The sequence below is a fragment of the Taudactylus pleione genome, unplaced genomic scaffold, assembly GCF_031769625.1.
Source record: "Taudactylus pleione unplaced genomic scaffold, aTauple2 ptg000103l, whole genome shotgun sequence".
NCBI lineage: Eukaryota > Metazoa > Chordata > Amphibia > Anura > Myobatrachidae > Taudactylus > Taudactylus pleione.
Window position 1 is genome coordinate 4840290 of NW_028284505.1, and position 144179 is coordinate 4984468.

General features: G+C 45.2%; 2 protein-coding genes across 2 annotated transcripts; both read left to right on the forward strand.

Annotated features, from left to right (window-relative positions):
* The first annotated feature begins 36466 nt into the window (after nt 1–36466).
* ZRANB2 (zinc finger RANBP2-type containing 2) lies at nt 36467–59872 on the forward strand. Its single transcript, XM_088470778.1, has 10 exons — nt 36467–36765; nt 46500–46552; nt 46654–46762; nt 48261–48343; nt 48595–48671; nt 48783–48929; nt 52228–52379; nt 54392–54478; nt 57963–58124; nt 58798–59872. Exons 1-10 carry the CDS (start codon nt 36695–36697, stop codon nt 58862–58864), a joined length of 1008 nt encoding a protein of 335 aa, XP_088326904.1. The 5' UTR covers nt 36467–36694; the 3' UTR covers nt 58865–59872.
* A 26450-nt stretch (nt 59873–86322) lies between these two features.
* Nucleotides 86323–117611, forward strand: PTGER3 (prostaglandin E receptor 3). The gene is given in 3 exon segments (XM_088470787.1): nt 86323–86988; nt 86990–87490; nt 116910–117611. Coding segments are annotated over 3 exon segments (1248 nt in total). The 5' UTR covers nt 86323–86526; the 3' UTR covers nt 117195–117611.
* Nucleotides 117612–144179: the final 26568 nt, after the last annotated feature.

The following is a 144179-nucleotide window of genomic DNA, read 5'->3' on the forward strand; positions in this document are numbered from 1 at the left end:
ATAATGGGTGCAGGGTGTGCGGTGCACACGGGCCCCCGGATCCAGGGGGGGGCCCGCACCGCACACCCTGCACCCATACTTTATAATACTTACCTCTCCGAAGTCCCGTGCCACCGCGGCCATATTTCTAGCATTATGCGCATGCGCTGTGAGGAGATCTCCGGGAAAATGGCGGCCGTGCTAATTCCCCGGTGATCTGTGCATGCGCAATAGACCCTGGGCGCACTCTAGTGCCCAGAGTCTATTGATTCTGCGGTGGCCGTCCAGCCGCGTCAGTCAGCTGCCGGCCACCAGAGTGAGAGGAGGGGGCCCGTGACGGGTGACGGGGGAATTCTTAGCTGACCGCACTGATCAGTTGACTGAGGGTCACGCAGGGAGCCCACCGATCACTTATCCCTGGGTGCAGCAAGCAGGTAAGTTTTATTTTATTATCTATTATAGCTATTTATTTTCTCTGTGATCAGCCTGTGGTCTATTAGACCACGTTCTCAGGGTATTTTTTGCAAAAATTAAAAAGTGCGGAGAGTGGGGGAGGGGATTCACAGGGACAGGGTCAGAGCTTTCTCACAAGCTCTGTCCTGGGTTCCCAATTATATTACATTCATGCGAAATATGCAAATACCACCTTAACGAATGTAATCACATTTTTTGCATCACAACCAAAATGTATTTGCGGATTGTGATAAAGATGCCCGTATAGCCGGACTACCGGATTCGGAGCAAGATACAATATTATGGGCCTCATTCAGAGATGGACTCTGCTGTGTCTTTTTGCGGAATCGCTGCGGCGATAATATGCAAATGCTAGTTTCAGCAATCCCCTCGTACACTAGCGTGCATCTGAATGCGCAAGCCCTGAAACGCAAAACTTCAGCATCTCTGCACGCTGTAACACCGGTGGTGGCTCTTAACACACCACCATCGCCGCGCCATCGACATTTGCGCCAACCCTATGGCAGGTGCAGTGTCTCTGACTGAACATGGCCTCTGTGGTTGCGGCTGCACGCACTGACACTCCTACAACGCTCCCATAACACACCCATGGAATGGATTTATTCTTGCATTCTCTTCAGTCCACCTCCCAGTCACTGGCCAGTAGCGCCCATCACTCTGCAGCCCCATTTCTGATACCGTCTCTTCCGAGCGCAATAGAATCGTTGTGCGTTCCCTTCTGTGTGACTAATGCATCTTAGGGGTTTTCAGGAATTTTTGTGCATGGGCAGTAGTAAATAATAGCTCAACTACATGACCATCGGCAGTGCCCTATATGAAACTGTAGCGAGTCATATGTTTCATGGACACTATGGGGCTTTGAAACCAAATAGCCCATGCATGATGGATAACAAATTGCACTAGAAACAGCCTAGATCATGTATATGCAGACTCTCCTGGAACGGACAGGAGGCTCCCGAATCTCAAGTGGCGATCCAGGCTGCCCAAAAGAGTATCTAAGTCTCCGGGAGCTGCTCGCATCCACCTGGCGCCGCCCACTTCCCGAGTAAAGAGGGTGGACCAGGCGGCCAATGACGGGTTTCACGCCGAAGCATTTAAATGGTTCATCGTAGCCCCGCCTCTGCTTTACAATTCTGGTAAACTCGTGATTGTGACATCATGCCCCCCCGGCACCGCCCACCTACACCGCCCATGCCCCCTATAGTGTCGACCTGGCTGCCCCCTCCCAAAGGAGGCATCCAGAATGTCGGCAATTATGTTCATACATGACGCACAGACTGGAGGAGACAGCTATCTAATTTATAGAAGGCGCAAAGCAGATGAGAGAGGGCTCACTGCCAAATTAGACATCCGAACCGAATATGGCTGTCAGGAAAACAAACTGATAACAGATGGGTGGCACCGTATAATCCTCACCATTAATGTAATGAATGTTTCCAGCACATACTAATTCCTGGAATGTGACCATCATTGGCATGATATTATGAAGGGCTGCATATCAGAACCTGGCGCTCAAAATCCCGATTAGGTGAGAATGCCGACACCCGCAGGTAAGTATCCTGCATGAACCCTAACCCTACCTCTAAACCTAACTCTCCCCCCCCCAGCCTAACAGCCTCCCCCCCGCCGCCTATCCCTAACCCTCCCTTTAGTGCCTATCCCTAACCCCTAACCCTCCTCCTAAGCTCAATACTTACCATCGGGATGTCAGTTGCCCGGATGCTGGCGCCGGGATTCTGACTGGTGTTGGTATTCTGAGAGCTGGTATCCCGACCACTGGAATAATAACGACATCCCTATGAAAGAAGCTGAACTTTGTGATCACCATCAGAAATAAGAGATTTATTTGCACATTTAGGGTTACATTTACTAAGCGGTGGGTTCTAAATCAGGGCGGTTTTTGCTGTGATTCTGCAACCCGCCAATTTACTAAGGGCCTTATTCTGAGCTGGGAATAAAGTAAGAAAGAGCAAGTATCTTTCCACCTGGACAAAAAAAACATGTAACAATGCAAAGGGGGGCAAATACAATTATTTATTTAGGCATGCGGGGTAAATACTGGCAGATTTTGCATGCAGCCCAAAAATGCTGGACAATGTCATTGTTACACTACAATTTAAATTTCAGTTTGGACACACACACCCTTCCAAAATCTAAACCTCTCTGCAAATTTGAAGTCTGCCCCACCTGTGGCGCAGCATGGATTTACCAAGATGCTCAGATACTTTCTCTTTCTACTCAGAATCAGGACCTAAAGCTGGATACACACCATAAGATATATCATACAATATAGTTACTTTCTCTTTCTTGCTGTATACCCTACTCAGAATCAGGACCTCAAGCTGGATACACACCATAACATATATCATATGATATAGTTACTTTCTCTTTCTTGCTTTATTCCCAACTCAGAATCAGGACCTAAAGCTGGATACACACCATAAGATATATCACACAATATAGTTACTTTCTCTTTCTTGCTTTATTCCCAACTCAGAATCAGGACCTAAAGCTGGATACACACCATAAGATATATCATACAATATAGTTACTTTCTCTTTCTTGCTTTATTCCCAACTCAGAATGAGGACCTAAAGCTTGATACACACCATAAGATATATCATACGATATAGTTACTTTCTCTTTCTTGCTTTATTCCCTACTCAGAATCTGGACCTAAAGCTGGATACACACCATAAGATATATCATACAATATAGTTACTTTCTCTTTCTTGCTGTATACCCTACTCAGAATCAGGACCTAAAGCTGGATACACACCATAACATATATCATACGATATAGTTACTTTCTCTTTCTTGCTTTATTCCCAACTCAGAATCAGGACCTAAAGCTGGATACACACCATAAGATATATCACACAATATAGTTACTTTCTCTTTCTTGCTTTATTCCCAACTCAGAATGAGGACCTAAAGCTTGATACACACCATAAGATATATCATACGATATAGTTACTTTCTCTTTCTTGCTTTATTCCCTACTCAGAATCAGGACCTAAAGCTGGATACACACCATAAGATATATCATACGATATAGTTACTTTCTCTTTCTTGCTTTATTCCCTACTCAGAATCAGGACCTAAAGCTTGATACACACCATAAGATATATCATACGATATAGTTACTTTCTCTTTCTTGCTTTATTCCCTACTCAGAATCAGGACCTAAAGCTGGATACACACCATAAGATATATCATACGATATAGTTACTTTCTCTTTCTTGCTTTATTCCCTACTCAGAATCAGGACCTAAAGCTGGATACACACCATAAGATATATCATACGACATAGTTACTTTCTCTTTCTTGCTGTATACCCAACTCAGAATCAGGTCCTAAAGCTGGATACACACCATAAGATATATCATACACTATAGTTACTTTCTCTTTCTTGCTTTATTCCCAACTCAGAATCAGGACCTAAAGCTGGATACAAACCATAAGATATATCATAAGATATAGTTACTTTCTCTTTCTTGCTTTATTCCCAACTCAGAATCAGGACCTAAAACTGGATACACACCATAAGTAATATCATACGATATAGTTACTTTCTCTTTCTTGCTATATACCCTACTGAGAATCAAGACCTAAAGCTGGATACACACCATAAAATATATCATACGTTATAGTTACTTTCTCTTTCTTGCTTTATTCCCTACTCAGAATCAGGACCTAAAGCTTAATACACACCATAAGATATATCATACGATATAGTTACTTTGTCTTTCTTGCTATATACCCAACTCAGAATCAGAACCTAAAGGTGGATACAAACCATAAGATATATCATACGATATAGTTACTTTCTCTTTCTTGCTGTATTCCCTACTCAGAATCAGGACCTAAAGCTGGATACACACCATAAGATATATCATATGATATAGTTACTTTCTCTTTCTTGCTGTATACCCTACTCAGAATCAGGACCTAAAGCTGGATACACACCATAAGATATATCATACGATATAGTTACTTTCTATTTCTTGCTGTATACCCTACTCAGAATCAGGTCCCAAAGCTGGATACACACCATAAGATATATCATACGATATAGTCACTTTCTCTTTCTGGCTGTATACCCTACTCAGAATCAGGTCCCAAAGCTGGATACACACCATAAGATATATCAAACAATATAGTTACTTTCTCTTTCTTGCTGCATACCCTACTCAGAATCAGGACCTAAAGCTGGATACACACCATAAGATATATCAAACGATATAGTTACATTCTCTTTCTGGCTGTATACCCTACTCAGAATCAGGACCTAAAGCTGGATACACACCATAAGATATATCATACAATATAGTTACATTCTCTTTCTTGCTGTATACCCTACTCAGAATCAGGACCTAAAGCTGGATACACACCATAAGAAATATCATACAATATAGTTACTTTCTCTTTCTTGCTGTATACCCTACTCAGAATCAGGACCTAAAACTGGATACACACCATAAGATATATCATACGATAAAGTTACTTTCTCTTTCTTGCTTTATTCCCAACTCAGAATCAGGACCTAAAGCTGGATACACACCATAAGATATATCATACAATATAGTTACTTTCTCTTTCTTGCTGTATACCCTACTCAGAATCAGGACCTAAAACTGGATACACACCATAAGATATATCATACGATAAAGTTACTTTCTCTTTCTTGCTTTATTCCCAACTCAGAATCAGGACCTAAAGCTGGATACACACCATAAGATATATCATACGATATAGTTACTTTCTCATTCTTGCTGTATTCCCAACTCAGAATCAGGACCTAAAGCTGGATACACACCATCAGATATATCATACGATATAGTTACTTTCTCTTTCTTGCTTTATTCCCTACTCAGAATCAGGACCTAAAGCTGGATACACACCATAAGATATATCATACGTTATAGTTACTTTCTCTTTCTTGCTTTATTCCCTACTCAGAATCAGGACCTAAAGCTGGATACACACCATAAGATATATCATACGATATAGTTACTTTCTCTTTCTTGCTTTATTCCCTACTCAGAATCAGGACCTAAAGCTGGATAAACACCATAAGATATATCATACGACATAGTTACTTTCTCTTTCTTGCTTTATTCCCTACTCAGAATCAGGACCTAAACCTGGATACACACCATCAGATATATCATACGATATAGTTACTTTCTCTTTCTTGCTTTATTCCCAACTCAGAATCAGGACCTAAAGCTGGATACACACCATAAGATATATCATACGATATAGTTACTTTCTCTTTCTTGCTGTATTCCCAACTCAGAATCAGGACCTAAAGCTGGATACACACCATAAGATATATCATACGATATAGTTACTTTCTCTTTCTTGCTGTATACCCAAGTAAGAATCAGGACCTAAACCTGCATACACACCATAAGATATATCACACAATATAGTTACTTTCTCTTTCTTGCTTTATTCCCTACTCAGAATCAGGACCTAAAGCTGGATACACACCATAAGATATATCACACAATATAGTTACTTTCTCTTTCTTGCTTTATTCCCTACTCAGAATCAGGACCTAAAGCTGGATACACACCATAAGATATATCATACGACATAGTTACTTTCTCTTTCTTGCTTTATTCCCTATTCAGAATCAGGACCTAAACCTGGATACACACCATCAGATATATCATACGATATAGTTACTTTCTCTTTCTTGCTTTATTCCCTACTCAGAATCAGGACCTAAAGCTGGATACACACCATAAAATATATCATACGACATAGTTACTTTCTCTTTCTTGCTTTATTCCCTACTCAGAATCAGGACCTAATGCTGGATACACACCATAAGAAATATCACACAATATAGTTACTTTCTCTTTCTTGCTTTATTCCCTACTCAGAATCAGGACCTAAAGCTGGATACACACCATAAGATATATCATACGATATAATTACTTTCTCTTTTTTGCTGTATTCCCTACTCAGAATCAGGACCTAAAGCTGGATACACACCATAATATATATCATACGCTATAGTTACTTTCTCTTTCTTGCTTTATTTCCTACTCAGAATCAGGACCTAAAGCTGGATACACACCATCAGATATATCATACAATATAGTTACATTCTCTTTGTTGCTATATACCCTACTCAGAATCAGGACCTAAAACTGGATACACACCATAACATATATCATACAATATAGTTACTTTCTCATTCTTGCTGTATACCCTACTCAGAATCAGGACCTAAAACTGGATACACACCATAAGATATATCATAAGATATAGTTACTTTCTCTTTCTTGCTTTATTCCCAACTCAGAATCAGGACCTAAGGCTGGATACACAACATAAGATATATCATACGATACAGTTACTTTCTCTTTCTTGCTTTATTCCCTACTCAGAATCAGGACCTAAAGCTGGATACACACCATAAGATATATCATACGATACAGTTACTTTCTCTTTCTTGCTTTATTCCCTACTCAGAATCAGGACCTAAAACTGGATACACACCATAAGATATATCATACAATATAGTTACTTTCTCTTTCTTGCTTTATTCCCTACTCAGAATCAGGACCTAAAGCTTAATACACACCATAAGATATATCATACAATATAGTTACTTTCTCTTTCTTGCTTCATTCCCTACTCAGAATCAGGACCTAAAGCTGGATACACACCATAAGATATATCATACGTTATAGTTACTCTCTCTTTCTTGCTGTATTCCCTACTCAGAATCAGGACCTAAAGCTGGATACACACCATAAGATATATCATACAATATAGTTACTTTCTATTTCTTGCTGTATACCCTACTCAGAATCAGGTCCCAAAGCTGGATACACACCATATGATATATCAAACGATATAGTTACTTTCTCATTCTTGCTGTATACCCTACTCAGAATCAGGACCTAAAGCTGGATACACACCATAAGATATATCATACAATATAGTTACATTCTCTTTCTTGCTGTATACCCTACTCAGAATCAGGACCTAAAGCTGGATACACACCATAAGAAATATCATACAATATAGTTACATTCTCTTTCTTGCTGTATACCATACTCAGAATCAGGACCTAAAACTGGATACACACCATAAGATACATCATACGATATAGCTACTTTCTATTTCTTGCTGTATACACTACTCAGAATCAGGACCTAAAGCTGGATACACACCATAAGATATATCATACGATAAAGTTACTTTCTCTTTCTTGCTTTATTCCCAACTCAGAATCAGGACCTAAAGCTGGATACACACCATAAGATATATCATACGATATAGTTACTTTCTCTTTCTTGCTGTATACCCTACTCAGAATCAGGACCTAAAGCTGGATACACACCATAAGATATATCATACGATATAGTTACTTTCTCATTCTTGCTGTATTCCCAACTCAGAATCAGGACCTAAAGCTGGATACACACCATAAGATATATCATACGATATAGTTACTTTCTCTTTCTTGCTGTATACCCAAGTAAGAATCAGGACCTAAACCTGGATACACACCATCAGATATATCATATGATATAGTTACTTTCTCTTTCTTGCTTTATTCCCAACTCAGAATCAGGACCTAAAGCTGGATACACACCATAAGATATATCACACAATATAGTTACTTTCTCTTTCTTGCTTTATTCCCTACTCAGAATCAGGACCTAAAGCTGGATACACACCATAAGATATATCATACGACATAGTTACTTTCTCTTTCTTGCTTTATTCCCTACTCAGAATCAGGACCTAAAGCTGGATACACACCATAAGATATATCACACTATATAGTTACTTTCTCTTTCTTGCTGTATACCCTACTCAGAATCAGGACCTAAAGCTGGATACACACCATAAGATATATCATACGATATAGTTACTTTCTCTTTCTTGCTGTATACCCTACTCAGAATCAGGACCTAAAGCTGGATACATACCATACGATATATCATATGATATAGTTACTTTCTCTTTCTGGCAGTATACCCTACTCAGAATCAGGACCTAAAGCTGGATACACACCATAAGATATATCATATGATATAGTTACTTTCTCTTTCTTGCTGTATACCCTACTGAGAATCAAGACCTAAAGCTGGATACACACCAAAAAATATATCATACGTTATAGTTACTTTCTCTTTCTTGCTGTATACCCTACTCAGAATCAGGACCTAAAGCTGGATACACACCAAAAAATATATCAAACGATATAGTTACTCTCTCTTTCTTGCTGTATACCCTACTCAGAATCAGGACCTAAAGCTGGATACACACCATAAGATATATCATACGATATAGTTACTTTTTATTTCTTGCTGTATACCCTACTCAGAATCAGGTCCCAAAGCTGGATACACACCATAAGATATATCATACGATATAGTCACTTTCTCTTTCTGGCTGTATACCCTACTCAGAATCAGGTCCCAAAGCTGGATACACACCATAAGATATATCAAACAATATAGTTACTTTCTCTTTCTTGCTGCATACCCTACTCAGAATCAGGACCTAAAGCTGGATACACACCATAAGATATATCAAACGATATAGTTACATTCTCTTTCTGGCTGTATACCCTACTCAGAATCAGGACCTAAAGCTGGATACACACCATAAGATATATCATACAATATAGTTACATTCTCTTTCTTGCTGTATACCCTACTCAGAATCAGGACCTAAAGCTGGATACACACCATAAGAAATATCATACAATATAGTTACTTTCTCTTTCTTGCTGTATACCCTACTCAGAATCAGGACCTAAAACTGGATACACACCATAAGATATATCATACGATAAAGTTACTTTCTCTTTCTTGCTTTATTCCCAACTCAGAATCAGGACCTAAAGCTGGATACACACCATAAGATATATCATACAATATAGTTACTTTCTCTTTCTTGCTGTATACCCTACTCAGAATCAGGACCTAAAACTGGATACACACCATAAGATATATCATACGATAAAGTTACTTTCTCTTTCTTGCTTTATTCCCAACTCAGAATCAGGACCTAAAGCTGGATACACACCATAAGATATATCATACGATATAGTTACTTTCTCATTCTTGCTGTATTCCCAACTCAGAATCAGGACCTAAAGCTGGATACACACCATCAGATATATCATACGATATAGTTACTTTCTCTTTCTTGCTTTATTCCCTACTCAGAATCAGGACCTAAAGCTGGATACACACCATAAGATATATCATACGTTATAGTTACTTTCTCTTTCTTGCTTTATTCCCTACTCAGAATCAGGACCTAAAGCTGGATACACACCATAAGATATATCATACGATATAGTTACTTTCTCTTTCTTGCTTTATTCCCTACTCAGAATCAGGACCTAAAGCTGGATAAACACCATAAGATATATCATACGACATAGTTACTTTCTCTTTCTTGCTTTATTCCCTACTCAGAATCAGGACCTAAACCTGGATACACACCATCAGATATATCATACGATATAGTTACTTTCTCTTTCTTGCTTTATTCCCAACTCAGAATCAGGACCTAAAGCTGGATACACACCATAAGATATATCATACGATATAGTTACTTTCTCTTTCTTGCTGTATTCCCAACTCAGAATCAGGACCTAAAGCTGGATACACACCATAAGATATATCATACGATATAGTTACTTTCTCTTTCTTGCTGTATACCCAAGTAAGAATCAGGACCTAAACCTGCATACACACCATAAGATATATCACACAATATAGTTACTTTCTCTTTCTTGCTTTATTCCCTACTCAGAATCAGGACCTAAAGCTGGATACACACCATAAGATATATCACACAATATAGTTACTTTCTCTTTCTTGCTTTATTCCCTACTCAGAATCAGGACCTAAAGCTGGATACACACCATAAGATATATCATACGACATAGTTACTTTCTCTTTCTTGCTTTATTCCCTATTCAGAATCAGGACCTAAACCTGGATACACACCATCAGATATATCATACGATATAGTTACTTTCTCTTTCTTGCTTTATTCCCTACTCAGAATCAGGACCTAAAGCTGGATACACACCATAAAATATATCATACGACATAGTTACTTTCTCTTTCTTGCTTTATTCCCTACTCAGAATCAGGACCTAATGCTGGATACACACCATAAGAAATATCACACAATATAGTTACTTTCTCTTTCTTGCTTTATTCCCTACTCAGAATCAGGACCTAAAGCTGGATACACACCATAAGATATATCATACGACATAGTTACTTTCTCTTTCTTGCTGTATTCCCTACTCAGAATCAGGACCTAAAGCTGGATACACACCATAATATATATCATACGCTATAGTTACTTTCTCTTTCTTGCTTTATTTCCTACTCAGAATCAGGACCTAAAGCTGGATACACACCATCAGATATATCATACAATATAGTTACATTCTCTTTGTTGCTATATACCCTACTCAGAATCAGGACCTAAAACTGGATACACACCATAACATATATCATACAATATAGTTACTTTCTCATTCTTGCTGTATACCCTACTCAGAATCAGGACCTAAAACTGGATACACACCATAAGATATATCATAAGATATAGTTACTTTCTCTTTCTTGCTTTATTCCCAACTCAGAATCAGGACCTAAGGCTGGATACACAACATAAGATATATCATACAATATAGTTACTTTCTCTTTCTTGCTTTATTCCCTACTCAGAATCAGGACCTAAAGCTTAATACACACCATAAGATATATCATACAATATAGTTACTTTCTCTTTCTTGCTTCATTCCCTACTCAGAATCAGGACCTAAAGCTGGATACACACCATAAGATATATCATACGTTATAGTTACTCTCTCTTTCTTGCTGTATTCCCTACTCAGAATCAGGACCTAAAGCTGGATACACACCATAAGATATATCATACAATATAGTTACTTTCTATTTCTTGCTGTATACCCTACTCAGAATCAGGTCCCAAAGCTGGATACACACCATATGATATATCAAACGATATAGTTACTTTCTCATTCTTGCTGTATACCCTACTCAGAATCAGGACCTAAAGCTGGATACACACCATAAGATATATCATACAATATAGTTACATTCTCTTTCTTGCTGTATACCCTACTCAGAATCAGGACCTAAAGCTGGATACACACCATAAGAAATATCATACAATATAGTTACATTCTCTTTCTTGCTGTATACCATACTCAGAATCAGGACCTAAAACTGGATACACACCATAAGATATATCATACGATATAGCTACTTTCTATTTCTTGCTGTATACACTACTCAGAATCAGGACCTAAAGCTGGATACACACCATAAGATATATCATACGATAAAGTTACTTTCTCTTTCTTGCTTTATTCCCAACTCAGAATCAGGACCTAAAGCTGGATACACACCATAAGATATATCATACGATATAGTTACTTTCTCTTTCTTGCTGTATACCCTACTCAGAATCAGGACCTAAAGCTGGATACACACCATAAGATATATCATACGATATAGTTACTTTCTCATTCTTGCTGTATTCCCAACTCAGAATCAGGACCTAAAGCTGGATACACACCATAAGATATATCATACGATATAGTTACTTTCTCTTTCTTGCTGTATACCCAAGTAAGAATCAGGACCTAAACCTGGATACACACCATCAGATATATCATATGATATAGTTACTTTCTCTTTCTTGCTTTATTCCCAACTCAGAATCAGGACCTAAAGCTGGATACACACCATAAGATATATCACACAATATAGTTACTTTCTCTTTCTTGCTTTATTCCCTACTCAGAATCAGGACCTAAAGCTGGATACACACCATAAGATATATCATACGACATAGTTACTTTCTCTTTCTTGCTTTATTCCCTACTCAGAATCAGGACCTAAAGCTGGATACACACCATAAGATATATCACACTATATAGTTACTTTCTCTTTCTTGCTGTATACCCTACTCAGAATCAGGACCTAAAGCTGGATACACACCATAAGATATATCATACGATATAGTTACTTTCTCTTTCTTGCTGTATACCCTACTCAGAATCAGGACCTAAAGCTGGATACATACCATACGATATATCATATGATATAGTTACTTTCTCTTTCTGGCAGTATACCCTACTCAGAATCAGGACCTAAAGCTGGATACACACCATAAGATATATCATATAATATAGTTACTTTCTCATTCTTGCTGTATTCCCTACTCAGAATCAGGACCTAAAGCTGGATACACACCATAAGAACTATTATACGATATACGAAGCGGATCGGAAAGATTTATCATACGGATTGTATAGTGTGTATTCCCATTTAGGCGTGCACACCGGTTGTTCATCGCATCGTCCCATCTGCTGTGCTGTACAGCCGTTGGGATAATGCAATGAACGACGCCATGCTGCATCATGCAACATATAACAGTATATTGCGCCGTCGTACATCGGATCATGTAGTATGTACAGCACACCTAATATATTGTTACATTGTGCCGTCCAGTCACGCATCGTATAGTGTGTACCCAGCTTTCAGCCAAAACTGCTGAGAAAGCACACATTAGAATAGAATTACATATCAAAGCTCCATCAATATTTCAGAACAAGGAAAAAAAAAATAGAATAGAAACCCTGAATGTACAGGGTCGTACATTCAGGGAGAATAGGAGAGGTCCAAGAACAGAACCTTGGGGAGCATCTACTGTAAGAGGAGACAGAGAAGGATCGGTCAGAGAGGTAGGAGGACAGCCAGGAGAGGGCAGTGTCACGTAGACCAAGGGAGTGAAGGATTTGCAGCCGGAGAGGGTGGTCCACAGTGTCAAAAGCAGCAACTGAGGTCAAGGAGAATGAGCAGAGCGTAGTGGCCCTTGGATTTGGCAGTAAGGAGGTCATTTCTAACTTTTGCGAGGGCAGTTTCATTGGAGTGGAGAGAACGGAAGCCAGACTGACAAGGGTCAAGGAGGGAGTGGGAGGAAAGAAAGGTGGTGAGGCGGTTGTAGACAATTCACTCAAGGAGCTTGGAGGCAAATGGGAGGAGAGAGATGGGACGGTAATTGGATAGAGTGTTAGGATCAAGGATAGGTTTTTTAAGAATGGGGGACTGGTGGGATATGATGCCATGATGTATGGAGTCAATTTTAGTTGTAAAGTAGGTAGCAAAGTCCAGGGCAGAGAGTGAGGAGGGGAGGCGAGGAGGGGGTGGGCAGAGGAGGGAGTTGAAGGTGGTGAAGAGACACCGGGGATTTGAGGACTAGGAGGAGATGATTAATTACATTTATTGTCTTTAGGGTGTCCGATTGTACTGCTATGTAATCATGGCCCACTTCGACTGTGTAATGGCACCAGATTAATTGCCACAAAACTTTATTTTTCAGAGTAAAGTTACTAATTCTCCCATCCAATACATCCGTATGAATTACCTGTATATCACCTGTTTTTTTTCTCTTTAAATTAGTAGGTTTTTGTACTGTGGAAAGTAGGGGTGTGCACCGGCCACTTTTCGTGTTTTGTGTTTTGGTTTTGGATCTGGATCTTTCTTCGTGTTTTGGATCTGGATTGGTTTTGCCAAAACCACCCTTCCGTGTTTTGGGTTCTGGGTTTTGTGTTTTGGATCTGTATTTTTTTGAAAAAAAGCATAAAAACAGCTAAAATCACAGAATTTGTAGGTTTTTCTGCTCCTATGCTATTATTAACCTCAATAACCTTAATTTCCACTCATTTCCAGTCTATTCTGAACACCTCACACCTCACAATAGTGTTTTTATGTCCAAAAGGTTGCACCGAGGTAGCTGGATGACTATGCTAAGCGACACGAGTGGGCGGCACAAACACGTGACCCATCTAGGAGTGACACTGCAGTGGCAGACAGGATGGCAGTTAGAAAAACTAGGCCCCAAACTGTACATAATGCAAAGAAAAAAAGAGGTGCAAGATGGAATTGTCCTTGGGCCCTCCCACCCACCCTTATGTTGTATAAACAGGACATGCACACTTTAACAAATCAATCATTTCAGCGCCAGGGTCTGCCACACAACTGTGGCTGAAATGATTGGTTCGTTTGGGCCCCCACAAAACAAGCTGGCAATTAATGTGTCCCTGCACAAACTGGCTCTACGGAGGCAAGATGTCATCCTCATCCTCCTCATCCACCGATTCCTCACCCTCTTCAGTGTGTACATCCTCATCCTCACAAAGTATTAACTCGTCCCCACTTGAATCCACCACCACAGGTCCCTCTGTACGTTCTGGAGGCTGGTCTCCCTGGAAGAGCTGATAATTCATTTTGATGAACATCATCTTCTCCACATTCTGTGGAAGCAACCTCCTACGCCTTTCGCTGACAAGGTTCCCGGCTGCACTAAACACTCTTTCGGAGTACACACTGGAGGGGGGGCAACTCAGGTAAAATAGAGCCAGTTTGTACAGGGGCCTCCAAATTGCCTCTTTTTCCTGCCAGTACAGGTATGGACTGTCTGACATGCCTACTTGGATGCTGTCACCGATGTAATCCTCCACCATTCTGTCAATGGTGACAGTATCATATGCAGTGACAGTAGACATGTCAGAAATTGTTGCCAGGTCCTTCAGTCCGGACCAGATGTCCAAACTTGGTCCTGCCTGCCCTGCATCACCGCCAGCGGGTTGCTTAGGATACCTAAGTTTTTTCCTGGCAGCCCCAGTTGCGGGAGAAAATGAAGAAGGAGCCGTTGACGTGTCACGTTCCGCTTCAGCTGACAGTGTGTTCACCAGCAGGTCTTTGCACCTCTGCAGGCTTGTGTCGGCCGGAAAGAGAGACACCACATAGGCTTTAAACCTAGGATCGAGCACGGTGGCCAAAATGTAGTGGTCTGATTTCAACAGATTGACCACCCTGGAATCCTGGCAAAGCGAATGAAGGGCTTCATCCACAAGTCCCACATGCCGAGCGGAATCGCTCCGTCTTAGCTCCTCCTTCACTTTCTCCAGCTGCTTCTGCAAAAGCCTGATGAGGGGAATGACCTGACTCAAGCTGGCAGTGTCTGAACTGACTTCACGTGTGGCAAGTTCGAAGGGCTGAAGAACTTTGCACAACACGGAAATCATTCTCCACTGCGCTTGAGTCAGGTGCATACCCCCTCCTTTGCCTATGTCATAGGTGGATGTATAGGCTTGTATGGCCTTTTGCTGCTCCTCCATCCTCTGAAGCATATAGAGGGTTGAGTTCCACCGCGTCACAACCTCTTGCTTCAGGTGATGGCGGGGCAGGTTCAAGAGTGTTTGCTGGCGCTCCAGTCTTCGGCACGCAGTCGCTGAATGGCGAAAGTGGCCAGAAATTTTTCGGGCCACCCAAAGCGTCTCCTGCACGCCCCTGTCGCTTTTCAGAAAATTCTGCACCACCAAGTTTATTGTGTGAGCAAAACATGGGACGTGCTGGAATTTGCCCAGATGTAATGCCCGCACAATATTGGTGGCGTTGTCAGATATCACAAATCCCCAGGAGAGTCTAAGTGGGGTAAGCCACTGGGCGATGATTTCCCTCAGTTTCTCTAAGAGGTTGTCGGCGGTGTGCCTCTTACTGAAACCGGTGATACACAGCGTAGCCTGCCTTGTAACGAGCTGGCGTTTCTGAGATGCTGCTACTGGTGACGCTGCTGCTGTTGCTGCGTAAGGTGATACATCTACCCAGTGGGCTGTCACAGTCATATAGTCCTTAGTCTGCCCTGTTCCACTTGTCCACATGTCCGTGGTTAAGTGGACATTGTGTACAACGGCATTTTTCAGGACACTGAGGACACTTTTTCTGACGTTTCTGTACAGTCTCGGTATCGCCTGCCTAGTGAAGTGGAATCTAGACGGGATTTGGAACCGGGGACACACTACCTCCATCAATTGTCTAAATCCCACTGCACTAATGGCGGATACCGGACGCACGTCTAACACCAACATAGCAGTCAAGGCCTCAGTTATACGTTTTGCTTCAGGATGACTGCTGTCGTACTTCATCCTCCTCGCTAAGGACTGTTGGAGGGTCAATTGTTTAGTAAAAGTAGTGGTGTTCCTACTTCCTCTCTGGGATGATGAACGACTCCCAGCAGCAGCAGCAACAGCAGCAGCGGCAGCAGTAGGCGTAGCAATGCAGGATCCTCCGGAGGAATCCCGGATAGGAGAGTCAGTCATGCCAGTGATATGGCCTGCAGGACTACTTCCGATCCTGACTAAGGAGGAAATTGACGAGGAGGGAGTTGACGGTGTGGTTTGCAGGCGCTTGGATACAACAGGACAACGGGATTTAGGTGTCCCTGGACTGCTTACGGTCTGAGCCAAAGTTTCTGAACTTGACAGTAACTTTTTATGAACGCGCTGCAGGTGCCGTATAAGGGAGGATGTTCCTAGGTGGTTGACGTCCCTACCCCTACTTATTTCACCTTTACATATGGTACATATGGCAAGACAGTTGTTGTCCAGATTTGGATAGAAATATTGCCAGACCAAAGAGGTGGAATGTTTGGTCTTCTGCCCAGGCATGACCGTGATGGGCTTTTTCATCCCACGGACAACAACTGTCTCCCCCGGAGCCTGATTTAAACAAACCACATCACCATCAGAATCCTCCTCGCCAACTTCCTCCTCAGCGCCAGCTACACCAGTATCCTCATCCTGTTGTACTTCAACAGTGACATCTTCAATTTGCATATCAGCAAGTGGACTGTGGGTGCTCCTTTCAGCACTTGCAGGGGGCGTGCAAATGGTGGAAAGAGCCACCTCTTCCCGTCCAGTGCTGGGAAGGTCAGGCATCGCAACCACCACCACACTTGGACTCTCCTTGGGGATTTGTGATATCTTCTTAGAAAGCACAGTTCTTCGCTGTGCTTTTGCCAGCTTAACTCTTTTGATTTTTTTAGTGGGAGGAGTGCTTCCATCGTCATGTGAAGCTGAACCACTAGTCATGAACATACTAGGGATCGACCTTAGCCGTTCCTTGCCACTCCGTGTCGTAAATGGCATATTGGCAAGTTTACGTTTCTCTTCAGCTGATTTAAATGTCTTTTTCAAGGTCATTTTCCTGAACTTTGCCATTTGGGATTGTATGTGCCCTCTACTATGACATTGGGCATCGGCCTTGGCAGACGACGTTGATGGCATGTTATCGTCTATGTCATGACTAGTGGCAGCAGCTTCAGCACTAGGAGGAAGTGGTTCTTGATCTTTCTCTATTTTATTTTTATCGGAGAAAGTTTGGTCCTCCATTTATGTTATATCGATTTGATATATACGTGCGGCTAAACACAGAAAATAATTTTTTTTTTGGTTTGGACTGGAGTGTACTTTGTGGGTTACAGCACCCTTTAACGGTCAAGCCAGCCGGCCCTTTACTTATGACACAGGCGCACTCTTGGCACTACTTTGTTGATGCACGTGCGGCTACTGCGCACACAATTCACAAACACAGAAAATAATTTTTTTTTGGTTTGGACTGGAGTGTACTTTGGGGGTTACAGCACCCTTTAACGGTCAAGCCAGCCGGCCCTTTACTTATGACACAGGCGCACGCTTGGCACTACTTTGTTGATGCACGTGCGGCTACTGCGCACACAATTCACAAACACAGAAAATAATTTTTTTTTGGTTTGGACTGGAGTGTACTTTCGGGGGTTACAGCACCCTTTAACGGTCAAGCCAGCCGGCCCTTTACTTATGACACAGGCGCACGCTTGGCACTACTTTGTTGATGCACGTGCGGCTACTGCGCACACAATTCACAAACACAGAAAATAATTTTTTTTTGGTTTGGACTGGAGTGTACTTTCGGGGGTTACAGCACCCTTTAACGGTCAAGCCAGCCGGCCCTTTACTTATGACACAGGCGCACGCTTGGCACTACTTTGTTGATGCACGTGCGGCTACTGCGCACACAATTCACAAACACAGAAAATATTTTTTTTTTAGGTTTGGACTGGAGTGTACTTTCGGGGGTTACAGCACCCTTAACGGTCAAGCCAGCCGGCCCTTTACTTATGACACAGGCGCACGCTTGGCACTACTTTGTTGATGCACGTGCGGCTACTGCGCACACAATTCACAAACACAGAAAATAATTTTTTTTTTGGTTTGGACTGGAGTGTACTTTCGGGGGTTACAGCACCCTTTAACGGTCAAGCCAGCCGGCCCTTTACTTATGACACAGGCGCACGCTTGGCACTACTTTGTTGATGCACGTGCGGCTACTGCGCACACAATTCACAAACACAGAAAATAATTTTTTTTTGGTTTGGACTGGAGTGTACTTTCGGGGGTTACAGCACCCTTTAACGGTCAAGCCAGCCGGCCCTTTACTTATGACACAGGCGCACGCTTGGCACTACTTTGTTGATGCACGTGCGGCTACTGCGCACACAATTCACAAACACAGAAAATAATTTTTTTTTGGTTTGGACTGGAGTGTACTTTTGGGGGTTACAGCACCCTTTAACGGTCAAGCCAGCCGGCCCTTTACTTATGACACAGGCGCACGCTTGGCACTACTTTGTTGATGCACGTGCGGCTACTGCGCACACAATTCACAAACACAGAAAATAATTTTTTTTTGGTTTGGACTGGAGTGTACTTTTGGGGGTTACAGCACCCTTTAACGGTCAAGCCAGCCGGCCCTTTACTTATGACACAGGCGCACTCTTGGCACTACTTTGTTGATGCACGTGCGGCTACTGCGCACACAATTCACAAACACAGAAAATAATTTTTTTTTAGGTTTGGACTGGAGTGTACTTTCGGGGGTTACAGCACCCTTAACGGTCAAGCCAGCCGGCCCTTTACTTATGACACAGGCGCACGCTTGGCACTACTTTGTTGATGCACGTGCGGCTACTGCGCACACAATTCACAAACACAGAAAATAATTTTTTTTTTGGTTTGGACTGGAGTGTACTTTCGGGGGTTACAGCACCCTTAACGATCAAGCCAGCCGGCCCTTTACTTATGACACAGGCGCACGCTTGGCACTACTTTGTTGATGCACGTGCGGCTACTGCGCACACAATTCACAAACACAGAAAATAATTTTTTTTTGGTTTGGACTGGAGTGTACTTTCGGGGGTTACAGCACCCTTTAACGGTCAAGCCAGCCGGCCCTTTACTTATGACACAGGCGCACGCTTGGCACTACTTTGTTGATGCACGTGCGGCTACTGCGCACACAATTCACAAACACAGAAAATATATTATTTTTTTAGCACTTGGGGGGAGCACCCCTGATGGACAGAGCACCCCCTGGACAACACTACAGCACCCCTTTAGGACTGGGACACTGCACAGGACTTTGGAGTGGACACAGCCCCTATGGAGAACTGACTGCACAACACAGTCCAGCCAGCCCCTATGGACTTTGAAGTAGTGGACACAGCCCCTATTAACAACAGCAGCACAGCACAACACAGCCAGCCCCTATGGACTTTGAAGTAGTGGACAACAGCAGCACTACACTACACTACACTACACAGCACTAACTCCCACCCTCCCTCTTCACTGTCCACAGCCGAGTGAGAAAATGGCGCCGACGCGGGTACCTTATATAGGATCCAAAACCCGCGAGACTCGGAAGGCGGGATGATGACGTTTTGCCTCGATGTCAGATCCGAGTCAGGCGGGAAAAGTCGAGCCTGACTCGGATCGGACTCGGATCGGGGGGGCTCGGGGGGGTTCGGATTTCAGAAATCCGAACCCGCTCACCCCTAGTGGAAAGGCGGTCTCCTTGTGTACGCTTCCTGTCTCTTTTCACCCTGTATACTAATTATATACTTTTTAAAACACTTGCTTATATCTCAGATGTCGTTGTAGAGCAGAGGTAGCCAACCCTGGTCCTCGAGAGCTACCAACAGTGCATGTTTTCCAGGTCTCCTCACAGAATCGCAAGTGAAATAAGTAGCTCCTGCTGTGGATCCTTTCAAATGTGTTAGTGAGTAATGAACACACCTGTGTACCTGCTGGGTGACCTGGAAAACATGACCTGTTAGTAGCTCTCGAGGACTGAGGTTGGCTACCCCTGTTGTAGAGGATAACTCAGTAACCTTTGCTAGCTGCACTTCTGCCATTTTTCCTTATATTAGCTCATTACAATGACAAATTGGGATTAGTTGATATAAAACAGATTTCCTTTGGATCATCATAGCGACTCAGACCATAATCACACTGACTGCCTTCCTCTGTATCACCAACTCAACCAACAGCATACAGGCAATTCTGAAAAATAAGAAATGAGTAGGGCGCCCTCTAGTGCAATTTTAGCTTAAAACCATTGATACTTTTAAAACTAGAGATGTGCGCCGACCCTCGTGTTTTGGTTTTGGATCTGGATCTCCCCTGGTTTTGGATCTGAATCTGGTTTGGGATTTTTTTCCTTGGTGTTTTGTTTTCTTGGTTTGGATCTGGATTGTTTTCTTAAAAATAAAAAAAACAGCTAAAATCACATACAAATGTGCCTTTTTTTGTTCCTACAGTATTAATAACCTCAATAATATTTATTTCCACTCGTTTCCAGTCAATTTTGGTTACCTCACAGCTCATAATATTGATTTTTTTCATCTAGTTAAAGGGCCATTGGTTGCATCCAGCTTGCTGGCTCAAAACTGATTGATATAATTATTAATAGAGTTGAGGACTGTGCAAAGATGATGGTTGGGATACCCTTGAGGACTGAAGGCATGGGCCCTCATAGAGGACAAGGAAGTTGACGGCCTTGCATTATCATGATGACTGCTGGCGGCAGCTACAACATGTGGTTCTTGGCCTTGCTCTCCTGTCATGTGACAGCCCTCCATATTTTCTGCGGTCTTGAAGCAGTGTCACAAGCACCAATAGTGTAGCCAAGGTGCGGTTACAAAACTCACACACGTGCAGTCGTGCGGACACAGAAAAAAAATATACAAAATACACTATTTTTTTTTTCGGGTCCAGAACTTGGGCCCAGAGCACAAATTGGTCACGACTGGAGTCAGGCAGCACTAGGTTGCGTTGCTGTATCTTGTGTGGTTAAGCCTAACACGCACACGTCACACACACAGAAAATAAATAGACAAAAGACACTATTTTGGGGGGGGGGGGTTTCGGGTCCAGAACTTGGGCCCAGAGCGCAGATTGATGACGACTAGAGTTGGGCAACACTAGGTTGCGTTGCCGACTTGCTAGATCTTGTGCGACTAAGCCTAACACGCACAGACACACAGACAATTATTAGAAAAACATACAATTGATTTTTATTTTTTTTATGCTCCAGAACTTGGGCCCAGAGCACAGATTGATCACGACTGGAGTCGGGCAGCACTAGGTTGCAACTTGCGTTGCTAGCTAGATCTTGTACGGTACTGCGGTTAAGCCTAACACGCACACACACACACACAGAAAAAAATATAAATGACACATTGATTTTTTTTTTACTATATATTTTTTTTATTATTATTATTTTTTTTAGTCCAGAACTTGGGCCCAGATGGAAACAGCACCAGCCCAGATGTATCTGCAGTTCTGCACCAGCCCAGATGGACACAGCAGACATGAAAAACACCAGCCCAGGACACAGCAGACAGCACAGACAGCCCAGATGGATCAGCAACAGCCCAGATGGACACAGCAGACAGCACAGTGACAGCTGTCACAGCACCAGCCCAGAATGGATCAGCAGTCACCAGCCCAGGCCACAGCAGACAGCACCAGCACCTCTCCCAGCCCTACACTACCCACCCTCCCTGTTCAGTCTCCACAGCCGGAGTGAAATGGTGTCCGTCGCGTGGTGCCTTATATACTACATTGATCATAGAGACAAAAGCTTGCGAACCGCAAGATTTCATCTCTATGGCTTTGCCTCGATTTGAGAGATCCGAGTCAGGCGGGAACATCCGAGCCTGCTTGGATCCGACTCGGTTCTGCTAAATTCGGCTCGGTTCGGATCTCTGGAAACCGAACCTGCTCATCTCTACTTAAAACTCACAATAAAACTTCCGATATGCTGCATGGGGTGTTGTGCCAACATAAAATAACACACCGTGGTTGCTTGAATCTCCCCCATTATGGTAGTGTTCTATCCTTCAATAAAAGCCTTCAAGAGACCCAAAAGCATATCACAGAATAGAGTACAGATAAGACATATATGAAATACAATCTGCTAACGGGTCACCTTTCACTCACTATGTGACTCATAGTTAAAATTGCACCTAACTCGCAACTGCAAAATGCTTTCCAAAAAAAAAAACCTGTGCCTTTTGCTAGGCCTACTGGTCCGCTAGTAAGTACGAAACGCTGCTATCTCGGCCAGCCTAGCACATGTGCTTCCTGGGCTCCTGCAGCCAACAGTAGTACATGCGCAAGGGTTACACCAGGAGGTTCAACTTCACAGCGATAGTAAAAAATGCTCAATAATCAGTATACAATTCATACCCATTACAGTACATGGCTGGACAGAGGAACTATTAACTAATAAAGTCACAGGGAGCATGTAAAATGAAAAATGAACAAGGCACAACTACATTGAAGCCATGCTTGCTGACTTTCAGGGCTGGCCGGGGCTGCAGTAATAGTGGGCCGTGCGGGGGCATGACAGCGTGATTGCTTCATTGCGGGCCTAACCCCCCCGCTTTACAATACCAAAATTGTCGGCATTGTAAGGCAAGGGGCGGGGCTACGATCATCGCAAATCGTGTCATTGGACCCATCTGAACCACCCACTTTGACAAGTAAGTAAGGGGGCAGTAACATGCAACCCGGGAGACTTGTCCTCTCCTGCGTGAGACCTGGAGCACCACCCCATATTCGGGAGCCTGCTAGCCAATGCAAGTATGATTAAAGTACACATTAATAAATATGTCAGTCACCTTCCTTTTTAAAAGCTGAATAGGAAACATACCTGATCAGTGCAGATCAATCCCTCATTTTGCTGTAATCATGAATATACAGTAGATGGCAGAAGCAATAATTCTAAAATATTAGCATAAATGTGTGGGATTTAGCCGCTCCCAGGCAATCAGATGTGGCCGCTGGTCGTTATTATCAGTTTGTAACTTGTACCTGCAAGTTCCATCTACTAGCCGGCTCATATGCATCTGTTTTGTGGTCTTCCTTATTCTACTTTGGGCATGATTTAGAGATGGATGCAGTTAGCATTGCTGCTGCGTATTTGGACTGTACTTAAACCGGATAGGGGACGGAAGTTGCAGATGTAGAACCGGACTGGAATCCCCACAGTCTCATCAAAGGAGTGCCACGTTTCCAAGACCGCCAATGTATACTACCTGTCCTCATCCAAACTTCTAATAGGGTGCATGGACATAATTGGTCCTGTATTTGTTTATATAGTTCAATGTTCGTTGCAGACAGGCATTTTTCATGCACCACTAAAGGAAGCAATTGTAGAGGTGCCTACACACTTGGCGATGTGCTCACGTTGCACGATTTCCCTTGAACTCTCCCCCGGCAGCTCCCCAGCAATCCTACACACGATTTGGAGTAAAAAATGTCCAATCTGACTTAAGATCTATCCTGCATCCAGTGCATTGTGTTCCACATTGGCAAATCTGCCCTACAGCACGGCAGATCTGAAGATGTGATGTGCGAGCAGCGGGGACGCGCATCGCATCGTGAGTGGGCATTTTTTACACTATCTGTCATTCCAATGCGCTACCAGATCGTGTAAAAAAATCGCCAAGTGTGTAGGCACCTTTAGACTTCAAAAAACCTAATTTAGACCGACTACAGACTGGTATCTAACTTTCCTTCTCTAGAAAAGGTAATTGAGGAAGTGGTCGCAACCTACCTGTGAACCCATGATATTTAAGATACACTCCAGTCAGCATTCAGGAGAAGACATAGCACGGACATAACCCTGGTACATGAGTTTAATGATCTTCTGATGACAAGAGACAGAGGTGACTGTTCAATCTGAATCCTTCTAGATCCCTCTGCAGCATTTGATACCATTGACCAGGGCCGGCTCCAGGGGTCGGAGCACCCTGTGCCGGCACTCTCTAGTGCGCCTCTACGTCGCGCGCGTCTGAAAATGGGTGTGTGGCCTAATTACCATAGGCCACACCTCCTACACAACGTTATTTGGAGGTGTGCCCGCCTGACACGCCTCCAAACAATGTCAGGCAGCATCCATTCAGACTCCGGGGTCCGGCACCACCGCACACAGCTGCGGCGGTGGGGGTCCCCAACCTCCCGATTTGACCACCCGTGGGCCACTTCGGCCCATGGGTGGAACAGCGGGACAGTACTGTCCTGCTGAAATTGGGATGTTGGGGAGGGGAGCGCCCTCTATGGGTGGCGCCCCTGTTCGACCGCACTGGTCGAACACCCCTAGAGCCGGCCCTGGCATGGACCATGGGATTCTTACTGAGCACCTGAATTATTTCTGTGGACTGGATGGCAGGTTCCCCTAAAACTCTTCATCACCAGTTCCACTTCCTTGCGGTGTCCCACAGGCTTCTATGCTGACGTGGCCCGGCACTTAACCATATATTTGAAAATATAAGCAACAAAGACTTCTGAATTTGTATCATCATGTAGTATTCACTATTCAAGCCTTTCTGCTGGTTTTTTTGCAATGTGCTGGAGGGAAACTTTTTTCATTTTTTTCCCGTACAGTAGCTCAGAGTAAACTTCCTCCCTTTACAAACACCTGTGAAAGATCATTAAGTTGGGTATGCAGTCGGGAAAAACCGGCTGCCTTAATACTGACAGCCGGCTTCCCGGCTGCTTTATCCCGGCGTGGGATAAATGACCGGCGTCTATATCTAGACGCCTGTCATTTATCCGACACCAGGAGACCGGCACCCGGCATCCCAATCGAAGGGATGCCGGGCGCCGCGAGCGGACAGCAGCTGGGGAGAGGGTTAGGTTTAGGGCACCCGAGGGGGACTTAGGGTTAGGCACCCCCCTGGGAGGGTTAGGCTAGGGGAAGGGGGGGTTAGGCACCCCCGAGGAGAGGTTAGGGTTAGGCACCCCCCCAGGAGACTTAGGTTTGGCAGCGGGGAAGGGGGGGTTAGGGTTAGGCACTCCTAAGGAGGTTTAGGGAGTTAGGTTAGTTTATACTTACCTTAGGGATGATCGGGATTTCCAGCGCTGTCAGGCTTCTGCTGCCGGGCTCTGCTGATCTGTCGGGCTGCCGCGACTCAAACTGCCGGCCATGCGGCAGCCGGGATTCCATACCGATTCCTTAAGTTGATATGAGCAACCACTATTTTGTATTTCTATGCTATCGCCCATGCTATTGGCAGCATACATGCTACCACTGGGTGATATAATCAGACGTCATGGCCTGGTCTACCACTGCTATGCAGATAATTATTTATTATTATTTATTACCAGTTATTTATATAGCGCACACATATTCCGCAGCCCTTTAGAGAGAGAATATTTGGCCATTCACATCTGTCCCTGCCCCAGTGGAGCTTACAATCTAAATTCCCTACAAGCAAACACACACACACAGGTTAATTTTTGTGGGGAAAAAAATGTACCTACCAGTATATTTTTGGAGTGTGGGAGGAACCCAGAGTACCCGGAGGAAACCCACGCAAGCACAGGGAGAATATACAAACTCCACACAGTTAGGGTCATAGATAATGCACAACTGTACCTATCGTTTGCTTCAGGTACTGAGAACCCAATAACAACCCTAAATGGCTGTCTAGCTGAGCTCCAGGAATGGATGATGGCAATTGGCTACGAGTGAATCATGATAAAACCGTGGTCCTTATAGGAGCTCTCCATCATAGGACAAGAATGCAGCTTAGACAATTCTCACGTGGGCTGGTCAGTCAGTCAGTAGCCACCAGCCAATCAGCGGCCGCTCTACAGTTAGTGGCCGCTGATTGGCTGGCAGCTCCTGACAGTTCTCTCTGAACAGTTGGGAGCCGGTTAGCGGTGTTTGTGGTCACACACATACACCGCTAATGTAAGTATATAGATTGGGTGACGGTGACTTCCTTGGATGCTTCGGAGACCAGCGCGAGGATGGATGTGAGTATAGGATCTTTGTTGCAGGCACATTCCTTACGGATTTCTACTTGGACAAGTGGACAGACCACCTGGCAGCAGGTAAGTATGTGTGAATGGGATCGGTGTATGTAATAAACTTGTACTGTATACGGTGTTTGTGTACTGTCTTTATTTAACTATTTATTTTACAGAGGAGGTACAGGTGCTGGCTGCCTGCTGGCACTTGTAGTTCCACAAGTGCCAAAGGGCAGGCATGCTGGCACCTGTAGTTCCACTGTGAAATACAATAGTTTACTACAATTTAATACTTTTATACCAACATACCCACAGCCTAAGGGTGCAGGGAAAAGCCCCGGGCGTCAGACCAAACCTGGGGTTTCGGGAGAGGAGGGACCCCTTCTTGGGTTGTCCCCATCTCCCATGAGATCCCCGGCCTGGCCTGACCGGCTTGTGGTGTTAATGCTTTCACCTTGGAGCCCTGTTGAAAGGGTCTCCTGGCTGTGGCAATACACCCTGGTCGGTTTGGGTCCAGTGGTGGTTTTAAATATAGGGGGACCCCTACGCATTTTCTTCCCCTATATTTAAAACCAGGACTGGTGCTGCAGCCTGGTGCTAGTTCCTAAATTACGGTGGAATCCTACTTGTTTTGTTCCCCGTAGGTTTTGGAACCAGGACTGGCTGACAAGTCCGGGGCCGGTTATGGCTTTTTTTTGGTAGGGGACCCTATGTTATTTTTTTATTAATAAAAACACTTTACATTAGGTATACAGGCAGAAACATACACAAATCACACTGATCTGTGTATGTGTCTGTCAAACTCGCAGCTCAGGAGGTGGTCTATTTGAAATTTATCAGTGAGTTTGCTACAATCTCACTCGAGATTGTAATCTCGAATCTTATTAAATTACCGAGTTGCATCTTTTTCATGAAAAGTACTTCCTAGTTTGGCCGATGGTGAGTTTTTTCGAGTTTGCTATCTCACTCGAGTTTGTCTTTAGTAAATTTGCGAGATGAAAAACATGCCTAAACTCACCCGTGATTACAATCTCACCCAAACTTGATTCTTGGTAAATTTACCCCAAAAGGTTGTATTCAATTAGAGATTAAAATGGACGTGTTTCACGAAAAAGAAATCCCCACGTTTAGCCAAAAATAGGGATTTTGCTTTTTTTTTCTCCTGGTCTGGGATGGAGAAAACCTTTCTCCAGTTTTCCTTCTCCATTTTTGCCAGTTTGCCGTTTCACCTGTTTTTTTGGCAAAAATTTCACCAATGCCGAAAAAAACCGGCCGTTTTTGCCGCTAATTGAATACGGCCCTAAATTGCAAAGTCTCTCAATGCTCTTGAAAAAACAATGTATTAGCAATAGAAGAGGCGAGTGGATGAAGGTATTATGTAACAATTTTCAGAAAATGTTATTGAGAACACTTTCATCCACTTGCCCCTTCAGTTATTATAACATACATAATAATAATAGAAAGTATGACAAAAAAATAACATTAATATTCAAATTACATATAAAAAATTATGCAAGGTATACATATACTGTGAATTAGTTATATTATGCGTGTATGTTTCAAATGTGACAACTGGATGATCACTTTAATTGGTAGTCTCATAAAATCCGGTTCCTAGGATCTCCTATATTGCAGAGTGGAGATACCTCTATAATATAGAGATGTGCACTGACCCCCGTGTTTTGGATCTTGATCTCCCCTGATTTTGGATCTGGATTGGTTTTGCCAAAACCTCACTTCTGTGTTTTGTTTTTTGGTTTTAGTTTTGGATCTGGATTTTTTTTTAAAAAATCATAAAAACAGCTAAAATCACATAAAATTGGCCCTTTTTTTGTTCCTACAGTATTATTAACCTCAATAACATATATTTCCACTTGTTTCCAGTAAATTTTGACCACCTCACAATATTGATTTTTTTTCATCTAGTTAAACTTAAAGGGCCAAAAGGTTGCATCCAGCTAGCTGGCTCAAACCAGATTGATCAATAGAGTTGAGGACTGTGCAAAGATGATGTTTGGGGTACCCCTTGAGGATTGATAGTTGGCGCAGCCACTGACTGAAGAAGAGTTGATACTTGATAATTGTGCAGCGCCTGGCTGAAGAATTGATAATTGGTGCAGCCCCTGGCTGAAGCGAATTAAGGGCTTGATCTACAAGTAGGATTATCACTTACTCACCTGTGATGTTTCATCGCTATATACAAACATACCCCATGATTTGGGGATCCAAATGGTGAGAAAAAGCCTTGAGAAGGATTATGAGATGTCAGTGAAACAACGTAACTTCATCATTTCTTCTATTAAATTTATTTGAACTCACAATTATTTTTTATTTAATCACGTTTTTTATTGACAGACCCTTGGCACTGTGATGAGGACTAGGTTCGCGGAACAGATCCCGGTGCACTTCATACACTGGCTGGACACTTTCCTTATAGTGTGAGTACTGGCATCATTGACAGGTAATTACAGCTCCCCATTTTTTGGATCCTTTTGGCAACATTATACATGGGTTTGCTGACTTTATTTATTTCAGTGGACGTATATAGAGCTTGATTGTGAATGCTACCTACCATTGGACCCTGGATTGGTCCCACACCTTTATTCTATTGACTATTGCTCATTCATATTCCCATATCCTACCAGTGTAGAACATATTGTATGCTTATACATTTTTACTGTGTCATGTTGCAATAAATTATTTGCATTAATCAGTGTGGTAACTTGATCCAACTAGCGCTCCACTTCTTATTTTCCTCTTGATCTACAAGTCCCACATACTTAGCGGAATCACTCCGTTTCAGCTCCTCCTTCAGTTTCTCCAGCTGCTTTTGCAAAAGTCTGATGAGGGGAATGACCTGACTCAAGCTGGCAGTGTCTGAACTAACTGCATGTGTGGCAAGTTCAAAGGGTTTGAGAACCTTGCACAACATGGAAATTATTCTCCACTGCGCTTGACTAAGGTACATTCCCGCTCCTCTCCCTATGTCATAGGCCGTAGTGTAGCCTTGGATGGCCTTTTTCTGCTCCTCCATCCGCTGAAGCATATAGAGGGTAGAATTCCACCTAAAGAAGTAGGAAACACAAATGGTAGCGTTATAATGAGTGCTCTTATGAGTCCCTATCTACAAATGCTTCAGCTGCTGCTGCTGCAAAAAAAACAAAACAGGTAGTGTCCTGGTATAATATAGAAATATAAATCACATGAAAATTAGCTGCGCTAGAAGCATTCAATCAATGGGAAATGTTTTAATCATTAGGTGTTCAAATATAAATACTAAACAGTATAAAATAACATTAAAACTACTTTTAACATATCAAAGGAGGAAATGATCCCCACATGAAAGAAAATAAGAAATCACAGCTTATAAATGTCAAAGTAACACTGGAGGGTAAGCAGGGGTTAGAGAGAACTTGCGTCGATCCATGTAGAATTTACCATTTGTAAGTAATGTATCAAAAGTCCCAGAGAACAGTTATATCAGTTTCTTATTACTAGCAAACAGATATAGTAAATGAGTTCTTAGTTGGAATGACTCAACCTGTAGTCCCGATGGGGACTACAGGTTGACTCATTCGAACTAAGCTCATTGATTGAATGCTTCTAGCGCAGCTCATTTTCATGTGATATATATTTCTAGAATTCCACCTAGTTACTACCTCTTGCTTCAGCTGATGGCAGGGCAAATTCAACAGTTCTTGCTGGTGCTGCAATCTTCGACACGCAGTTGCTGAATGTCGAAAATGTTCAGAAATCTTTTGTGCCACTGAGAGCATCTCCTGCACGCCCCTGTCAGTTATTAAAAAAATGTTGCACTACCAAATTAATTGTGTGAGCAAAACATGGGATGTGTTCGAATTCGCCCACATGTAATGCTCGCACAATATTGGTGGCATTGTCCGAAATCACAAATCCCGAGGAAAGTCCAAGTGGGGTAAGCCATTTTGCAATGATTTCCCTGAGTTTCTCTAAGAGGTTCTCAGCAGTATGCCTCTTAAACCAGTGATACACAGAGTAGCCTGCCTCTGAATGAGCTAGCATTTATTAGATGCTGCTGCTGCTGCTGTTTGCACTTTTTGGAGGCAATACACCTACCCAGTGGGCTGTCACAGTCATGTAATCTTTAGTTTCCCCTGTCCCACTTGTCCACATATCTGTGGTTAAGTGGACAGTGGGCACAATGGCAATTCGGAGGACATTAATAAGATTTTTTTTAATGCCCTTGTACAGATTGGGAATTGCTATTCTAGAGAAGTGGAATCTAGAAGGCACATTGTAGTGGGGACACAGGACCTCCATTAACTGGGTAAAACCCACTGCATTAATGGCGGACACTGGATGCACATCTAATACCAACATAGCTGTTATGGCGCCAGTAATCAGCTGTGTAGCTGGGTGTTTGCTGTCATACTTGTTCGCCAATGGAAAGGACTGTGTGATAGTCAATTGTTTGGTTGAACTTCCAGAACTTCTAAAAGTAGTCTTCTTCCTGGTTCCCTTCTGGGATGAAGATACACTTATAGCAGCAGCAGCAACAGACGAAGCACTCAAGGATCCTTCTGAGGAACAACGGATAGGAGAGGAGTCAGTCCGTATGATATTGGATGCAGGACTACTTCTGATCACGAATGAGGATGTTGATGATGATGCAGGTGTTGGTGGTGGATATTGCAGGCGCTTGGATCCAGATAGAAGGGAGCAGCTTGGTGACACTGGACTGATTGTTGTTTTTTTTTTGTCCCCAAAGTTTCTGTACCCTTTCCGATTTGATGAATGCGCTGCAAGTGATGTAACAGGGAGGAAGTTCCATGATGGTTATGGTCCTTACCTCTACTCACTGTTACTTGGCAATGGTTACAAATGGCTTGGCAAAGGTTGTCTGGATTTGGGTGGAAATAATTCCACACATGAGAAGTGGATTTTTTGGTCCTTTGCCCAGGCATGACAACAATGGGATTTTTCCCACCATGGGCAACAACTGTTGCCTGATTTACAGTTTTTACACAAGCATCCTCGCCATCAACATCCTCATCATCCTTGTTGTTATCGCCAACTACATAAATATCCTCCTCATGCAATTCCACAGAAGCATCCTCGATTTCTATATCAGAAGGCACACAAATGGTGGAAGGAGGATCCTCTTCAAGTACAGCATTAGAAAGGTCAGGCTCACACATGGCAACTGCAGACACACTTGGACTCTCCTCTAGGATTTCTGATTTTTCCGAGCACACAGTTGGTTCCGGTGTCTTACTCGTCTTGACAATTGTAATTTTTTTTGTACCTCTCCTACAAACAGAGGGGCTTAAATTATCACTAGAACCATCAGTCATAAATACAGGCCAATGCCTTATCCTTTCCTTGCCACTTCGTGTAGTGAATGGCATATTGCCAATTTTTTGTTTTTCTAAAGCTGACTTAGCTTTAATTTTTTTTTGCTTTAACAGGGTAAAAGTTGATTTTTTTAGCCTGACTTTCTGGCCTGACTTAAGCCCTGGTACATTGGCCTTCATAGATGACGTTGACGGCCTTGCATCGTCATCATGACTGCTGCCGGCAGCTACAAGACTGGCATGTGGATCCTGCTCTCCGGTCATGTGACTGTCCTCCATACTACGCACACAACCACACACAAAAAAAACCTGTTGGTTTTATTTTTATTATTTTGGGCAGCAGCCCCTCGACAGACAGGAGCAGAGCACCCCTGTGCAGCTACACCAATGACAGTGACAGCCAGGTGTGGCTGACATGCACAGAAAACACGACACACACAAAAAAAATTTTTTTTTATTTTTTTTAACACTGGGGTGAACCCCTGAAAAGAGGCAGCAGCCCCTTAACAGACAGCAGCACAGCACCCCTGCACTGATGACAAGTGTGGCTAACACTAATTTTTTTTTTTTTTTCACACTGGGGGCGGGTGAAGAGCACCCCTGAAGGACAGAGCACCCCCTGGACAACACAGCACTACAGCCAGACAGCCCCTATAGACAGGACAACAGCCAGCCTCTATGGACAGGACAAAGCCAGCCAGCCCCTATGGACAGGGCAACGACAGCCAGCTGCTTGGCTTTTGAAGTGCGGCCTCCTGGTCGCTAGCTAAGCTGTGGGTTACCACCCACAGCTTTAGCGACCGACCAGGTTGATGGTCGCGATGGTCAAGACCATTGCAACCATCGGGACTTGCGACGAGACCCTAAGGTTGGGTCTCAGCAACCGCAAGCCTCAGGGAGCTTCCTGCTCTGATCGAGCAGGAAGTCGATCAGAGCGACCGCCCACAAAACGGCAGGCGTTCCTTAAGGAACTCCTCAGTTTGTGAAACCAAACCCCCGCCACGCCTACAAAACGGGTTGAGCTGTCGATCAACATCGACAGCCGCCCCTTTTGTAGTGAGCTCCGGAGCAAGAGAATTTCTCTCTCGCTCCGGGGCTTGCGCACGCGCAGTGCGGCCGCTGTGCGTGCACAAGGCCTAAACATCGACCCGCTTGCGAGCGCTCAGCGCTTGCGAGCGGGTCTGAATGTGGTCCACTGTTTCCTCTGTGGATGCACAATATATCTCTCTCCATTACACATGTGCACCACCATATTATTGATGGCTCAAACCATTGAATAGTTTTCCAACGTTGGTTCCATACTGTACATGAAACGATGGTGGAAATCTCTACCACTGGAAGCACTTACAGTACTTGCTAGAGAATGTTTAAATATGTATAAAGGATTGCGGAGAGTGAAATGCCTGTATTCATCCGTGTGAGCTATTTATGTTTAGACAGGGAAGCAGGGAGGAAAGAGGGAAAAGGGAAACATACTTGCTATTTGTCATCAATGGGAGGACAAGAGAAGAGACCACATGGAGTCCAGTTTTTCGTAACAGTCCAACGTTCCCATCTCACGATCCCCTACATGTGCATTATTAGCAAACTTAGCAAAATGTCCCCTTTAATTTTCATTTCTTATCACTACAAATTGTGAATATAAGAAATTATGTCTCTGCCGATAAGAGGCTTCCCCGATTATACAGTATAATGATAGCAAAAACGATCACTATACTTCTAGGTTTAGACCCAGCTGCACATGTGCATAATTCCCAACATTTAGGAATCCTGGGGAAGGACAGGTCGCGGCGAAGGCGCCATAAAAGGGGGTGGGGCTTCTGTAAAGGGGGTGGAGTCTATGAAAAACAGGGTGTTGGCTCGTGGGTTCCCCGCATTTACGTCACTTTGGGGGCATGCCCAGCACTCTTCGAGATGCTCGGCAGCTCCCAGGCTCTGCGTTACACAAGTGAACAGGACACCGCTGGCACCCCTGCAATGCCGACACCCACCAGTATCTCCGCACTGAAAACACCGCTGGCACCCCCGCTCTCACACTACAGGCACCCAACACTGAGGATGCCACTGGCACCCCCGCTCTGCCAACACTGCAGGCACCCCTGCACTGCCACACCGCCAGAACTCAGGCAGTGAGGACGCCACTGGCACGCCCACTCTGCCGACAACACTGACACCCCTGCAATGCAGGCACCACCAGTATCTCCGCACTGAGGGGCTGATTCAGAGCCGGACGCTCTGAAACAGCGCTCGCTCTGAATCAGGGCGGGTTTTTTTTGTGTGTCGGAGCTGGCTCCGGCGTGCACAGTGGCCAAACATCGACCCACTCGCGAGCGGGTATGAATCAGGCCCTGTGAACACGGCTGGCACCCCAGCTCGGCTGACACCCAACACTGAGGACACTGCCAGCACCCCTGCACCGCCCGCCCGCCCGGTACTGAGGACACCGTCAGACCCACCTCCACTGCCGACACTCCCGCGCTGAGGACACCGCCAGCATCATTGCAATGTCGACACCGCTCTCACAGTAAGTGCACTATTAGTATATCCAACCCACACTGTATCCAACCCACACTGTATACCGCACTGTATCTGACCCACAGGTATGCAACGCTGTTTTTATGGTTGGGGAGATTTGGGGGGAACTACTCAACAAAAAGGCTGATTGATCGGGGCTTTACATGGGCACAGAGTGCCAGTCATCAGTGACCCGGCATCCACAGGAGGGAAACAGAGTTCCATACCTGTGGGTCAGATACAGCGCGGGTCGAATACAGTGCGGGTTGCACATGCCCCCAACACCTGCTTATTCTCAGTGCCTAAGCTGTATTTTTATGGTCGGGGAGATTTTGGGCATACTTGCTGACATTCAGCTCCCCCCTTCCGGGAGGGAGTTCAATGCCTGCAAATAGTGGGGGGGGGCGTGGCCGGGCAATGGGTCCGTGTTGTCACAATGCCGAAAATAAAGGCATTGTGAAGCAGGGGGCGGAGCCACGATGACGCAATTCAGCGCAGGGGTTTCTAGTAGCTAGTCGGGGGGCAGGCAGCAGCCGGGAGGCTTGCCTGCCTTTCCGGGGGGTCGGGAGCGGCACCCAATATTCAGGAGGCTCACGACCAAATCGGGAGGGTAGGCAAGCCTGATTTTGGGACACTGCTCAACAAAAGGCTGATTGATCGGGGCTTTACATGGGCACAGAGTGCCAGTCATCAGTGGCCCAGCACCCAATACAAATTGGGCACTGAGAACATGCATGTGCTGGGGGCATTTACACTTGTGTAGGGGACATTCATGTCTGCTGTTGCTAGTTACACGTGGTTTAGGGGGTTTTTGTTTCCTGTTTGTTAGCTACGACTACTTGTTTTGAGCAAGAATATTCCACGCACGATTCTTAGTACATTTCTGTGTTGTATAGTTCTCTATTGAACGTACCTGTGAGTGAGTCTGATTGGTTATTGCTAATACATTACTAATTTGTAAAACATTTGTAAACATAAATAACTGCCGTGTGTCTGTGCCGCTGCTCTGTTGATCAGTTTAGCCAGTCAGCCTTTGGCCTATGTTGGTGAACAATATTGTCAGACCCTCCAACTATACCAATTTAGCCGGTACAGTACCGTTTTTTAAAGGTCTGTACCGGCAAACAGGGGCTGTACCGTTTTGTACCGGTGGGCAGGGCCGCCAGTATTCCACACTCGAACACTAGGGGGGGCCCGTCCGTCACTGCTGCTACTCCCCGCTATTACCCCCCTGACAGGCAGACAGTGACAGCCCCACCTCTGCACAATAGAGCGAGTAAAGTGACTCGTCATGAGTCACCTCTCACTCAGCCGCCCTCCCGCTCCGCCTCCTTCCTTACCTATTGGCCGGCGTTCCCTCAATAAAGTTTTCCTCTGAACACTGAAGCCGGTGTGGCGTGACGTCATGATCACTCCGCACCGGCTTCAGTGATGAAAGGAATACTTTATTGAGGGCACGCTGAATCAGAGGAGCCGCAGCGGGCGCGTGGTGTCGTGCGAGGAGCCGCCCAAAGCAGACAGAAGAACGTAGGAGCGAGCAAGGTAAGATAAGCGTGTCACTTCTCCCAGGGCCGGAGCTAGGCTTTGCAGCGCCCAGCGCGGTCCTGTGTTGTCACCCCTTCCCTCCTCCGCTCCCTCCCCCTGAAGTTACATAGTCACTATAGCGCCAGGAGGGTGGGCGTTTCTAGCGCCCGCTGGATACAATGGCACTTCGGGCGACGGCCCGGCTTGCCCGGGACCACGAGCCGCTACTGACTTCTCCCAGAGTCCCGGGCCATTGATTCTGTATTCAGTCGATAGAGCACAGCCCCATGTGGACACGCCCCTTTATATAACCACGCCCTTTTGAATGTGGCCACGCCCCTGTACGGGGTTTTCCCTGTGAAATGTCGGAGGGTATGTATTGTGAGCCGTGAGGTGGTCATAACTGACTGGAAATTAATGTTATTGAAGGTTAAGGTTGATGCTAGATGCTATGTGGAGAAAGGACCTCTGTGACGTATCAACCACGTGACCGCTGCAGGAGTCGGCGCACATTCCCTAGTATGAAATGCGCATGCGCTAGGTGCCCTGCACCAGCCTGCTCTGCGCTGCGTAACTCACGTACTGTCCTCGTCACTACGTAAAGAGCGTAGCGCAGCAGGCCCGGAGGCTGTCCTGTGAGGTGCCTGCCTGCCCGCACCGCAGCTGGGTTACTGGCGGTGAGCAGGGTGTCTCACCCTCGGCGTGTGCGCTGATATCGCGGCCTCTGAGCGCTGACCTCACGCTTTATCCGGCGGAAATCACAGGCCTCCGCCCGGATATCACAGGCAGTGTGCGGGCAGCCCCGGCTCAGGGGTCCTTCCTGCACAGCGGCCGGATCATGGCGACCGACAAGATGTCCACCAAGAATTTCCGCGTCAGCGACGGAGACTGGATCTGTCCGGATAAGAAGTAAGGCCGGGGAGCTGGGCGAGGGGGCAGCGGCGCCGGTGTGGGGGCTAGTGGAGCTCGGGGAGGAGGGTGAGGGGAGTGCGGCCTTGCCGGCCTGAGCTGGAGTCACCGCTGAGGATGCACGGAGGCAGGAGCTACGGAGGCAGGGGCTGAGGAGGCACGGAGGCAGGGGCTGAGGAGGCACGGAGGCAGGGGCTACGGAGGCAGGGGCTGAGGAGGCACGGAGGCAGGGGCTGAGGAGGCACGGAGGCAGGAGCTACGGAGGCAGGGGCTGAGGAGGCACGGAGGCAGGGGCTGAGGAGGCACGGAGGCAGGGGCTGAGGAGGCACGGAGGCAGGGGCTGAGGAGGCACGGAGGCAGGGGCTGAGGAGGCACGGAGGCAGGGGCTACGGAGGCAGGGGCTGAGGAGGCACGGAGGCAGGGGCTGAGGAGGCACGGAGGCAGGAGCTACGGAGGCAGGGGCTGAGGAGGCACGGAGGCAGGGGCTGAGGAGGCACGGAGGCAGGGGCTGAGGAGGCACGGAGGCAGGGGCTGAGGAGGCACGGAGGCAGGGGCTGAGGAGGCACGGAGGCAGGAGCTACGGAGGCAGGGGCTGAGGAGGCACGGAGGCAGGAGCTACGGAGGCAGGGGCTGAGGAGGCACGGAGGCAGGGGCTGAGGAGGCACGGAGGCAGGGGCTACGGAGGCAGGGGCTGAGGAGGCACGGAGGCAGGAGCTGAGGAGGCACGGAGGCAGGAGCTACGGAGGCAGGGGCTGAGGAGGCACGGAGGCAGGAGCTACGGAGGCAGGGGCTGAGGAGGCACTGAGGCAGGAGCTACGGAGGCAGGGGCTAAGGAGGCACGGAGGCAGGGGCTGAGGAGGCACGGAGGCAGGGGCTGAGGAGGCAGGGGCTAAGGAGGCACGGAGGCAGGGGCTGAGGAGGCACGGAGGCAGGGCAACCTGGGATCATCACACGGAGGAGGGTGCACTGCTCCCGGTACCACGCCCATATATCCCCTCGTGTTATATATATATATATCTATCTATATCGTGTTATAGCTGTATATACATCATATATATCCCATGTTATATACATCGTGTTAAAGCAGTATACTGAATACGTCATCGATATATTTTCCAATGTTATAGCTCATGTTATGTACATCGTGTTTATAGCTATGTATGTGTGTATGTATATATCTATGGTTAGGTCTAGACTATACATGGCTGATGGCCCTGTGACGTCACACCCACGTGACTCGGCCTGAAAGGGGACGGGGATACTAACGGGGGACCAAAAGTGTCCCCTCGTTGGCTCGCCACGCTTCGGGCACGGTGGCTCGCTGCGCTCGCCACAGATATATATTCCCCCTCTATGCCCTAGTGGATGGTAACGCAGGAGCGGTCCAGCCTCCTGCAACGGTCACGTGGTGTCTACGTCACAGAGGTCCTTTCTCCAACTTGGAAATAGCAGCAACCATATATCTATCCCCATGTTATACCTCATCTTCTATACATTGTGTTACATCTGTATATACGGGATCAGTATAGGTCCGGCGACCCAAATCCTGGCGCCGGAAGACCGTCACCAGTGAAAATCCCAATGGGTAAGTAAACTAACTATGCCTAACCCTCCCTTAGGGGTGCCTAACCATAACCTCCCCAAAGTAAGTGGCTAAACCTAACCAGTCCCGTCCCTGCAACCCCCCATGGCGACTGTCCGTGCCCACCGCCCAGCTTACCTTTGTTCGGTATGTCGGGCTCCCGGCGTAGGGATAATGATGGGCATTGGGATTTCGACACCTATCATTAGTCCCCTGTTGGGATTGCACAGTCGGGCTTCTTGACTGCATACCATATATACAACACATATTCCCATGTTATACCAAAGTACATGGGCAGAACAAAACGAGAACTGTCACTGAAGCCGGCCATACACGGTGCCATATGCACCTTGCGACACGACCTGCAATCCGCCGACCAAGATATCGGGCTGTCCCCACACACTGAGTGATATGCCGGCACTCCCCTCCCCCACCCGCATAGTGCTTCATGGGATCGTACATCGCATCCCCAGATTAAGTGAACAAGCAGTAAGATCTGGATGTGCGATGTCCGACCCCACGGGAGCGCTCACTGGCCGATGATATGCCCACACACTGTATGATATAGCAGCGATGTCGTACCAATCCGTTGGACCGGCTGCTATTTCGCACCGTGTGGGCACCCAGTACAGAACATATTCCGGCATCAGTAGTCCTAATACCCAAGGGATAGGTGCTGTTCTAGGCAGTGGGGTAGAGATGATGGTATACGTGAGTTTTGTAGAAAGGTGGTGAGCGCAGAGGGAGAGAGTTCCAGAGGGAAGGAGCAGAATGGGCAAAGTCTTGGAGGCGAGAGTGGGAGGAACTAATCAGTTGGGTGGAGAGGTGACAAACATTTGTGGAGCGAAGTGGACTACCAGGAGTGTGAAGGGAGGGTGGCATGTTAAGAAAGCTGGGTGGAGGGCTCGTGAAATGGATACTGGAGAGAACACTGGTTTATTGTGTTCTATTTGAAAGAAGTGAGAACAGTCGTCCATATAATACGCAAGTTTCTTAATGGATACTGATGTGACGACCTGAAACCCAAGTCTTAAATAGACATTTACAGGAATATATAAATATATATATATATATATATATATATATATATATATATATATATATTTTTTTTTTAATATAGAGAACTTGGTTCTTCTGTAGTTGCAATGGTTAAATAAATAGTTAATATTGCTGTACTATTTGTATCTAAGGCCTTATGTGTAAAGTGGACAAAGTGAATATAATGCTGCCATTTGGTTATCCATACCTTACAGGCAAATGTTTGTGAGTTTCGCTGAGGAATCTGTGAAAACTGGTACAAAGGTTACTGTACAGGAAAGGCGACATTTCTCTTAGCAACTGGGAACCAATAACTTTATCGTTTAATTAAAAAAAACAAAAAAAAAACGAAGTGGTATCTGGTCGCAGTGGTTTACAGTACCAGTCCTCATGGATGTCTTTTATAATTTGCGGTTGTTTAAATGAGCTTATTTCAACTAGAAGTAGCATGGTGGCGCAGTGGTTAGCATTGCTGCTTCACCACCGAGGTAATTGGTTGAATTCCAACCAAGGCAGTAGATGTATACAGTCTGTTCATTCATGTCCATGTTATAGGGAAAATGTATCGTACGCTCCATGGATTAGGGTAATATTCCCAGTAAAGCGCTGTGGGATATGTGTGCGCTCTATGAGTAACTTCATAAATTCCTAAATGAAATACTGCAAAATATGTCTGAGATATTTATTTCTACTTCAGGGTCCATAGGGGTCCACAGGGTGACCTTGGGGGTATAGCTGGATCCTGGATCCTCGGGCACCACGGAGTTAAAGCTTTTAGCTGCTCCCAGGATGCACTTGGGTCCAACCTCCCCTATACCCCGCCCCCGAGCCACAGGCACCTCAGTTTAAGATGGTGCCCGGCCGGAGTCGGGTCACCCTGCGGGGGGGGTCTGCAGGAGCAGCCCCCTAAAGCTTTTTTAACTTAGTTAAATTTATTTATTTTTTGACTACAGTTTTTTCTTTTTCTCCAGAGCGGCAGCGATGGGCTGTCTGTACAGACGCCCACGCTGCCGCTCCTTCTCCCTGCTGGCACCGCGACGCCAGCACTGAACTGGGGATCGCGGCGGGGGAAGCCAGAGTCTGTACTAGCCGGACTCTGGCTTCCCCCGGGACTGCTGCCGGAAGACGCCGGGGAGATCAGGTAAGCCGCGCACCGCTGATTAGCGGCGGTGCGCGGGTAATGCCTTTCATATGCAGTCCCATGCCCCCGGTCTAGGGGACAGACCGGGGGCGCTAGCGGTGGCGGCGGCCCCCCCTCCATCGGAGGCATACCCCGCCAGACCACTAGACCACCAGGGTAATTAAGCGGCAAGCGGGATGCCGCGACCTTGGGGGTTAAATATGCTAGCCAGGGGAGGAAGCCTTCCCTGTCAGCGGCTCCTCCCCTCAGCTCAGCGCGCCTTTCAGCTCGGAGTCTGGCGTCGCTGAGCTGCAGCTACTCGGGCCACTCCTCCTCTGAGGTCTCCAGCGGCCATTTTCTTACTGGCAGCGTGGATACTCTCAGGGAGCACGCGGACCGGTCCCCCTGTGTACCTCTCCCCCGACAAGGACAGTGTACACAGCGCTATAGCCCTCCCAGACACTGAATCTGGGAGGTTGATTGTAGTGGAAAGGTGCAGTGAGTATATCTTCCTGCATGGTATGTGACTTTTGCTAGTGCTGCCTGTCTGTGTCTTTTTTCTACTTACTGTCAGCCTGTACCTATCCCTTTCCTTCTCCTACAAGCCCTACAGGTGTGCGGGGGAAGGGTGTTTCTACTGACCTCACCTATATAGATCACGTATTTGTGAGGTCCGTCACATACAGTTGTGTGCTACACGGTGCCATATTGTGGGCTGTTGTTCAGCACACTGGTGAGTGCGCGCGTTTTCTTCCTAAGTCATGTCTGAGGAGGAGATTGAGCACTCCGGGGCTCCAGCATTGTTCTCCTGCAGGCGCTGTTCTGCAGGAGTGGATAGGGAGGATTTGTCACAGGACGGCCTGTGCGGACGGTGCCAGGCGGTCCCTGGTACGTCTAAACCTCCCATTTCGCAGGAGCCACCATGGGCGATGTTTTCCCAGGTGCTGGTGTCCATCGCGGACCGTCTGTCGGTCCCGACTGCCGCCCCTACTAGGGCGTTGCCCCAGCCTGCCATCCCCCATTCCCCGGGTGTCCCACAATTATTGCAGACTCCCCCGGGGTCTCAGCCTGTTGGTCCCTATGCGGGGTTGCCAATGTATATTCAGTCCACCCCTGTGGCACAGCCGGCTGTGGTGCCGTTTCAGGCTCCTGTGACAGCTCCTCCACCCTGGGTGGATGCGCTTTCCCACACTGTCCAAGATTTGGCGGCAGCATCTTCGGCTTTTCAGTCGATGTTGCGCAGTGACGTGCCCTCCAGGGCGTCTAAACGCTCAGTCATGGCACAGGCTGCGCATCTTTCGGATTCTGAGGGGTTCTCGGATGATGGTGAGGTACAGGATGACTCAGCCTCAGATGCCTTAGTCCAGGAGGTAGACACTAAGTCTTCCATCAATGTGCGGGCTCTGGTTAAGGCGGTGCGGGCTATTCTTCTGATTGAGGATGAGGCACCCGCTCCCAAGTCAAGGTATCCTAGTTTTAAAAAAGCTAAGGTTACTTCTACAGCGTTCCCCTTGTCTGATCAGTTGACTGATCACATGGCGGTGGCCTGGCAGACGCCCAGTAAGCGTTTCCTGCCACAGAAACGCTTGGCGTCCAATTATCCATTCCCGGAAGCGCATTGTAAGAAATGGGAAACTCCGCCTGTAGTCGATTCCCATGTAACACGCCTCATCAGGAGTGCTACTTTGCCAGTGCCGTCTATATCCTCGCTGAAGGATCCTACGGACAGGAAGGTGGAGACTTGTCTAAAGTCTATTTATTCTCTCTCAGGGGCTGTAGCCCGGCCGTCCATGGCCATCTCCTGGGTGGCCAAGGCCATTGAGGGGTGGGCCAACGCCTTGGAGGACACATTTACGGATGAATCTCCGGACGTCCAGAGGGCGTTGTTAGGACAGATGAGAGATGCCGCCTCCTACATTGGAGAAGCATCTTTGGATGCTAGCCTGTTGACCTCTAGGGTTTCGGCGGCAGCAGTGTCTGCTCGTAGATCCTTGTGGTTGCGGTCTTGGAGAGCAGACGCGGATTCAAAGAAAGGCTTGGAGGCCTTACCTTTTAATGGGGAATTACTATTTGGTCCGGACCTGGACAAAATAGTAGATACCCTGGCAAAATCCAAGTCAGCCTTCCTCCCTTCAGCTACTACACCTGCTAAGGTCCGGAGCTCGGCGTTTCGTTCCTTTCGGGTTCAGGGCAAGGCAAAGGGTCAGTCCTTCCCGAGGCAGTCCGCACCCAAGACCGCCTCAAAGCCAAAGAAGCAAGCCTGGAGTGCTAGGCGCCCTTCTTCCAAGCCAGAAGATAAGCCTTCTGCGTGATGGGACGGGCCTCCCTCTGGGGGACCCCAGAGTGGGAGGCCGACTTCTTCATTTCGCCCAGTGCTGGCACAATACCACCACGGATGCCTGGGTGCGAGAAGTGGTCTCCCAGGGGTACGCCCTGTCTTTTCGGCACAGGCCGCCTTGCCAGTTTTTTTGCACAAGTCCTTCTCAGGACAAAACCAAGGCCTTGCAGGTTCAGGAAGCCATAGAGGCCTTGCTGACGGCGGGGGTAATTATACCCGTACCACAGTCACAACGTGGGATGGGGTATTACTCTACGCTGTTTCTGGTGCAGAAACCCAATGGCTCTCATCGCCCCATCCTCAATTTGAAGTCCCTGAACAGGTTTCTCAGGGTTCCCAAATTCAGGATGGAAACTTTGCGTTCCATCATACTGGCGATGGAACCGGGGGATTATATGGTCTCCCTGGATATCCAGGACGCCTACCTCCATGTGCCTATAGCAACATCGCACCAACGGTTTCTGCGGTTTGCTATTCTCCACAACCACTACCAATTCAGGGCTCTACCCTTTGGTCTCTCCACGGCACCAAGGGTATTTACCAAGGTGATGGCGGTCATGGCGGCTCACCTTCGGAGCCAGGGGATACGGTTGCTACCGTATCTAGACGACCTCCTCTTGCTGGCAAGCTCCCCGGAGGTACTGATCCAGCATCTCCACCTGACGGTCGCTTGTCTACAGGCGCACGGCTGGTTGATCAACTGGAAGAAATCCTCCCTCATCCCATCACAACGGATGGTTCATTTGGGGGCCCTGCTGGACTCTCGTCAGCAACGGATTTTTCTGACTCCAGAGAAGGTCTCCTCCTTACAGCTGCGGATTCACAGTTGTCTGAGCAGTGGCAGAGTGTCGGTGCACTCAGCGATGAGAGTTTTGGGGTCCATGGTGTCGGCATTCGACATGGTGGAGTTTGCCCAGTTCCATTCCAGGCCCCTGCAGGGGCTGATTCTTTCAGAATGGAACGGATTGCCACACAGGATCCGCTCTCAGATGCTGGTGTTGTCCTCGGAGGTGCGTCTGTCCCTAGCCTGGTGGCTGCAGACAGCGCATCTCCTGGAGGGGCGCCCCTTTTGGATCCCGGAATGGGTTCTGCTCACGACAGATGCCAGTCTCCGGGGTTGGGGGGCGGTGACAGGCTCCTTGTCACTTCAGGGTCGTTGGTCGGCGGAGGAAGCGATTCTTCCCATCAACATCCTGGAACTGCGGGCAGTATATAGAGCCCTGCAGTCGTCCGGCACCGCTCTTCACGGAAGGGCCGTTCAGGTGCAGTCAGACAATGCCACCACGGTGGCGTACATCAATCACCAGGGAGGGACTCGCAGTCGAGCTGCGATGTCGGAGGTGTCCCGCGTCCTGGCTTGGGCGGAGCGCTATCTTCCAGCTCTCTCGGCAGTTTTCATCCCAGGAGTCCTCAATTGGGAGGCAGACTTCCTCAGCCGTTACGATGTGCATCCCGGGGAATGGTCGCTTCATCCAGAGGTATTCCAACTACTCGTGGACAAGTGGGGGTGCCAGAGCTGGACCTGATGGCGTCCCGTTACAATCACAAGCTGCCTGTGTACGGGTCAAGGACAAGGGACGCAGGCGCAAGTCTGATAGACGCGCTGTCGGTGAAATGGCTGTTTCAACTGGCTTACTTGTTTCCTCCGATATCTCTGCTGCCTCGGGTCCTGCGCAAGTTCAAACAGGACGGAGGCACACTGATCCTGGTGGCCCCAGCGTGGCCCAGAAGGCCGTGGTACTCCGATCTGCGGAGCCTGTCCATCGACGCTCCGTACCTCCTACCTCAACGGCGGGACCTGTTGTCTCAGGGGCCCTGTCTTCACCCGGATCTGGGTCGACTATCTTTGACGGCGTGGCTCTTGAGACAGCCGTCCTGAGGTCTCGGGGCTTTTCTAGCTCCGTTATTACCACCATGCTGAGGGCGCGCAAGCCTGCTTCCGCGAGGATCTATCACAGAGTGTGGCACACTTACTTTCAGTGGTGCGAGGCCAGAAACTATGATCCCCAGGTGTTCCGAGTTTCGCGTATTCTGGCTTTCCTTCAGTCCGGTTTGGACTTAGGATTACGTCTTTCTTCACTGAAGGTACACGTGTCTGGTCTGTCGGTGTGGTTCCAGCGCAGGATCGCTGCTATGCCGGACGTACACACCTTTTTCCAGGGTGTTTTGAGAATCCAGCCTCCCTTTGTGCCACCTGTGGCCCCGTGGGATTTGGCGGTGGTTCTTAGGGCCTTACAGGGTCCTCCTTTTGAGCCCTTGGAGTCAGTGGAGCTCAAGTGGCTAACTTTTAAAACTGTTTTCCTCTTGGCAATTGCTTCTGCCAGGAGGGTTTCAGATTTGGGGGCGCTTTCTTGTCGTCCTCCTTTTCTGATTTTTCATCAGGACAGAGCGGTGCTTCGCACTCGTCCTGATTTCCTGCCTAAGGTGGTTTCCAGGTTCCACATTAATCAGGAAATTGTTGTACCAGCCTTTCAGTCACCTGATCTTTCGGCTGGGGAGACTTCCTTAGACGTTGTAAGGGCACTCCAGGTTTATGTGGACCGGACTAGTTCTGTGAGGAAGTCGGATTCTTTGTTTATCCTCTTTGGTTTTCACAAGAGGGGTTGGCCTGCCAACAAACAGACTCTAGCCCGTTGGCTTCGTTCTGTTATTATTGAGGCTTATATGCAGGAGGGTTTACCTGTTCCAGCCTCTGTTAAGGCTCATTCCACTCGGTCCGTGGGCTCTTCTTGGGCTGCTAGCCGTGGCGCCTCTGCTGTTCAGCTCTGTAAGGCGGCCACCTGGTCTTCCATTCAGACCTTTTTGAGGTTCTATGCGTTTGACACCTTTGCCTCTCAGGATGCATCCTTTGGGCGCCGGGTTCTCCTATCAGCACAGGAGCGTCCCCGCCCTTAGTTGGACTGCTTTGGGACATCCCCAAGGTCACCCTGTGGACCCCTATGGACCCTGAAGTAGAAAACAAGAGATATGGTAAGAACTTACCTTTGTTATCTCTGTTTCTACGAAGTCCATAGGGTCCACAGGGCACCCGCCCTGACGCACCTGGCTTCATATGGGCTCTGTGACTGGTCACCGGTTTTCCGTCTCCCATTTCTGTGAGTATGGTTCTTGTGTGTTCCAGTCTTCCTTCTCTCTGTTTCGTCTCCTCCTCCGGCCTGGGCTGCTTACCAACTGAGGTGCCTGTGGCTCGGGGGCGGGGTATAGGGGAGGTTGGACCCAAGTGCATCCTGGGAGCAGCTAAAAGCTTTAACTCCGTGGTGCCCGAGGATCCAAGATCCAGCTATACCCCCAAGGTCACCCTGTGGACCCTATGGACTTCGTAGAAACAGAGATAACAAAGGTAAGTTCTTACCATATCTCTTGTTATTTGATATAATAGTGATTGCTACGTTATAATATTTTTAGAAATCAGGTTGGCAGTGCATACATTGGCAGTATTAATATCGCCTTTTAATGATTAACATGTGAGTGAAGGTCAGATATTATAGACATTATCTCCTGTTTATTGTAGATATTATCTCCTGTTTATTGTAGATTGCTGTGTATGGAGTATGAGACTGATGCCTGTGTTTTGAAGGCAGACAATTCTAGGGTTATGAAGTTACACGGTACATATAGTATTGCTACATTTCATGGCTATTTTCTCTTTTCTCTAGATGCGGGAATGTAAACTTTGCCAGAAGGACAAGTTGTAACCGGTGTGGGCGAGGTGAGGTCTCACAGCGTGCCGAGTGTTCTGTGTGTACCCAATAGAATATTACCAAGCTCATTATGATTTTATTTCCTCTTCCTTTTTTTTTCTTTTCTTAGAAAAAACAACCGATGCCAAAATGATGAAAGCCGGAGGGACGGAGATAGGAAAAACTCTGGCTGAGAAGAGCCGTGGATTGTTTAGTGCCAATGACTGGCAATGCAAAACGTACGTGATTCAGCGTGCCCCTGTGTACAGACACGTTGTACAGGGCCGCATGGTGTGATGGCGTCATACGAGCAAAATACAATAACCTGGGTGGTCTGCGGGCACCTCTATGCTTGTAGTACTCTTAAGGTGCGTACACACTGGTCGATCAGGAGAGAGACAGTACGATTAGGACATCGTCATCATACAGTCCTTCCTGATCCCCTGCAGTACTGAACGATCAGCCGTTCAGTGTAGGCTCCTTCCCTCATCCCTGAACATGGCCAATCTGTCGTCATCGGCAGATTGTCCTGCATGTTCAGGCGATGGACTATGATGGAAACGACCATTGGGAGCGCGCATTGCTGGTCGTTTCCGTCATAATAGTGCACGATTACTGAGCGATTGCACGATTGCGATGTCGTAATCGTGCAGTCGCTCAGTAATATCGCCCAGTGTGTACGCACCTTTACACGCACACTCTTAGCCCGGTGCAGTAAGTAATGAGGTCACAATGTTTGGTCTGTAATATCTACAGAAAGGTCCAGTCCCGTTTGTTTAAATTTTTGTCCCATCCATCAATTCACCTTAGTTTCTGCTCCCAGACTAAGGCAGAGAGTGGAGAAGTTGCCATAACAACCAATCAGATTGGGGCTGTCATTTATCTAGTACATTCTATAAAAAAAGCTAGAATGATTGCTATGGGCAACGCTTTCACATGTCCTCTGTAGAAGGTGTGATAAATCTCCCCAGATTGGCCAGCAGTGTAGCATTCTTGTGGTTTATATTCTATTTGCTGGATTTGTTACACCATTAATTATGGTTGACCTAGCGGCAGAAACTGGGAGGCTGCAAGTCAGACGTATGGATTACATGTGGAGTTATAGTAGTATATGATTGCTCCGGTCTCCAGGGAGGAAAGTGTACATAAGAGGCTGGTTTCTGTCACACTGACGCTGGCAGCATCTATAATGAATGTACATCATTTCCCCTCACTCCGACCTTCGCCCTCCTGTAGGCCTCATGGTGCTGCCCGGCTTTGGGTAATTTCCGGCAAGTAGCTTTGCGCAATCCAAAAAAATACATGTTGCAATGAAAAAGGGTGTAATTACATTTATTATGTTTGCATGCAGGGTAAATACTGTCTGCTCTTAAATGTAGCCCACAAATGCTGGACAGCTTTATTTTTACACTGCAATTTAGATTTGAGTTTGGACATGTCTCTCCCACCTCCAACTATTTCTGCACATTATATTAATTTATAATCTCTTCCTAACCCCTCCCCACCCCCCTTGCAGTGCAACATGGTTTTACCAAGGTGCAAAGCTGCTTTTTCTTTTATGCTTTGCTCCCAATTCCGTTAGCCCCAGGATGAGCAGCCCATGAATGACACGGTTGTTAGAGACGCTCATTGCTCTGTAAACAGGGCTGCCCCAAACCATACACTCTACGTGTTACATAACTGTTGTGTATTTTTCACATGTGCAAGTTTCTGATAATCTACGCTTTCCTCTTTCAGTTGTGGAAATGTAAACTGGGCGAGGAGATCTGAATGTAACATGTGTAACACCCCGAAGTATGCCAAACTGGAGGAGAGGACTGGTATGCATTCATTCTGGCAGGTTTTCACAACCAGGTTTTGCGCTGTAATGAACGTTCTTCCGTTTCTTTTGATTTTCCTTTTGTGTTATTTACAGCTGGTGTCCAGACTTTACGCAGTACTTGTATGCTTTACCACTTACTCTTTCCTTTCTGGTCACGCAACTTTTATGTTAGAATTTTTAAGTTTTTTTGTATTGTGATCTTTGAAAACTGTTTAATACGCCTCAACCTTTTTCTTTTCTGCATTGCAGGCTATGGGGGCGGGTTTAATGAACGGGAAAATGTGGAATACATAGAACGTGAGGAATCTGATGGGGAGTATGATGAGGTAACGCACCCTGCTTGACGTAGATCTAAATTGCCATCTGCAATAATAAAAGAAGCTAAATTATGTTATAGTGGTAGCTTTTCATTATTTTTTTTTAATTTCTGTTTATAGTTTGGGCGAAAAAAGAAAAAATATCGTGGGAAACCAGTTGGGTCCAAGACCACAGTCAAAGGTGATGAGAAAGAATCGGGGGGTGAGGAGGAGGAGGCGGATGAGGAAGAAGAGGAAGGAGATCTGTCTAAGTATAAACTGGATGATGTAAGTCCTGATTGTTACCCACCTGCAGAACACCAGTCACACAACTGCTCGCTCTCTTCCTCCTTGGCTAAAACCATGGTCAGATCTCCTGCCGAGGGAGACGAGAGAAATTTGAAAGTCAAGCGGTTCTGTGCCTTTGGCGTTTTGAACGCTGACTTGCCGCCTTAACGCATATGTATACGCTCTGATGTCCCAATTAACCTTTGCTATCAGAAATCTCTGCCTTATTGTGTGTGTGCATGTCTCTGGCAGTAGAACGGACTTGTTCAGTCAATGGAATGTGACCATTTAATATAAAGGTAGTTCTGCACACTGGAGGGGCTGGGAAAGATATGGGGGGGGGGGGGGTGTTCTACAAAACAATGTAGCTGTAGCAAACCTCCTGTGACATTTAGTCTGTAGCAGCAGTATACCGTATATACTCGAGTATAAGCCGAGTTTTTCAGCACATTTTTTGTGCTGAAAAAGCACCCCCTCGGCTTATACTCGAGTCATGCCCGCATGGTACGCTGCTGAGTAGCGTACCATGCGGGCCGCGGTGCAGACTGTGTCACTGTGACACAGCCTGCACCGCGTGTGTAGCGCTGACCGGACGGAGTTCGGTCAGCACTACACACTGCTAAACACACAACCGCCGGAGCCGGCAGCTATGTGTTTGGTATAATCAGCAGCCACTGAGAGTCTGTCAGACTCTCAGCGGCTACTGCTGCTCCCACTGCAGGACCCATCTTCCGGCTCCCGCAGTGGGTAATGGGAGAGACGTCGTCATGACGACGTCTCTCCCATTATGCAAAGCGGCGGAGGAGCCTGTAGCAGCGTCGGGACCAGGAGCGGGGTTACAGGTAAGTTTTTTTTTTTTTTTTTTTTTACATTTCTTTCTACTGGGGGGGGTACTACCAGGGGGGGATATCGCTACTGGGGGCACTACCAGAGGGGGGGGGATTAATAATGGGGGAACTACCAGGGGGGGGATGTTGCTACTGGGGGCACTACCAGGGAGGGGGGGATACTGGGGGCACTACCAGGGGGGATGTTGCTACTGGGGGCACTACCAGGGGGGGTTAATACTGGGGGCACTACCAGGGCGGGATATTGCTACTGGGGGCACTACCAGGGGGGGGGATTAATACTGGGGGCACTACCAGGGGGGGGTTAATACTGGGGGCACTACCAGGGGGGGATATTGCTACTGGGGGCACTACCAGGGGGGGGATTAATATTGGGGGCACTACCAGGGGGGGATATTACTACTGGGGGCACTACCAGGGGGGGGATATTACTACTGGGGGCACTACCAGGGGGGGAAATTACTACTGGGGGCACTACCAGGGGGGGATATTACTACTGGGGGCACTACCAGGGGGGGATATTACTACTGGGGGCACTACCAGGGGGGGATATTACTACTGGGGGCACTACCAGGGGGGGATATTATTACTGGGGGCACTACCAGGGGGGGATATTACTACTGGGGGCACTACCAGGGGGGGATCACTACTGGGGACAGTACCAGAGGGGGGATTACTACCAGTAGCTGCTGCATTTCCCACCCTAGGCTTATACTCGAGTCAATAAGTTTTCCCAGTTTTTTGTGGTAAAATTAGGTACCTCGGCTTATATTCGGGTCGACTTATACTCGAGTATATACGGTACTTTCTTTTCTACAATTACTAGAACCTTGGGGAGATTTATTTATTTTATTTTTTTTCCCTGCATTTTTTTAAATGCCTGACCCCCTGGACTTTCCTCACCGAGTCTTGCTGGCAGACGCAGCAGGAAGCCTTCCTGAGAATGGTGGAGGGCCGAGCGATGCCGCGTCTGAACCAGAAGACCCTAAAATCTGCATACATGGCCGTACTTTTCCTCATCACACTTTTGCGCTGATTCAGCGATGGACGGTAGAGCATAGCCGCAATGAAAAAAATCTGTGCAATACTGTCCAACTCCAATGCAAATACAGCAGGAGGCGTCTGTAGGAAATGGACACCTCCTACATGCACCTGCAATCCGAGCGCAGCGTCAGTAGACGCTGCCTCTGATGGCCGTCGGATGGTAGCTCCTTTGGCCAGGCTGCTCAACCTGGTCAGTTCCTGGCAGCCTGCAAAGGCCAAGAAAGACACTGGCCTCGTACCTCCCGGGAAACGAGGATGTCATGCCACCACTTTCAGGAATGCCTCGCTCCACCCCCAGCTTGGGGTGTGGGGGGGGGGGTCTGTGAGCGAGATTGCAGAATGGGTCCTGCGCAGGTGCAGACCGCAGAATATTTGAGAACACAGGTCTTGATTCAGAGACGTTCGCAAACTCGACAGTTTGTGTACATCTCCGAATCAGGCATCCTGTTCTTTCATAGAATCCAAACCACATATAGTGGAATCAGAGTGCCTGTAAAATACAGTTCTGTGCTTCATCTATTGCACAGGTTCTCACACTGGGCCCTCAGGACCCCAAACAGTGCATGTTTTCTAGGTCTCCTCACAGAATCACAAGGGAAACAATTAGCTCCACCTGTGGATCTTTTAAAATGTGTCAGTGAGTAATGAATATACCTGTGCACCTGCTGGGGGACATGGAAAACATGACCTGTGTGGGGTCCTGAAGACCGAGTTTGAGAACCACTGATCTATAGTTATCTGTCTGAACATAAGTAGGGGGAGGTTAGTGCACAGGTCTCGTATAAAGGGCCTGATTCAGACCCGGTCGCTCTGACAGAGTGCTTGCTCTGAATCAGGGCCGGGCTTTTTTTTTTTTTTTTAATGAGCAGCCTCCTGACCGCTCGCATAGCTGTGGGTAACCACCCACAGCTAATGCGAGCGGCCAGGATGATGGTTGGGCTTGCGACGAGACCCTTGTGGTAGGGTCTCATGGCCTCAAGCCCCAGAGAGCTTTCGGCTCTAACAGAGCCATAAGCTCTCCTACTGACAAGCACAGCGCTTGCGACCGGTTCTGAATCAGGCCCATAGTGACGACCTTTGTAAACTGGTGTACAGAAAAATCAGTGTCCTCTATGTAAGTAATATGAAATTCAATAGGGTGAGCATAGAGACAATTTAGAGAGGACTGTAAGTAACTGGTGGTTTTCCCATAGGGTTAAAGGGAAGAACTGTTTGTTTTTTGTTGTTGTTTTCCCTTGACCATGGTCATCTGTGTAGTCGGATGACTGAAATGGATTCTGGTCACCATGGGTTACAGCCCATGCTCCACTTACAATTTGTTTAATAAATATGGCAGTCATGTAGTCCAGCACAATCAGTCCTCTGCTGTGGCCTCACTCAGTACATAATCATTTTACTTGTTTTAGGATGAGGATGAAGATGAAGACGGTGACCTTTCAAAATACAATCTTGATGCCAGTGAAGAGGAAGATAATAGTAAAAATAAGAAGCCTGTAGTCAGCAGATCCAAGTCTCGGTCCTCCCACTCCTCTTCCCCAAGCTCAAGGTCTAGGTCCAGGTAAACGGGTACAGGTCAAGGGTAAAGCCGGGCAAAATGTCAGTATCTATTTAACTTTCTTCCTTTTTATTTTATATATACACATTATTAATGTTTTAGATTCTTTTAGAGACTTAAATGTTCATGTAATGTCCTTTTTATAAATCTTTATTTATTTTTGGTTCTTGTTTATCTGCGATCCTGGAGCGAAGTCTTAGGGCTATTTCACATACAACGGTTTTGTCCGTCCGGCAAAAAAGACCGTTTTTACCGTTTAAGTGGCAGTTACTAATAGATCAGAGCTTCCACACGGCACGGTCGCAGTGATAACCGCTGACTAGGACAGCTGCCGTCCACGGTTTCAGTGTTAGATTGATTACAGATACAAACGCACGGCAAAACATCACACACTGCACAAAACCGTGTGTGTAAGGGACTGATCCACAGGAAGAATACCGTCGGGGTTTTTTTCCGCCTGGACAAAACCGATGTGTGTCTGTGTGTGAAAAGGACCTAAGTCTTTAGGTTGCAATTTGTTTCCAATAACTACATACGCTCTGTTTGTTCTATGGTATTGGGCCTTTGCTATTGCCGTTGTGGTTCTTTCATAAAGCAGAATGTGTAAGTCCTCCCTGGCTGGTATAAGAAGGTGCCATTCCAGAGCGATAAGCTGTTCTGCCTTAGTCCAGGTATCAAAGTGTATAAATTAATGCAGGACAAAGGAGAACTGTCAGAGCCTCTAAAGAGGACCGGTAGAGAAGTTACCCACGGCAACCAATTGGCTTCTAGCTGTTGTATTACAGAATGCACTTGATAAATAATAGGTTGCTATGGGCAGCTTCTCCCCTTGTACTCTTAAGAAGGTTTGATACTTCCACCCCCGCCCCCCCTTTGTTTCTTGATCCCGTTGTGGGCGCATTGTAGAATTTAGGTCCAAGCGAGGGATTATTAGAGGAAATAAATGTGCATGGTTATGTTGTGTTTTTATTAAGGCCGTGTATAATCCTAATACAGGTTCTTCACTTCCATGTCTATGTAATAGTGGTGAATTCTAGGTTCTCTTCCACCAACGTGTTGCTTTTTTGCAGTGGCCTATTCTTAGTTTACGTTCAACCTATGCCTTTACATTATCACATTGGGCAAAATTTACCAAGGGGTGGTTTGACTGTTTCTATTCTATTCTAAACCTCGGGGGTTTGGTGGCGGTTTTGCAGCAGTGTCTAAATGACAGCCCTGTTCTATTCTATTCTAAAATGTGTTTTGACTGTGGTTTGGCGGCGGTTTTGCTTTCTGCAGATTTACTAAGGTCAAAACCGCTGCAAAACTGCCATCAAAACAAATTTTAGAATAGAACGGGGCTGTCATTTAGAAACCACCACCAAACCCCCGGGTTTTAGAATAGAAACCGCCACTTAGTAAATTTTGCCCATTGTGTGGAGATACATATTTTGCATAAAATGAACTGTTATGGCTCCTGTATTTATAAAAATGGGCCATTCCATGTCACGTAGGGCATGAAGGAACGTTCTACTTAATACAAAGAGTTGAGCTTAATTATTAAGAGCCTGTTATTTGTTATAAGAGAACCTATGACAGATAGAGCTATAAGTTTAACCTGTCAACCTATGTTGAATAGTCAAAAGATACAGCTACAGATTATTTTTACAGTGTCATGTACGGGACACTTCATGGAATGGCTCAAATCCGAGTCTAGATATATAATGTAAAATTCACAAATCCTAGAGACCTGTTTTACTTGCTGCAACAAGAGCTTGGTAAGCTGAGGATGTAGTTTACAGTAAGTGACCCAGCTGGAGGTTCTCCCCAACAGGACAGTAAATTGTATACAGTATTTTATATATCTGAATATTACACATTTGCCTTTTTTAGTTAGTGTGGCCCTACAAGCTGATATTATTTCCATGGTCAGAGCTACTTTAATTTTACACCGTACCAGTCATCTACTGTTACAACCATTACAAATGTGCGTATTGATGATTAGAGCTGGAAATATATGCGCCATGTTGTTTCAGGTCCCGCTCGAGAACTACTTCCAGTTCCAGATCAAGATCTCACTCCAGTTCAAGAGAACGTTCTCCAACTCGAGGTTCAAAATCAAGGTGAATAGTGGTACCATGCTCTGTCGCAGCAAGCGAGAGAACGGGGTCAGGACCTTGCTACACGTTGTCTCCTCTATCTCCCTGTGATGCGATGCTTTTACATTTCCCAATCCGTTGTTGTGTAAACTAATATCAGAAGCAAGTAGTGGGTGACTGACCTGATGGCCCAGACGCTATATAGTGCATTAGTACGTTTTATAAACCAGGTGTTTACAGGTCCCTGAAATCGATAGAATATACCAAAATTGCTTCATGGGGAAGCGGAGTATTGCAATTGTGGGTCGGATGAACACTCCTTCCCTTGTCCTGCAGAATCTGTGTTGCGTAATTTTAAGATTGAAAAATGGATCTTAGAAAGTCTGAATTATGAATCCGCACTGTGTAGGTGCCTCTACCTCTGTGTGTGTGTGTGTGTGTGTGTGTGTGTGTGTGTGCGCCTCTACCTGTGTGTGTGTGTGTGCCTCTACCCGTGTGTAGGTGCCTGTGTGTGTGTGTGTAGGTGCCTTTACGTGTGTGTGTAGGTGCCTCTACCTCTGTGTGTGTGTGTGTGTGTGTGTGTGTCTCTACCTCTGTGTGTGTGTGCGTGTGTGCCTCTACCTCTGTGTGTGTGTGTGTGTGTGTGTGTGTGTGTGTGTGTAGGTGCCTCTACCTCTGTGTGTGTGTGTGTGTGTAGGTGCCTCTACCTCTGTGTGTGTAGGTGCCTCTACCTCTGTGTGTGTGTGTGTGTGTGTGTGTGTGTGTGTGTAGGTGCCTCTACCTCTGTGTGTGTGTAGGTGCCTCTACCTCTGTGTGTGTGTAGGTGCCTCTACCTCTGTGTGTGTGTAGGTGCCTCTACCTCTGTGTGTGTGTAGGTGCCTCTACCTCTGTGTGTGTGTAGGTGCCTCTACCTCTGTGTGTGTGTGTAGGTGCCTCTACCTCTGTGTGTGTGTGTAGGTGCCTCTACCTCTGTGTGTGTAGGTGCCTCTACCTCTGTGTGTGTGTAGGTGCCTCTACCTCTGTGTGTGTGTGTAGGTGCCTCTACCTCTGTGTGTGTGTGTGTGTGTGTGTGTGTGTAGGTGCCTCTACCTCTGTGTGTGTGGGTGTGTGTGGGTGCCTCTACCTCTGTGTGTGTGGGTGCCTCTACCTCTGTGTGTGTGGGTGCCTCTACCTCTGTGTGTGTGTGTAGGTGCCTCTACCTCTGTGTGTGTGTGTGTAGGTGCCTCTACCTCTGTGTGTGTGTGTGTGTGTGTAGGTGCCTCTACCTCTGTGTGTGTAGGTGCCTCTACCTCTGTGTGTGTGTGTGTGTGTGTGTAGGTGCCTCTACCTCTGTGTGTGTAGGTGCCTCTACCTCTGTGTGTGTGTGTGTGTGTGTGTGTGTGTAGGTACCTCTGTGTGTGTGTGTAGGTGCCTCTACCTCTGTGTGTGTGTGTAGGTGCCTCTACCTCTGTGTGTGTGTGTGTGTGTGTGTAGGTGCCTCTACCTCTGTGTGTGTGTGTGCCTCTACCTCTGTGTGTGTGTGGGTGCCTCTACCTCTGTGTGTGTGTGTGTGTGTGTGTGTGTAGGTGCCTCTACCTCTGTGTGTGTGTGTGTGTGTGTGTAGGTGCCTCTACCTCTGTGTGTGTGTGTGTGTGTAGGTGCCTCTACCTCTGTGTGTGTGTGTGTGTGTGTGTGTGTGTGTAGGTGCCTCTACCTCTGTGTGTGTGTGTAGGTGCCTCTACCTCTGTGTGTGGGTGCCTCTACCTCTGTGTGTGTGTGTGTGCGTGTGTGCCTCTACCTCTGTGTGTGTGTGTGTGTGTGTGTGTGTGTGCCTCTACCTCTGTGTGTGTGTGTGTGTAGGTGCCTCTACCTGTGTGTGTGTGTGTAGGTGCCTCTACCTCTGTGTGTGAGCCTCTACCTGTGTGTGTAGGTGCCTCTACCTCTGTGTGTGAGCCTCTACCTCTGTGTGTGTGTGTGTGTGTGTAGGTGCCTCCTACCTCTGTGTGTGTGTGTGTGTGTGTGTGTGTGTGTGTGTGTGTGTGTGTGTGTAGGTGCCTCCTACCTCTGTGTGTGTGTGTAGGTGCCTCCTACCTCTGTGTGTGTAGGTGCCTCCTACCTCTGTGTGTGTGTGTGTAGGTGCCTCCTACCTCTGTGTGTGTGTGTGTAGGTGCCTCCTACCTCTGTGTGTGTGTGTAGGTGCCTCTACCTCTGTGTGTGTGTGTAGGTGCCTCCTACCTCTGTGTGTGTGTGTGTAGGTGCCTCCTACCTCTGTGTGTGTGTGTGTAGGTGCCTCCTACCTCTGTGTGTGTGTAGGTGCCTCCTACCTCTGTGTGTGTGTGTGTAGGTGCCTCCTACCTCTGTGTGTGTGTGTGTGTAGGTGCCTCCTACCTCTGTGTGTGTGTAGGTGCCTCCTACCTCTGTGTGTGTGTAGGTGCCTCCTACCTCTGTGTGTGTGTGTAGGTGCCTCCTACCTCTGTGTGTGTGTAGGTGCCTCCTACCTCTGTGTGTGTGTAGGTGCCTCCTACCTCTGTGTGTGTGTGTAGGTGCCTCCTACCTGTGTGTGTGTGTGGGTGCCTCCTACCTGTGTGTGTGTGTGTGTGGGTGCCTCCTACCTGTGTGTGTGTGTGTGTGTGTGTGTGTAGGTGCCTCCTACCTGTGTGTGTGTGTGTGTGTAGGTGCCTCCTACCTGTGTGTGTGTGTAGGTGCCTCCTACCTCTGTGTGTGTGTGTAGGTGCCTCCTACCTCTGTGTGTGTGTGTAGGTGCCTCCTACCTCTGTGTGTGTGTGTGTAGGTGCCTCCTACCTCTGTGTGTGTGTGTGTAGGTACCTCCTACCTGTGTGTGTGTGTGTGTAGGTACCTCCTACCTCTGTGTGTGTGTGTGTGTGTGTAGGTACCTCCTACCTCTGTGTGTGTGTGTGTGGGGGTGTCTCCTACCTCTGTGTGTGTAGGTGCCTCCTACCACTGTGTGTGTGTGTGTGTGTAGGTACCTCCTACCTCTGTGTGTGTGTGTGGGTGTCTATGTGTGTGTGTGAGATTTATTTTATTTTTTTCTTGAATTTGAGAATTGGTTGTTTGAAGAACTTCATTTTCTAATGATGCTATAAACTTGCGTAGTAAAGCCTTATGGAAAGCAATATTCAGGCTTTGGTGAGCTGAAAGCTGATCTCATTCTCCAAGTTAGAGCTTATTTGCTTTACCAAAGCTCTAAGTATGTTTTACTTTTTGTTGGTTTATAAGTCTGATATTGGGTTTATGTAGTGCACAAATCGGCTCATATTTTTAGATGAGACTTAAAGTTCAAACTAGACAAATTTTAAAGTTGCCTAATATTAATCTCAATGGAAGAAATAAATGTGGAAAAGGGTAAGTTACATTCCTTCTTTGTATAATGTCTCTCCTTTGTTTATCTGGCAATGTTAATGTCTGTTATCCATTGACGCGTGGACTAGAATGCCTTTTTGAAAATGTTGCTTTCAAATTGAAGCCGATTGTTCCTGCATTAAATCCTCTTCATTTTCAATCGCCAAAGATCCAGCTCCAGGTCCCAACGGGGGTCTTCTTCCCCGAGAAAAAGGTCTTACGCAAGCTCTCGGTCCTCGTCGTCCTCTGAGAGGGGCAAGAAAAGGAGCCACTCCCGATCCTCGTCCCCTGACCGCAAAAAAAAGAGATCAAGATCACGGTCAACCGAAAGGTTTGGGTTACTGTAGAATTAGAAGGGACGGGGGAAGGTGGGGGGGGAGGGGGCATAATGAAAAATAGAAATTTAGAAAAAGCAACTCTGACACATGGCAATGCAGTCAGTGTTTGTGGAATGGATGATACTGTATTTTAGACCACTATGCTTTGATGTATAGTGCTCGGCCGTTGCTCTAGTTATTAGTAATGGCTCCCATAATGCCTCCTGTCTGGCTGATTTGCAATTAGAAAGGAACCAGATTGATATAGGGTGCCCAGGTCTGCTGTACGGTATTATTGTATCACTTTGCAGTCCATTGATTGTTGTGTTTTATATAAGTAAGATTGTACATCCTAGTTATCATTGCTGCAGCAGTGTAGTAGATAAAACAGACTAATGATAGTGCAGCTCCCACCAGCAGCTGATCATGGGAATGTAGCCTGACCATACACCAAGAACATGACTGAACTTTCAAATACTGCCCGTTATCACTTGGATCTAGTTACCTATAAATTGGGAGCTACTATTAGGAATTTGGGTTCCCAGTACAAAGGTGGACTACACACCGCACCATGATCCATTTGTGTATATATCCATAGTCACTGTTTTACACTTTGGTAACTGAGCGATTATCAAGTCATTAACATGAAAAAGAAAAAAACTACTGTTCAATTTCTGTTTTTTCCAGACGCAGACTGTCTCCCTCTGGGTCTTCTCATTCTGGCTCTCGGTCGTCAAGTTTCAAAAAGAAATAGATATTTTAGTTCATAATGTCCAATCCAGTATATAACGCATGAGGAGGATAAAAACACAACAAGGGAGGAGGGGGGTTTCCTCCTGTACAGTACTTAACCATCCGTTGTAGTCGAGGCGCACGATTTTGTGCTGCCACTACACCAACACAACTCAATTCAGAAGTAGCATTTTAAGCCATAAATCCAGTGCTGTGTTCCCTCTGTCACACAGTATGGAGTAGATCACCATACATGGCAATAAAATGGCTTAGACTTTTAATTTTAGACATTATTGTAACTTGTTCTCAAGTTGTTGTTTTTTTTTTGGTGTATATACATGTTTCCAAAACCTTTAATAGCATGAAATGTGAATGTTTTATCCAGATCTATTTTACAATCATTATGGCTTAAAATGCAGACTGGTATTTGAGCAAAATATTGAATTTAATGAAGTCTCTTGCTTTTACAAGAAAAACCTATATATTTTGATGGTGTTACAAGGTAAGTATTAGGTATTTGTATTACACAGTCTCAGTAGATCTCTAAAAAAAATAAATAAATAAGAAAATAACTGAGCTTGGCCGTATTATGACCCGGCTTAACGAAATAGCCCTGACATTTATTAGATAGCGCATCCGATTCCCTTCTCTGAAACAAACTGTCCACTCCCTCCTACCCCTGCTTTATTAGTGGGTCAGTCTACTTGTTGCTTTAACCTGCAGACAGTTGTATTTTACTTCGTGTTACATCTTCTCTTGAATGTAAACTGTCGCTCAGAGTTATTGTATTTGTGCCTATCGTACTATTTAAATATGTGCAGAACATCTTCCCGGATGTTATAGGTAATCAGTAGTCCATCCACCTCTGTATTGAAAGGATGAGAGTTTTTTTTAGCAATTTATTTAGGAATTGCCACAATCGAATGAACTCTCAGATTATGATTTTTGTCCGATTTGGCTAAAGTCTAGTTTAATTTAGGATGAATATCTGTAGAAGTGTGAAATAAAGACAATACTGACTCACGCGTCACATTCCTCGTCTGCTTTGTGGGATATTCTCAGAGATGGCGATAAAAGCGGCGTATAACTGAATCTGCGGAACTGTGTATAATATAGATGATGGATACTACAGTGTTCAAAGTATCCTTACATTATCCGACTGTTGTGACCATGTCTCTTGTAGTCATCATGGTCCCTATTTTGCGATATGGAAGATTTAATGTTCCTCATTATAAAATGAGTTAATATGGTAACTAAGTGCTTTGGTGACTTACTCTAAATTAGAGTAAGTTGGATGTTCTCACACTCTCATCTGTTATCTCTACACAAGCTTTGCAGCCACTATAGATATCCTGTTCCACTGCAAGGCTGTTTTTTCCCCACTTCCAGTCCTCAGGGAGTCCTAACTGCATGTTTTCCATATCTCCTTGCTGGAGCACAGGTGCCTTTTTATTACGGACTGTCAGATTTTAAGGGAACCACATGTGGCAATCAGTCAGAGGAGACCTGGAAAGTGTGCCCTGTTAGGGTGAGGACTGGCGTTGGGAAACAATGGCATAACGCAGTGATTTCCCAACCTCGGTCCTCAAGGCACACTTTCAGTTCTGGTTTTAGTGATATCCATGCTTAAGCACAGATGGTTAAATCAAAAAAAGTAAGGTACTAATTTAGTCACCTGTGCTCAACTATGGCTATCCTTAAAACCTGGACTGTTAGTGTGCCTTGAGGACCGTGGTTGGGAACCCCTAGCATAACGTTTCTGCCAGATTCCATACACACAATCGTGTTGAGAGGAAATGCCTCATTGGGTTAGAACAGGGGTAGATAATGTCTGGCATGCTACCTGCTGTGGAACTACTACTCCCAGCATGATATCTGACAGTTTTAGCATGCCCTAACAGTGCTGTTCCGTTGCCTACACCTGGGTGAGAAATGTAAAAAGTATCATTTGTAATGAAAATAATTTCAGTGGTGTGTTCTACAGTGCAGAAATGCTGACAGCCTGCTCTTATATGCAGCATGTGTACCATGACTTTTTTTTGTGTGTGCGCGGAGCGTGGTTCAAACCAGACACAAACTAATACGGTAAATAGAAAGTATGGTGGTCGCTCACATCAGCTTAATGATATTGCTCAGGTGCTTGTAAGGGGCGGGGTTTATACTGAACCACAGAAAAAAGATGATTCCCTCCAGCACACTGCAGCAATATTAGCAAAAATACTTGAATCCTACATCCAAATTCAGAGGTATTGATTGCATACATTTGGAAATATATGATTAAGCGCCGGGCCAGCGCCAAGGCTCCTCTAGACCAGTGCCTGTATAGAGGAGCCTTGACGCTGGCCCGGCGCTTAATCGTATATTTCCAAATGTATGCAACCAATACCTCTGAATTTCTATTATCATGTAGGATTCAAGTATTTTTGCTAATATTGCTGCAGTGTGCTGGAGGGAATCTTTTTTTTTTTTTTTTTTTCTGTGGTACAAACTATACGGTTTCAGACTGCAGTCCTGTCATCTCCATTTATAGTATATTTGTCAAGGACAACTCTTTAGACCTGTTCCTAATGCAGCCACTCAAGGGTGAAGTTAAAATATGCTAGATGGCCTTAAGTGTACCAGTCAAAAGTTTGGACACCTCATTCAATGTTTTTTGTTTATTTAAATTATTTTCAATATAGATTAATACTGAAGACATCAAAACTATGAAAGAACACATGGAATTATGTTATAAACAAAAAACTGTCAAACAAATCAAAATCTGTTTTATATTTTAGATTCCTCAAATATCCTTATCGTTTGAACATCGTTGGTCGTTTAGACAAATATGTTGTGCAACCTGATATAGTCAGGGTCAACATGTTAGCAGATGATTGATGTGCCTTCACGGAGCGCCTGCTCGTTTAGTGAAGGCACATCACAGGACAGACAAACGACTGCACGATTACAATGTTGTAATCGTGCAGTCTTTTGCCTGTCGTCTAGAGCAGAGGTTCTCAAACTCGGTCCTCAGGGCCCCACACAGGTCACATTTTCCAGGTCACCCAGCAGGTACACAGGTGTATTCATTACTCACTGACACATTTTCAAAGATCCACAGGTGGAGTAATTATTTCACTTCTGATTCTTTGAGGAGACCTGGAAAATATGCACTGTTTGGGGTCCTGAGGACCGAGTTTGAGAACCTGTGGTCTAGTGGATGTGTGCCTTCAGGACCGAGGCTGGGAATCACTGCCTTAGAGAATCCATGTAACCTAGATCTGTGGTCCTCTTTAGGTACATGGCTTCAAACCTACAGTTTAGAAAGAAGGGAGTACCTGGGATGACCGATTTCACGTTTTCAGAATATCCGGTAACTTCCCAATGCCTTGCTGCTACTTTCATGAATGCACAGCCTCTTGTCAGTTTTATGTTGGCATCTATCTTTAAGACCGGTTTTCACAGTTGCCCCCGACATATGTTGGTAACCACAAGTCTAGCTCAATGTCCTTCAAGAAATATTTCAGGAACTAAAGCTGGCCACACATCTAAACATTATCTGTCCAACCAGCCAACTAATTGACTGGTTGGAATGAAAATCTGGTAAGGGATGAAAGCAAATGACAATCAGCAATTTGCTCCCAAACGCCGGAAAATGGACCAAAACTGTTGTTTGAACAAATAATTTAGATCAAACATTTAACAAACTTGTCTGACATCCATTTTCATCTGTTTTCTGGCATTTAGGAGCAAATTGCTGATTGTCAGTTACTCCCATACGTTACCAGATTTTCATTCCAACCAATCAACAAGTTGGATGAAAGTTGGTCTAGTGTGTGGCCAGCTTAAGAGTCTGTGTTCGGATCATTATTTGGAATGTCTATACTGTAATTGCGATGAGATGCGTACAACGGTCACAGTATATAGAGCTCCTCATCCGCTGCTGGACTCCATCACTCACGTCGGCAGTTAAGTTTGTGCTACAATTTGATCCATTCCCCATGTGTATAGGACTTTCTTAGCGTGTTTGTTACCAGGCAGCTGGGGCCAATTGCAGGGTGTGATTTGGTTTTGGAGTGATCAACATGGGTTGTATGATTCATTGGGTCCCAGGGCTAGATTAATAATACCCCCTTTTACACTAGAGTTAAAACCCAGGTTATTGCAGGGTTAACCCGGGTGTAAAAGGGGACAGGGTTGGATTCCCGTGTCGGGTGACCCGGCGATGCAACCCAGGTAACTTGCAAGGTTTAACACGGGACTGACCCGTGGAACCCTGCATTGTAAACGGTGCGATCAGGGTCACGATGACCTGGAGCGCGCCGCATGCCTACCGATTGGAAGGCTCCAGTGACGCTTGGAGATGACGTCATCTCCAAGCGTCCACTTCCACTCCAGAAGAGCTGGGTCACTGTAGACCCGGCTCCGGTGTGAAAGGCACTGACTCGGGAATTTTCTGGGTCGGCACTGGCTAAATTCTGGGTCTGATCCGGTTTGGAATCCTGTTCCAACCTCCGGGTCAGACTCGGAATTTAGGCGGCTGGTCGTCATGATGTTGACCAGCCGCCGCCAAATTGGTCAGCTGTAAATCATTGTATTAAAAGTGTATTTCATTATTTATTTTCACAGAATGTTGACACTTTTACATAGTTGGGAAAATATTGAGGCAGATAGTTTTGGGGGGGTGGCTGCACCCACACAGTGCAGGTTATAGCTCCTCCCCTTCTCGCTATAAGCTCTTGATCATTTTCTGCCCCAGACCCATGTGGCCCTTAATACGGTCCTGTTGAGTCCCACGGGCCCCAGTGCTTGCTGTACAGATTGGCTTTGCTAGTATAGCTGTAGTACCGTATCGGCGTGGGTTATGCTGTTGGGACGAGGCTGACCATGTTAATGAAGCAGTTAGTATTCCTTTCATGGTAATGATCATCTGTTCCCTGCTAATTAAATCGCTCTTATGCACGGAGTAAGCCCTGTCCTGTCATAAAACACATTCATTTATCTCTTTTGCAATCTCCTTTATTTGTCTCGACATGGTACTTAAGTGCCTAAGTGTGTTTTCTGAATTACAATCTATAGATCTCCATTGTTTATTGGGATTCATGTGGCACCTGTGCAGCTGGTGAGCTTGCAAACGGCTGTGTTAATATCAAAGTGGGGGTTCTATGCATTAGTTAGAGCCAAATAATGTCTGTAAGTACTCCTGTACACACAGGTACAGATGTTACTGCAGTCACGCTGCACAACCCCTCTTGGTGCGCCAGGTCCAGTGCTCCTCTGCTTGTGCCAAGAGTTTTTTTGTTTTTTATTTAACCATGTATAGATACCAGCGTCTTTTGTAAATAGACACATCAAGCCGGCTTTTGTGATCTGCTGTGTCAGAGAATGCAGCTTCGGATCACCATTGGGCAGTCATCTGCCATCTGGACATGCCTAGCCTTAGTCAGAATGGCTGCCGGAACTCCTCAGCCGGGGCCATGAAATCTGCGTCTTCCGATGTTTTCTGGTCGTCTCTGCCCCCAATTGGCTGCGGTCTGTAAATCTGACTGTGACTGGAGTCGCATTCACACTGCGGCTCTGGCCCATGCCCATTTAACCTACCAACAGAGATTTACTCAAACCATTGGGTTTGCGTATATCTCTGAAGCGGGTCTAATTCAAAGAAGTACGCATACCGGATGGTTTACATACAGCTCTGATGGTGTGAGACCTGTGCATGCGCAGGTCTCATTCTGCGAGATCGCAGTGCCCTCGATGCCGCAGCCTGTTTGAGAGTGGGGGTGGAGTGTGAGTGGCAACAGGCAGCATTGCTAAAAAACGGGGGTCTCCACTTTCTGGGCATGCTGAAGCCAGTGGCTGCAGTTTTGGATGCAGCTTCACTGGCTTCAGCAGTGTTAATTTCACGGCCGTCCTGAGTAACCGGAGGAGTTACTCAGATGACCGATGTATTCGCATATCACACAGCCGATGTGTACTAGACCTAACGGCTGCGTGATTAGCGTACATCTCTGAATCGGGTCTTATGCTTTTTTTTTTTTTTCAGGCAATTTTGTTCTTTAAATTTAGTGCCCATGAGACTGGAGGTTTAATACGTGTTTACAAATCAAAAGGGCAGCAAGAATTGGGAGTGTTGTAGTCCGCTGAGCTATGCTTACTGTGTCCTAATACCATGCTTAAAGCAGACCTGCTCCATCAATCTAGCACATAACAGAGTTTTCTTTTATCTTAGTAGTCGCCTGGCCCAGGAACGGTGCTTATACTCTTGTGTTTTATCTCTGTCCCCCTTGGCTGGCGTGCCCTCCCTACTGTTCTAAGAAAAGGGAGGAGAAAAACACAGAAGTCACGCTACCGAGGAAGAGGAATGGAATAAACAATAACTCCTGTTTCCTAATAGAAACCACCGTATGCCTGCGTTCCTGGGACAACATCCACAATACATGTCAGACTGTTGCTAACTTAAGGAGCCCATACACCAGAGGTTCCCCAACGCGGTCCTGAAGGCTTTCTAAAGCTGGCCACACACTAGACCAACTTACATCCAACCAGCCAACTTGTTGATTGGTTGGAATGAAAATCTGGTAACGTATGGGAGTAAATGATGATCAGCAATTTGCTAGTAAATGCCAGAAAACAGATGAAAATGGCCGTCAGACAAGTTTGTTAAATGTTTGATCTAAACTATTCGTTCAAACAACAGTTTTGGTCCATTTTCCAGCGTTTGGGAGCAAATTGCTGATTGTCATTTGCTTTCATTCCTTACTAGGTTTTCATTCCAACCAATCAACAAGTTGGCTGGTTGGACAGATAATCTTTAGATGTGTAGCCAGCTTTACAGTTAAGGTTTTAGAGATATCGATGGTTGAGCACAGATGGTTAAATCAAATTGACTGAAGTACTAATTAATTCACCTGTGGTCAATCAAGGATATAGTTAAAACCTGGACTGTTGGGGTGCCTTGATTACCAAGTCTGGGAAACTCTGCCATACACCAACAATCCCAAAAAACAATTTCCCAATCTCATGTTATTTTCGCCGATTTCACAATTCTGTGATACGCCAATTTGCATCCATACAGTGGCAATATTTTCCAGAGAGTCGACGACCATTTTCACCAAATCCTCGTTTTACTACATGTGCATTATTGTACCATCTGCTCGTTATCATACACTGCCAATTTAAAGCCATGATTGGTTGGCAAAATGAAACATGTTGGCTATATGGATACAATCTTATATATAAAATGAACTGGTCTGTCCAGTATTCGGACACCCCTGCACCGATTGGGTTGTAACCAACGTGATGTGGTCCAGTTGGATCCCGGACCTCCCGTTGGTGTACACTGGGCAGAACAGTAACCCGGGGAGCCTGTCCTGAGCCTTCCATTGGATGGATTTGTCGAAAACGTCACAGAGTGATGGGTAACATTGGGCCTTCCACTGGGTGGATTAGGATGAAAACTGCTCATAGTCTGGGATGCCTAATGGGGTGGTTGGGGTCCTGTCAGACCTCATGGCAGAGCGCGACGGGCAGAACTTTGACCCAGGGAGCCTGTTCTGGGCCATCCACTGGATGGTTTTGAATGACATAATAAAACAACCTGAACATACATCCCTGCACCGATTGGGATGAAACCAACGTGAGGTGGTCCACTTGGATCCTGGTCAGATTTTAGGGGGGGGATAGGGTTCCGGTCGGACCTCCCGTTTGTGTACGCTGGGCAGAACTTTGACCTGAGAGCCTGTTCTCTTCCTTCTGGATGGATTTGGATGAAAACTTCACAGAGGGGTGGCAGTTGGTCTGGGATGCCTAATGGAATGGTTGGGGTCCCGGGTGGACCTCACAGCAGAGTGCGCTGGGCAGAAATTTGACTTGAGCTGGTTCTGGGCCTTCCACTGGATGGATTTGGATGACATTACATAATTAAACTTAATAACTTGAAGATTTAAACCCGGGACTCTCCGGGTACTTCAGCTAGTGATATATACAGTCAGGTGCATAAATATTGGGACATTGACAGAATTTTCATATTTTGGCCTCTATTCACCACCACAATGGCTTTGAAATGAAACAAACAAGATGTGCTTTACCTGCAGACTTTCAGATCTAATTTGAGGGTAATTACATCCAAATCAGGTGAACGGTGTAGGAATTACAACGGTTTCTATATGTGCCTCCCACTTTTTAAGGGGCCAAAAGTAATGGGACAAACTAAACAAACTTAAATCTAACTTTCACTTTTTAATACTTTGTTGCAAAGAGGCCAAAATATGAAAATTCTGTCAATGTCCCAATATTTATGCACCTGACTGTATATGTATGTTGGATATATGGATAAAATAATGGATAACAATTGCCTGGTCGGAATCAGCATTTGGTGATCACCATATATTGTCGATTATTATTATACAAAATCATTGGCAAAAAACTGAAAGAGAAACGACAATGTCGTAATCGTGCTCTCGTTTCTACATCGGCTAGTGGATGGGCACCTTTACAACCAATGCAGGGAAATTATACTAATTGCCCCATTATCTTTTTTTTTCAATATAACAGTTACATACTATTTTAGGGAGTCTCCCTGACCATGAGGGAGAGTTGCCAATTATGCATAATAGTCAAAAATAAAACTGTTGAAATCTGGAAATGATATAAAATAATGGAGCCAAATTTCCTGCACAATGGGGGAGATGTTTTATCCTGTGGCTTAAGATCTTTAAATACACGGCCCTGCTTTGCCCAATATCCAGGAGAAGCCGGGGCCAAATACCGCCCCAATGTATGAAAAGCCGAAGTGGGAGAGTGTCAGCTCGCTTCTCCGGTGAATCACACGCTCCCTCTTTCAGCTGCTTTGACCATCTCTCACAGTCAAGTCTGCTCAAAAGCTGCCAGTGGTAACTGCAGGCGATATATACGGCGCACGTGTCCTTTCACTGCTGAGAGGCTGTCGAAAGAATATTTAAAAGCAACACGATCACTGCATAGACAAACAGGGACCCATGGATGGAGCTACAGCAGCGCCAGCCTGAGCTGGCGAAATTGTAAGGTACAGTGGACGAAGCCGTCATTGCCACTGACCGTTTCAGCCACCTGTTTGCTTAATAGCGCCGATTATGATAGGGACGCATAGTGCCTCCATCATTCATATCACTGCCCTGCATTCATACATGTAAGGGGGATATACTTAGTATCCCGACAAAAGGGGGTTCCGGGGGTCAGAATGCCGCAGCCGGAATCCCAAAGGTCAGTAGCGGGGTTAGGGGGAGGATTAGAATACCGACCGACAAGTGTTGGTATCCTAAACCTGTCGGGATGCTGGCGTTGGGATTTTGACCACTGGGATCCCGTACACATCCCATGCAAGGAACTGGTAAATGCAGCACAAAATGTGCAAAGTTACCGGAAAAACAACTAACACCTCCTACACCTCCCCCCATATAGGATATGTGATTGACCGTAACAAGTATTCAGTTACTGACACTATTCTGTGTGTAATATCTGCTGTATGTGATTGATAGCATCCACATCGGCAGCAGACGCCATACAAATGGTATGGAGTCAGGATTTCGGCGGGCACTATCCCACCCGCCGATATCCCGACACATCCCAACATGGGACTAAAGATAGGCGTCGAAATCTAGACGCCTGTCATTAGCCCCACTACGGAATCCCGACACCCTGCATACCGTAGGAAGGTAGGCCGTGTCTTAGCGTCTATCAGCACGGGGAGGGTTAGGCTTAGGCACCACTAGGGGGGAGGTTAGGGTTAGGCAGCCCCCTGGGAGGGTTAGGTTTCGGGTTCAGGGAGGGGGGTTAGATTTAGGCACCCCTAAGGGAGGGTTAGAGAGGGGAGGGTTAGGGTACTTACCTTCAGCTATCGAGATTTCGACCCGCCGGGCTGCCGCTGTCGGTATTTGATCCAGCGGCTAAATAGCCGCCGGCATTATATACCGATTCCATACAAATATTTCCTTTTCAGAAGGTAAATTTTACTAAGGATTGTTTCAAACCGCCGCACGTCACTGCAGATCTATGAGGGTTTAGTGGTCAAAACCACTGAATTTACTAAAGGATGCTCTGACTCTCAAAAGTAAAACTAATTGTCTGGCGATCCAGAAAGTGGCAAACTGCCACAATACCGCCGCAGAGCTGTCTGGCCAATCAGGAGATGACGAGACACAATACGTTTATCACATGGGCAAACAATATGTGTTATAAAAGCCTTGCTACTATAATAATGATACATATTATTGATTAGTGGGCCAGATTAACGATTAATTAGATGAATAGATCAATATTATTTATTAATTCGATTAAGCTGCCAATATTAACTAAATGATTGCCAATTGGGCCACTACAAATGTACTTATTTTGAGGGAACTAAAATATTTATTATTTAAATGGTGCCCGCATCAAAAAATATTTATTGTTCCCCCTATCGCAAATTCATTTTTATTGGCCATATTAGTGATGGCAGTCAGGGCTTAGTGGCACGATGGCTCTTCTCAAAGTCGGTCCTCATGATCCCAAACAGTTCATGTTTTCCAGGTCTCCTGACAGAATCACAAGTGAGATAATTAGCACCACCTGTGGGTCTTTTAAAACGTGTCAGGTAATCTGGCCATACACGCTACAATTATCAGGGCGATCCGCGGATATCGGGCCGGATCGCCCTGATAATTGTAGCATGTGTGCTGGCGACTGAGGATTAAATATTGCGCGGTTGGGCATGCCGGATTGTCCAGCATGCCCGTCCGATGCAATATTTATGAGGTAACTGTCGGCCGCATCGGCCAGTGTATGCCCAGCCGCGGCCGACAGACAGCCATTTCCTGTGTTCCTTCCCATGGAAGTAACAGGGAAATGTCTCCTCCCCCGGGGGCGGAGCGCAGATGTCGGGGGGTAGGACCAGGGAAATGTCTCCTCCCCCGGGGGCGGAGCGCAGATGTTGGGGCTAATACACTGTGAGAGAAATCTCACAGTGTATACCGCGTACATCTGCGGCTGGCAGGCTGCCAGATAAAATGTCTGTCGGTCTGACGGGCATTTTATCTGGACGTGTATGCCCAGCTTAAGTAATGAGCACACCTGTGCACCGGGAAAAGTTGAACTGTGTGGGGTCCTGAGGACTGAGTTTGGGAACCACTGGTCTAGAAGCTCCACACAACTGTGAGGAGGTTATGGGCTCATTGTAGGTTATTTGTGTCTCTCATTATAGAGATGCTCATGGCGATGTCAGGAATTAGGGTACTGGATGGTCCCAAACTTCCACATTGCATCACCAGGAGCAGATTCAAAACAGAACAAGGGGTATGTAATAACCTTTTTACGCCGAGCTAAAAATCCCAGGTTGATGAGCAACAATTCGGGATTTTTGTCGGTGTAAATGGAACCACCCGGGTCCATCTTGGGTATTTTGCAGGGTTGCCGTGGGTAGTTACCGGTGCCACCCTGCATTGTAAATGGCGTGATCCGGGTCAGTGGCGCTTGAAGATGACGTCACTGCAGACCCAGCTCCGTTGTGAGCGTCGGCTCAGAAATATCCTGGGTCGGCTCGGAAATGTCCTGGGTCAGCACCGGGGAAGTTCTGGGTCTGTTCCAACCTCCGGGTCAGACCCGGAGCATTGGTATAAAAGCAGTATTACTGGTGCTGCCGCCCAGGGAGCCAGGCCCAGGAGGCATCATGGTCGCTACCCTGTCTGCACTTTCTTCTACCATGCGGGGTGCCATATAAGACATCTTGCTGCAAAGACAGCGCCACGGTGCATCCTTCAGACACTCCCAGCAGGTCTTCCAGCTCTGTGGGCATTTTCCTGGTGATTTGCGCATGCACAGTAGAGAACTCACCGGGAACATGGCGTAGCATAGAGTCTACTTAACTGCGGAGAGGAGGGGGCCCGCATGGAGCCTGCAAATGGGCTCCTTAAACCGCCATGATTGCAGTGTAAGAATAAAGCTGTCCAGCATTTGTGGGCTACATGCAGAAGCAGCCAGTATTTACCCTGCATGCAAAAAAAATAAATGCATTCAGTCAATGCATGCAGAAACAGTCTGTGGCCCGTGCCTTGTCCCCTTTGTATTGAACAGTGTTTGTGCAGGTGCAAAGTTACTCATTTATTCTGCTTTGCTCCCAACTCTGAATCAGCCCAATATAATTTCCTCATATTATTAAAAAAAAGTTGAGGTTGTATCATTTTAATCAAGGTAAGTCTAAACATATTACTACAGGATACGTTCAGCATCGAAACAGTCGGCATGCCAGCGGTGAGAATACTGGAGCCGGAATCCCAAAGGTATGTAGCAGGGTTAGGCACTAAGGGGGAGGGTTAGGATACCGGCACGGGATTCTGACCATCGAGATCCTGAGCACCGCCATCCAGTACCTATCCCGTTACTACAACTGTTTTCATCAGAGACTTTTGACTTTAACTATGTTCCTGCTCAAACCAAAGTGTCACTTAATTTGTTATTCGCCACATAATTGTACTTCAGGGTTTTTGGGCAGGATTCAATTCAGTGCGATGATGAATAGCCCCTGGAGAGAGCTCCCGCAGCTATTCAATACACTGCGCTGTTTGGGCAGCTAAAGGATTTCTTCTCACACCACCCTGGGGATGCGAGGAGAAATCCAACAAAAGTGTCGATCGCGCAGCTGTTTGCCGGCTTAGCGCGGCGCTAACAACCGCGCACCCCGGCACTTTAGTCAGAACGCCGGTTACCGCGGCTTAACACCCAGGTTAAGTCGCGAGACCCGGCATTCTCAGACTTACCTGCTTCCCGACCAGGCAAACAGCGCGTTGAAATGAATAGCTGCGGGAGCTCCTTCCCATGGCTATTCAACTTCGCATTGAATTGAATTCGGCCCTTTGTGGCAAGACTGGCACTATGCAAGTAATAAAGATCGGACTGACTTTAATTAAGTGTAATGTTTTAATGGATGTAGCTAATCTAAAAGTTTCATTGCATGATTCCTGCATCTGGCAATTACTCTTTTTATTAAAAAAAAAAAAAAAAAAAGTTTGACTTATTTTTAGGGAGACGTACAGGAACGACTGTTTCCAAAAGCACTCTAATTACAGGTGTAACTCCTCCAAAGACTGTACTAAACCATCGGAAGATGTGTTTATAACTTTATATTTGCCTAACTTGTCTTTAAGGTGAACTTGTATAATGCTGTATATATTACAGCATCCCTGCAATGAATGTGATATTCTGCTGGTTAGAAGTTGTGGCTTCATGACAATTAAAATAATTCAGCAAAATTACGTCAGTGGATTTCTTTAATTAATGCTCAAGCACAGACCGCTGTTATTCTGAGTGCTCCGTGTAATGAGCGGTGGAAGGGGGGAGGGGCAGTGTCCAGGGCATTGATGATGGCCGCACACTACCGCAGTCATTTTCTGCAAACTAATTTAATAGGGGTTAATTGGTTTTTTGGGGGAATTGGGGTTATTAGATGGACCCATTGACTAAACATTGGGGACCACTATTCTATGGGCTAATCTAATATTCATCAGAAAATCAACGACATCAGTGGCTCAAAAGGTCTCAGACTTCCGTGATATCACTAGTTTGTGGCAGGGGTGCAGAGAGTTTGGTTAAGCCCCCAATACTGCTGAGAGGTGTGACAAGGGGACGTGTCTATGACCCATAGTGCAACCTCAGAGACATAACTCTGGCTCCCTGGCAAACCCAGGCCAGGGTAATTAGTAACCCAGTCTAGGTGCCCCTGGTGAACAGCTGGTGATTCAGCCCATAAAGTGTCTCCACGGTGTTTAGGTGTTAGTCCTCAGTAAGCCCCTGTACATCAGTATCTTTACCCTGATTACTTATTGTGCCTAGCCTATGCATTTTACACAAAGGCTCAAGGACGCTTGAGCTGTTCACAGTAGGAGTGGAGATGGTGCCTGGCACAGAGTCGGACTCCGCAAACAAAAGCTGGGTCTGTAGTGAGATATTTACACACATTCATTGGAACGGAAGGTGACTATTTTCACTTCTCAGTTCATATTTATTGTCTGATGAGATTGTACACTGAGCAGCAAATGTACAAATTCAAATCACATAAAGGAAAATATAAGTAGTGTGGGGATGGAAAATAATTATGTATGTATGTGTGTATATATATATATATATATTTATACATATACACAAAAGGTAAAACCTATGCGCAACAGAAAATAAGATGAATTGAAAAATCCGGCATCATGTCCGTGGCCAAAGCGCAATTCCCCTCTTTAGCCTTTCCTCAAGGGCTAATTGTACATCAAAAAAGAGCATCATGGGGACGTATGTCAGATAAAATTTACTCAAGGATCCGTGACACTTACATGGCATATCTGAATATCGCTCCTGGTGTGGTATGCGCCGAGGTCCCATTGATATCTTTGGATGACCGCTGGAATACAAGCGCTTCAAGACTCATTCTCAGCTATGTGATGTCACTGCATCTTCGTCTCTGTAAAGCCCCCAAACGCGTTTCATCATCAAAAGGACTTCGTCAGTGTGTGTGTGTCCATCACAGAAATTGGCGATGTACCTATTGCCACATCAATTAAACCAACAAGCACAGATAATTAGTCTCCATAAAATGAATGACATACGTAATAACACACATTCTGTATAAAATTAACAATGACAACTTAGGTCCACACTGGGAATTTTAATAACATTCATACGATCATCAAATGTCTCTTTTTGGTTATCATATTGTTGATTTTTTTTTAACAACTCTTAATAAATAATAAAAATGGTGCCTTTTAATATTATCTCTTGTAGAGAAACACAGTTTCCATATTTTTCTATTGGTGACAATTCCTGTGTAAATCACATCAGAAGACACCATTTTTTTTTGTTATATTATTGGCGACATATATTATTTAAAAGAATATGGTTCTCAAAATATCTAGATGCTATATCTAATGGCTACTTTAAACCATATTATGTAGGTCATATTTATGACATTTATATAAAAAAATACCATAAAAATATATGATATAGACATGCATACAGTAGCTACATCTATTTGATGATACACATTTTCAAAAGCTTCATATGAAGTAACAATACAGGTATTTATTACACTAATATAATGATGTGGTACAATATATATATTATTATCTATTAACAGTTTCTTATATAGCGCAGCATATTCCGTTGCTCTTTACAAATGAAAGCAACATTAATAGAACAACAGGGAAATAGGTGTTGATACACAAAGATAGGAGCTACATATTGCAAATTGGTCCAGCCAGATTGCAGAGGTTCTTGGTGAGCTGTATGATCCAGTCACACAGGAATGTTGGCCTAGGGGTTAGGAGGATGTGAAATTGAAGAAAGAAAATATGTGAGGTTATGAGTAAACTGTAAGAAGGGATGTAATAAGATATGGAAGCTATGAAGGTTATGTGGGTGGTTCTGGAATCTGATGAGCTTGTCTGAAGAGGAGAGTTTTCAGAGAACGCTTGAAGGTTTGGAGACTAGAGGAAAGTCTTTTTTGTGCGTGGGAGGGCAATCCAGAGGGTGAGTGCAGCCCAAAAAAAGTAATGTAACCGAGCATGCAATCGTTGGAATAAGAAGCACTTTATTTTCCATATAAGAAGCCCGTGGAGTGCCCTCAGTTCATTTATATACAGTACACCATCTGCTATTAACATCGCGGGAAGGCAACCTGGCAATATTTGTATAAGCACTTAGTGCCCCCTCTTGCATATGTATATAATATATATATATTCTCTCTCTCCTCTTTCTCTCTCTCTCTCCTCTTTCTCTCTCTCTCTCCCTCCCCCTTCTCTCTCTCTCTCCCCCCCTCTCTCTCCTCTCTCTCGCTCTCTCTCTCCCTCTCTCTCTCTCTCTCCCTCCCCCTTCTCTCTCTCCCCCCCCTCTCTCTCTCTCTCTCTCTCTCTCCTCTCTCTCTCTATCTCTCCCCTCTCTCGCTCTCTATCTCTCTCTCCTCTCTCTCTCTCTCCCTCCCCCTTCTCTCTCTCTCTCCCCCCTCTCTCTCTCTCTCTCCCCCCTCTCTCTCCTCTCTCTCTCTCTCTCTCTCCCCCCCTCTCTATCTCTCTCTCTCTCTCTCTCCCTCCCCCCTTCTCTCTCTCTCTCCCCCCCTCTCTCTCTCTCTCTCTCTCTCTCTCTCTCTCTCCCCCTTCTCTATCTCTCTCTCCTCTCTCTCTCTCTCTCTCCCTCCCCCTTCTCTCTCTCTCTCTCTCTCCTCTCTCTCTCTCCCCCCCCCTCTCTCTCTCCTCTCTCTCTCTCTCTCTCCCCCTCTCTATCTCTCTCTCCTCTCTCTCTCTCTCTCTCCCTCCCCCTTCTCTCTCTCTCTCCCCCCCCTCTCTCTCTCCTCTCTCTCTCTCTCTCCCCCTTCTCTATCTCTCTCGCTCTCTATCTCTCTCTCCTCTCTCTCTCTTTTTCTCTTTCCAGAAATGGCACAATCCCCTGAATAATGATCATGTGCAACCTACATAAATGTAAGTGTGCATGATACATAAGTAACACACACAGGACACCTTAAAACAATAAATAATTATATATATAATATGTTGCATTGCTGTTAAAGTAATACTTATGAGTGAGAAAGGAGCTGTATAAATACTGAGGGGTAAATTTACTAAAGTCAGAGTTTTCAGAAGTGAGTTTTAGAAGAGAAGTTGCCCATAGCAACCAATCAGATTCTAGCTATTATCTTCTAGAAGGTGCTCGTTAAATGCTAAGTAGAATCTGATTGGTTGCTATGGGCAACTTCTCTTCTAAAACTCACTTCTAAAAACTCTCACTTTAGTAAATTTGCCCCTGAATGTAGACCTCTGTGGGCTGCTGGAATGAGCTTGATCACAGACAAAACTAAACCGAGTGACTACTTGTTCATGAGAATAGAAAGTCAGGTTTCCATGATACAGTACATAGTACATTGTTACTGGTACTGTATATATATATATACACACAGCATAGTTTAGCACCTAGACCCTGGCTTATTGAAAAATACACACAGTACATACACAACACAGTGACGCACTGTGCCAGTGCCAGTTGCGGCTGCACGCTCCTGAGTCCTGAGGCTGCCCCTGCCCCTTCTCTCCTTCTTGGTTCCTGCGCTGGAGGCTGATGGAGGCGGAGCCGGGAGGTGTCCCTCATGTGCTCCGCAATGGCCCATGGGAGGAGCTGCTGCGGCTGGGCATGCACGACAGCCCTCCCTCGCCCATTACACTTTACTGCTGAATGAGCTTCTGCACATGCGCAAAGGCTCATTCATTATGGCGGTAGCGGCCGCCAGAGCCACCGGCCAGTCAGTGTACAGTGGCCCAGCAGAGGGGAGAGGGGACCGGCCCAGTGGGGACTTTCTCCCTGTCCCGGTGACCCAATCCGCCCCTGTATGTTGGTGTGGTTTGGTTAATAGCTTTATGTGTGAGTGTAAGTATTTTATATTGAATATGGTAGAAGACCGGTAGCCAATGGAGGGACTGATCTAGAAGACAGTGAACGTTTGGCGAAAAAGATCAGCCTCGCAGCTGCATTCAAAATGGATTGTAGTGGCAAAAGTCTGTTTGGGAAGACCAGTAAGGAGACTATTGCAAGAGTCAATGCGGGAAGTAATGAGTGCATGGATTAGAGTTTTTGCAGTGTCTTGTGTAAGATATGGTCAAATCTTGGATATGTTTTTTAGATGTATGTAACATGATTTTGAGACAGATTGAAAGTGGGGAACAAAGGACAGTTCAGAGTCAAGGATGACACCTAGGCAGCGAGCTTGTGGGGTGGAGTTGATATATATATATATCTATATATATACATATATATATATATATATATATATAACTCATTTTAACAGTTATAACTTTAATAATATGAAATGTGGAACATCGTATCTAACTCCATTACATTATAAAATGGTATAATAGATAATATAATATAAGCCTCTTGCAGCTACGATCTAAACTCTCCCATAGAAGAAGAGGAGAGAATACACTGAAGGATTATAAAGGCATGCCACTCATCCAGCTACAATGTAAATCTATATTCTCTGATGTAAACAGATAAAAAATTTAAATAATAAGACAAAAAAAAAGCAGGAGGTATCTTATCGTGTAAGATCGGAAATATATCACTGGCCTCATTCAAGCCAAAAGGGGCTAGTGTATTCAATGTATACATCCAACATGTTTTCAGCCTCGCAAGCTCCTACAAAACATCCACTTTTCCCTCATCTTGTATAACGTGTCCAATAGCTTTAAAAGTAAACTTGGTTAAGGGCGAATTCTGCGAAATGTCTCTGGACACCATGATTTTTTTTTTACTTTTTAAAAAATTTTGTAGTGTGCTCGAGTTTTTTATTGTCGTTTTGTCTTATACTATCATCGATCATATATACTACAGATGTTTTTGGCAATTCATCAGACTCTCTATTTTCCTTTTCTTGGAATTATCATACAATTCACAAAGTGTTTTCTCCTAACTTAAAATTTGCAGTGAGCGCAAGGAAAAAAAAAAACTTTAGATTGTTCTATCCGATTAGCATCGGTCCGTATAATGGGAAGGTGACTAGGAGCAAATGTACTTTTTAATGACTGAGCTTTTTTGAAACTAAGTCTGGGTTTCTTTGGTAGAACTTTACCTAAAACAGGATCTGAGAAAAGAATATACCAATGTTAATTTACGATGGTACTTATTTGCTTCTCTTTATTAATTTACGTAGTTACAAATGGGACAAAAAATGGTATACTTTGAATTTATCTTCTCTATTTTTGTATGTAAGTAATTCCTGACGTTGGATACTTCTTGCTTTTCTTATTATATCTTCTACCAATTTATGAGGATATTTTTTTCTCCAAAATAAACCTAGCATAGTAAAAATTGGCTTGCTCATCAAACTTACTATCTTCCAGACAATTCAGTCTAATCCTAAAGCTGGGTACACACCTAAAGATTTTCTGTCCAACCATCCAACTAGTTGATTGGTTGGAATGAAAATCTGGTAACGTATGGGAGTAAATGATGATCAGCAATTTGCTCCTAAATGCCAGAAAACAGATGAAAATGGTCGGTCAGACAAGTTTGTTAAATGTTTGATCTAAACAATTTGTTCAAACAACAGTTTTTGTCAATTTTCCAGCATTTGGGAGCAAATTGCTGATTGTCAGTTACTCCCATACGTTACCAGATTTTCATTCCAACCAATCAGCTAGTTGGATGGTTGGACAGAAAATCTTTAGGTATGTATGTACCCAGCTTAACAAACTGGGAGTAGGGGATGTTGGACTTCCAATTTAACAGATAACTGCTATAATGTACATAGTTATTATTATCTCCAGATTAAGTATATATATTAATTTCTTTGTATGAATAAAAAAATTCAGGAAGCGCACAATAGTGAAATAAGGTAAAACTCAGGTTCATTACTGAAACAAGATTTAAACCACTCACATAAAGCATGTGTGATACACATGCTTTATGTGAGTGATACATTGTTATATCATCCACTGAACTATAGCCAATATCCTGATGCCCGTCCACACTCCTTCCTGGACCCGTCACGTCAGCACGTTCATGTCCTCCTCAGCCATGAACAGATGCATTTCGTCCAATCAGACTTCCTCAGTGGGGTGTGGCTATCAATCCCTAATCCTATGTTTATATAGCGTACCAACTTATCACATGATTTTAATCATCCAATGATCAAACCAAACTCATCTCTGCAACGGTAGGAAAATCTCAGAATGCCTGACATAGGAGAAAAAGTTCCCCCTTTACGGGCGCCATTTTGAAGAAGACCACTGCATTGTCAGTGAATCTCCACTTTGCAGCTACTCTTCCACACAATGATAGTGTCAACTATGTAACATTGCAAAACATTTACATGAAAGGGATTCTGGGTTCTATCTTCAATAAACTTACTCTCCCATTTTCCGATATACAAATTTGCAAAACTCAGTGCAAAAGCTGTTCCCATGGCTCTCCCACACTTCTGGATCAGGATCAACCATTTATGTATTTTGGGTAGGAAACACACTGTGGGTATCCTGGGCTGATAACCCCAGAGATACCCATATTCTTCCCACGAAAAAAACGCTTCTCATTAAACTTTTTTTTTTTCAACAGGTCATTGATGTCATTCTTCATTCTATCACTTTGATCATCACCTATTTTAATATATGTTGTGTCATTAAGAATTCTCCAATTTCTAATGAAATAGTCACCTCGATCCATAATCACCCCTCACCCTCCTTTGTCAGCATTCTTTATAACTATATTTCCATGTTTTAATTTTTCTCCAGACTTACGATAGCCTCTTGTTCCCTTTTGGTTAAATTATATAAAGTATATATACTGTACAAACACATTTATTATTATAATCTATATTTATATTATTATTATTATTATTATTATCATTATCATAATGTATTTATATGGTGCCACACGGACTTTGTATTGTCTTAAAAATACATAAGCAGAAACAGCACAAGCAAAGCAAGAAAAAGTGCAAATGACTTTTAGTAATAAAAAACATTGTGTAAAATGGGATACAAGCTTTATAAACATTGCTGCACGTGAAGTCATAATACCCACAAAAGCAGCGCTGGCTGAGCCCAAAGGAATGGTGCCATTATTGTTGGCAGTGGGCAAGAAATGATGGTATGAGTATATACTGTATATATAAAAAGGTATATATATATATATATATATCAATAAATAAAGTTTGAAACTGGCGCAAATATATATCTCAAAGATGCTCCAAATGACAGTTGTATAAATCACGGATATTTTGGATTGTAGTTCGGCAGCTTCCTCTTGTTATAGGTACACAAAACACTGATATATATACCAGCGAGTCCCAATTAGCGTCAGTCCAGCATCATACCGGCCACTAGCGGCACATGAAATCTCGCTGTTACAGCACAGGGGCAGACTTCCCAGGCACCTGCTGCTTTCCCAGGTGTAATAAAACTGTGAGAATAGAAGGAAGAGAGAACGATGACTCCCATAGAGGAAAGTGTCTTGTGCCAAGACCAAGCCGACACCTGCCAGACAAACAATAAATTAAAGCTTATCTGAGCGCCATAGGCAGCGGATTCCTTTCAGGGATAACAATTATCGTGTACAGGTAGAGAAACACAATAAAGAACAGAGTATACAGTGTGATATCGTTACAAATAATTTATTAGTACAAGCAGTAGGAACATGAACATGAAAATGTATAATCAGGTCATCAGAAGAATGGTGTAACAGAAATTGTCTGTGGCCGGCGCCTCCTAGAGGAGATAGGTTGCAGTGGGGTATATAGGACTTAACATTGAGTCTCGTAATTCTTTCTGATATGAGTGATCTGCTGTAATTTGTACCTTTGTCTAGGGAACAGGAGTCTTCACCCCAGTACATAGGACTGTACTCTTCATAGTCTTCATTTATACTGATGTTTTGAAATAAAAAGCGAAAGAAAATATTTTTCGTACTAACTAAAGACTAGTGCAAGTTTTTTTCATACTCGCTAAGGGGGAGATGTATCAAACCTATGAGAGAGATAAAGTGGAGAAGTTGTCCATAGCAACCAACCAGCTTCTGTATGCACAGCGTGGAGTATATAGCCGTATATCCTGGAGTCACTGCTAGTCCACCAGTTTCACAAACGTTAATGAATCAGACACCTATATGGAGATGCTGGACAGAGGCACACACAGGGTGGGGTTTCTGAGTACCCCGAAACGTCCCCTGAAGGGCCAAGTTTTTTTTGTTGATTTTTGAGACGGAGACAGCCCGGGGAAAGCCGCTCTGCACTACAGCATAGGACTGTGCCGTCCCATAATGCAGTCCTATGATCGGCCAACTTGAAGGGACAGAGTTGCTGCTGCTGAGAAAAGGGTCTTGGTTAAGCCGCTCTGGACTACAGCTTAGGAGCGTGCATCGCCGAAGTGCAGCCGTCAACACACCTACAGACCCAGAAAGGAGCTATAAGCCGCTGCAAACAGCCGTTGCAGCAGATACAATATCCGGATTGCTGTTTAGGTGGGGAAGAGGAGCAGACCTAAAGTCTCAGATCTAAAGGAAGTAAAGGAAGAATAAAGACTGTAGTGACATTGGAGGGAATATTCCCACCATATAGAGTACATAAAACCTTCACAGGATATAAGCCACATTAATTTGCTGCATATATATGAGGAAAGAACTTTTCCATAAAGACATCAACATCTACGGAATACATATTGGGGTGTAGCGTTGTTATTAGTACCTTTTAATATACCTTTCAATTTATATAAATATATATATAATATCCTCTATCACATGTATGTAATGCCGCCGGGATTAAGTAATACCGAAGCCCGAACAGTGGAGATCCCGACTGGCGCTGGCAAGTACCCTAACCCTCTCCCCCCTAACCCTCCCTTAATGGTATACAAAAAATTCCTTGCCAGAGCAAGTAAATAGTGCACCACCAACTGCAAACTAGCACAGACAAAATGCATGTTCTTGTGCCACGAGACGGACGGAGCCTGCAGACTGCCACGTTGTCTCTATTATGAGGTATGAACTGCAGATTTGGTCATGAGACAGATGGAGCATGAGGTGCGTTGGTGAGGAGGACCAGGGGCGTATCTATAATGGGTGCAGGGTGTGCGGGGCACATGGCCCCCTAGGACCAGGGGGGCCCGCACCGCACACCCTGCACCCATAGGTAATCATACTTACCTCTCTGCCGATTCCCAAAGCGCAGCTCCTCAGCGCCGGACCGGCGCTGTAGAGCAGCATACACTCACTGGGAAAATGGCAGCAGCCATTTTCCCAGTGACCTGCGCATGCGCAGAAAAGATGTCCCCTGGAAAGTAGGCGCAGGTGCCATTTTGTCAGAGGCTCGCACATGCGCTGTAGGTTCGGGCATGAAGCCAGAATCTACAGCGCTCAGTGCCACTGTCAGAGAGGAGTGGGACCAAATGGAGGCTGCACACGGGCCCCCTCCTCTCTTAAAACGCCCCTGGTGAGGACATATTGTATATATTGCCCTCACTGTGAGACATTAATTTCACAAAACCTGCACTGAAACTGATAGAGGAAAACTATCCTAAATCCCCAATTCTATTTGTGGACAGTTGTCATCAGTGTTCAGCAGGATTCAGTCTGGGAATTACTGTTGAAATTCGTTATATCACCTATCCGGATAAGACATTATTTTTTTTTTGAAAGTCATTATACTTTTTCTTGCGGAACTTTAAACAGATTTTAGGTTCCATGCTCACATGCATGGGATTATAACCATCTCTGTCCATATACTAAGCATCTGAAACCACAGCTGCTACATAATGTGGTGATCTAGAAATATATATTACTAATCATTATTTTGTCACAGTGTTTATTGGCTTTTTTGATGTTATGTGTTTTTTTTAGACATATTTTATATGTTCATTTATATTTGTTACATTGGCCAATGATGTCTGTTTCATATTATTAAATTTGCTTATTTTGTACACTCCAGTCATATTTTTTATGATTTATTTGTAATTCTTATTTCTGGCACAATTTTTTATTTGATTTAATTTCCTATATTTATTATTGATTTAGGTTTTAGGTGTTGCACAGCGCTGTTGTTCATTGTTTTTTTGTGTTTTCTTTTGGCGTGCAACCATAACCAGCTGCGTGGAAACACTTATTAACACAATTAAGATTTCTCAGTGTTCCAATTTTCAGCGCCATTTGGCTATAGATTTCTGTTAGGAGGTGTTGATGGGCTTATCTGCAGGAGATCCCACCCTTGAAATCTGTCTCCTTACACACAGAAGAAGTAATTAGTATGGGTCCTTGTATTTCAAACTACACATTGAAAGACGCTCTGTTATAGGTAAGTACTGGATAAATTGATACAATGTGTCAGTATTAGGGATGTTAGGGACCCACCTGGTGAGGGTCATCGTGACATGGTAGGTCGGCATGCATTTTTGGCCAAACGTATGCTAAGAAACCTTAGTTATACTCCATGAAAATTGTAGAGAATATTATAATTGTTTAGATTATCATTATTTTAGTGCTTAGAGTGTGCACCTGCATTTTCTTTTATCTGCATAGCCCAGAAGAAGGCTTCAGACTGACCAGTCCTCCCTGGACAGCAGAATATGTAGATATTGTGGAAACATTTCCTTATTGCTGTGGTTATACTGGCACCAAAGATTATCAGCTGACGGGTGAGTGCCCACTTTTTTGCAAACTTAATAGATAAATAAAGGAGAGAGTCAACTAAAAACACTGGTCCCTGTCTTACTAGAAACTCTTTTGGCGCAATTGATAGACTTTATAGAGAACGTTTAATCATTTTTATTAATCTCTGTTCCAGTGGAGCTTACAGTCTTATTTAATCTCCCAGCATACTGTTGGTCTGTGGGAGGAAACTGAGGCACCCGGAGAATAAATCCACAAACAGGCAGAGAATACTTAAACTCCACGCTGATAGTGCCCGGGCTGGAATGGGACACAGGAAACCAGTGGGGTGAGGCCACCAGAGTGCGCTGAGGACTCCATAACGCGGTGAGGCCGCGGACAGAGTCCTCCTCTTCTCAATAACCAATTTCTATACATAGCAGACATATTGTCATTTTAATGATAAGAAACACATAACACACAGACCCTAACCTTATGGATAAATAAATCTATCACAAATAAGTGCTTAATTGGCACAATCAAATTGGCGGCTGCCCCTACACGAATAGGGGGATACTGGAAGCCCCAAAAAACGTTTCTCATTGACCAGCGCCTCAGAAACTTTTTGAATATTTTCTGGTATTGTAATTTTGGGCACTTGGGAACGACAGGGCACAATGACTTCTTCATGGTCATACGGATTTGATAAACCAAAGTTTTCCGCAATCTTTCAGAAGGGTTAGTCTACCGAAGGCGCACTTACCCACTGAGCCACTCCATCAAAGAGCAATATTTTCATTCTCAAAATGCTTCATATAAATTTAAAACATAGACATCGTGGGAGATATAGCATTGTCCTTATCAGCTCTCTACAGCAATAACGCTTCTCTGCAAAGTGCAGCAACATTGTGCGAGAAAAGTATAATAACAATGGTAGGTGTGTCTGCCCACACTGAGGGGGGCGTGGGAGCAAGGTGTTATAGCTGAGAATATATAGTTGATAGGTTAGAAAACATTTAATATATAGTTATTTTTTTCTCTCAAACTTACAGCAGAAAATGTATTAAAATATATTTTACGTAAAAAAAAAAACTATATAAGATGTGTTGTCTTCCTGTAAAGACTTTTACAATGAGTGGAACAAAACAAATTATATGACACCCTTCTCCTACAATAGGCCTCCCCTACAGTGATTGCTAGTTACACTAAGGGCCATTTTCAATTAGAGGTGAAAAGCCTGTTTTTTGGCAAAAATATTGCCTAAAAACTTTTCGCCTAATTCAATTCCAGGAGGATTTCGTCGAAGCGAATTAGGCAAAAAAGTTTCTCCAATGAATAGCAGGTGAAACGAAGTGTAAAATCTTTATTTTGGGCTGCAAACGTGGGGAAATGACTCAGAACCCTTGGGACAGCCCCCCCCCAAAGGACAAATCTGCAAAAAAAAAAACAACCTAAGAACACCCCAAAAAAGACATGTCATTTTTGGGATGAAAATGTAAAAAGTGGGGGGACTGCATAAAAACTAGCGAAATATGCTTCTTGGCGTGCTGTAAGGATGGGTCAGGTGTTTTGGGGATTGCAGGTGCATGCAGCAGGTCGATTGTTCACTTTTTTAAAAAGTTCACTTTGGAGACATATAAATACGCCTGCACCCATTTTCAAGTACCCCAAATGTGACTGGACTTCTTATTTTCACCAAAAAATACAGCTTTATGCCATTCTTCACCATTTTTACAAATACGCTAATAGCAAGCAATTTACACAACTTAAGTACCCAAAATAGCTTTATTAGGGCTATTAGTACACATCTACAGTGATTCCCTATATTAGTGCATCTTTTTCTAGGGTACAGACTGATTTCCCCAATTCTTTTAGTACTTTACGCCTGCTCTGCATTCACCTATTTCTGTTTTTGCCTGTTTTCCAATTGAGTTAGATCAAAAGAGGGCACGCGCACGGAATTAGTTCGCTTCTGAAACAGGCGAATGAGGCGGAAAGTTGGACAGGCGATAACTTTCCGACTTTTCGCCTCTAATTAAATACGGGTTTAACAGTGTACAGACCCCTTTAAAAATGTATCTTTATACCAACCATTCACTTGAATGGCTAAAGCTGTTGCTGTAAATCTGGGTACACACCTTAATGATGTTCTGACCCAGCAACGCGGCAATGCAATTAACGATATATCGTATCACTGTACACACTGCATGTTCCGCTGTACAACTGAGCGATATATCGTTACATGCTTAATGTAACAACACAGTGTCGTCAGTGACATCGCCCCATCTGATGTGCATCACATCGAATGGGAATATAATGTGATCACCCAATTCATCAAACGATTGGGTGGATTTGGGTGTACACACCATACGATGATCATTGCAATCCATCACGGATCGCAAGATCGGCCAATATATCATATTGTGTGTACCCAGCTTGTGGCTCTTCTGGTGTTGTGTAACTACAAGCCCCAGCATGATCTACAAGCTGATAGCTAGCACCGTTTGTTGGGACTTGTAATGTCACAACACCAGTAGAGCCACATGTGATCCAGGCCTGAGCTGATGCACAATACTAAAGTATAAATCCTAACATATAAACAATGATTCTAATTTGTATATTGTGCTCAGGTATGTTCCAAAATAGCAAATGTTTACAAATTCAGCAAATGAAATGATCAACTACAGCAGTGGTTCCACAAACGTTTTTGAAACACGAGGCCCTAGTGTGTCAGCCATTTTGTTCACATAGCCCCAAAGTCCCTAGAAATTCAGCAAAAATGATTAACATAAGTAAATTGTGCTTCCTTAGAGTCAGTTATGTGGTGGTGGACAGGATCTTGCATTGGTTTGTCCACTTATTTTATGATTGGCAGACACCAGCTCTGGTTGTGCCTATCACATAGACCATAAATAATTTGATATGGTCTAGGACCACCAATCCGTGGTAGCCCTAATACCCCATGGCACCCACTTTGAGTCTCAGGGGCTGTGTTAGGAGACAGAGTGAAAAGTGATAAGGTGCCAGCCAATCAGCTCCCAACTGTCATTTTTCAAACACAGCCTGTGAGATGACAGTTGGGAGCTGATTGGCTGACACCTTATCACTTTCTTATCACTTTTCACTCTGTCCCCTAACACTGCTTAGAGAAAAGAGACCCCTCACTGAACTACAATATTTCTTTAACTCTATGGAGAGACAGAAGTTATGAGCGTGTCGGGACACTAGGTGGCGCCCTTGCTATATAAATGAAGGACTCAGGAGTAACAGGATAAACTACAACGAAGGATCAAAAGTATCAGTTGCACAATGGATACAATTTATATTCAAACATGTGCTTTATATACTCAGCGCTGGAGTCTCTGCAGTAATAGCTGACTTTCCCCCTGAATGGACTGATATGTTGCTAATGATCCCTATTTTTCTGGAATGAGTGTGAGCTGAGAACACATTTAGGGGTCAGACTTAATAAGAGTTGACCCTCTTACAGACTGCACTTCATGTAGTGAGTGACCTCTCATTTACCAAGCTGCCTCTTCTGTCCTGTCCCAGCCGTGTGTGCCAGGCTCTGGGTGCCCAGCCTAATGCAGGAGATGAATGAAGCTGACGTGGGAGTGGGTGCCGCCCCCTGGTGCTTATATAGAAGAGTTCCAGCCTAGTCAGTGGCACTGCAGGCAGGTGTCCTCCTGCCACAGACATGAGTGGGAGCGCAGCATGGAGCGCTGTGCCAGCCTGAATGCCACCCCTGCCAGCATGTGGGACCCCAACATGTCCAACGTGGTGAGGGAGAGGGTCAGGGGCAACAGCAGCCGGCTGGAGGAGTGTGGGAGCTCGGTGTCTGTGGCTTTCCCCCTGTCCATGATGATCACCGGGATGGTGGGCAACGCGTTGGCCATGCTCATGATCTACAGGTCCTACCGGGAGAAGGAGAGTAAGAGGAAGCACTCCTTCCTGTTGTGCATCGGCTCCCTGGCACTGACTGACCTCACCGGGCAGCTCCTCACCAGCCCCATCGTCATCTCCGTCTACCTGGCCAACAGGCAGTGGAGCAGGGTGGACCCCCTCCGGGCACCTCTGCCCTTTCTTTGGGCTGTGCATGGCCATGTTTGGGCTGTGCCCCCTCTTCATAGGCAGTGCCATGGCCATAGAGAGGACCCTGGCCATCAGGTCTCCTCACTGGTACTCCAGCAACATGAGGACCAAGGGCACCGTCACCATGCTGCTGTCCATCTGGGGGGCAGTGCTGGCCTTTGCCCTGATGCCCCTGGTGGGGTTCGGACAGTACACCCTGCAGTGGCCGGGTACCTGGTGCTTCATCAGTACAGATGACAGGACTCCTGGGAACATCGTCTTTGCTGCCACCTTTGCCTGCCTGGGGCTGCTCTCCCTGGCCACCACCTTCTCCTGCAACCTGGCGACCATAAGAGCCCTGGTGACCCGGTGCAAGAGCCGGGTGTCAGCCTCCCAGACCAGCAAGCAGTGGGAGAGGATTATGATGGAGACCATGGTCCAGCTGATGGGAGTCATGTGTGTGCTGTGTGCCTGCTGGTCACCCCTGCTGGTAGGCTGCTTTCTCACTTCCATTGGGCACTGGGCAACCTGGATCTCTGGGGCTTACTGGGACTTGTAGTGCCACAGCACCAGGAAAGCCACAGGTTGCACACCTCTGATTTGCATTTAGGGCACATAAAGGCATCACTCCATGGCATCCAGCTAATTGCTCTCCAAGGTATTGTGCACTCACTCAGAGGATGTGCTGGGGAGCGGTGATCTGTGATTGTTACAGTAAATGAGCCATTTACAATCACTTAGCCCTGAGAGGGGTCCTGTTCTGCCTCAGTGCCAGGGGAGCAGAGAGCCTCTTACAGCCTAGAAATGCCAAATCCACACAGCATAATGGTAGAATGAAGTCTTTTCATGGTAAAACTGATTCTGTCTTCCATTAGCCCAGCACTAGAATTTAGCAGCAAGTTTCCTGACATGTAATTGCTTTTCTATCATACTGATTGGCAGACATATAAGTGGTAGAAGTTGTGTTTTTCCTTGTGTAATGCACCTGATGATTGTCTGGGTTCTTTCACTTGTTATTATCTCTCTGTGTCAAAAAAAGTTCTATTTGTATTGTAGGTAAAGTACTAAATAACATTCAGTATTAATGTTACCTTTAATCACATATTCAGCTAGATAAGTTATATCCTCTATATTAGAGGTGGGCGATAAATGGCCCCCCAGCAGTTGAAGAGTGACACATCCCAGCATGCCTTCTATATGATGTTCTGCTGTCAGGTAGTAAGTACTGTATAAGGGGTCTATTTACTAAGCAGTGTTAGGAGACACAGTGAAAAGTGATAAGGTACCAGCCAATCAGCTCCTAACTGCCATCTCACAGGCTGTGTTTGAAAAATGACAGTTGGGAGCTGATTGGCCGGCACCTTATCACTTTTCACTCTGTCTCCTAACACTGCTTAGTAAATAGACCCCCTAGTGCTTTAAGGTGTCTATAATATTAAGAAATGCCCTAAATAAAGTAAGTTTTATCCATATTTAAGAAGTTTCCAGGAACTGTGCAAAACTTTAATCATCAATGTCCAATGTTTAATGCCCCTTTCTACTATTACTTTCCACCAATCTTCTTATCTCCCCCTTTCCACGTCCCTTTAAATAAAAAACTTTTTTTCCTCTATTTCACATAAAATACTGCACAATTTACCATCAGTTATATCTGCATGCAGCAACATTGGGGATGTGTTTATCACACGTGGAAATAACGTGCATGGAAAGTTTTATTACGATGCAATTGCGCTTCTCTGTAATATGAAAGCGCACAACAGGTCCCAGTAAATTTATAGGACAAGAATCCCAGACCCCAGCTCTCAGCTGGACAAAACTTAACAAAGTCCTTCTATGGAGTAGAAAGGGTCCCTCTCCCCCATTTATCCCATTACAGCAATCTTGCTCAATATAGAATCCCATTCCCGCATTGCTCTGAGAAATGAGTCGCAAAACTGCGGCTAATCTGTGCTCTGCTAGTCATGCCTTCACAGTGCCCCACTCCTCTCCTCTGCCAGTCGCTCCCCCATGTTTGAGTCAGAGGATGTTTGACCACTTATATCTTAAGTGCTGACACTACCTGTAACAGTGCTATATTGCTCGGCTCCCATTTATGTAGAGTAAGGGACGGTTGTCGGAATTCTGATCGCTGGGATCCCGCACCCAACCCATTCATACATTCATAGTAACCAACCAATAAGACATTTGCTTTAATTTTCTGAGTTGTACTACAAACATGGTAGTAACATTACTGCCCCCAGTGTTGTTTTCATTTGAGCGTGGAGAATCGCGCCAGAGTTGCATTCGTTGTTTCTACGGTTACGGCGACTTTTCTTTGCGGTTACCAGTCCTTATTGTGTCCAAAAAGAGCTTATGTTCTGATTACATAACTTATAACTCACGGCTGGAAAAATATTTCCGAGCAAATGACACAGCGTTCCGTGTAATTCCAGAAGGAATTTCTGTTTTTGAATCATTCACTTTCTTACATGCTTGTAGCTCATAACTTATTCATACCCTGTTACTGTGACTGCAGCTGAGATGCAGTTCCTGGAAGCGAAGGGTTTACGTTCTGTATAATAACTTCATGTCCGTCCTCGCTGGCTCCTGATCACCACACAGCGACTTTCTCTGACAAAGCAGCTACTAAACACGCTACAAATCAGGTATCCAGTAAAAAGATCAGCAGGGTTGCTTGCTATTTGTGGAAAAGCTATTTACCATCTGTTTAAAGCAGTGATGGGAGACAGGAGGCCCCTAGGGCAACGTTTCGCAAACTCTATTCTAATTCCTAATGGATCCCTAACAGTGCATGTTTTCCAGATCATCTAGCTGCAGCACAGGAGTGTTAACACACGTAACGATTTTGTTGCCAAAGATTTTATGAACGATTTTCTGTCAGATTTTTTAAAGTGTTATGGTGCATACACACGATCAGATTTTTTCTTCAGATATGGACGATAACGATTTAAAAATCGTTCAGTCGTTCATATCTGAAGGAAAATCGTTCATATCTGACATGCCTGAACGATGGACGATCAACGATGCGCGTTCCCGTTTGTCAGATAACGATATCTGACATCTGATGGGTTTGCAGTCAGACTTGGACGATTCCATTCATTTTAATGCAGTCAAAAATCGTTCAATCGTTCAAATCGTTCAAATCGTTCAAAACTTTGGTCAAATCGTCCAAATCGTTCAAATCGTTTAATCGTTCAGTCGTTCATCTGACAAATCTGACAAGTCTGACAAATCTGACCGTGTGTACGCTCCATTATGGTGCATACACACGGTCAGATTTTTCCTTCAGACATGAACGATAACGATTTAAAAATCGTTCAGTCGTTCATATCTGAAGGAAAATCGTTCATATCTGACATGCCTGAACGATGGACGATCAACGATGCGCGTTCCCGTTTGTCAGATAACGATATCTGACATCTGATGTGTTTGCAGTCAGACTTGGACGATTTCATTCATTTTAATGCAGTCAAAAATCTTTCAATCGTTCAAATCGTTCAAATCGTTCAAAACTTTGTTAAAATCGTTCAGTCGTTCATCTGACAAATGTGACAAGTCTGACAAATCTGACCGTGTGTACGCTCCATTGAGCTGCATACACACACAACGATTTTTTTCATGATTATCGTTAAACGATATCGTTTAACGATAATCGTTTGCAGAAATCGTTCACTTTCGGAGTCAAACGATGAACAATTATCGTTCATGCGCTTTCACGTTTGTAGTTTGTCGTTTGTAGTTTGTAGTTCAGTCAGACTTGTAAACTGAACGATTTTCATTAAGGGAATATGCAAAAATCGTCTGTAGTTCATAAAAATCGTTCATTACACTTTAAAAAAATCTGACAGATAATTTGACAGATAATCTGACAGAAAATCGTTCATAAAATCGTTGGTAACAAAATCGTTGTGTGTGTATGCAGCTTAATGGATGATTTTTTGAACTACAAACGATTTTTGTAACTTCCCTTAATGAAAATTGTTCAGTTGGTCAGTCAGAATGAACTATAAATTACAAACTACAAACGGGAACGCACATGAACGATAATCGTTCATCGTTACAACTCAGAAACTGAACGATGTTTTCAGCGATGGAACGATAATGACGTCGTTATAGTTAAATCGTTCAAAAAATCGTTACGTGTGTATGCACCTTAACACAATAAATCAACAAGTGGTACTAATTATACGGTTCCATGAGGACAGAGTTTGAGTTTTTCTGCCCTAGTATTTCTAGTGATGCCCCCCCCCCTCCTTCCGGCTTTCATCCCAGGTGTGTTTGTTATAACTTGTACCAGTTGTTTATAATGCTTCTACTGATATGTAATTACAGATAGATGTCTCTTTTTGTATTATCTCATCACTAAGACTAAGGGTAATGTGCGGCCCTTTTGAAGGCTAGTTTGCCGGCCATGAAGTCCCTGATGTGTATTATCAGCATTTATTTATATAGCGCTGCCAATTTACTCAGCACTGTACTTGTTTTAATCTTGTCAGAATCCAACTAATCTAGCCATGTGTTTTTGGAGTGTTATCGGTCATAAAATCCTTTCTATTACAATGCAACTATTTATATGGTAGATTGTGATTTTAAAATCAGGAATAAATAGAAATAGACTCACCATACTGTACTGTCCCTTTAACCTGGGACACCAATGAATTACACAGGTTCTGTGGCTAATTAAAACCGGAATGGGTATGTAATGCCGGCTGTCGGGATGCCTCCTGTCACAATACCGATGGCTGGTATCCCAACAGGGGATACCCCTAACCCTCCCTTCTTGTAGCCTAACCCTTACCCTCCCCACCCTTACCCTCCCCACCCGCACCCTAACCCTCCCCACCCCGCACCCTATCCCTCCCTTCTTGCAGCCTAACCCTAACCCTCTCGACCCCGCACCCTAACACTCTCCGTTAGTGCCTAAACCTAACCCCCCCTTCCTGCCTAAACCTAACCCTCCCCCTTTAGTGCCTAAACCTAGCCCTTCCCCCTTAGTACCTAAACCTAACCCTCCCCCCTTAGTGCCTAACCCTAACCCTCCCCCCTAGGGGTGCCTAACCCTAACCTGCCCCCCAAAACCTAACCCTGCTATGCTCCCTAAACCTAACCCTCCCCCCTTAGTGCCTAAACCTAACCCTCCCCCCTTAGTGCCTAACCCTCCCCCCTAGGGGTGCCTAACCCTAACCTGCCCCCCAAAACCTAACGCTGCTATGCTCCCTAAACCTAACCTGCCCCCCCCCCCGTGCGCTGCTAACGCTAAGGGCGCCCCTGTCAGGATTTCCCTGTCTGTATTGACACCGGTGGCATCGCGGCCGCCGGTCTCATAACTACATCTCATTAAAACCAGGTGAAATTCTGGCTGGAAGTCACAGAACCTGTGTAATTCATTGGTGTCCCGGTTTAAAGGGGTAGTATGGTAAGCCTATGTATAAAGGGATAGTATGGTAAGCCTATGTATATACAGGGATAGTATGGTAAGCCTATGTATAAAGGGATAGTATGGTAAGCCTATGTATAAAGGGATAGTATGGTAAGCCTATGTGTATAAAGGGGTAGTATGGTAAGCCTATGTGTATAAAGGGATAGTATGGTAAGCCTATGTGTATAAAGGGGTAGTATGGTAAGCCTATGTGTATAAAGGGGTAGTATGGTAAGCCTATGTATAAAGGGGTAGTATGGTAAGCCTATGTGTAAAGGGGTAGTATGGTAAGCCTATATATAAAGGGATAGTATGGTAAGCCTATGTGTATAAAGGGGTAGTATGGTAAGCCTATGTGTATAAAGGGGTAGTATGGTAAGCCTATGTATAAAGGGGTAGTATGGTAAGCCTATGTGTAAAGGGGTAGTATGGTAAGCCTATATATAAAGGGATAGTATGGTAAGCCTAGGTGTATAAAGGCATAGTATGGTAAGCCTATGTGTATAAAGGGATAGTATGGTAAGCCTATGTGTATAAATGGACAGTATGGTAAGCCTATGTGTATAAAGGGATAGTATGGTAAGCCTATGTATAAAGGGGTAGTATGGTAAGCCTATGTATAAAGGGATAGTATGGTAAGCCTAGGTGTATAAAGGGATAGTATGGTAAGCCTATGTGTATAAAGGTATAGTATGGTAAGCCTATGTGTAAAGGGGTAGTATGGTAAGCCTATATATAAAGGGATAGTATGGTAAGCCTAGGTGTATAAAGGGATAGTATGGTAAGCCTATGTATAAAGGGATAGTATGGTAAGCCTAGGTGTATAAAGGGGTAGTATGGTAAGCCTATATATAAAGGGATAATATGGTAAGCCTAGGTGTATAAAGGGATAGTATGGTAAGCCTATATATAAAGGGACAGTATGGTAAGCCTATGTGTATAAAGGGATAGTATGGTAAGCCTATGTATAAAGGGGTAGTATGGTAAGCCTAGGTGTATAAAGGGATAGTATGGTAAGCCTAGGTGTATAAAGGGATAGTATGGTAAGCCTATGTATAAAGGGATAGTATGGTAAGCCTAGGTGTATAAAGGGATAGTATGGTAAGCCTAGGTGTATAAAGGGATAGTATGGTAAGCCTATGTATAAAGGGATAGTATGGTAAGCCTAGGTGTATAAAGGGATAGTATGGTAAGCCTATATATAAAGGGATAGTATGGTAAGCCTAGGTGTATAAAGGGGTAGTATGGTAAGCCTATGTGTATAAAGGGATAGTACGGTAAGCCTATGTGTATAAATGGACAGTATGGTAAGCCTATGTGTATAAAGGGATAGTATGGTAAGCCTATGTATAAAGGGGTAGTATGGTAAGCCTATGTATAAAGGGGTAGTATGGTAAGTACAGTAATGCCTGGAGCATCCTGAGGATGCTCCGGGGTGCTATAAGGGCAGCGCTGTGACAGTCTGGAGCGTCCTCAGGATGCTCCAGGCAGCACTGCTGCAGAGATTCTGGCTGCAGGGTATCGTTACAGGCACCCTGCTAGCCAGATGCAGCAGCTGTGGGTGAGTGGCAGTGTGAGGCCGCGCCGCTTGCACACCCCTAGTTATGGCCCTGGGTTTACATTCTGGAAAGAGGGCTGTGTAGTGGGGTTTATCAAGTTAGACAATAACTGAATGTAAGTTACTTGGGGCAGGAGAAGAAGGAAACACGCCCACTTCAGTACAGGACAACGTTGGAGGACGTTCGGGCAGAGTACCTGGATGAAAGGGAACACTAGACCCTTAAGTAATATTAAATATTATTGTTTAACTTACTGAGCTCCACCAAATACGACTTGTCAGCTTGTCCTTAAATGACAGGAGATGATTGGTTGGTACTTTATCTCTCTCCAAGGCTTAGTGAATAGACCACTAAGAGCTAATGATGTCACCGAGGCACGAGGAACAAAGGCTAGAGGACTAAGATAAAGTTTGCCACTCAACTATTAAAATTCACTTTAATCAACTTAGGTTGGTCAGTCCTCAAAAATCGGGACTGGTCGAACTCATACAGTAGGTTATTGCGTACTTACCGACTTTCTGGGAGGGGGCTGCCAGGTTGGGGAAGCACGGAGGGTGGGAGCGGTTGTAGTGGGCAGAGCGGAGGGTGCACGTTTCGCATCATCGCGGTTCCGCCCCCGCTTAATAATGGCGATATTACCGGCATTACAAAGCTCGAATCGCGTCATCACCCCCCAAGTCACCCACTCGGGGGGGGGGGGGGGGGCGACGGACAATGCAGGGGACTTGCCTACTCTTGCGGGGTGCCGGGAATTATGCCTGAATTTCGGGAGGCTCCTGGCAGTCCCGGGAGTGTATGCAAGTATGGGTTATTGGGAGGTACTGTATATGCCCGGATGCCATGGTGCCCTGTGATTCTGTTGCATGTGCCAATACAAGTCAATTCAAGGGTGTTTTCAAGTGATTGGAGATGGGTCTGGAGGTGCAGAACCAGTATGGAAATGCTAGGCCACATTTTGGCACTATTAGGAGTTATAGGGAAATTCTGCATTCCTTTCATTGATCTGCAGTCTATTAAAAAAAAAAGTTTGTGGTCAGGGAAGTTTGTTAAACTGCAATATTTACTTAGAAAGTTATCTTGTGACGAGCATAATAACTGCATGGTTTTACTGAGACTGCGGCACTGGTTACAGGACTGGAGGGAATGATGTAAATACATTCCGGTGACATCAGGGATCTGCCGTGTACAGGGCTGAAATTTCCAGCTTTACCAAGAATGCGGCTCTCAGCAGCCCTGGGATATTATCTGAGGGAAAAATGGATATAGCCGCCATAAAGGTTCTGTTCTTAATGGGAGACATAAAGCAGGATTCACACAAACGTGCAAAAAGTGAGTTATAGTAAATATTAAAACAGTGCAGCAAATACCTGCTTATTGTAATGTCCACTGACAAAGGCACATACTTCCCAAATGTCCCTAGTTTGTACTTTTTTGTAACTTTTAATTCTTAAATCTTTTTGTTCCTCTGTTTTCCTTTGGGTCAGACGTATAGCAGGCATGCATCTCAATATTCCCAAGTCAAGAATTGGACCAAATTAGGCTAAGTAAAGTTTTTGAGAAAGGAGCTATCACTACATCCTCTGATTGGGCAAGAGGAAGGTCGCAGAGAAATCACTGATCTATCTTGCAGGGGATAGGTATGATTTACCGCTGGCCCGACAGTGACAACCCGACAGAGGTGGAAATCCTGATCGTCCATTAAGATAAATATGATAACCTAATCCCCCCCTAACCCTAACCCTCCCTTAGGGGTGCCGAAACCCTAACCTCCCCCCCAAGTGCCTAATCCTAACCCCCCAAGTGCCTAACCCTAATCCTCCCTCTAAGTGACTAAACCCTTCCCAGCCGCCTAAACCTAAGTCCCCCGGGGAGTGCCTAACCATAACCCCCCCTTCCCCTAGCCTAACCCTAACCTCCCCCCCAAGTGCCTAATCCTGACCCCCCAAGTGCCTAACCCTAATCCTCCCTCTAAGTGACTAAACCCTTCCCAGCCGCCTAAACCTAAGTCCCCCGGGGGGTGCCTAACCATAACCCCCCTTTCCCCTAGCCTAACCCCAACCTCCCGGGGGGTGCCTAACCCTAAGTCCCCCTCAGGAGCCCTAAACCTAACCCCCCCCCCGTGGCTATCAGCGCCCGGCTTACCTTCAATCGGTGAGCCAGGTGTCGGGCTTCCTGCGTAGGTCTAATGACAGGCGTCCCGACGCCTGTCATTATACAATTGCCGGGATTAGACAGTCGGGAAGCCGGTGGTCGGGATTCCGTCCGTCGGCTTCCCTCTTGCAGTTCCTCTATTTTCCTGCTATGGGGACATATGGTGTATGCTCTGCTTCACAAGGGGTAGAAAACTAATCTTTCTGCCACCACGTACCGCCATCTTGTACTTTCCCACTCTTCCAGAACCTGCGGAAGGCTCACGATTTTTTGGGTAGCCCCCCCGGATCCTGACCACTTCCTAGTGAGTCGTGGATCCTTCCGGGTATCCGCGGTAAACACACCGTCTCCGTGCGCCACTTTAGCCACCGCCCAGTAACTACCAGCGCCTTTCCAGCACATTTCTGTTACTGCTCACCTCAATGGCAGCCGCGCCTCTGTGAGTACACATACACGCTGTGTAACGCATGTGCCGCAGGAGTTATGTTTAGGAATTTTCTCGCACGTTCAGTAGCCATCGCCAATGGGCGCCACTCTGAATCAGGCCCACCGCCTGTACGCCTCACTGTTAGCGTTACATTTGCCGTAAGATTGGGGTTTGATAAATCGGAGGCAAACTGCGTTCTGTATCGCTGCGGTATGTGGTGATATATACGGTAGAATCACACTCGCCTACTTTTGAGAAAGCATTTCAGGGAGATTGTCATAGCAGCACCTATGAGCGCGTCGGTAAAGTGGACGTACGAAAATACATCTGAGAGGCATCATAAAATTGATTTACATCCACATGTAAATGAGCCCCAAAGCTGTTAGTAAGATCTATTTATTGATGAAAATACCCTGATCCTGTACAGAAAATACCTGTACCCATAGGGATCATTGTGCCTTATATCCAATGCAGGGAAATGATACTAATGATCCCATTTGAAAGTATTTATCTCTGGTTTTTTTTAGTATCACAGCTACATATGGGGTAAGGTACAATCAGGGAGATTGCTGGGCTCTTCAGGGAGTCAGGGAGATTGCTGCTATTTCAGGGAGTCTCCCTGACAAATAAGGGAGTTGGTAATTATGAGTAGAATGCAATCATTAATCCATTATTGATAAGTAAAGCCCCAAACTTCTTACTTCACTTGTCTATGGTTTTCTGTAGTAGATAGGCTATTGTTTGTGTTATTGCTTTGTGGCAGCCTGTGTTGTTATTCTGCATTTAGTGTATTTATTCATAGACTGCTGGGGGTATATTTACTAAGGGGAGAGTTTTTGAAAGTGGAGATGTTGCCCATAGCAACCAATCAGTTCTACTTAACATTTAACTAGCACCTTCTAGAAGATAATAGCTAGAATCTGATGGGTTGCTATGGGCAACATCACTTCTAAAAACTCTCACTTTAGTAAATTTACCCCCTGATGTTTTATCTAGTGGAGGTATGTAAGGAAAGAATATGTATATACTGTATACAAAGGCGTTCTTTCTTCTTATCTGACAGTGTGTGGCGCTCAAAAATACTAGAAGTACTTAATTCCAAGTAGTAACAAAAATAATTAATATATATATTAAATAATCCACAGATTTAACTAACTCCCGGGAGTACAAATTAATAATAAACAGTAATACACATATTATTTAAAATAGAAAACATAATAATAAACACAATCAGCTCCTTCACATGATACAGAGGATTGCACTATACACAGTAATTATCCTGATACTTTGTAGGGGAGCTCAAAATAAACAAAGTGGCAATTTAATAGTATCAATCCAGGAGCACAGAGATTATAAAGTCAACCTTTTCTTAATTTTCCATAAGTGTTAAACACACTTACACTGCATAGTTCGCTAATATAGTCCATTAAATCTCTGGACTCCGTTGTTAAGATGCTGAGATGGTGACAGTGCGACTGTGAGAGAAATATATAGATATATAAGTGTGAGTATCCAAATGTCCTCACTTATACTGACTGTCCTTAGGTCCCAGGTAAAGAACATGAATCCAGCGGCAAGCGGGAACCTATCTTGGTGACTCGCTCTGCCGTGTAGTCTCATTGGGGAGACAATTAGAGATGAAAAAACATTTTCGCCTGTTTTTTTGCGAAAATTTTGCCTAAAAAAAATAAGCTAAATTCAATTCCAGGACAATTTCGCCTAAGTGGAAACAATTCTCCAAAAAAGATTCTCCAATCAATAGCAGGTGAAAAGAAATGCAAAATCTTTATTTTGGGGTGAAAACATGGGGAAGCGACTCAGAACCCTTGGGACAGCCCCCCAAAGGACAAATCTGCAAAAAAAACAACCTAAGAACGCCCCAAAAAAGACATGTCATTTTTGGGGTGAAAATTTAAAAGGTGGGGGGATAAACATAAAATGTATCAAAATAGGCTTCTTGGGGGTCCCCAAGTATGGGTCAGGTGTTTTGGGGTTGCAGGTGCATGTAGCAGGTGGATTTTTCATGTTTTTAAAAAGTTCACTTTAGAGACATAAAAATATGCTAGCGCCCATTTTCAAGTACCCCAAATTTGACTGCACTACTTATTTTCACCAAAAAATACAGCTTTATGCCATTCTCCACTACTTTTACAAAGACGCTAATAGCAAGCAATTTACACAACTTAAGTACCCCAAATAGTCTTATTAGGGCTATTAGTACGCATCTATAGTGATTCCCTATGTTACTGCATCTTTTTCTGGGGTACAGACTGATTTCCCCAATTCTTTCAGTACTTTTCGCCAGTTCCGCATTCGCTCAATTCCGTTTTCGCCTGTTTTGCAATTGAATTAGGCGAAAAGCGGAGACGAGCACAGAATAAATTCGACTCTGAAACAGTCGAATGAAGCAAAAAGTCGGACAGGCGAAAACTTTGCCTCTAATTGAATTCCCCTCAAAGACTCGCATCCAGTGGTTGGCAGAGGGCCATGCCGCTGTAGCAGCAATCTGGATGCTCGGGCAGCAAGCCCATGTTGTTGAGGCTGGCGAAAATGGCATTTAGTCTCTAATTTTCTCCCCAGTGAGACTACACGGCAGAGCGAGTCACCAAGATAGGCTCCCGCTTGCCGCTGGATTCATGTTCTTTACCTGGGACCTAAGGACAGTCAGTATAAGTGAGGACATTTGGATACTCACACTTATATATCTATATATTTCTCACACAGTTGTGCTGTCACCATCTCAGCATCTTAACAACGGAGTCCAGAGATTTAATGGACTATATTAGCGCACTATGCAGTGTAAGTGTGTTTAACACTTATGGAAAATTAAGAAAAAGTAGATTTTTTAATCTTTGTGCTCCTGGATTGATACTATTCAAATTGCCACTTTGTTTATTTTGAGCTCCCCTACAAAGTATCAGGATAATTACTGTGTATAGTGCAATCCTCTGTATCATGTGACGGAGTTGATTGTGTTTTTTATTATGTTTTCTATTTGAAATGATATGTGTATTATTGTTTATTTTTACTTTGTACTCCCGGGAGTTAGTTAGTTCTGTAGATTATTTAATATATCTATTAAATTATTTTTGTTACTACTTGGAATTATGTACTTGTAGTATTTTTGAGCGCCACATAGTACTACACATTTTTCCAACAATTTTTACAACGATGAACGCAAAAATGTTCCTTCCCTTAATGAAAATCGTTATGTTGGACAGTCTGAAATGGACGATGAACTACAAACTACAGACAGGAGCGCGCTTGAACGATTATCGTTCATCGTTATAACTCAGAAACTGAACGATTTTTTGAATGTTTGAACGATAACGACGTCGTTAACGACAAATCGTTCAAATAATCATTACGTGTGTATGCACCTTTAGTGCTTGTTGGCTGCTACAGATACGTGATTTAGGCAAATCCAGGTGCCTCATTAAGCGCGAGGTAATCTGTTTTATCTTTATTATTTGACAGTGCCTGTTACAGCAATCATACAGCTCATTTAAAGCACCACCATCGTTCTTGTTGTAGTTTAAGTTGAGACCTTCCCACATATGTGTTTTTACTGAACTCCTCCCTCTCCCCTCCCGGTGTGGATGGTGTGCATACAACTCCGATGGTGGGTGGCCTGCGCGCGTGCAGGGCCCAAACTGTGCATGTGCGGAATAAGTCCTGCGAGCCTGCAGACTGTGCCCACAAGCTGCAGCATGATCGACATGCTGCGGTCTTTTCGGTGCCGTGACCGGGGCAGCGCTGCCTGCGTTCCCGTAAAACAGGGGCGTGTCGGCCTTGTTTTCTTGGAGCACTGAGGCCAATGCCTGTGTCTTCCAATGCGGATTTACTGGCCTCGCAAGAGGGCAGGAGGTGGCTATTCTGAGTCATGGCTGATGCGTCTTCAGATGCAGGCATCATATCTGAGGCAAAGCTTCTGTGCCAAAGTGTCGAGCTCTGAATGTGGTCCATTATCCAGAGATAAAACATGAAACGCGTAGTATTTCCATTTACTTTCCTGAAAACAAGGAAATAAGCCTAATCATTTGTAGTATAGAGTCTTTTTAAGTGCCACTTTGGGCAAACAAAATGTTTCTAGGCAGGTTCGGAATGGCCATAAATGTAGATTCCAAACCTTTAGGGCCATATTCAATTTGGAGTGAAAAGTCCATTGCCGGACTTTTCGCCATCTTTGACGCTTTTCTGCGCGGAAAAGTATAGCGCTCGTATCCCCGTATCCATTTCAAAATCGGTGGAAACAGGACACGGTGAAACTCAAACAGGCGAAAAGTCCTGTCGTTTTTGGGGAAATCAGCCTGACACCCCCCAAAAGATGCTCTGACATGGGGGTTCACTATGGGTACCCCCAATTAGCCTTGCTGAAGGTATTTGGGGTCTTTGATTGGTCTCAATAGGTGCTATTTAGTGTCTGTCAGCAAGTGGTGAAGAATAGCATTATGCCACTTTTTATAGGGAAATTAAGTAGTCCCATCAAATTTGGGGTACATGAAAATGGGTGCAAGCATAGTTCTAAATCAGTAAAAAAAAGCTTTAAAGTGCACCAAAAATACATCTTCAGCAACTATCTGCAATAAAAAACAAAACCTCCCCCATACTTCCAGGACCCCCCCCCCCAAAGGCTATTTCGCTAGTTTTTGAAGTTGTACCTCCACTTTGAAATTTTTCACCCATTTTTTCAAAGTGCTTTTTTTGGGGTGTCCTTTGTGTATTTTTTTGAATTTTTTTACACAATTTGCGTCAAGGGGGGTGTACAAAGGGTACAGGGGGGTTTCCGCACCTCTGCACCCCAAACGCCTAATTCTGCACTTTTTTCCGCCGGGAATTCATAGGCGAAATTTTTTTGCCTGTTACATTGCATTGCGTTATCGCTGAAATTGAATATGGGAATAAATGAAATGATGTCATTGGCGAAAAAGTTTTGCCGGAAATAGCTTTTCGCTTCTAATTGAATACGGCCCTTAGTGTCCATTACAGCATGTTTTATACAAGGAGAGAATAACAAAAGTACTCTTAGATCACACAACCTAGACCATATTGCAGATGCTTATGTATTTATGGGGTACACTATGGGCTTAATTCAGAGGTGGCGCCAGTCTTGATGTGGGACACAAGTGGGCGTTGTATTTAGTTGACACATGCGTCCGAGCCTAACATGCATACCGATGGTTACAGCCGTGAGTCGCAGAACAATTCAAGCGCAGAGAGAAGCAATGTAGGTGGGCGTTTATGGGAGGTAATATAGAGTGACTAGCCATGTCAAAGGCGCGTCGCCACCGTCATCTTTTGGCGCAGTTGCACTGGCTCCGGCGGGCGTCTTCATACGGACATGCTACATCTCCGTATGGCTGGTGCAATGTCCTAAGCTGTGACCGCAGCCGGTGGACGTCTCAGTAAGAAGCCCATTGGCTGCAGCAGCGTAAAGTCGCGGTCAGGTTGCACGCAATGATGCAGTCGCTGCTCCAACTGCATGAATCAGGCCCTAAGTGTCCTGTCTGTAACAGTGTAGCAGGGCTCAGAGGTACCCGGTGCCCCCCACCCACCACGGTACAAGTGACGTCATGATTCCACACAACAGGGGGGAGCAGGAAGATGGCCTCCAGGCGAGTCCTGAGGATGCGTCCTGTGTCTTTCTATGTAGTGGGGTGTCTCTGAAAGCACCCTGCAAGCTGTACCTGTGGCAACCATGCCGCCCCCTCAGCCCTGTGTCCTGGGCAGTGGTCGCACACCCCACGCTAAGGCCTCTGCTGGCATAATATAGAATGTTTACTTCTGCAACCTTGACATTTTTCTAAGTTAATATTTCTCTTTAGCTTCCATGTGTGCCTTAATACAGTGAGAGCGGTTTGTTTTTGTCGCCATGGTTTGTGATACAAAGGTGCTGGCTGGATGCATTTGTACTGAACGCACAGAAGAGCTATAAAATACACAGCTCTGCCTGATGGTGGGAATGCATGGCTACAAAGCACAGAAGAGCTACAGTATAAAATACACAGCTCTGTCTGATGGTGGGAATGCATGACTACGAAGCACAGAAGAGCTACAGTATAAAATACACAGCTCTGCCTGATGGTGGGAATGCATGGCTACGAAGCACAGAAGAGCTACAGTATAAAATACACAGCTCTGTCTGATGGTGGGAATGAATGGCTACGAAGCACAGAAGAGCTACAGTATAAAATACACAGCTCTGTCTGATGGTGGGAATGCATGGCTACGAAGCACAGAAGAGCTACAGTATAAAATACACAGCTCTGTCTGATGGTGGGAATGCATGCTATGAAGCATAGAAGAACTACAGTATAAAATACACAGCTCTGTCTGATAGTGGGAATGCATGGCTACGAAGCACAGAATAGCTACAGTATAAAATACACAGCTCTGCCTGATGGTGGGAATGGCTACAAATCACAGAAGAGCTACAGTATAAAATACACAGCTCTGCCTGATGGTGGGAATGCATGGCTACAAAGCACAGAAGAGCTACAGTATAAAATACACAGCTCTGTCTGATGGTGGGAATGCATGGCTATAAAGCACAGAAGAGCTACAGTATAAAATACACAGCTCTGTTTGATGGTGGGAATGCATGGCTACGAAGCACAGAAGAGCTACAGTATAAAATACACAGCTCTCCCTGATGGTGGGAATGCATGGCTACGAAGCACAGAATAGCTACAGTATAAAATACACAGCTCTCCCTGATGGTGGGAATGCATGGCTACGAAGCACAGAAGGAAACTAGAACAACAAAAGCAATGTACTTTCTAACAGCTGCAGGATGAATTAAAGTATTCTTAAGGTGGAAAAACCTCTTTAAAAGGGACTGTAACCTAAGAAAGGGTCTTTAGTCAACTGTGTAGACTATGAACAAAAATAAACTCATTCAACAAGACAAGCCTAATGAGTAGTCACAGACTGGATGTAGTGCATATCCTGGTGGACAAGATGCCGGCCGTTGATATACCGATGCTGGCATGCTGAGGACACTGTCCCCTTACTTATCAGGATACCGGGGTTGGAATGCCAACGGCTGGCATTGCAATAGTAAGACACCAGAGCCATGTAAGTCTTAGCCGCGTGGGGTTAGGTTTAGGCACCCCATGGGGGAACTTAGGGTTAGGCACCCCCCTTGGGAGGGTTAGGTTTAGGGTGTGGGAAGGGGGGGGAGGTTAGGGTTAGGCACTCCCGGGGAGGTTAAGGTTAGGTACCACCAAGGGAGGGTTATGGTTGGGGGGGAGAGGGGAGGGATAGGGTACTTACCAGCCTCCATCGAGATCTTCAGCTGTCGGCCTTGCGCGGTCAGCCGCCCGTATTTCATACCCAACCCGTCGCAGACTTTGGCTGATACATTTTTGATATCTTTGGTACATTCCAAACCCAGCCACACCCCAAAGACATTATATGTCACATATGTCCACTAGCACCCCCCTCCCCAACTGTTTCATGTCACAGGATATTATGGGGGGCGGGGGGTATTCCTAAGCCCCAATGTGCCATGGTAACAACCTTATTGTGACCTGCTACCCCCCCTCGTCCCGCCCCTTTGTTCTGACTGGAAATTTTGTACAGATAATGAAATGATTAAAGTAAAGAAATATAAGGTTACAGGGTCTGATACAGCAGCAGCTAATGCCTGACAATGCACAGCCGACATAAAGATGTCCACTGCCGCCTTCTCAGATCCGTGCAATGTCGTTCTTCTGCTTACCCATTGGTACCATCGACGCACATTGGGGCAGTCACGCAGCATTTACAGCAAGTCTGACCAGCTGCAATCACTATAAAAGGCCCATTTATCACTACAATGCGATCAGGACATGCCAGTAACGCCCACGATCGCATTGCAATAAGTGATCCTATCGGCCGGATGTATTATCCGGGACAGGCAGGGACACGGGCTCAGAAAGGAGCCCCATCCCTGCGATGTGTCCGGAGAGCTTCCGGCCAGTGCAGGGGGTGGTGCGCGTGCACATCCGCCACAGCTGGGGAGGGTTCCGGCGGATCCATCCGCTGGCTAATAGCGCACGGTGTAGCCCATAGGCTACAGCGGCTAACGCCATATTCAGATGGCGTTAGCTGTGGGGGCCAATATCTGGAATGCATCACTTTCCGGATATTGATACATTTGCAGCATCGCATCCCCCATAGAAACCTATGGAGGAGGAGGCTGCCGGCGGTTATGGAGGGATCATAGCAGGTGATATCTGCTGCAGTCCCTCCTTCATACATACGAAGGATGCTTAGGGCTCTATTTACTATAATCCACATTGGGAATGCAGATTGTAGTGTGATATTGTATATTGTAGCCAATATCACAGGGAGTTACCAAAAATCCCTTGCAGGGACAGAGCTTGCGATAAAGCTCTGTCCCTGCTAATCCCCTCCGCACACTTATCACTGTATTTTTGCAAAAAATACTGTGACAAGTGCCAGCGCATGCGCCGACCAGCCGCCGCTAAGCCCCACCCACCTGCGATCGCGACACCCCTGCGACCCTTCCCTTCCCCCAATGACCCCCCCTCCCTTAATTACAATTACCTCCGGTGATCGGTGCTCCGATAATGTCCTCCGTGGCTCCGGTCAGCTGACATCCCATCCTGCACTGGGACTCGGGGTCTGATTCAGAGCCGGATGCTATTTGCGGACGGTCGTTCTGATAAAGGGGGTGGCTATTTAAATGAACCGTTCGCTCTTTGCGGTCTGTTGCCGCCTCTATGTCTGAACGAGCGAACAAAACATGCGGTCATTTTTTGAAAAATACGCCCCCTGGCCGCTCGCACCATACGTCATGTCCGCTATTTAATAGATTAATTGAGTACATCGAACAGCGTATGAACTGCTCGCTATTCTTGTGGTTGGTTTTTCCTACCGCAATCTTGCGAGCAGTTCTGACTATAAAATAACCAAGTGACGTGGTCGATGACGCTGCTGTTTTAATTATGCACACCCTTAAAACGCCCGTTTTAACCTTTAAGCACGCCTGCGTTCTGATCTCCACTCCCCGTTTTTAAGCACCGTCCCCTGTTACCACCCACATACGACTCCTCCTGTCACTGAAAATAGCAGGCATTCGCTATTTAGCGAGCACACGATTTTCGGCCGCACTGACTGGTTCGCGCATGCGTATTACAATCCGTACGCATGCGCAGATGTGCGAACATCGCTCGGAACGAGCGAATGGCCGCTTACGAGCGGCTCTGAATGAAGCCCTCGGTCAGCTGACGACCAGGCCCCAGTGCAGGATGGGAGACCAGCTGACTGGAGGGAGGACATCACCGGAGCCCCGATCTCCGGTCCCTGGACTCTGGTAAGTTTTTTTTTTTTACTCATTTTTTTTTTCTTTTTTTTTTTTCAGTGATCAGCGTGCGATCTGTTTAGACCACACAGTTGATCACTGGGGCTGGCTACGGGCTCTGCTCTGCCTGTTAGGGCAGAGTAGGAGTCCGGTAACCGGGGGAGACCCTGGCTAACGCCACCTGAAGGTATCGTTATTATCACAGGGCCTCCCCTGGTATTTTTTCACAATTTATTTTTAGTAACTTTGGTCAGATCACATTTCCCATTACAATTATGGGAAATGCGATCTGATTACTAAAAATAAGTGATACTTAGGGGTTGGAGTAGAATTTTATGAATTCTACTCCAATTGCCCTGTAATAACTATAGGTGATACTAAAATAATGTAAAAAGGGTGTGAAAACACAAAACAGCCCTTTTCACTTTATTTTTAGTAAAAATAATGTTAATAAGTAGAGCCCTTAGTATTTGAGGTAAACCCCCTAGTGTTTTCGGGGATTATACCTCAAATACACTTTGATAAATGGGCCCCTTTGTCTCCTAGCATGCAGAGGGCTCTCATGCTGCGTATGCAATCACAGTGGCTAATTTCCGCATGCCCATGAAACGGCGTTCAAACGGACACACTCACCTGCGTTCTTCGGACCCCCCTCCCCATCACCACCCCCCAACCGCTTGCAGCCATCACTCACTAATTCCTCCATGTGTCCGTAATCGCAATGCAATCGCTGCGCATGCGCAACGTGGCTTATACGCATGCGTGATGGCAAACAATCACTCGATCTGCATCCGTAATCGCCATTGCGCACGCTGCTGAAACAGGCTCACAGTCCTTTTACAGGCTGACTTCACTTTTGTGTGAATTAAATGTGCAAAATAGACCCTCCTTATAGCAAAGGTAACGCCCTAATCTATAGGTAAGGGCAGCAGTAAGCCATGTGCCATTTCCTCATATTCATGGAATACTGCGACTTTCTAGTAGTAATGATGTCATACTTGTGACATGGCGGAGAGGCCAGCTGTAAGCAGAGGACTCTATCTACAGATAACCCCACCAGAGAGGTCAGAGGCGTCAGGACAGATTACTACACTAGACTAGAAAGTGTGTATAGAACTTTACTGATAGTGTAGGAATTAAATGTACAAAATAGATCGGGTGCGGTATTTTATATCGACAGTTATCATGTTGACATTCACCAGTCTACATGAATGACATGTCGATATAACGTCCCTGGTGGCCCAGTGGTCACTTACCTGGTCCAGGTTGCAGAGGCGTTCCCCGTGTCCTGGCTGTCACGTGATGAGAAGTACTGATGGAGACATCAGACGCGTGGCATTCCAGTGAGTACTCCCCCCCCCCCTATACCTTTCCTTACCCGTAGTGCCTAACCCAGTGATTCCCAACCTCGGTCCTCAAGGAACACCAACAGTCCTGGTTTAGTGATACCCATGCTTGAGCACAGATAGTTAAAACAAAGTAACTGAGGTACAAATTAAGTCACCTGTGCTCAAGTATGGCTATCCTTAAAACCTGGACTGTTAGTGTGCCTTGAGGACTATGGTTGGGAACCCCTGGCCTAACCCTAACCTCACCCTTGTGCCTATTCCGAACACTCCCAGCGGCATCTAAACCTAAGTGTTGGCATTCTGAAGATGTCGACATGTTGAACCTAGTTGTGATTCTAGTGTCAACATTGTGGTGTCACCATTATGACTGTCGACGTGGTAGGTGTTGACATTGTGACCGGATATCAATATACCAGTGGTTCTCAAACTCGGTCCTCAGGACCCCACACAGGTCACGTTTTCCAGGTCACCCAGCAGGAGCACAGGTGTATTAATCACTCACTGACACATTTTAAAAGATCCACAGGTGGAGATAATTATTTCACTTGTGATTTTGTGAGGAGACCTGGAAAACATGCACTGTTTGGGGTCCTGAGGGCCAAGGACCTGATTCAGACCTGTTCGCTAGATGCGGCCGCTCGCTCCCAGCGTATGGAAATTCAGCGAAGTGACGTCAAGGCAGGCGCTCACACGGCAAGGCATAAGCACGCCCACTATGTCTTGGCGAGCGATCACTTTGTGTTTATAGACACCCACCAGCCTGTCTTTAGCCGCCTACTAGCGAACGTCATCTCCAGGAAGTACATACAACCATCGGTACATCATGTTCCATCGGATCTGACCGCAGCGCTTGCGGTTGACTGTACCCTACTGCAAGCACTGCGAGCACTTCAGTGTATTATTCAACCAAGTGACGTGTACTATGACGCTGCCTGTTAATTATGCATGCCTCTGAAACAGCGTTGAAACACTCAGGCATGCCTGCGTCCGCACCTCCACTCCCCCGTTTCTACTGGCCTGCCCCTGTTACCACCCACAAACGGCCTCTCCTGTCACTCATTCCACTGGGCTGTCTTTGCTGGGAGAGCGAGCGCTTCCCGATCGCTCTAACTAGTTTGCGCACGTGCACTGCGATGCATACGCAATTGCATAACATCGGACGCGTACGAGCGAGCGGTCGCTTGCAAGAGGGTCTGAATTAGGCCCCAAGTGTGAGAACCTGTGCAATAGATCATTACAGTCTGTTATTGTATAGTTACTCCCAAGGAGAAGGCGCCTCCACAAAAGTGATGTTTGCCTTTAAATTTAACTTTAATAGTAGTAATTATTCTACTCAATGAGGATAAAATCTCAAAAGTAACATTGTATCCCTCACAGATGTGAGATAATGCTGCTCCCATATATGTTCATATCAAGTTCCTGTCTACAGAGCTATATATCACTTTTATGGTTAGCACAGTTATTAGTGTACCATAGGTCTGATGTACTGTACTTGTGTGATTACATGCATCAGTACAAAGGAACAGTCACAGGAACAACATGTTTCGAAAATGTGTCACTATCAACATACACATATGCTGTTGGTGTGTATATGTGTATATGTATTAGAGATGTGCGGGTTCGGATTTACTCGGTTCTTATCGCCACTTTACCGCAAGTTCGGATTAGTTCGGATTTATTTTATTGGCTATCCAAAACACGTGATAGCCGATAGCCAATAAAATGCCGTTTTGAGATCCGAGTAAAACCGAGTAAATCCGAACCCGCTCATCTCTAATATATATATATATATGCAGTATATATGCAGTATATATACACACACACATGAACATGCACTATTGGTCTAAACCTTTACAACACCGACATTTGTCCCGTTTTTATTGACCATTATGCGGTTTAAGGTCTTCAGGGCTTCATTCAGAGCTGCTCGTAAGCGGCCGCTCGTTCGTTCTGAGCGATGTTCGCACAACTGCGCATGCGTACGGATCGTTATACACATGCGCGAACCAGTCAGTGCGGCCGAAAATCGTTTGTTCGTTAAATAGCGAGTGCCTGCTATTTTGAGTGACAGAAGGAGGCGTATGTGGGTGGTAACAGGGGAAGGTGCTTGAAAACGGGGAGTGGAGATCCGAACGCAGGCGTGCTTAAAGGTCAAAACGGGCGTTTTATGGGTGTGCATAATTACTACAGCAGCGTCATTGACCACGTCACTGGGTTATTTTATAGCCAGAACTGCTCGCAAGATAGCGGTAGGAAAAACCAACCACAAGAATAGCGAGCAGGTCATACGCTGTTCGATGTACTCGATTAATCTATTAAATAGCGGACATGACGTATGATGCGAGCAGCCAGGGGGCGTATTTTTCAAAAAAACGACCGCAAGTTTTGTTCGCTCGTTCAGACCTAGAGGCATGAACAGACCGCAAATAGCGAACGGTTAATTTGAATAGCCACCCCTATTTTCTGGACGAGCGAGCGCAAATAGCGTCCGGCTCTGAATCAGGCCCTCAGTACTCTAAAGTAAAATCATAGAACAAATAAATCATTGGAGATAAGAAAGAAATCATCGAATAATTTTGTTTAACCAATGTAATCTACATTTTTGTCTCATCAGAGCAGCCGCCCTATCCAAAGGGGACTATCTACATAAAGCGAGCTGCGGTTTGGGATAACTGACTAATTGTAAACATTAGAGCTGAGCGCAGTATATATCTCTATTTATCGTGTCCATTCAATTTCAGATTAACATTGTATTGGTTTGGTAGGGTTTTTCTGTTTGGATAGGCATTGTAGCAACACTGGGAGTAATTAGGTGTACATCGGCACATTTTGTTAGATACTGATCCATAAATTTAATGTGAAAATACCATTTATATTTCCGATCTATTTTAGCTGAGCGCAGTTTATTTTTCATTTGTGCATACCTGTTTAGGGATTTAGGGCCTCATTCAGACCCACTCGCAAGCGGCTGTCCGCTCGCAAGTGGGTCGATGGTGTGCACTGCGCATGCGCACGACGGAGGGAGCTCCGTCGTGCGCATGCGCCAGACGCGACGAGCGAAGGACTTTCCTTCGCTCGTTTTGTCTGATCAAAGGGGGCGTGCTGTCGATGTTGATTGACAGCACGCCCCCTTTGGTGGGTGTGCCTCCCAGACGGAGGCGTTCCCAAGGGAACGCCTACCGTCTGAAGCCGGCCCCACTGACATCACTAGTGATGTCAGTGGGAGTGATTTTGGCTCTGATAGAGCCAAAATCACTCCAGGGCTTGTGGTCAAAAACCCCGACCACAGGCTTCTGGTCGCACTGGCGATGGTCGCGATGGTCAAGAACATCGCGACCATCATCCTGCACGCTCGTATGAGCTGTGGGTGGTGACCCACAGCTATACGAGCGTCCAGGAGGACGCTCCATTTTTATGGAGGACGGCCCTCATTCAGAGCGAGCGCTCTGCTCAGAGCGTCTGAATGAGGGCCTTAGTCAGTTATCCAAAACCGCAGCTCGCTTTATTTAGATAGTCCCCTTTGTTTCAGTGCGATAGTACTCCCCCATTTGTTAGACTAGATTTCCATAATGAATACTTTTATTATTATTATATTTATTATTAAAATTGTCCCCCACAGGAAAACGCACATATTGGGCCTGATTGAGAAGTTGTACATAAACCCGCTGGTATCCGTACAACTCCGAAGTTTAACGATCGGTGCATGTGCAGGATCTGTACTGCGCATTTGGCGGTCGCAGTCCCCCCCTTAGCCGCATCTTTGTTGACATGCTGCGTCCATTTGGGGGTCGGGAAAGAGAGATGATGGCCGGCATTCTTGAAAATGGGGGTGTGTATGCATCTTTCGATGCAGCTTCACTGGCCCTGACAGAGTGAAGACACCGACCACCCTGCGCAACCTGAGGGTTCCTCAGATGGCCGATGTTTACGAGATGATCCATCCTCGGATGCAGCAGCGGATCACAGAAGCCCCCATAGGAGAAGAAACAAACACATTGGCCCCCATAGGAAAACAAAAACAAACACATTGGCCCCCATAGGAAAACAAAAACCAACACATTGGCCCCCATAGGAAAACAAAAACAAACACATTGGCCCCCGTAGGAAAACAAAAAACAACGCTTTGGCCCCCATAGGAAAACAAAAACCAACACATTGGGCCCCATAGGAAAACAAAAACCAACACATTGGCACCCATAGGAAAACAAAAACAAACACATTGGCCCCCATAGGAAAACAAAAATAAACACATTGGCCCCCATAGGTAAACAAAAAACAACACTTTGGGCCACATAGGAAAACAAAAACCAACACATTGGCCCCCGTAGGAACACAAAAGCAAACACATTGGCCCCCATAGGAAAACAAAAACAAACACATTGGCCCCCATAGGAAAACAAAAACAAACACATTGGGCCCCATAGGAAGACAAAAACCAACACATTGGCCCCCATAGGAAAACAAAAACCAACATATTGGGCCCCATAGGAAAACAAAAACCAACACATTGGCCCTCATAGGAAAACAAAAACAAACACATTGGCCCCCCTAGGTAAACAAAAACCAACACATTGGGCCCCATAGGAAAACAAACACCAACGCATTGGCCCCCATAGGAATACAAAAACAAACGCATTGGCCCCCATAGGAAAACAGAAACAAATGCATTGGCCCCCATAGGAAAACAGAAACAAACACATTGGCCCCCATAGGAAAATAGAAACAAATGCATTGGCCCCCATAGGAAAACAGAAACAAACACATTGGCCCCCCATAGGAAAACAGAAACAAACACATTGACCCCCATAGGAAAATAGAAACAAACACATTGGCCCCCATAGGAAAAAATAATATTTTGGTCCACACTGGGGAACCAGCCTTTTGCAAATTCCACGGCAAACAAAAACCCAACGTGATGAACTGGAGGTACTCGCAGTCCTCAGTACCTCTAGCAGTTACCGCTAATCTTTGTACCATTTCAGGTTATTCACTGGACTTGAATTTAATTAAAATTAAAAATTAAATTTCAATTAAAATTGTATAAATTGAGGTGTCCTAAAACTTTTGACTGGTATTAGATAGATATATTTTTTAAGAAAACAGCATTACCACTTCAGGTTTAGAAAATAATATATGTAACACACAGTTCTGTATACACTTTTATTTATTTTTAGTTTTTTTTCCATTCATTTTTTTTTTTAGACATGTTTTTCTAAAACACACACCCAGAGCACACACTGCTCCACTGTACATTGGTAGATGTTGGTGTTTGTCTTCTGGCTGATTTGGGCAGCTTACAGCATATTTCCATGTTTCCGTGATCAGTGAGACGCTCGGAAAAAGCCGATCAGTGGTAAACAGTAAACACGATTTGACCCTGTTGCATAATGTTGCCATTTTTGGGGCTTGTTACATTCCAACATCAACGTCTGTTCATTTTCTGTGCTGCACCCACAGAAATCAACCTTGTTTTTCATCAGAATCTGCATAAGCCAAGATAAGACTGGTGGCAAAATAGCATAAAAAGGTTTTCCAGGAAATTTAAGCCCTTCTCATCCTAATCAGTGAAGGATTTAGAAGGAGTCTCGCTCCTAAGCACGTTAAACAAGTATCTGAGCTGGTAACCAGTCCCAATATGAGTTTTGGGCGCACTTGGGCTGATGAGCAGCCCTGGCAGTCCACCTGCTTGTGCACTCGCAAAAGGGGTGTGACCTCACCGCAAAAGGGGCATGGTTGCGGCTCACGGGGGCCTGGCCTCGCGGTACGCCCACGCCTGTCAGTATCCCGGTTGAGCAGAGTGTCGGAAGGCGGAGCTGCTTGGCCAGGGTTTAATGTCAAACCGGCCCATCTAGCCTTCGGCCCTTCTGGCATTTCCAGGAGTGCCAGATGGGAAGTCCAGCCCTGGGCACACTGGTATAGTTTTGGGGGCATGGCTGCATCTCTTAGGGGACATGGGGCTGCCCTTTACCCCCGAACAAATAAAACCTTGCATTGACATGTGCACCTTTGGAAGGCGGGCACGGCAACCACTCACAGCGGCGAGTGAGACGCACCTCCTGACAGAATGGGCTCCCATGCAGGAGTCCCCCCTCTCAGCGCTCCTGCTGACAACATATAACTAAACATGTTACATATATCGTGTATCACGGTCGTGTTGCCTCTTTTATGTTCACTAATTCCTGAATGGAAATGTTGGAGGTAGATATTTTCTGGGCCGCTTTGCCATTGAGTATTAATAGGAGCAAACCATCTGATTGTCCCTGATTTCAATGGGACAGTCCCGATTTGTGGATCTAGAAAGTTGGCGGGCTTACAGGAAACTTAAACATGGGTGGTTGGAGAGTGGATAGTGGGCAGATTGGTCAGAAAGACGATGATGGGGCAGGTGGTTGTGTGAATTGGGGGTATGATTTTGTGGGTTTTTAGGGAAGTACTGTGCCCCTTACAAATATTCTGTGACATCATCCAGCTGCCAGCCTTCTGTTCATTGGCTCTGAAAGCTCACATGACCAGTGACACTTCTTGTTTATGCAGCTTTAACCTAGTGTGGATCAGTTGACATGCAGAGCGGATAGCCTTGAGCCGAGCGATCGACACACTCAGCACTCAAGTGCATCACGTTGGGTAGCATGTGTAGTCCTTGTAAAGCCCAGGTCTCCTCCTACACCCTTCATCTGCCATGAAAACAACCCTACATTGCAGACATGGCAGTGATAAGTGTACAGGAGACTCCTTCGAGTAGTCCCAGCAAATGTCATCCCTCTCAACTGTCCCAATTTAGGGAGCATGGTCCTGAATCTGGTGGACAGTTCCACCGACCCACCAGCTATGGCTTTTGTCCTGAATGCCTAATGTTGGGAGTTAAGAGTCAAGATGCCAGCAGACGAGATGCCGGACGTCAGCAGGATACCGATGACAGAATCCTGATGCCTGTTAGAATGACGAAGCCGGCATGCCAAAGGGAACAAGATACTGACATCGGCATTCTGACCGCCGGCATCCCGAAGGTAAGTATGCGGCTTAAGGTTAGGGTTATCCCGGGGATGGGTGAGAAGGGGTGGGTTAGGGTTAAGCACTGACCGGGGAGGGTTAGGGTTAGACTGCGGGGATGGGAGGTTAGGGTGAGGCACCACCGGGAGGAGGATACGGTTAGGCACCGCCCGGGGAGGGTTAGGTTTAGGGTGCGGGAAGGGGTGGGTTAGGTTTAGCCAACATTGAGGGGGGATAGGGTTAGGCACCACCAGGGGAGGGTTAGGGTATAAGGTGGGAGAGGGGGAGGGTTAGCTACTTACTGGCCCATGTTGGGATTTTTCAACATTGGGATACTGCTGTCGGTCTTCTGACCCCGGCCTCCCACATGGGACATGTCCCCCAATGCTATCATACCCTCTTTTTGGGGCATTGCCAGGTTTTAAAAACCGAGCTTAGAATGCTGGGACATATATAAAAGTCATGAGTGTTGGAATGGCCGGACTGTCCCCGAGAACCTCTACAGTAGGTTCCCACCTGAATAAGCACAGTTGGGAGGTACCTTAGATTTAATACCAAAAGCAAACTAAAGTGCGGAAGCAAAAGGGATAAGTGATGAGTTAAATTAAGTCATTTACTAATTGTTGGAGATTGTGAAAACCTATTTTCCATGACTGTCTAATGCTCCCTGACTGTCTAATGCTTCATGACTGTCTAATGCTCTATGACTGTCTAATTCTCCATGACTGTCTAATGTCATGTGAATGCTTCCTGGGTAATTTTAGGAAATAAACTGCTGCATTAGTCTGATTTATTCCTCAGTGGTTATTATATATGATCCCTTTCTACAATTCCTGAAGCCTTGCCCATGTAACAAAGATTATATGACATGTGGTTGGTTCCTTCTTGAAACATGTTAGTAATGGCGCTGTTGTACTGTAGAATGCAACTTGTATGATTGGTTTTTAGTTTCCAAGGTTACAGTTAGGACGAGATGAACAGATCTCTCATAGGGCGGGATGCATGACGCAGCGCAATTTGCATGGGAAGTATCCCGCCACTCATCACATGCATGCCGGCGTTGCTTACGCTGATGTACATGATGGAAAACGCAAAGGGTCCCTCTCCCAATAAGAGCTGTCATTTGTGAGAGAGGGGCTTCTGGGTTTATGACCCAGAGGTTCCTCTGGTGTCAATCTGCACATGTGCAGAATAACCACAAATATTAGTTACGGATAAAGGGGGTCAATATGCTTATACCCATTATATCCTCCCGAGCACTCGCAGGCCAGCAGTCACTCAGCTCAGCTCAGTCTGTGGGCCGTATTCAATTTGGAGCAAAAAGTCAGTTTCGGCGAAACTTTTTCACCGATGACGTCATTTTCGATGATTTAATTTATCCCCGTATTCAAGTCTGCGCATTGTAACCAGCGGAAAAGTATCAGCAATGGATGCCCGGCGGAAAAAAGTGCAAAATTGGGGTTTTGGGGTGCAAAATTGTGGAAACCCCCCTAAACCCTTTGTATACCCCCCTTGACGCTAATTGCGTCAAAAAATGCAAAAAACCTAAAGACACCCCAAAAAGGCACTTTGAAAAAATGTGTGAAAAAAATCAAAGTGGGGGTACAAAATCAAAAGGTAGCGAAATAGCTTTGGGGGGGGGGTCTGGAAGTATGGGGGAGGTGTATTTTGGATTGCTGGTGTTTGCTGAAGGTGCGTTTTTCGTGCTTTTTAATGCTTTACTTTAGCAACTTTAAAATATGCTTGCACCCATTTACATGTACCCCAAATTTGATGGGAATACTTACTTTCCCCCAAAAAAGTTGCAAAACGCTATTCTTCACCACTTGCTGGCAGACGCTAAATAGCAATCTCGTTTTCTCTATCTACAGCTTCACCTACATGATGTCACTGGCGTGTGTGTCCGGGCCTGGGAAGGGTTAAAAATATTACAGCGTAGCACATACCCCTCCTATGCTCACTGTCAGGACAAATATGCATGGAACATTTTTTAGTCCTTTTAAGGGGCCTATGTAGTAAGCCGTGGATGGAGATAAAGTACTAACCAATCAGCTCCTAACTGTCACTTTAAAATGACAGTTAGGAGCTGATTAGTTGGTACTTTATTTCTATCCACTTTATCTCTCTCCAAGGCTTATGCTGGCCATACCCTAGAACTACCAGCATAATATGCGATTCATCATACGTTTTCTCTTGAACTCCCCGGCAGCTCACTGGCAGTCCCGGCCGTACGATCACACGTACGATCACTCGCCCCTATACGACTGGTCGTGATACGATCGATCGTGTGCCTCACCAAAAACATGCGATCATAGTAGAATTAAATGACGCCGCTCGGACGGTCGGACACACGATGCATTGCATGCGCAAATACACGGCACGATCTGCATGCGATCACGACGGATAATATGGGTTGCACGTCTGATCATAAGATACGATAGAACAGCAGCGGGAGCACGCATCGGATCGTATTCCTACCTAAATACTACACGATTTCCACACAATGCATCGTACAATGCGTCTAAAATCGTGCAATCAGCCCGAATTCGCGCTAGTCTGTGGCCGGCATTAGTACATAGACCCCTAAGTCTCGCTGAAGTCATCATAATAGCACCATATTTTATTATTCACTATAGTTTTAAATATTTTTCTATCTTACCCACGATGTTAACTTTGTTCTTTTATTTGTTTTCTCTACTCGCAGGTGATTATGCTAAAGATGATCTTCAATAATACCTCCACCGAGCGCTGCGGGCTGACGTTTGCAACGCAGAACTCAGAGCTACAGAAAGACTGTAACTTCTTCCTCACCGCAATCCGCCTGGCCTCCCTCAACCAAATACTGGACCCCTGGGTTTACCTGCTGCTCAGACAGATCCTACTCAGAAAGTTTTGCCAAGTAGCAAACGCTGTGTCTAATTGTTCCAACGACGCACACAAGGAGCAGGTGATCATACTATCTACAGAGTCCAGAAAGCCAGCGGGCTGATCGCAGATCCAATATATTTATTTATTTTTATTTTTTACATTGTTTTTTTAAAAAGACGTGCATGCTGGAAACTTGAGAAAATTAAAATATAATAATAATTTTAAAAAAAGTTTTAATGTGAATAGCGCCCAGCTGGGCCATCGTTCCAGAGACGGAACATAACGCTGCTAAATGGATTGCTATTTATCCTCTGTGCCAAATACCCAAAGTGTATATTTGTAAATAGAAGAAACTGAGAATTCTATGCATCACGTCTGTATGTTGAAGGATTTGTTGCGCAAAGAGGCGACAAGGCACCCGGTACGAGGTGGATGCATGTGATCCCAGCATCTATACAATATGTGCGACAGCATTGTGTTCCCAGAAGTGTGCATGGAAAAGTCTTATAATGAGCAATCGCCGGGAAATAAAACAGATTGTCAGACTAAGCTGCCGTGTATTTAATGTACAGCAAAAGAATGTTTCCTATTCATAGGGGGATTATTTGTATAAAGAATAAAATGGGAATGAGAAAGCACAGAGGGCCTGGTTCAGAGCCGGACGCTCTGACGAGCGCTCGCTCTGAATCAGGGCGTTTTATTTATTTTTTGCGCGGTATCCTGGCCGCTCGCATAGCTGTGGGTGACCACCCACAGCTATTGCGAGCGGCCAGGTGATGGTCACGATGGTCTCGACCATCTCGACCATCGGGGCTTGCGACGAGACCCTTGCAGTAGGGTCTCGTTCCCGCAAGCCCCAGTGAGCTTCTGGCTCTTAATAGAGTCGGGAGCTCACCACTGACATCACTCGTGATGTCAGTGGGACTGCCCCCAAATGGCAGGTGTTCCATCGGGAACGCCTCCGTTTGGCCAGCCACCCCCCCCCTGCCCCCCTCCAAAACGGGGCGAGCTGTCGATCAACATCAACAGCCGCCCCCTTTTGGTGCGAGACCCGGAGCGACGGAGGGCCCGTCGCTAGCCGGGTCTCGCGCATGCGCACATCGGAGCCAGCTCCGGCGTGCGCTTGCGCAGTGGCCAAACATCGACCCGCTCGCGAGCGCATAGCACTTGCGAGCGGGTCTGAATCAGGCCCAGAGGGTGCACGATAGCGAGAAATATCATAGAGTATCTATATATGTGACCCAGTGACGTAAATTCATCCAGACGCAAGTTTTAATTCCGCATGCAGACACACCCGCAGTCACACACAGAATATCGGCGCCGCAGATCATTTTAATCAGCAGAAGCGGCTTGTGCGTCCTTTTCACATCGCTGTACGAATAAGACGCATTTGAAGAGACAAATTTTCACGAAAAGATGCTTTGCGCTACCGAGTCCCTCTGCGCTCACACGTTATGTGTAACGCGACTTGTAGCGCACAGAGGATAGATGTATGTGGACATAGCTATATGAATTAGTCAAAGATAGTGACCTGTATGGTGCAATTAGCATGAGGCTCAGGGGGCAATTCGATTGTTTTTTAACCCGTGATAATTAATGGGCGCCCAGTGATGCAATTCAATTGTTCTGGGCACTTATTAAATATTGGCGTCTTCGCCCTGGGTTTAGCTGTGTAAAACGGCTGAACCCATCTAAAGTTCTGGTTAGGGCGCGCTAACTGCGATTAGCACGCCATCACCACGCACATTTCTGCTCGCACCCTCCTGAGGGTGTTAGAAGAAATGCCGGCGGCCGGACCCTAATCGAGCCAAAATTGAATTGCTCTGTTGGGCGTCTTAAAAAAAAAAGCTGCCGGCAAAACATTTGAATCGCCCTCTCAGAGTCCTCCTGGCGAAAGCCACCTGAAGTGGGGTAGGGGGTCCTCCTGATACCCCTAATGGCAGGGAATACCTGATTTGGTGGCTTTGAAGACTGAGTTTAAGTCAAGACATTGTGGTGGGACTACAAATCACAAAATGCCCAGTCTACTGCCGACTGCATCACATGCCGGGAAGTTGCTCCACCAAAGATCTGCCCCCTGAATCAGTCCTGCTGCCCCACGCCCCGCCTCCCCTGCCCTCTTACCCGCAGCTCCGTCCGGTTCATACTTGTTGATATCCAGCTTCAGGAAGATCTGCAGCCGCGCTTATTCTCAGGCCCGCCGCACAGGACTCTGCTACACAGCTCCGCGGTTAGAGCCGCTAACAGGGAAGAGTGGGACGGGTAGTTGTGGGTGAGGGGGGGCACTGAGACTTCTTCACAGGTCCGCGATTAGGGCTGCCGCCAAGGAGGAGTGGGACAGGAGTTTTTGGTGACGGGGTGCTCTGGGAATGCTGCATGGGTCTGAGGCTAAGGCTGTCGCCAGGGACGAGAGAGACGGAGAGTTGTGGGTGATGGGGGCACTGTATGTGTAACATTGACATAAGAAGCTCCTGAGGAGCAGTGACACCAATGAGCAGGGACAGGCTATAGATATACAGAGGCGGCAGCTGATGGTCTGACATGGAGCTCTCTGCTATTGTATGGTGGCTTCCCAGGTGCCAGGAAGAGGTGCCGTGTATTGGGTGGCCATGACGGTACTCTCTGGGTACATAGTTACAGCCCTAAGTAGGGTGAATATATTGTGGGCAATGGAGAAGGTGCCCCTTCAGTGCTGGTGCCGGTACTCACCTAAAGCTTAATTGCCAACTCTCCCTAATTGTCAGGGAGAGGTTGGGTACGGGATCCCGGTAGTCAGAATCCAGATGCCAGCATCCCGACAGGGTTAGGATACCGACACTTGTCAGTCAGTATCCTAAAGTATCCTAATCCTCCCTCCTCTACGTAACCCTAACCCTCCCTCCCCTGTGCCTGAGCCTAATCTAGTCCTAACCCTCCGTCACCTGTGCCTAAACCTAACCTCCCTCTCCCCACACCCTAAGATAGCTCCTAACCCTCCCCCTTAGTCCCTAACCTTCCCTTCCCTGCACCCCAAACCTAGCCCTTCCCCCTTAGTCTCTAACCTTAACCCTCCTCCTAAACCCAGTACTTACCGTCGGGATGCCAGCAGTCGGGATTTCGGCACCGGCATTCTAAGTGCCAGCATCCGGACTGTCAGTATTTTGACCGGATCCCTTAGGGAGACTCCCTGAAATAGCAGCAATCTCCCCGACTCCCTGAAGAGTCTAGTAATCTCCCTAATTGCACCTTACCCCCATTATGTAGCTGTACTTGGGGGAAAAAAATAAATCAGAGATATATACTGTACATTCGAATGGTATAATCAGTACCATTTCCCTGCATTGGTTATTATAAGGCACAATGATCCCTATGGCTACATGCATTTTTCATATAAGGTTTCTCTCGGCCACTTATATGGAACCCCTTGTAATACACAATACATGAGCGAGCCCGGAAAAGTATCAGTGTGTTTTCATCAACAAGTAGCTCTTACTAACTGCTTTGGGGCTCATTTACATTTGGATGTAAGTCAGGTTTATGACACACCTCTCAGATGTAGCAGTACACGCCCATCACATGTATGACACGCCTCTCAGATGTAGCAGTACATGCCCATCACATTTATGACACGCCTCTCAGATGTAGCAGTACACGCCCATCACATGTATGAAACGCCTCTCAGATGTAGCAGTACACGCCCATCACATGTATGACACGCCTCTCAGATGTAGCAGTACACGCCCATCACATGTATGACACGCCTCTCAGATGTAGCAGTACATGCCCATCACATTTATGACACGCCTCTCAGATGTAGCAGTACACGCCCATCACATGTATGACACGCCTCTCAGATGTAGCAGTACACGCCCATCACATGTATGACACGCCTCTCGGATGTAGCAGTACACGCCCACTTTACCACCACGCTCATAGGTGCGGCTTTCACAATCTCCCTGAAATGCTTTATCACTGTAGACAAGTATGACCTAAAGTTACAAGTTGATTTCACACTCTGACAAGCAGTCATACTTGCTGACATACTGTTCGTCCCCTCCGGGAGGGGTCAGTCAGGTCGGCACAGCAGGGGGGAGGCCTGTATATTCGGGAGCATATATTACCTCCCACTATCCCGATAATGGCGTGACGGTCTGCTTTTCGGGCACTATACCCACGGTCGAACTGTCTTGCGGAGGGATGGGAAGGTTGTGAGGGCACTCTCTCTCACTGCTGCTCTGCGTGGCATCCAAACACTAAAGAGAGAGGCTGGGGGCAGCCCAACAGCTAGGGAAGTGTTGGGCATGCCAACTGCATGGCACCGAATGGGGGAGTAATACACAGCAACGCCCCCAACATGACGCACCACGGTGCCCAAGGTTCTCCCTCCCACATGTTGGGTGGTATGCTCTGCATAAATCTACAGATGATTATTTCATTTAATTCTTTTCTCAATTGTTTATTCTTGTTTCTGGCTCTAGTTACGAGAATTAAAAATGAGCCAAGAGAACGGTGCCGCACCACCAGAGAAATAAAAATACTGGGTAAAGGAAATGCGTATGGAACTCCAGAGTCTCGCCACGGTGTAATCAAAACAACTCTATTTGCATATTTTAAATTAAGCGGAAAAAAAAAAAAACCCCAGCACTGACGTCTTACTTGAGAAAACCATGTAATGCAACTAAGGCAAAAAAGATCATGTTTAAAAGAACAGTAAAAAAAAAAACACTTTAAAAATGAATATAAATAACTAACATCTATCAGAACGAATTATAATTTATCATAATATTTAACAGTTTTCTGTGCATTTAAATGAGTCTGCTGAAAGCTGGGCATACACTGGCACTGGTGCCCTGATGTCGGTGCCTTCAGCGGTCGCCCATAAAAGGAGCTATGGGAATGGAGGCTCTGCCATATGGTGGTTGCCTTATGCAGCTTGTAAAATAAAATAACCTGCAGTAAATGTTGCTGCATTGTAGGCCCATAAAATATATTTGCTGACAAATGTGATGTCCATTGGTATCTGCGTGTGTAGGGGGGCCAAATGGAAAACACTGAGTTCCTCCCTCTGTATATTCTATTCTGCTGAACTCATTCACATTCTGTCTTCATCAGAGATCAAACCTGCAATCGTAAACCTCAGTAAGATACTGTGGAGTCTATGTACTAAGCTGTGTTAGGAGACAGAGTGAAAATAGATAAGGTGCCAGCCAATCAGCTCCCAACTGCCATCTCACAGGCTGTGTTTGAAAAATGACAGTTGGGAGCTGATTGGCTGGCACCTTATCACTTTTCACTCTGTCTCCTAACCACTGCTTAGTAAATAGACCCCTGTGAGCCTGGTTCTGAGTTGGTCACAATCACGCAGCCCTTGTGTGTTTCTCTGCAGTAGCGCCTGCGACTTTACGCAAAATCTCCTTCAATGCCCTTCCCTGGTGTACAACCGTACGCCGAATGTGCAAGTACTGAGACACCCACTCGCATCATCTAAAGACGCCACCACTGGCTGCACCATCGAAACGAGCCCCTGCCCTATGGTGTCTGATTATGGACTCCAATCTGTGCGACTGTTCATCTCTGTACACAAACACTTTCAGCATCATAGCTGTCACATTCCCATTAGATCATACTTGCCGACATTCAGCTCCCTCCTTCCGGGAGGGGGCTGTATGTCAGCTTACAGCGGGGGGCGTGGCCGCATGTTAATGTTGTTGCGGGGGTGTGGCCAGTGCGGGCCGGGGGTGTGGCTGCGAGATTGCGTCATTGCGGCTCCACCCCCTCTTCACAATGCCGGCATTGTAAAGCGGGGGGCGGGGCTACGATGATGCGATTCAGCGCGAATCGCGTCACTGGGCCCCCGCTGCGGGGGTTGTGCTAGTAACTCTGCGGGGGGGTAGGGAGGGATGGCGGCTTGCGGGAGGCTCCCGGCCACATCGGGAGGGTAGGCAAGCCTGCATTAGATGCAACATTTCCGGGTGTCTCTGTAGCCACCCCGGTTACCTCCCAGTCACCGCGCAGGTACGTCCCTCCAATATCTGCTACCGTGCGTCTAAATTTATGCTGCGACTCTGGACGTACAAAATCGGGACCCACGAGCAATGCACAGATGAAATACGTTGCTCCAGAATCAGGCCTTTAAAAGCTTAAATGAATGCTTGCATTTACAAAACCAGTGCAAATAATAGTGGCGCTCTTTCCAGTAGTAACTGGTCAATTATTCACATTTTTAAACTGCACTACAAAAAAATGCCGTCTAGACGCTGATTGCTGGTTGCTATAATTATATAAATAGAATGAATTCCCAGCAAGTGGCTTCAAAAGGGGAAAATGCATCCAGTGGAAATTAAATATTTTGGTTGAGGAAAATGTTTTGTGAGAAATATTGTAACAGCGCTCTTAATAAAAATTCAAACATTTGTTTTAAATAAATGGAAACAATATGGATGGAAGTGTCCTACAGCAGAATAATATGAGAAAAACAGCATTTTCGGGGTACATAGCATCCTGCCCCTGGTGTTGTCCCTTCAAACCCATGACTGTGGGCCTGATTCAGCTTGGATCGCAGTTGCTAATACGCACGCAATCAACCAATTGTTGCATACAGCGCATGTGTATGCATGGCAGTGCACGTGCGCGAACCAGCCACTGCAGACCCATCCCAGAGTGATTGACAGCAAGTGCCATTTGTGGGTGGTAACAGGAGGCGGTGGAGGTGATCGGGGAAATTCAGGTGTGCCAGTGCGTTCTAACGCAGTTGCAGGGGGCGTGCATAAATTAGGCACTGTGATGCCATACGCAGGCTGAGTACTCATAGCGTGCGATGATGTTAGCAATTCCTGAGTAAGGTCAGAGCTTGTGTAAGTGTTTGTGAGGCTGTGATGGTACTCACTGTTACCGATGTTTTCGCATTCTTGCTAAGGATTACGGATGTGTGTAAGATAAAGTGGGCGTCCTTATGCTGTGCTGCGGCAGCATAGCGATAGCAATGGAATAGCATACTATCGCAGTTGAACTGCGTGTGTAATTGCTATTGCAGTTGCGATCGGTAGTGAATCTATGATACTCAGCTCACTTGTGGGGTCCCACTAGACTTTTATATTCTCTATTATATATAAAATAAAAACTTTTCTTATTCCACTTATTACACCGATATTGTGAGTTATTGCAGCCGCTTTCACATTCAGGGCAGGATCCAAGTAGTCTTTTGAAATCAATGCATGTGGTCTGTCAGCCAAGGAGAGATAAGGCGACAAGCTATTGTGCACTGGAAGTAGCTTTGGGCCTAATCCATATTTAAGGATTCTTCTAAAAAGTCTTCTGCAAAGGAGTTTGTTAAGTGCCGAGTCGTAACCTGAATCCTAATTTAAAAATAGAACAGAATCCTAATTGAATAATGAAACAGAGGGATAGTAATGTTAGCTCTGCTATAATGTAAGTTTACAGAAGAGATAAGTCTTTACATTTATAAAAGGTGGTATAATTAGCATCATGAATTACTATTTTAGGGGCCTATTCATCATCAGGGGCCATATTTATGTATATGTTACCCCATATAATGCTCAGGTTAAGGCCCGTATTTCAATTTGAAGCGAAAAGCCGAGTTCCGCAAAAAAGTATCGCCGATTGCGACTTTTCGCCAGGCAGAAACTTATCTCCGTATTCAATACCATCCGCTTTTCGCGTACGCGAAAACACATGCAATGTAATAGGGCGAACAAGGTTCGCCTCTGAATAGGTGGAGAAAAAAAGTGCTAAATCACTATTTTGGGGTGCAAAGGTGGGGAAACCACTCGGCACCCTTGGGACAGCCCCCCAAAGGATAACTGCATTAAAAAATTGTTTGCAAAAATGTCTAAAATGACCAGCGATGCGCGTGCCCGCTGGTCGTTTAGACATCTATCATAGTGCAAACATCCTGGACAACCTGACGATAACGATGACATCAGGTTGAGCATGTTTGCAGATGATTGATGAGCCTGCAATGAACAACTATTCGTTCAGTGAGGGTTCATCACAGACTGACAAACGACTTCACGATTACAATGTCGTAATCGTGAGGTCGTTTTCATGTCTGCTAGTGGATGGGCACCTTTACAGATAAATTCATTGATTACTTGCAGGAGAGATTCCTACACATCCATATGTGAGTTTATCAATTACTGTGACATAAGTAACATAAGCAGTAGCCTCTGCTGAAGAGTTGAGGTAAAGCCGTAGCTTTAGATCATCCCTGGTGAAGCGGAGGTAGTTCTATGAATCTATCTTAGTAACTGAGGTCTGCCTCCCCTGAGGTAACATAAGAATTCCTTGCAGCCTTGCTCTGTATGTGGATAATCAGCCTTGCATACAGCAATTATAGAGTTACTGTATCCTGTCACCATTTGTTAGTGTTTCCAGCTGTATACAACTTGCTGCCAAATATATATTTATATAAGTCTTACAGTAGTCTTTCTAACAGCATCAGTAGGGAAAAGGAGATGATGGAATTCCAGAAAGCCAGTAAGATGGCGTTTTTGAGATCCGAACATAACCGAGTAAAACTGAACCGCTCATCTTTACTATGTACTGGGTCTGAGGCATAAGTACCAACCTCTGGATGTTTTATTGAATTCATTGTAGCACAATCACAGCTCTCTGACAGCTCCCGTCTGGCCGCTCCCCCTGTTCTGCCCTCCGAGTGTGATGCAGGGAGGATACTATAGTGCTGGCACTCCCGACGTTCTACCTCAGGCATCACCTTAGAAGAGACGGAGCTTCTCCCTCTCCTGAATGCTCTGACAGCACAGTGCCCATCCACTAGACAATTTATGTGAGCGATTGAACGATAATGATATTGTTCAATCGTTCAGAAATCATTTGCAAATTGTTTGCAAAAATGTCTAAAACGACCATCAAATGTGCAAGCCCGCTAGTTGTTTAGACATCTATCTTGGGACAAACATGCTGGGATAACGTCAGGTTGAGCATGTTTCCAGATGTTTGATGAGCCTGCAATGAACGACTGCTAGTTCAGTGCAGGCTCATCACAGACTGACAAACGACTACACGATTACAATGTCATAATCGTGCAGTAGTTTTCAGATCTTTAAGTGGATGGGCACCTTTAGTCTCCCTCTCCTCAAGATCCTGATCCCCCTCAAGGTTCGGCATTATTATGAACTAGCTGGAGTACCCAGCGTTGCCCGGGATTTTAAGAATGTTAGTTTACACATCATCCTCCAATAAACCTCTTCTTAGGCAGACCTCACGAAAGGTGTGACAAACTTCCCCATCAACAGTCCTAAGGTCTTTGAAGGAAGTAGGACCTGTAACGGTGTAAAGCAAATTTCGGATATAGAAACATTCAAAATTTGTAGGATGTACAGTGTAAACACGGCCAAGAGCTTCTGTTGCTCTGATACCAGGATGACCATGTACAGCGACTCCCTGTTTTCTGCGCATAAAAACTTTTCGAGAAGCATTCCATGTGTAATATTTTGGCAGCTCACAGTACAGAAGGGTCCTTGAAAAATTCATCCTTTTGACACAGTTCGAAGAAAGAAGTCAATGTTGTTGCGTAATTTGGTATAGTCAGAGAGCTGAGAATGCTGGCAAAACCTGCTAAAGCTCTCTGCGATAATAAACATTAAGATCATGACAAAACATGACTACACAAAACGCTTGCTCCAAGGGCCCTACCCATATGCCGTGAAAAAATAGTAGATAAGCTAAATCCTTTTCTAATTCTGGACCTGACCTGTAGATGGCGAATGCTATGCAAAAATTGTGGTTTTTAATTGATTAAAAATTAACAGTCATTAATTTCAATTAAAAATTTTTTTGTTGCCTCCGCCGTGTTTTAATACGCTCGTATGTAAAAGTTCACGATCTTGGCTTGTAAACTGTGGATTTATATAGAAAGACAGAAGGACAGACGGACAGAAGGACACATTTTTGCTTTTATATAGTATAGTAGAGATAATTAATCTCACACATTAAACATATTGCAGGTCAATGGTGGCTTGGAAGGGACCAAAAAATACACGATATGAATGATAATGATATGATCGATAATAATTTAATCGATTGTGCGTGTGTACGCACCAATGGACCCTGGGCACTAGAGTGTGCCCAGAGTCTATAGCGCATGTGCAGGTTACCAGGAAAATTGCAGCGACGACCATTTTCCAGGCATTTTTTACAGTGCTGACACCGGCGCTGACATGGGACTCTGGAGTGTTAAGTATAATATGGGTGCAGGGTGTGCGGTGCGGGCCCCCCCTGGACCCCCGTGTGCACCGCACACCCTGCACCCATTATAAATATGCTCCTGCCTCAGAAACTAAAGAAAACACGTGTTCACTTGAGTACAGATTTGACTTTAGGGGAAAGAAAGAAGTCACACAGTACTAGGTCTGGCGAGTATGGAGGGTGTTCTAGCACTGATGGAGGATGAAACCATTTTTCCACAACTCTGACCTTCCTTCAGATTCTTTCCTGCAAAGTTGCTAGAACATGTTTGTAGTAATGTTTATTCATCATTCGGAGTCGACGGTCAAGTCAGACAATTTTTTCCACATTTTCATTTGTTTTTACAAGGTCTTCCGGGACGTTCACAATCTTCGACATCCTCACGACCATCACTAAATCTTTTGTGCCACTCACAAACACGTGCAGGTGACATACAAACTGTCCCGTAAGCCTCGGTTAGCATACGGAAAGATTTGGTGGGCGTTTCGTTAAATTTAACTAAACATTTTAAGTTAACGTGTTGCTATACTTTTGAACTAAGCATTTTTACGACACACAGGAAACACTGTGGGCATCATATCATTTTAATACATATATTAACATTCGTATTGGTTACACCCAGCTTTACCTGAGGAGAGTGAGAGAGTTTGGAGCACTGTGAGAGACAAGTGAACAACAAGAGACGCTGCTTGATGTGAGTTGGAGATCCCGCTACTTCCGCCAATAGATGTTCAGTGTGAGGAACAGGGGGAGCGGCCGGAATGGTTAGTGAAGCTTGTACTGACAAGAAGATGTCTCCAGGGACAGAGGGACCACATCATATATCTCCAATACCTGCTGTGATCACTCCATTACCACCGGCAGCCGCTAAACCCATAGGTTTCTATGGGGGATGCAATGCTGCCATATATACCAACTTCCGAAATGCGATGCATTGGGGAGATTATCCCCCACAGCTTATGCCATAGGAAGATGGAGGTAGCCCGCTGTAGACTATGGGCCACACATTGCAGAAACTACCAGGAGAGGGCTCCATAGGAACCCTCCCCCGACAATGGCCGCGCACATACGTGGTCAGTAGACCAAAAACAAAAATTATATCCTACACCAGAACTAAAGAAATCAAATCAATAATATATAACCAGCAATATATACTATATAATGATTTATTACCAGTCTATAATCAGCTGGGATCGAATACCAAGTACTCAAATAACATCCATTGGCTGGGGCCAGTTTATAGCAAGTGATTCCTTTGTGGGGCACTCTTTTATGATTGATTAATTATACAACAGAATAATGGAAATAAGTAAAATTAAAACACAACTTTTAATCAATTTCCTCCTTAAAATAAATTGGGATACGCAGACTCTGATTAAAGATATCTGACACAATAATCCATTACCAACCATACTAAATCATAAACAGCAAATCAGATATTTCATAACAGTGTATAATCAGTATGTAAAATGTACCTTGTGGTGACCCTACTTAATCATAACCCTATACCTCCTAGTGAGCATGATGGCAGGTTTGGCAGGTAGTAAAATTCACCCCTCATTCTAATGATCCCCTTGGGTAAGGGTAATACTTGCAACCAAGGTACATATAAATTAGAATCCTATGTGATGCTCCTTAATAATAAATAAATGATGCAAATCTATTACATCTGCAAATGACAGGTACACTTAGGGGACAGTCTTCTCATATAATATCGTGTGAGGATTATGCACATTTGTTGCATGATATTAGAGCTCTATCTAATCCTCCATATTGTTAAGTGCTGAGAGCTAACAGCAATTATATATCAGAATCTAATAAGACTTGATACATTGCAAAACATATCATAATACAATATTGCAGCCCTGTCTCCAATGACTGATACTCCCACAATGTTGAGTCAGGAAGTGGCAGTGTACATAAACATCAACAAGGAAAATCCGGGACTCCTATGATAGGTATCTGTACATATACAGAGGACACTACAATGTTAAAATATGTTGTAGCTCAAGCCTAATTGTTTCTACAAAAATGGTAGAGCTAGGAGTACTGGGATGGAAAAGAAATATCGAATAAATTACTGTTGTTCATACTATGATGGGTAATAAAGTTTCCCTTACTCCTAGCAGATGGTAAGTGATAGCCAGTGAACGCCATGCATGCCCTGTAATGTAAGGAATCAGATAATCAGGAGGACCCTGACCAATATCAGAGAAGACAATGGCTGATAATCTAATCACTTATAGTATACTTGCTAATAACGAGAACCACGGAGGTTCAAAGGAGAGATAATGTACGGTGTGAGGGTTCGGTTCCTTCTGCTTTCTGAGGTCATCAGCGGAGCGGACCTGAGATGAAGGAGGAGCACACGACATCGCCGATGGAAACAGGGAGGTGTGGGGGACAGTGTGCCCGTGTATGGTGTTAGGTGGTCCCTGTTGCTAACAGAATTGCAGGGACCGGATGCGCCATTGGGGTAAGTCGCTGCCCACCTGAAAAAGAAATACCTGTCTCGAAGAGATGACAAGAGAATCCGTGCCAAATCAGCCTGCCCCAAACACTTTCCCCCTGCAGCGGAGAAGTGTCTGTGAGACAGTACATCCGTTTCATCACAGTTGGGCTTGTTCACCTGTCAGCATGTATCCGGGGTGTGCCTTAATAGTAACAATACACCAATCCCTATGCCGTATCAGGGATCGGTCAGATGTGACGCCAATCAGCCTACTATTTAGTATTAGTATGCTGATTGCCAGTACAACCTAATTCCATGAAAGTATACATTATTTTATATATATATATATATATATGAAGAATGTGTAACATGCTATCAGTCCTTTAAAAATAACTACCATATACAATTAATTAATGGAAGTCTGATAGGCAGAGGGGGTGAGTTCCAGATATAGGGGCAACGCGGGCAAACGGGGGAGTGAATGGAGATGAGATCAGAGATGTAAATGGGAGAGGAATGGTTATCTCAGAGGCATGCAATAAGCAGAGCAGCATAGAGCATCAATTGATATGAAGTTAAGTGACTTAGGGGCCCATTTATCAATAATCACATACTGCAGGGTGATCTGGGTGCAATATTAGTGCCCATGATCAGTTTGTAGAATGCAATAATAGTGACTTATTGTATTAAATAGCACATACCTGGACAGTCTCTTCCAAAAGAGCCCGTCCCTACGATGCGCTCGGAATGAAGTGACCACATCAGCGGTCTCTTCACTCCTCTATCGGGACTCCTGCGCAACCACGTTTTACAGACCACGCATGTGTGGCGGCCATTGCCGGGGAACCCTCTCCTTACAGGCTACAGCAGCACAACGGCCTGGTCAGATCATGTTAGCTGCGGGACAAAACTCCAGAGCTTGGTAAAGCTGACAGCATCTCACTCCCCCCACAGACACCTATGGGAGCTGCGGTTGCTTTTGGAAATGGAAGGACTGCAGCAGGTATCGGAGATGTCCCAATAGTACATCTGGGGAACGCTTTACATTTGCAAGTATCCCATGAAAACACCTGAATATGCCAAAAACATTTCATGATAAATAGGCCCCTTAACCTTTCCTGTCTTACACAGCACAGAGAAAGATAATCATTACCTAAATATAATTATACATTCTCCTTTAAACTTCAGCAGAGAATTAACATCATAAATCCATTGCCTTTCATATAACCAGGCTGTAACACTTACCATGCTGTGGGGGAGACTCGCACGTCATTCCGTCCCCTGCAGGATAAAGTTTAATGATTTAGAAGTTAATATATATATACATATGTATACCTCTACTTAGTATGCTCAATGATAGTTATTCTAAACTACAACGTCTCTTTGTAAAACATTGACCTGAAACTAAAGGATAGAGCTGCACACACACACAACGATTTAGTTAATGAACGATTTTAGTAAACGATTTTCTCCCTTGAAAAAATGAACTAAAATCGTTTACTAAAGTTGTTCATTTACTATGTTCATTTAAATGTAATGAACGATTTTTTAGTACTACAAACGATTTTTGCATAGTCCCTTACTGAAAATTGTTGAGTTGACAAGTCTGACTGAACTACAAACTACAAACTACAAACGTGAATGCGCATGAACGAAAATCGTTCATTGTTTGACTCAGAAAGTGAACGATTCTTACAAACGATTATCGTTAAACGATAATCGTTCAAAAAATCGTTGTGTGTGTATGCACCTTTAGACTCTATTGTAACAAAAGGTAACGACTAAGGGGTAAATTTACTAAGATGGGAGTTCTATTAAGAAGTGATGTTGCCCATAGCAACCAATCAGATTCCAGGTATTATCTTCTAGAAGGTGCTAGATAAATGAGAAGTAGAATGTGATTGGTTGCTATGGGCAACATCACTTCTTAAATAGAGCTCCCATCTTAGTAAATTTACCCCTAAATGTTTGTGATAAATGTATCATACGCTTGAGCAATCTCTGCATAACCCAGTCTTATGGGAATTACAATCTGAACCGTTCAAGTAAAATAAAGTATATATTGTAGAGATAAGCAGTTTGGTTTTGACTCTTGTTCTTTTCACCAAATTAGCGCAGGTTCGGATTAGTTTGGATTTATCTTATTGGCTATCCAAAACATGTGAGAGCCGGATAGCAATTATGATGCCGTTTTTGAGATCCGAACATAACCGAGTAAAACCAAATCACTCATCTCTAATATATTGTATTGTTTATGTTATATCTTCACTTTGTGCTCCTGTTACAACAACAACATCAGAGGATAGAAGGTGTGATTAGAAATAACTGGAATAGCCTTTTAAAAGATGAAACTTTGGAAAAAATTCTACCTAGAAGGCAAAAATATATCTATAGGCCATGCCCCTACCATCAAAGGCACCTTGGTGTCCAGTGCTTCATCCATGGATGGGAAAAGATTCCTTCTCAGGAATAAAGGTTTCTATAGGTGCGGGGAGTGTAAATTATGTAAGGCCTGCCCTAGTAGTGTGGTACCCCGGAATTAGGGGATCATTGTTAAGTAGTCTGTGCCAAGTAAAGTAAAGTCATGAATGTCCCCCCCCCCAAAAAAGTAAATAAATGTATTTTAGGGAAGGAGAGTGTTTTCAGTTATAGTAGTTAATGGATACATGCGCCTGTACTGCCCCTATAAAAGGAAGATGATGGTGTCGCCCGTGCAGAAAGGCCGTGCAGTATTGGAGGGAGCACGAGTATAGGACTCTACCAAGGAGTCTGAGACAGGGGAGAGATACCCCTATTATTCACCCCGGTGATAGGTTGAAGAGTCAGCGCGTGAGGATAGGAGAAGCATTGGCATGGCATCGAGGGGGAGAGCGGAGATATAAAAAGGCTCCGAACACGAGACTGGTGCGCAGTTCCCTAAGGTACGGTGGATCAAGGAGGCTCCGGTGTGCAGCTTACCTTAGAGAGCTGGAGGCGCAGGAGAGACTGAGGCCCTGATTCAGAGCCGGACGCTCTGACAGAGCGCTCGCTTTGAATCAGGGCCGTCCTTCCTAATTTTAGAGCGGCCTCCTGGCCACTCGCATAGCTGTGGGTGACCACCCACAGCTATAGTGAGCGGCCAAAAAGATGGTCGCGATGGTCGAGACCATCGTGACCATCGGGCTTGCGACGAGACCCTTGTGGTAGGGTCTCATTGCCGCAAGCCCTGGAGTGCTTTCGGCTCTATCAGAGCCGAGAGCACTCCCACTGACATCACTTGTGATGTCAGTGGGGCCGGCCCCAGATGGTAGGCGTTCTCATGGAAACGCCTCCGTCTGGGCAGCCATGCCCCCGGCACGCCCACCAAAGGGGGCGTGCTGTCACTCACCATTGACAGCACGCCCCCTTTGTAGCGAGACCCATAGCGACGGCTTGGCCGTCGCTATCCGGGTCTCGCGCATGCGCACGACGGAGCCACCTCCGTCGTGCGCATGCGCTAACATCGACCCGCTTGCGAGCGCTCAGCGCTCGCGAGTGGGTCTGAATTAGGCCCTGAGTTGCGGTCTGGAGACATTGTGGTGGCTGGAGGGATCTGTCAGCAGGAAGCGGAAGCCTGTTGGAGAGGAGGAGCGGCTGAGGCAGAGTCTGTGTGCTCGGCACGAAGACAGAGGCGGGTCTGTCCTGGGTCCTCCAGAGGCGGTGTCAGGCACTGCGGGAGCCAAGAAGAGACTGGGTCAGTCACGGTGGTAAGAGACTTATACACACCACCCTCTGCAGCTAAACACTAGCAGTGGCCAGTCGTAGGCAGCTGCAGCAGTCCCATCAGAGCAGTGCGCAGCAGAAATCTTCCCCGTCAGTAGCACAGAGAGCCACCTTCAAGTGGCAACTAATTACAGCACCAAGTAATCAGTCATCTTACTGACCCACAGAGCAGAGGACTTATCTTGATAAGCTGGTCAGTAAGGGAGTCAGGACCTCATTCAGAGTTGGTCGTAGCGGCCGCACGGTCGTAAGGGAAAAGGGGCCAGATATGCAAATGATGCACTCGCAAGTTGCGTCCTTTAGATCGGATCGGTAGCTGGACGACCAAGGGGAGGATGCGGCCGGAAGACAAAAAAATACGCCCCCTTCTCGTACGCATTACACGTCATCTCCGGGCATATAAGGATTAATCGAGACCATCGGGAACCATCGAAACTGGTCGTAGAGCTTAAGGTTGACCATACCCTCTCTTAAGCTCTACGATCATGTCAGTGTAAAAACCTCCCATGTCACGTGTGCTATGACACTACTTTGTTAATTATGCACTCCCATAAAACGCAGTTCGCATAATTAGGCACGCCTGCGTTCGGATCTCCACTCCCCCGTTTTCAAGCACCTTCCCCTGTTACCACCCACAAACGCCTCATTCTGTCACTCAAACTAATGACCTGGCTGTGTTCAAGGAGAGAGAAATTTCTGATCGTAAGAGCTAGTTTGCGCACGCGCATTGCGAACTTTCCGCATGCGCAGTTTAGCGAACATCGGTGGCGTACGACCGTGTGGCCGCAGCGACCGACTCTGAATGAGGTCCTCAGTGTAAAGAGAGCGTCGGGACCCAATCAGATTGAGCAAATAAAACCCTTGTCAGACTTCAGGGAAAGCCTCAGCTGTGCTACGTTGTATCGAGACGAGCAGATTACCAGCCATCCATGTAGCCGTGTAAATAGCAACAAACTTGCAGAAATAGTAGCAGTAATAAAACGCCCTGGATTGTTGCCAAATTGTTGATACAGTAATTTAAGGCCCCCATACATCAGAGACTGATTGCAGCAATCGTGCAATTTGCAATCGATTGTGTATAAAACTATTTCCCTCTTTCAATCTATTGTGGCAATTCTGCAATCTGCAATCGATTGAAAAAGGGAAAGATTTTTATACACAATCGATTGCAAATTGCACGATTGCTGCAATCAATCTCTGATGTATGGGGGCCTTAAGTCACAGAGACTGTCAGCCAGAATTAACAAGGAGAGACAACTGCAACAGGAGTAAGTGCAGATTGGCAATTTAATCTACTATAAATGGAGAGACCTTTATTAATGACAGTTTAAAATCAGTGCTAGCATCTAATAACCCGGGCACCACAGTGTGCACCAACAGGACTTAAGGGATATATCCATTCATGAACTGTCTGTTTTCTGGCCAGAAAATCCTAGGGAATTAGTTAGCATACAGAAGGACTAATTAGTGACTGTTATTCATTGTCATTGTCGTACGGTTATAAGTATTTAAGATAAACTGCTGTTTGAAAAGCATTGCATGCATTCATCTTTTGGAATCAGCAGGAGGAGAGGAATCCTTATCGTTTGCAAGGAGGCTGTGTTCCTGAATAATAAAATATAATTCGCTGTTTTATTCTTGTGTATTGCAATAGTAATTGACTTTGTAATATTCATTGCAAAACTGCAAATTGACATTTGATCTCTTTATTGTAATAAAATATCATATACAATCATCCAAAGTCAGTTTACTGACCTCTTTACCTCTCTGTATAAAAGAAATAACCTTGAGACCCCATTGTTATGATATATGTACCCAGTGTTGGGGTGCTACAGTAGCCTTTCTAAAAGAACAGAATTTCAAACTCAAGGTAGAAATCATAAAGTTTCTGACTTCATAACGTGTCACACACGCTATGCCATATATGTAATAGAATGTTCCTGTAATATGGTATATGTGGACAAAACAAAGAGAGCATTGAAAATCCGATGGGCCGAACATGCCAGAAACATCCTTAAAGGTTCAGAAAATCATCCGTTTTCAGCACATTTTAAAACTAAACACAACAATTCTCTTAAAGGCATTTTAAGGTTTTGTGGGATCTTATTGGTTAAGGAGAATTGGAGGTCAAACAACAGGGATTTACGTTTAGCCCAGAAAGAAATGAGATGTATTAATGATCTTAACACTATGAAGCAGATGGGTCTTAAACACGGCTTCGAAGTCAAATGGTTTTTATAATATTTACAGGTTTTTTAATAATCATTTGCATTTTTATAATGTGGTTTTCTGAGTTTGTTTTTTCTTGGATATTAGTTTTATTATTAATTTTCTTTCTTTATTTATTGTGTTTATGTTATAAGAGTCTGTATTAGTTATTATTCATACTATTTGTAAAGTGAAATCCGGGCTTTCCCCTCTAACAAAGTGCATATCGGGTTTCCATGGTAACCGCCATTACAAATAGATAGTAGGTCCGTGCAGTGTGTAATTTGAAACAACTTTATTACACATGGAGGATCACGCCATCACGTGATCCAAATAACTTTATTGAGACCTATGTTTGCCGCAGACACCTCACGAATGTGAGGTTTGGTGTCTGCCATTCATCCCCAGGAGGTTCAGTCAGTTAAGCGCGTTCCTTAACGTGTTGCCTCCTTTATTCGGAAACCCCCTGTCACGAACCCGGGCTGACTCGTAGATACAACAATCTGGATCAGCTGGTTGTGATGCCGGCGCACCGCGGTCACTTACCAAAATACACGGTTCTTCTGCCACCACGCAGACTGTTCTCCGGAGGTCTGCGATCTCCCAACAGATTAATAATAAATCACATTCAAATGAGACACAAATATGTAGCATGGGCCTATCCAGGCACGCAAGTTCAATAAGAATCACAGAGAATATGCTAGATTAAATGTGTTTAATCCAACACCCACAAGGCGTTCGATACGGTCCTTTGGCCACACTTATTTGAAATTTTTTCTCGAAGACAATTTACCCCTGATTTTATCAGACTGATCCGGTTTTTGTATAATTCACCCACTACTTCATTACTAATAAATGGAATATGTGGCTCGCCGATAAAACTGGGACGAGGTACGCGTCAAGGCTGCCCACTTTCACCCCTACTATTCAATCTTGTAATAGACCCTCTTCTCCGTATTCTCCAGCAGTGGCCAGAATTTCGTGGGATTAAGATAGGCACACATAATATCAAACTCAGTTTACGCAGACGATATTCTGTTATATATTGCTGATCCTCAATTTACCTTGACGAAAATTATACACAGGATCGAACAGTTTGGTGATATTTCGGGGCTCAAAATTAATGAAAACAAATCCACTGTGATGTTATTACATCCCACCCTGCACATCCCGTCGTGGGGTTCCTCATTCTCATTTTCCTGGGCCTCTTCACATTTGGATTATCTAGGTATCCAAATACCAAAAAATCCTACTCTTCTATATGAAAAAAATGTCACTCGTACTATTCGAAATATTACAGAGGAGCTTTGCAGTTGGCAACACTTAACACTATCATACTTGGGGAGAGCGACTTTAATAAAAATGCTGACATTCCCTCGCCTTCTATATGTGTTACAGGCACTACCTATTTTACTCACATCAAAAGACATTCAACTTATTAATAAATTATTTAGGTCTTTTATATGGCAGAATGGTAGGGCCCGGATAAGTCTAAGGAAGCTATGTCAACCTAAGGCAAATGGGGGAATAAACTTCCCAAATATTCTTGACTACAATCACTCATCACCGCTGAGGATATTGATAGATTGGCTGCATGATAGGGAGGTTTACGCTAATACATCAATAGAGTCACAATTCCTACCCACTATGGATTTAAAATATTTTTTACACATACATGATCAAGAAGTACCAATAGAAATCCAAGATAATCCTTTGCTCATGACAACTAGACGTTTGTGGCATATTTTACATCACAAACAACGACTAAACGCATACAAATCAATATATCTCCCATTAGTCCGTAATTTGGATTTCCAAGAAGGAAAGGCAACATATCCCTTTACAATTTGGAGGGTCGGAGGTGTGCATACCGTAGGTAATTTGTTGGCATTAGATGAAAAAAGACCCCTGACGTTCCCAGAGGCAACAGAACAATTTGAGACATTAAGGGCATATCCCCTGGCATATTTCCAGGCAAAACATTATATCACATCAATAATGCGAGTATTCTCACCCTCTGACTGGAATAATCCATTAGACAGATTAATAGGTAGACAGAACCCCAACAAGAAGGCCATATCTATATATTACAAATTTCTTGGCGAAGAATTGGATCATACATTGGTCAGCCAAGGTATGCGACAATGGTTTACTCAATTCCCAACCCTCACAATAGAAGACTTAGTAAAAGGGTTATCAAGATCACGTACAATGCTGAATGCTAGTACATATAATGAGTTATTTTTAAACATTTACCATAGAACTTATCTGTCTCCCCACAGAAGATACAGAATGGGTCTGTCGGACACTCATACATGTCCTAGATGTGATGCAGTAGAGGCAGACGTATATCATTGCATATGGCAGTGTCCAGTAGTCCAGGGCTTTTGGAGAAAAGTCAAACAAGACGCTGAACGACACTTAGTAAACTATGTACCCTTCACACCTGAATGGGCGATATTGGGTATTTTCCCAAAGGGGCAGAGACTTACCCAAGGTAGCAGAATACTATTAATAGCAATAAGTGCTGCAGCTAAAAAAACTATATTGCAGGAATGGATCCAGTCCACTCCCATAACCTTCATATTGTATAAAGAAAAATTGCAATTTATCTTCAGAATGGATTGGGTAGAGACCATGTTTAATAGAGAAAGGAAGGCCTCCTCTTTTTTTGAGACTTGGGAGAGTTATATCCCCACCTTGTCAAACACAAAGCAAATGCAAATTTATAACTGTATGCGAAAAACACAGTGGTATGAGTCACAGCTATTGTTAGGAGACTCATTAATTTAACTACTGATAAGGTGGATTGAGCATGTTGGTATGATCGATGGGCGGACGCCGGACGGAGATTAACTATGTTATATGTTTTCATATTTTCTATTGAGAATTATTTAAATACAAATATATGTTGTATATATGATAAGAAATAATCGATAAATATTTCTAAATGTTTAGTAAGAAAAGAAAAGGAAACATTCATAATAATTAATGTGTGACAGCATGTAAGACTGAGATTAAGATTAATGGAAAAAGATCTAAACAGTAATGGATTTCAAGTATATAATTTGAACTCTGTGTTATATGTATATTCTTTTCTTTGCATGTCTATTATGTAAATGATTTCCTTGCTTCGGTTAAAATAAAAATATTTGAAAAAAAAAATGTGTTTAATCCAAAAAATATTTTCAAGGCTTAGTAACAAAAATATTAATAAAATGACAAACAGATTATAATGCAAATATTCTCTTACAAAATAAAAGAGAGAAATAATTCAGAGTCCCTAAGACAATTTACACTAAAGTTCTTAGCACTGCTGATGGGGTGGGGGATCTCACCCACAGGAATATCCTGATGCACTCCCAGACCTGACTGTCTGAACCCCAAGGAGTGGACATTGAATGTTGGATGGTATTCTCTTTTTATACATCCCTAATTCTTTGTTCATACTTAACAGGGTCTCCCAATCAGGTCAGCAGGGTTTGAGATTAATAGATTTCCAATACAGGGTTACCTGGCCAAACTTGCAGGGTCCCTGCTTTAAAGATAAGTGATGATATAACTCACTCTTCAACTCCCCCCTTCTAGACTTATAGTAAATACCAGAATCCTTATCTCAGCCTCTATAGCATAACATGAATCTTTAGAAGTAGGGCACTGAAGTAACAGGAGGTCTGGTTCTGGGATTATGATCTAGGACACTGACTTCAGGGGTCATAAAAAGGGAGAGTTGCTCACACATGGCCTCACACTGTGAGGGATATACATCATTTGGTTACCTGAAAGCCATTCACTTGCTAATTCCAGCCCTTTCTGACCTGCACACCAAATAGCAATGGACATACCATGTTTATACAGTCTATAGAGATAAAGGACACACAGTTATATAACACTCCTCAAATCACAGGACATAGATCATTATCAACCCCTCTTCCTGGAATGCCTATCTTCAACAGAGGTGGGGTAATACCTCAGCCCTTCTAGGTACACACAGGTCAATTAAAGGACTTCATAGTTCACAAAATATTATTTCTGGCGATTATTCTTGTGATTAATCGTCACACGCCCCCCTGAAGTTGGACACAGGAGAGACAGTGATCCACCTATCACATTCTCTCCTGTGACCCCCAATACCATGTTACCCCATTGCAGTACCCATCTGCCTCTTTAGTAGCAGCTGCTACATTTACCAAGGGGTCAGGTTTCTGATCATTTTCATTTAGGTAACACATGGCTATTACACAAGTTTCCATGTCATGCCAAGCTCTGAGCAAATTACTGTGGAACACAGTCTCGCTCTTCTCTCCCTCCCCTGCTGCCAACACATAATTGACATCTTGGAGATGTGGCACTATTAGCTGAGGACTTTCCCAGGCAGCCTGTAGCTTGGTCAGCTGCATAGGGCTCAGCACCAGGCCCTTGTGGCCCAACTCACAGGTGCACTCCCTCATGCTGCAGTCATACCAGAGCTTTTGTTTCACCTGCGCAGGGTTCAGGTCATTCTGCGCCATTCCCCTTAGGGACTGTAACTCCTCCCTGAGCGTCACCATGTACGACACCACTGACGTTTCAGGGGGAATCAATTTACCTTCCCACTCTTTCTTAACCAAATCTAAGGGGCCGCACACTCAGCACCCATATAGGAGTCCAGAGGGTGAGAAGCCAGAATGTTCCTGCGGCATCTTGCAGTATGCAAAGAGGCGACGCGGCAGGAACCCCTCCTGGTCTCTTCCCTGAGACTCCACGAAAGTCCTAAGTATTTGGTTTAAAGTGATAGAGTGGGATTCAGAATGGGAGTATTTTACAGTACCTAACATAGATATGACCTTCTCATCAACCTTAGGGGTAGACCCTGAAGCTAAAGCCTCCCCCAGTTCTAGTTGTGGGAGAAGGATACCTCCTTCTACCCTGTGCCTTGAGTACAGCACCTCACTCATGCCTTCTGGGCAGTCCTGGGTCTCCAGCTCATCTGACCTGGTCTGAATCACTGCTGGTTCAGTTAGAGAGTACTTCCCTTTATCACTCTGCCCTGGCTCCATCTCCTTACACAGTATCTGGGAGTGATCATTGTCAATTTCTAGCTCCCTGAGACCTACAACAGGAAAGGGAACTTTTGCAACCTCCATGTCAGTCATTGGAGAGAAAGTACAATCAGACACCACATTTTTAAAAAGTTGGTCACCAGTCTGCATTTCTAATTCAAGGGGTAGGATCAGCTGTGACTCTGATACACCCTTCTCCCTCACAGGATCATCTAATGAATTGCTATCCAGCATTCCAGTCAGGTCCTTATCCAACAGCCCAGTGGGGGGTGTATGGCTTATGACTGGGTCAGTGGTGTGTGACAGGTTCACAAGCTCAGCAGCAGGAAGTTTGAGGCTAAGGTTCTCTCTGTCATAGTTAATTGGGGCTAGAATCCTTTCCTCCCCCTCATGACCCATCTTAGCACAGAGGTACATCACATACAGAGAATCATATGATTTGGCCCTGATCTCTTGACCATCAGTTGCCATACAAACAGGGGTAGACTCTAACACATTACTGACCCTACCAGATTCCATCTTAAAAACTTCCTGTCTTCCTAGATCTGCTGGAATGAGGGTCTCTGTGTGAGGGTGGGGAGACTTTGGACACACAATGTTACAGTCCTCTGTGACTGCTAGCAGACCACTGCTCATTCCTTCAGGGATTACTGCACAGCTCCTCTGTGCTGCTTCCTCCCTGATACTTACAATTATGGCAGGAGTGACATCAGACACACGTTTACACATTTTGTTACCATCAATCCCTGGTACTTGTAATTTTTCCAGATAATTTTCACCAGGGACTGGAGTAATTTCACCAGTACCATATACAGTGGGACACTCAGCTATGCCAGTAACTGCACCTTGTTGTACAACTCTGACATTTCTCTCCCAAGATATTTCATTTTCCACAAAAATCATATCTGGCTCCCCTTCCTGGTATTCCTGGCTGATCCTATCATGTTTCCCTTCCTGGTATTCCTGGCTGATCCTATCATGTTTCCCTTCCTGGTATTCCTGGCTGATCCTATCATGTTTCCCTTCCTGGTATTCCTGGCTGATCCTATCATGTTTCCCTTCCTGGTATTCCTGGCTGATCCTATCATGTTTCCCTTCCTGGTATTCCTGGCTGATCCTATCATGTTTCCCTTCCTGGTATTCCTGGCTGATCCTAACATGTTTCCCTTCCTGATCTGCTCGGCTAACTCTTGCTCTTACAGATTCCAGGCTAGGGTCAGTGTCCTGTGCAGCTTTGATAGCATCCCTCTGGAATACCTGGTCATTGTAAGGAGTTAGGGCAGCAGCTGCCCCGCCCTTTCCTAATTCAGTATCTGAGACTGACCTGTGTATAGGGAGGGAGGGGGGATGAGGGGGGTTAACCTCTATTGAGCTGGTTTCAACACCTGCAAGGGTTAACTCACAGCCCCTCTGCACTGCTGTGGGCTGGGTCATTACTGTAAATGAAGGGGTTACATTGGACTCATTGTTGCATACAGTATTAACTTCAAATTCTGATAAGGGAACAGTTATCAAATCATTTCCTAACCCCCTATCACACATATTTGCAATGTAACACAATTCTGCCTGCCTAGATTCTACACTGGGAATCTGCAAAGGGTTAGTTTCTGGGACAGACAGATCAGCAATATTTTTGTCATCACATACTGTTATACCCAAATTGCACTGGTCATCATAATTCACCTGGGTGAAAACAGGGTTATCTTATATTATCACAGCATTATCAACATCAGCAATGACATCATCTTCATATGTCTCTGTCACCTTCCAAAATGCAAAAGGATCACTGAGCATTTCAGGTTCTTGACACAAAGTAACACCATTGCAAGATTTAGTATGAACACATACTACCTGAGCTGAGTCACACGGTGCAATAGAAGCAATAGAGATAGCAGGAACAACATTTGCAGGAACATATTGGGATGAGAATCGTCCAACTTCAGTGTCCACTAACACATTTGTGGGATTATTCGCAGACATTCCCACCTCTCTCTTAGAAGTAGGATTCTGAACAATTATGTCCTGTGCAAAATTGGCCTCCCCCAGTAGCAAATTCTGGGCGTCCTGTGGTGGTATGGGGTATGGAGTTTCCCCCAATCACATGCTCCTTGAAAAGCGCATTCAAAACACTCCTCTAGACACTGCAGCTGGTATACAAGACTCATCTTTGGGCCCGGAGGAAGAATACACATGCGATAATCGCTAAAAGCATTGGCTGGGTCTTCTTGTGCAGATATTAGCTGCTTGATTATCTCACTGCGATTATTGCTGTGGCAGGAGACACCTTGCAGCTGACATTCTTCAATTAGCTCTGCTATACTCATTGTGGGCAATGGATCATCCGGATCTGGTACAACATGCTCACTCTGATCCTGTGGTGCTGATGGGGTTCTCAGCTCAGGTTCCAACTCAAGGAAATTCTCTGGGTGAGTGCCATGTAAGTCTCTAGCTGCAGGCTGATGCTGTAACCCAGCCTGGTCCAGCTGGTATAAGCGCTCTGCTTGGCATTCTGCAGCTTCACGTTCTGCAACCTCCCGGGCAGCTTCCTTGTCTGCCTCACGTTCCGCTGCTTCTCGTTCTGCAACCTCTCGGGCAGCTTCCCTAGCAGCAGCAGCAGCACGTTCCTCTGCTTCCCTGGCTTGGGACTGATGCATTAGCTGCATTTGCTGCAGGAGCAACGCAAAGTCCTTTTTACCCAAAACTTTGCGGGCGTTTTCCAAGAACTTATAAAAGGCCATAACCTCACTGGAACTAGCAAAGGTATCCGACCTTTCCCTGGTATCAGTGGTAATGTCCAGTGTCAGAGGATTTCTCCCAACAAAGTTTGCCTCAGCGTTATCCTTTCCAGCATCCTGGCACTTATCTGCCTCTAGGAGTGCTTGGATCAGCTGATCTTTGCTCTTGTTGGTGCTGACAATCCCTCTGTCTTTACATGGGTCACAAAGCTCATCCTTCTTTAGATGCTTGTACCCAGCGGCCATCTCGGATCTCGCTTCTTGCCAAATAAAAATAGAAAAGAAAAACCAAGAGAAGGGGGGGGACAGAAAGTATTTGCAACTGTATATCTTTTACAATATTATAAGCCTTGAGCGTACTCTCCGGTCAATTAGAATGCTGATCCTATCCAACTAACTGAGGATAGTACTTAAAGTACTGAAGCGTTCTATTATCACTGCTGTGGTTTTAGTGATTTTTTTACAAGGGAGTGCCGCACCTTTGATTGTTTATTTAACCCTTCTGTGAAGGCACCCCAGCTATTTCTTTATTTGCTCACAGCTTCGCTGTCATGGATGTCTGTTATTGCTCAGTGGAACAAATTTTACAAAGACAGCTGTGGCATCTAATATTGTGATATATATTTTATATAATATATATCTATATATATATATATTTGATCACAAAATATCTTTGTAAACAATATTTGCAGTTATTTCTTCAGGGATTAACACAAAAATAT

Excerpts from the sequence above, each read along its gene's own strand:
- ZRANB2 (XM_088470778.1), top strand. The coding sequence starts at position 36,695 with ATGGCGACCGACAAGATGTCCACCAAGAATTTCCGCGTCAGCGACGGA. Across the intron at positions 36,766-46,499 it reads TGGATCTGTCCGGATAAGAA|ATGCGGGAATGTAAACTTTG; the intron begins GTAAGGCCGGGG and ends TCTTTTCTCTAG. Across the intron at positions 48,672-48,782 it reads CTGATGGGGAGTATGATGAG|TTTGGGCGAAAAAAGAAAAA; the intron begins GTAACGCACCCT and ends TTCTGTTTATAG.